The 144,179-nt window shown below is 40.1% G+C and overlaps 1 protein-coding gene and 2 long non-coding RNA genes across 4 annotated transcripts; 2 read left to right on the forward strand and 1 right to left on the reverse strand.

Moving 5' to 3' along the window:
• Positions 1-2,307: 2,307 nt before the first annotated feature.
• On the reverse strand, positions 2,308-110,175 carry HK2 (hexokinase 2). Of its 2 annotated transcripts, none has more exons than XM_072635251.1 (18): positions 109,952-110,175; positions 67,209-67,371; positions 37,780-37,928; positions 31,249-31,368; positions 30,169-30,264; positions 28,995-29,094; positions 27,732-27,915; positions 23,005-23,160; positions 21,397-21,630; positions 19,917-20,221; positions 19,164-19,312; positions 18,489-18,608; positions 13,445-13,540; positions 9,539-9,638; positions 9,252-9,435; positions 8,736-8,891; positions 7,073-7,306; positions 2,308-5,943 (listed from the first exon to the last, which is right to left on the reverse strand). In XM_072635251.1, the coding sequence occupies exons 1-18, from the start codon at positions 110,003-110,005 to the stop codon at positions 5,799-5,801; spliced, it is 2,745 nt and encodes a 914-aa protein (XP_072491352.1). In that variant the 5' UTR covers positions 110,006-110,175; the 3' UTR covers positions 2,308-5,798. The 2 variants fall into 2 exon arrangements, with proteins under 2 accessions (XP_072491352.1, XP_072491351.1); XM_072635250.1 differs by lacking the exon at positions 109,952-110,175 and adding an exon at positions 91,582-92,297.
• On the forward strand, positions 92,357-102,388 carry LOC140520865 (uncharacterized). Its single transcript, XR_011972680.1, has 3 exons — positions 92,357-92,559; positions 92,910-92,974; positions 102,218-102,388. It is a non-coding gene; the product is annotated as an uncharacterized lncRNA (long non-coding RNA).
• Positions 110,176-136,924: 26,749 nt separating the features above from the next.
• Positions 136,925-142,098, forward strand: LOC140520867 (uncharacterized). Its single transcript, XR_011972683.1, has 2 exons — positions 136,925-137,251; positions 141,979-142,098. It is a non-coding gene; the product is annotated as an uncharacterized lncRNA (long non-coding RNA).
• Positions 142,099-144,179: the final 2,081 nt, after the last annotated feature.

The following is a 144,179-nucleotide window of genomic DNA, read 5'->3' on the forward strand; positions in this document are numbered from 1 at the left end:
AAGCTCAGTCTCTGAAAGTTGAATTAAGTTTATCTTCAATTCTGATCAGACCCCTCCCAAATTTACAAGAAATTTAATCCAAGGTGGGGAAGCCCATCGTGCTTTGACGATGGTTTGGGTGGGGACAAATTCTTGGATTAGAATACCCAAGAGTGAGCCATTTAGAAGAAAACGACATAATCAAAATTAATTCCCCTCCCCCATTAGGATAGGTCTCTTGTAATATTCATTCTCTCTTACTTGTTAACCAATCTGAGTCTATTGCCACCCTCAGGAACACCCACCCTTTCAAGGGCATGTAAGTGTTGTCTGGGTTCCACGAAATGCCAGCGTTATTAATAAAATGATTAATTATCCAGAAATTGTCTGGGTAGTTTTTTAAGTGTTACATTATACATATTTTAGTATACTATATACATGTATACTATATGTGTGTGTGTGTACTAGATTACACATATAGTACCTATATTAGATATATGTATGTGTAGCTATACACACACACACAGTACTTAGAGGGGCAGCTAGGTGGCACAGTAGATAGAGCCCTGGGCTTGGAATCAGGAAGACTCGTGTTCCTGAGTTCAAATCCAGACTCAGATATTTACTAGCTCTATGACCCTGGGCAAGTCATTTAACCCTGTCAGCCTCAGTTTCTCATCTGTAAAATGAGCTGGAGAAGGAAAACGTAAACCCCTCCAGTAACTTTGCCAAGAAAAGCCCAAATAGGGTCATGAAGTCAGACATAGTTGAAAACTAAACAAAAATATTGTGCGTATACATATACAAACACACACAAAGAGCTGCTCGAGTCCAGCTTTACAAACTTAAAACTATAGTCTTAGAATTGTGTATTAGAACAGGAATGGACGTCAGGGACTTATTAGCTGAACACCTTTAATTGACTTGCCCAAGATTATACAGGAAGGAAAACATCATCTTTTCTTCAGTCAGCTGCTTCCTATCTCCCTAAAGCAATAATGATCCAAGATTGTGACTATCGTCCCTCCCCTCCCCTCCCCCTTCACTTCTTTTCTCTGAACTTTGCCTCCCTCATTTGTCCAGTAAGGGACATTGGATTAAATGTATTTTTAAGGACCCTTCTCCTAGCTTAAACTCCAGGAAAATCTTTGGTTATATTCAAGACTCAATTCATTGCTTAGCCAAGTGCTGCATTTTCTAGAAAACCTTCCAATGGTTGCAGAAGTAACCAAGACCTGAAACATGAACCCAGTTACCTTCTGACTTCCAGGTGCTAAAGCTATATAACTAGGGGTAGGTGAATGACGGCTAATGGGAGTGAGGGGTGGGGTAATATTGTGACTGGGCTTAGCCAGAGGGCATTAACAGGATACCAAAAATAATTCCTTAAAATAGGAAGCTACCTTTTTTAGTTTATTTCTTCCACTCAGTGTGCTTCCTCATTAGGTATCTCCCACCATGGAATGGAGTCCTAGGGTGACTCCCCACCATAAATGAATATTTTTAAAAACTGATTAAAGAATACCTAGCCAGAACCCACATGTACAAAGATATTTATAGCAGCTCTTTTTGCAATGGCAAAGAATTAGAAATTGAGGAGATGCCCATGAGTTGGGAAATGGTTAAACAAGTTGTGATATATGAATATAATGGAATATTATGATTCTATAAGAAATGGTGAGCGGGTAGATTTCAGAGAAACCTGAAAAAACTTACATGAACTGATGCTGAGGGAACAGAACAGAATCAGAACAAGCAACAGCAATATCGTGCGATAATCAGCCATGACAGACTCAGCCCTTCTCAGCAATATAATGATCTAAGACAATTCTAAGGGACTCGTGACGGAAAATGAGAAAGAACTCTGACGTCTGACTGCAGATCAAAGTACTCTATTTTCTTTCTTTTTAAAAAATTTTCTCTTTCTCATGGCTTTTCCCCTTTGGTTCTGATTCTTCTTTCACAAAATGACTAATGTGGAATTATGTTTAATATGATTGTACAAGTATAGCCTGTATCAGATTGCATGCCATCTTGGGGAGAGGAGAGGAGGAAAACTTGGAACTCAAAAATCTTACAAAGTGAATGTTGAAAGCTAAAAAATAAATTTAAAAAATCAAAATTGTCAGTACAAAAAATGAATACCTATACCTAGCCTACCACTTCACCCAGCCCATTTTTGTACTGCTTGATTCAGGGGAAAAATTCTTAGTTCCATCTTGGTTAATTTTTTTTTTTATAATCTACCAGGAATAAACACTTTTCCCTGTCCCATCTCCCCAATATAGTTTCCTTATTTTAATGTACCCCAAATAAAACAGTAAAACATTTTGAAATTTTTCAAAATTTTATTAAGAATACTTAACATGTACAGGTAGTTATAAATAGTTATTATACAGAAGACAACATCTTCCCTGGGTTAAACTGTGACACAGACAGGGCCTTGGGATCACATCTGTTACACAGGATACTTCATTCAAACAGAATTCATTGCAGCTACATCAGCAAAGCTGTATTAATGCAGGCTGTAGGCTGGAACCAGGAAATAACCTCCTTAAAACTTGACCACCTTTCCAAGGTCTTGTATTTAAGGATACAATTTCACCCTTCAATGGGTTTTTTGTCCACCAAAATAGTTTATAAATGATCCCTAGCTTTCAAGTTTAAAAAAAAAATTATGTCCCATTGGTGTGAATATAGGCTGGTCCTTTCCCCCAAACGCCAAACACAGGTCACACCCCTAAAATGGAATTTTTTTTTAAAAAAGCAACAAATCCATACGTATACACTAAAAAGTAACACCAAGGGGAAAGTGGACCTATATTATTTGTATCAATACACAAGCTCTCTTTTGAGTGGTCTTCTTTACGTGGAACAGGACAGAATAATTTTTTTTTTTTAATATTTATATCAGATGATCCAATTTATGACTATCCAATGCATGATGGAGTGCCCAATAGGCCAGATTAGAAGCAGATAGGATGGGGCTGGGGACATAATAGAAGTCAGCCCTTCTCCCTCCTCCACAGCTTCCAGGCTAGGCTTTCAGGTTTTCAGTTTCTTATGGGCAGGGACACAGTGTTAGAGTACCTTTGCATCTCCATCCTAGCACAGCACTAATCAAACACTTGGCACTTAATAAATGATTTGTTGGTTTACCACCACAGGGAGAAGTCAAGAGTCAGCTCCTTCCTGGGCATCACCTCAATCCTGAAACCCTGGGACAGACCCTAAGAACCCTTGAATAAAGACTTCTGATGTAGCAATGATTTGGGAATCCCTCGAACTGTGCCTTTTCCCTAGGCTGAGAATAGCTATGATAATTCACAAAGCCAAAGGACACTCTTCAGGGGTGGTCAAAAATTATATGTAGTTGCCCTTCTGAGCTTGCCTAGGGCTTTTCCCTGGATGTTTGTCCACCCAGCAAAAGTTATCAAAACCAGCCTGTCCTAGCCAAACAAAGCTATCTGGTCGCTTTGAACACAGCCTTGTTATAACAGCTTTTCTACTGTGAACAAACACAACATATGTAATTTTCTGGTTGTTTACTTGGAAGGCAGTCTACTAGAATGGGAAGATCAGGAGAGAGAAGACCTGTTTTCTAGCCCTGGTTCTGCTATTATATTTGTTTCACAACTCTGGGCAACTCATTTCCCCTCTTTTCATTGGGCTAGTTTTCTCTACAATAAGGGAGGGGCGAGGGGAGGGTTGGTTACACTTAGTGACTTTAAGATGTCTTCCACGTCTAGCATTCTAACTTCTAAATGCTACCATTCCCTTCCAGCTCCAATCATCTATGTTCTATTACCCCACCCCACTATGTTTTAATTTTGTTAATTTAAAATCATCTAAAATTCCACTAAATTAGTTTTTTTTTCTTCTGAAATTATGCTACTAGGATTCTCCTATATACTTAAGCTCATTTTCTCAAAGTCATTCTCTATTACGTATAGTTTCAGCTTATAAAAAAAAAATAAGCATTTCAGAGATTCTCCTCGGAAACAGGCTTCCGAATTTGTGCTCTTACAATACAAAGCACACAGAGCAGCATCTCTTGGCACCCTCGTTGTGCCCAGCAGCTTGAAACAAAGACTTTAAAAAAACATACAAAAGTACCAATGGACACAGGACTGATGGGAACCACACACAGTGGCTCAGACATTGCCAGACATCATCTCATGTGATAATAGTACAAAATAAAGCTCGAATACAATTTGCTGGCAGCCCACAGTCCAACTGGTTGCCCCAACGATTCGAGTGTGGGGTTGTTTTTTTTTTAATGTTTCTGATCGACTAGTAATAGGTCATATTTTAAAACTAAAACATGCCTCTGGACTTAACTCCCCCAAGGGCTGTGTGACATGTCCTTCTGCTGACTGCACAGGAAAACTGATGGGAGTTGAGACCCTGGGAGATGAGTCTAGTTAAAATGGCTTCCCTTCCCTTCCCTTTGGCCCTTTTTATTTTTGGCTGGATGTCAACTGGAGACTGAATATCTTCTTATGTGGTTGTAAGCTGTACCAGTTAAGAGAAGGCCCATGGCAGTGAAATGAGAGCTCCATCTAAGCATTCACAGCTGAAGTACCGAGCTCAGGCTTCCTGGCTGTGGTTTAGCTCCCCCAGGAAAGAAGACAAAGATAGCCATTTAGCCACTTACTGTGGCATTGTGTTTGCTACCAGTATCCCCACCCCACGCCTAGCAACTCCACACCACCCCAAGGAAGGAGACAGGGAGGAGACAAGACATTGATTGTGTCCCTACCTTCAATCAACCTCCTCTCCTCCCAACACATTAAGAAACCATCCTTAAGAAGCCCAGGAACTTTGCCTTTCTGTCTTTGAACTACAAAATGTTATTCCCACAGACAGTCTGACCAGTTTTTGTGACTATGTACATTAAAGAAACTATATAAATACAGCACATACATTTCATGAATTACCTACAATATCAGGATGAAGGTGCAGACTGACTTCACAGACTAAATAAACATAGTTGGAAAATACAGGATTTTCACTTCTAGAGAAAGGGAAAAGGAAGCCAGCAAACAGGCTCATGGCTTGCGGGCGGCTGAGTGTGCAGATCCAGGAGAGGCAGCCTCCTCCCCACTCCCATGTCTGGGCCTCCGGGTCACTCTAATTCAAAGCCAGTTCTCCTTTTCATTTTTCTGGAGATGCCAAAGATTTTGTCAAGGCTCTGCTGCACCTCAGGCCACAGGGATGTCTCCTGCCTTTGGCCTGGAGTCGAGGTAGGGATCCAACACGTCCTAGCTTTTGCTACTTCAAAGCTGTAGGGGCTAGCAGCTTCCACTAAAAAGGTGACACTGTACTGTCAAACATGCAAGCGTAAAAGATCCTACAGACATGCAGTGCATGCAGACTGGAGAGGAATCCTAGAGCCCTCAAGGGGCACTAAGCATTAATCTTACTCCATATCACTAGACCTTGAAGAGGTAAGTAAAGACTAGCAGGTAACTGGCTGCTGAGAGAAAAGATGGAAATTGACTGGACTTATAATTTAGCCACATGACATTTGGCTTATCCTCGGAGGGTACAGGTTTCTAGGCACTCAACAGAACTCTAGAACGGGAACTCAAGACAAAATTCAGGACCTTGATGTCCTATCAAATTAAAAAAAAAAAAAAAAGAAAGAAAAAAAGGCAAGGAAATCTGTCTGTGACACAAGGGGATGGAGATTCAGCATGGTGAAAGTTCACTTATAATTTACCAAAGGATGTTTTCTCTTCTTTAAAAAAAAAAAAAGGAGAAAGGAGGGGGCCAAGAAAGCCCCCAATCCTTCTGCCCTGGGCTCAGTTGTTTCTCTATCGCTGGCCAGCATCTCGGATCCGGCAGGCCACAGCAGTGATGAGAGCAGCTCCCTTCCCACTGCCATCCTCAGACTCCAAGAAAGAAACATCACATTTTGGAGCCAGTTCCTTCACTGTCTCATGCATGATTTTTGCAAAACTGTAAAAGAAAAAAAGACACTGAATAACATCTTAGGCCCTGACTTATGAAAACATGCACTGACCAAAAAGTTCAGATTCTTCTAAATACCTAATAAACAAAAAGCTCTGAAAGCAACAGGTTTATCCAGTAAATCTGCCCCGATAATGCCAGCTACCTATAGCCTCTAAGAGGAGCTGGAGACCCATTTCACAATGCACCGAGGCATCTACCACCAGGCCTGACGTGAATTTTCATCTGAAATGTCTCTTCACACTCAGATGCTTTCCAAGCAATGATGTACAGACATCAGGGGAGGACCATCATGGACTACAATGAAAGTCTAACAGTGGTGATCCAGTCCAATTCTGGCAGCTGTTCCACCTCCCAACTAAGGAAAGCTTCCCTGGCTTTGCCTGGGCTGCAGTAGAAAGGTTTCTGCCCCATGCAGATGAAGAGTGCCACTGTCATTAGTCTGTGGGGACATCCTCAGAGAATGGAGGAAAGCAGGATACTCCATGGTGTTATCATAGGCAAAGTGGGCAAAGAAAGCCAACAGCATAGCCTAATTTCACACCAACAGGGAACGAACCAGGTTCTAACCCTTCAAGGAACAAAGAGGAAGTGAGTAAAGGCAGAAAGGGAGGGGGTTCACAAGCAAGAGGGAACATTTTCTACTTGGTTTGGTGGCTATCAGAATCCTACAGAGACAGGGACTGTGAGCAATTTCTGTACACATTGGCTTTCCCATTGGAATGTAAGCTTTCTGTGGGCAGGGACACTTGTTGCTTTTTTGTTGTTTCTTTATACCCCGAGGCTTAGCACAGAGCCAATAACAGATAATAATAATATATAATAATAACAATATAATGGTAATAATAGATACTAAAACAAATGCTTGCTGACAGAGGATCCACCCTTACTGATTGTTGGGACAGGGCCAGAGTTACTGACACTTCAACCAGGAACCAAGTGGTTCCAAACCTTAGATAAATAAAAACTTTAGTCTTAGAAGGACAGAGGGGTGAGGGTAGGGAGAGTGGAGGGAGGAAGGAGGGGATGAGATGAAATGAAAAAGAGAAAGATGGAGGGTAAGGAAGAAAAGGAAGGAGAGGAGAAGAGAAGAGAGTGGGTAGGGGGAAGAACTTACTGAGGATGTAGCTTGTACAGAGTCCCATCAACTCCCACGGTGATTTTCAGCGAATCCAGCTGGCGGTTCTCCCGTATTTTGTCCACGACAGCTGCCATGCCTGCACCACAAAGCTGGGCAGCCCTTCTCGCCACCACAGTGCAGACCTCTTTGACAATGATACTGTCATCACAGGTGCTCTCCAATCCCAGGTGCCGCAGAATGGCCCGGACTTGAAGCAAGGCCAGGCAGTCACTACAGATAGGACAGAAAAGTAAAAACTGATAGTTTCTACTTAATAATTAAGTTAATATAACTGCAGCTAATAGCTAGCATTTATGTAGCACTTATGGCTTGCAAAGTGCTTTACATGTTTTAAGTCATTTGATCCTCACAGTAATTATGGGAGATTACTTCCATTTTACAGATGAGAAAACTGAGGAAAAGAGGGGTTAGTTAATGGACTTGCCCAAGATCACAGAGCCAGCTAGCTAAGTGTCTAAAGAAGACTTTGAATTCGGACACAAATGTCAATGGAACTCCAAGAGAAAGATTTAATGGTTTGCATTTGCATTAGATGCAAATTTCTAAGACAGATAATTAGCAAACTAAAATTAGAAAATATTCATTTATCAAAACAAGTACACCCTCCCCCCTAAAGATCCACTTTTGTTCAACTTTATAAAAGTAAAGCTAGAGAAACTTTTGAAATCACCTACCGTCCTAACGTTAGCCCTTTCCTAATTTTTCAGAAAAGAAACCAAGATAAAAGGCCAAGAGAAAGCACATGGTCTGCCTACTGGCTTCCCTGGGGTCAAACAATTTGCAAAAGTCAAAACCACAATATGCCAGTATTCCAGGTATGCTAAACTTATCTTGTGTCTCCCAGCTATAAGACCAATACATAGTTAGTGTATCTATGTGGGCAGATAATCTATAAATATTCATTCACATATGAATCCAATCTCAAATCATGCCACAATTAGACTGTAAAGTCCCATTGTCTACCATTCTTCTGCTCAAAAATGTTCAGTGGCTCCCTATCACCTCTAAGCCAAAACATAAAATCTAACCCCCAATCTTCCTATACTCATAACATACACAAACTGGCTCCACCCTAGCCTTTTCCAGATATCTTGCCTATCATCAGTTCCCTTCACATATTATGTTTCAGTCATACCAACTAGGCTATTCCCCCAAATAGAAATTGATCTCCTCTCAATTTGCCTTTGCAAAGGCTGATCCCTCATAACTAGAATATACTCCTTCCTTGTTTTTCTACTCTTAGAATACTTCATTCATCTCCTTTAGCTCACATGTCATTTCCCCTAGGAAATCTTCCTTTGTTCCCCCTAAGTTCTTTGTCCTGCCTCCCTCCTCCAATTACCTGGCATTTGCTTACATATTCTGCACCTCTCCCTCCTGGTACAATGCAGATTCCTTTGTGTGTTCAGAAAGTAGTTAATAAAATTACACTGAATCAAATGGAAATAAATGAGAACTGTGGCTGGGTCAAACAGTTTATCAACTCCAGTGCCTAGAACAGTTCTCTGTACAGGACAAAGCACTTCACAGGTTCCTATTATTTTTGGTCTGGTTTCTTTTGTAAGGAGTTAGCGGAACAGCTGTCCCTCAGGCTAGAAAATGGCTACTCAGCCTTACCCATCCCAGGCCCCACTCTCACCTCTCAATCTGAGACAAGAATTTGGTTTCAAATATCCCCCTTGTCTTCAGTCGTTCTGAGATCCGTCCACGGAAAAGCAGCCCACGTTTGGTGAAGTTGATGAGGATGTTGCGTACAATCTCTCCCAGATACATGCCACTTATCATCTTCTCAAACCTTCAGGAGGAAGATAAGGGGATGGGGGTTAAGAAGTTCAGGATCAATCTTCAAAATACCATGGTAGAGACTTTGGTGGGGAATGGGTGTGGGTATGGAAGGAGCATAGCTATGTGGAGATGGTCAGTCTCACCATGTGGGATAGAAAAGCAGTAAGCCTGCTTTCCCCAGGTCAAAAGAGGATACTTTACCTGGTTCCCACCAACTGGCCCATTTTATGGGCTAGCTTTCTTCCCTAGGACCACAGCTACCAGGAATTCTCTTCAAAATCATTATTACCACATACCCACAACCCAACTGACAGCCATTCTGGACATTCAAGTTCACCTAGGAAGGTGAATGTTTCCCTCAGGAGCTTACCTCTGTTTTCCTGGGTTGAGTGAAAGTTCATCTACAGCCAAGTCAAACTCAGTTTGGACATCATCCAGGCAGCCATTATCCCCAAAAGCACCCCACTCCATGTTGATACACATCCGCCCCTCATCTCCTTCCACTAGCTCCACATTGCGCATCTCCTCCATGTAACAGGCATTACTACCAGTACCTACAAAAGAAGTGAAAACAAAAAGGAGTCTGAGCTCTTTCCTTGGCCTTCCCCACCCAGGCCTGGACATCACTCCACAGAAAAAGACAATGTGATATCTTACCAACTATGAGTCCTACTTCGCAGTGAGGGTCTTCATAGCCACAAGTCATCATGGTCCCCACAGTATCATTCACAACAGCGACAATGTCCAGATCAAATTCCTACAGGAGCAAAGTTTGATGTTCAATCCCAAAGGGCCTGCGAAGAAAGTTTGCCTCCCAGCAAAATGTTCAGGAGATCTTTTTTGTGCAACATCAAATCAAAGTTGTACCGATATTTCTCCTTTTTGGAATACACTGGAATTTCAACCATTAAGAATGCCAGTACTAAGGCCCTGCGGCACTATCTATATATCTTTGTACTACTATTTCCCAACAACACTATAGCCAAGTTATTCTCAAATATCCTTCTGACCTTCTACATGCCACCATAAAACTAAGTTTATATTCACACACAGAATATAAAATTAAAAATCTGAGATATTAGGTTACAAAATAAAGAATGTCAGTACTAAATAGAACCTTATAAAACAGAACGTAAACGCCAGATCAGACCTTAAAACATATGCTATATAATGTGAAAACTGGAATGGCCCTTAGAAGACAGAACATGAAATGTGAAAGTCAAAAGGGATCTTGGAAAATGGAAATGTCAGAGCTGGAAGGGACCCTGGAACACAGAACTGAATGGGAGCTAAGACGTCGGTAAGTATTATCTCAAATGAGACAAATGCAGATAAGTGCTTTACAAACCTCAAACTACTAGGTAAATTCCAGCCATCATAATTAAGAGTAGAAGTAATCATCATCATCCTAGACTTCATTTTGAAATGACTGAATGGTAATTTGGAGAGGGTGCTACGCCGACAGTCACACAAGTGGCAGGATTAGAATTCTACCCAGGTCTCTCTGATCCCCCAACCCCAATCTTGGAACGTCCTCCTGCCCATCTCTATTTGCTGTCTGCTTTCAGTCTAAATCCTAGTCCTCACAAACGGCAGCTCAAGTCCTACTTCTCTTCCCCGACCACTCCCATGATCCCGCCCACTCCTGAATTCTTATAGAATTTAGAGCAATCATATACTTCACTAAACACTTCTATCTCACGAGGGTGAGTCTCACCATTTCAATGAGAGTGAGTCTTACAGAGAGAGACCAGTGTGGTACAATGGCAACAGCAATAATAAAAAAAATCTGTTGCTGCTCAGTAGTTTCAGTTGGGTCCAACTCTCTGTGACCCCACTTTGGGGTTTTCTTGGCAGAGATACTGGAGTGCTTTGTCATTTCCTTTTCCAGCTCATCTTACGGATGAGGAAACTGAGGCAAACAAGGTGAATTTGCCCAGGGTCACAAAGCTAGTTATTGTCTGAGGCCTGATTTGAACTGATGAACATGAGTCTTCCTGATTCCAAGCCCAAAGCTCTATCTTGTGAGTCACCTAGCTGCCCTAATTAAAAAAACAAAAACAAAAACACACATACAAGGTATCCAAAAAGTATTTCCCTTAGTGCAGCTTTAATTCTTAATAGCTTAAAATGCACTGAGCTTTGTGGGATACCCTTTAAATAAGACTTGATGATCCGCATATGCGATTTTATTTGATCCTCACACTTTCCACAGATTACACCAAGTTTCTCCTGACTCCGAACACTTCTCCAGTGTTCTTACCACCACAATACACTGCCTCTTACTGGACAGGTCTGACACCGACTACAGATGTGACCACAGATGTTAGGTCTCCAACTGGATGACTGGATAGTTCTCTTCCAGCTCAATCCTGGGTCTCTCAATTATACTTCTGTATCTTTCCTAACACCTAGCACATGAAGGATGCTCAGGAACAGCTTGACAGATTTCTCCTGAAGGTATGACACACAGACTGAGGTCAACAGTAGGGGGAAAATGTGTGCTGACGGCAAGTACTGTGTAGGAGCAAAGAGCCCTCTTTTCAATGCCTTCAATCCCAGAGGTCATCTTACTTCCTCCTCTACACCCCATTCTTCCTGCACTAGAACTCTTTGGAGGAAACAAACAAAAAAAAAAAAGACAGGTCCAAGAATTTCCAGTGGCTTGATCTGGGTAGTGGCTTTAAAGAGTTAGACTCAGAAACATAGGTGCTGAAGTAGGAATTGCTCCTAGCACACTAGTTTCTCTTGGCAACTTCCCAGCTACCTAAGAGAAAAGCCATTAGAAAACCAAGAAAGGAAAATGTGCTTGAATGAATATTTCTTAAAATTTACTTCTTGTAGAACTGGATCTTCCCAGGACCAAAAAACATGAAAACAAAACAAAAACAAGAAAGAGCAAAATCTATTCAGCAAAAGGAAAGTCACCATGAACAGGGAAAAAAGTGCTAGAAGGGATAGAAACAACCCTTCAGAAAATGGAGATGCCAAAACAAATCAGGCAAGGTCCTTACAAATAGAAATAATCTTAACAGGACTTTTGGTGATAGAAAAAAAAAAAGTGGGTCCCCACTGCCTGAGGATTGGTTAAACCAAATGTCTAAATGTAACAGAAAACTATTATGAAGTAAGAAATAACGAAAATTAGGAATTCAAAGAAATGTGGGAAGATGTATATGAATTGATGTGGGGTAAAGTAAATCAAACCAAAAGAATAATATAACAATGGCTACAGTCATTAAAACCAGCCATTTTCTGATTCATCCGTGACTCAGATACCTCAGAGTCCTGGAGAACAGATCATGACACATTCACCACCACCCTACTCGTCCGACTTTCAAGGCAGGTGAATATGGGGTGTATGTGACTACAGACATATTTCTTAGTCATATCTGGAAATGTGGTGTAATCTGGATTGTGATGCAAGAATAAAAGGTACCAGCCAACACAACTTTTAAAAACCTAGATTTCAAATAGAAACTTCAATGTGCCCAAAGATTTCATCTGAATTATTTATTTTTCATATCTCTTTACTGACATCTGTTGTCTTGTTGCCTAAGTTTCTCACTTCTACCCAGAGGCCATCCCTCATAATGAAGAATTTTTTTTGCAAAAATAGAAGAAAAAATTAAGCAAAACCAATCACTATGTCAGAAAAAAAAAAAAGACATCGCAAGAAATGTCCATACCTATGCTAAGCAACAGGAGTGGTTATTTTAGAAACAACAAGTAAACTGTGGCAACTTTTTATAACTGTGTTACTATGCAGGTTTAAATGATCATTTTTATTTATTTTTTACAAAAACGCAGACAGGAAAAATGAACGTGAAGACCTTACTTCCTCATCATATTTAATAAAGCTGGATGGCAAGCAAGAAATTATTTGATGCCATGAGAATCACAAGTCAAATTACCCAGAGGCAGTCAACATGTGATAATAAGTGGGCCAATTCCTGGTGTTTAAGGGAGATCCCCATCCAGAGGAAAAGAGAAGAAAGGGCCACAGCAATTTCCTAAGGGAACATCAAACATGGGCTGAGCCAGGTCAGGCAGGAGTTAGGGTTTCTCAGAACTCCAAAACCCAGTAGCCTAATACAGAAATAAGCAATCGGTGGATGGAGTGGAAAATGGGTGAAACCAGGGAGTCTTGAAAGGAAATCAACAGGGAAAATGTGACTAAATGACTGTATGATGGAATTTGCCACCCCAAACCTTTAGCAGCATTCTTTCCCAAACTCTACTTTCCTGTTAGCACAGTCCTGTGCTTAAGACCAAACCCTCCTAACTCAGCTGCACCTGGACAGTCAGTCACCCACACAAAAGACTACGGAGCTACTCAAAGGGAGCATGTGTTTGTAATTATCTGATAACAGAAACCTGTAAGGTCATGAACCCACATTCTTTTTTATGTGAGACATCTCTTTCTTCATCAATCTCTATAGAAAATTTCCTGGGAATTCTGGTATAAATATGATCACGTAGTGTAATGGCCAGATCCATGCTTGCATGAGTGTGGGTGAGTGTGTAGGCACAGGGCAGAATCAATCCTGATCCCATTCCTACCTCTCGCCGATGAATGGCCTCCTTCAGTAGGCTGACCACATCCTCTCCCTCACAGCCAGTTGCTTTGAAGCCCTTTGTCCATTTCAGGAGAATGCTCTAAAGAAATATCACAGATGAACATGAATGAGAATAGGAGAAAAGCCTTAATTTAAATAGTAAGACCCCAGGATGATCAAGATGAGGATTTTGTCTCTGATACGCAAACAAAACACCTCTTAGGAGTGGGTCTTCTTGTCCTCAAACTCCCAACTTGAAGACGTCCCAAATTTCCATTTCATTTCTGTTATTTGTTAATGTTATACCCATTATTTGTTAATATTATCTATTCATCAATCTAACTTTACATGAAACCATAGTTTCAACTTTGGCTGACTCAGGAAATAAGACATACTTTCTAAAAGCTGACTACATAAAGAAGAATTTTATTTATCTTAGGAAAGGACACTCGTAAGCAATTTTGAAGCAACTTGATGAACGAACTACATTGTTTTCTCACTAATCCTTTTTTGTTTTCTAACAAAAAAACTCCAGCCAAGAGTACTTTTTCATCTCTCCTCTTAGCCTCTGGAGTAGGAGACAGAGAAGAAGTGGTATTCTCTGGCTGTGGTCAAAGGGAAACCTTCCTACTATCTCGATCTTTATCAGTAGTATTCTGTTCTCTTCAGAAGCAGGTATGGACAGCGCACAAGCTGATGGTCCCACTCAGTGGAAGCAATGAATGAGTCTGTTATAAAGAACTGGCCAGTTCAAGTCCAGAAGACCTAGGTTCTGATCAGTTCTGATATACTATTCATTCCTATTCCTGGCTCTACTGACTCTCCCAGATTTTCTCTACACTGCCCCAGAAATCTCTTTACCCAGAACTACATCAGAAATCCTCTGCAGCCTGTCCCTCTGACTGGCTGGTTCCTTCCAGAACCTCCATTTTTAAGGAGGGTGCCTCAACCAGCCGTGGCTTCACTCCTCTCAGGCTTCAATTCAGACCCTCTGGATTTTCTCTACAAGGTTCCCCCCACTCAAAAGGGTATCTTCGTGTCTCTCTTTTATGTGTTATCTTCTCCAAAGATAACATAAACTCCTAAAGTCCTTGAGGACAGGGACTGTCGAGGTCAGGGTCCGTCTTTCTCAGTGATTAGTACAGTATTTGGCACACTTCATCAATGCTTGTCTGACTAGACACACACTGGTTGCTGCGTGACCTTGTAGTATATGTTGCTTAACCCTCTAAGTGCCACGGGCAATTCTACAAGACTATCCCATGGCATTAGTAGAGGGAGTTTCCTCACTGATTCTGCTGGTAGAGTAAACGCCCAACATTCTGAGCCAAATAAAAAACAAAAAACAGCGCTTGCAGTGGAAAGCCATTGTTTACAGAAAATTGGCCAATATCCTTCCGCAACAGCAATATTAGGACCTATTCAATTCAAGGCAACAAGATGGAGTAGAGTGCTGGACTTGGGAGTCAGGTGAGATCTGAGTTCAAAATCTGTCACATGTACTCATTGTGTCACCCTGAGCAAGTCACTTAACCTCTATCAACCTCAGTTTCCCCATCTGTAAAATGACAACAATAATAGAACCTATCTCACATGTGAGCTACATAAACATTAGCTCTCCTCTTCCTCCTCCTTGAATGAATGCATTGGGACATTCCATGCTACCAATGGCTGCCTTTCCACTTCTTATCTCAAGCAACCTCATGCTAAGTGAATGCTTTGGGATCACTTCTCCACATTAAGGGATAGAGCTGAAGGCCTAGCTAGAGAACAAGATTCTTTTCTAAGCTTTATCTGCTTCCTCCTCAGATGCCTCACCCTGGTGGAGATGCAGTCCTAGGTTGGCACAAGCTTTGCCAGGTGAGCCGGAAAGGCTCAGAATACTGGCTGGGGGAAAACAAACAAAACAAAAAGCTACGTATCTATCTGTCATTCAACTGTCATCCTAGCTAAGAGCATGGGAAAGCTCATAACCAGGTGACTGACTAGTCATAAGCCCTCAGTTACAGCGGCTCATGAAGAAACTTTGAAAGCAACCTGCATCAGTAAAGAAAGTAGCTGACCCATCAAGAAAGGCACAGATCTTTGGAAATATAGAAGTGTCTCAGAAAATATAACTCACCAGAGAGCCAAAACATGCAGGAACAAAGGCAGCTTTAATTACTGATGCCACTCAGACTCAGTGAGAATTTCTTCTCACTCTCTATTTAAACACAAACTTCATTCTGAAGTCCATCTGGAATTCAATTTTCCGTGGAGGACGAGTCATTGGAAAACCTATCTTATGGCTTGTCTAACCCCACCCTTGGGACTTCTTATATAACCAGCATGGGCAGAAGAGACCCTGGCCTGCAGCCTGTAACTCTCTGGATAACTATGACTAGAGAGGCGGCTCCAGCAAGGAATATGTCTCTCTACAACCAAAGGTGAACACCCACCTAGCTGGTTACTTAATTATTGCCTATCTGGAGGTAAGACAATATTTGGATAATTCAATTAAGCCAGTCAATGTAAAAAGAGACTTCATTAAGTGTGTTCCACAGCCTTAGGGGAACTGCTTGTCTGGAACTATTCTGTCAATGCGTATAAACTACACCGTCACAAAGGTGCTCTGAGTATAGATCCTGCTAGTCTGAATGGATCTCAGCTGGCCTTTCATGTCCCAAAGTTGGCCACGTCCACAGACCTGGCTGTAAACAAAAAAGGTTTTGAAACCTCCAGAGATGTTGTGAAAATGTATGTCATCACATCAAAAAGCAAAAATTTCGAGTAGATGGCTGATTTGAAAGCAAAGAGTCCAGAAAGTATGCTTGGCCCAAGAGCGACCTTTTACATGTGATCTAATGAAAAGACCTGGGAGGCTACTTGGTTTGCTTCCATACTTTTAAAGTGAGGACCACAGGGTGCAAATGATTCACTGGTTTGGAGGCAGGGGGAGTTTCACAAACAGCTGAGTCTAAGCCAAGAACAGACTTCTCCAGAGAGGGATGTGAAAAAAGCAAGAGTAAAGGCCAATGGATGGTAATTAAGTCTTTCATCTCCAGATGTCAAAGCCCTTTACAAACCTCAATTAATGTAACCAGCCCAACCCTCACTTACTAGGGAGTTTCCTTGCTTCCTTTAACAAAGAGTTGGAGCAACAGGGAGGGCAGAGAATGAACTGAGTGCTTTGCCCAAGGCCACCCACGAGTCAAGGGCAGAAAGCCAACCAAATCCAGCCTCCTTTACAGAGGAGCTCAGTTTCAGGTGTAGCTGAGAAAAGTGACACTACCAATAAGCAAGAAGACCAGAAGAAGGCCTGAACTAGGGCATCTTCCTGCTTAAGTTAAGAAGTGTGTGCTGAGTAATTACAATTTATCATGGCTCCTTGGACTATCAATTGAAATCTAAGCTCGGATTCTACACAATATGTACTTCCTATCTTCTCTATCTCTTCTTTATTTTTCCAAGCATATTACTACACCTTCTGAGCATAATTCTCTCCTCTCCTCTACTTTTTTCTCCTGATCTCTTGGCTAGTCAGGATTTTTCTGTGGCCTCTCCCCTTTAGAGTGGATACTTTCATAAACACGTAGATTAGACTAATATCTATTAGATATAGATTGATACAGTTCCAATACAGAAGTGGCAGTACTGCTAGGGGGTTAGGGGTAGGTAAAGTTTCCCATTAATATAAATACTTCTCCAAGGTACGTATTAAGTATTGCACAATGCTTAGTATAGTAACTAGCATATAGTAGGCACTTTAAATATGTTTATGTATTGAGTATGTTACCCTCATGTTTTAGATGTGAGCACTGAGGCCCAGAGAAGGGTAGTATGTTGACTCAGCTGCAGACAAGTTAATATGCTGACAATCCCCTGACTCAGGATCCCTGAATATCAGACCTAGAAGAGACTTTAGAGAAATGTAGCCCGCTCCCTCCATAGATGAAAAAAGTAAGTCCTAGAGAGGGGAAATGACTTGGTCAGGGCTCCTGGCCCACTTGCTTTCATCTCTTTTCTTTGATATATATGACTTTTCCTTCACCTGGCTGGGTATTATCCCCACTCCATGTGGCTTTGAAATCTAGCTTCCAATATACCTTAACCTAGGAAAGCTTTCATTTAATTCCTTTTCTGCATCTCATCAGCATCCATGAAATCCTTTATTATAAAATGCTATAGTCTTTATGCAATTTAATTCAACAAATACTTATATACTTAGTCTAGTACCTGGCACTGTTGACTCAACCCTGCACAAGCTTCTGAGAATACAAAGAAAACAAAAGATGACTCTTGTTCTTCCACAAGCTCATTTTCTACTAGAGAAGACTCTGGTCATTCCATCTTTCAAGCTAGTCTTTAGGATATCATCAGAAAAGGAATCACACTTTGCACCTGGATTTCCTTCCATGGTATTGAGTGTAATCTTCAGATATCAGTTAATGCACTCAGTTCATGTTCGTCCATCACTTGATCAGGACAGTCAGTCTATTAGAGTCTGTTAGAACGTTTAACTCAAATCTGACTTAGCATTTAATCAATCGATTCTGGACATGGGCTCAAATTCGAGGTGCAGCTTAAGAGAATCTCCAGTCCTCAAGTGCCCACTTCTATAATATCTGCGCATATTTAAGCACACTCATGTAGACATGTATACATCCCCTTCTGGGATTAGATGAAAAAGTATAAAATGCAAAGGGTGGAGAAACTGCAGGACTGCAGAAGCCAGACCAACCCAGAGAAGAGAAAAAAGAAGAGAAATCTTCAGTGCAAGAGAGAAATGTTGATAGCTGGCAGGTAATAACAACTCCTCACATTTCTTAATAGTTCACACTATGTATGCACTTTTCCTTGTGACTCTGGGAGACAGGAAGCACAAAGTATTGACTCCAGTTTACAGATGAGGAAAGGGAGGGTCAAAGAGGCAAGGAGGGTCTTCTAGGATTGAGATACGAGGAGCTCATTCTGTACTAACTTTCTTTTGGAGAATCACCATTAACTTTCTAAAAAAAGCAAAGTCAAGTGTCCATGGGGCACATGGAAGTCACTTGAGAACACATTACCTCATCCAGGCTATTCTGTTGGCAGGGGAAAGAGAAGGTGAAGCCCAAAGGCAATGATACGCCTTTCATTCCCATGTATTCCAGGAAGTCCGCGATGCATTGGACAATGTGATCGAAGAGCTGCAGGAGGGAAGGAAGGAGCATGGGGGAAAGATGTCCTGGCTAGCAGCACACATCTCCTCCAAAGTTCCTTCCAGAAGAGTTGGAAGGGACCTTGGAGGTCTGCTGGTCCAAACCTTTTACTTTATAGATGAGAAAATCAAAGTATATTGAGTTGTAGTGACTTGTTCATGGTTCAAACCCAGTGTCTTCAGTATAAATCTAGTGTGGTTTTCTCACTATCCTAAGGATCAAAAGTTCAGGGATCTGGTGAACATTCTGCATTGGAGATACAGATGACTTAAAAAAAAGCCTTTCTAGGATTAAGAATGTAAGGGCTGGGGATGATGATGCTGGGAAACCAGTTTCCTAGAGCATCCTTCTACCTTGGGGTGCCAACCTCACTGGACAAAGCAAGAAGAAATAGTCAATCTAGGAGCCCAACTCTAGGGTGACCACTTCCTGGGGACACTACCTCCCAAGTTGCACCAGGGGTTAAGGGAAGAATAATTAACTAGTTACTGGCATAAGATTTATTAACCTGGGCCTCACGTGAGTTGGAGAGGGCTCTCTCACCTCATCTCCAGTGCCATGCATAACCTCTTGAGGAATGGCATAGATCTTGTTATGCATCTCTACACCTCGTCTCATCCCATTCCGCACACGCACCAAGAGCACACGGAAGTTTGTCCCACCAAGGTCAAGGGCCAGGAAATCACCTTTCTCTGAAATGGAAAACAATAAATGGTGATGACAACAATGATGGAGAAGAAAAGATATACCTTTGGCAGTGGGATAACCTTTTCAAAGCACTTTAATCTCTAGCTTCCTGTTTGATCTTCCCACCAACTCTGCAAGGAAGCTAGAGCAGGTCCAGTTACCATCTGATAGTCAAATCAAGTAAGATGGTTCAGAAAAAGCAGACATTCTTCCCATGGGTGTTACCAGCTCAGTCCCAGAATGTGAGCAGGGAGTGCAAGGGCAAATAAACATCTGGAATAATCAAGTAACCAAAGGCAGAAACTTAACAGAACAAGTGAATGCAAGGACACTAAGGAAACAGAATAAATCTGGGAACCTGTTTATAAGGTTTTCTGGAGAAAATGCACTTAGAGCTAGATTTTGGAGCAAAGAGGTGCATCCTATTGGTGGAGAATCATGGTGGGGCACTGGCCCTGACTGGTGGGGGAAGCACCTGGTACGTCCCTGATGTTATTTAAGGCAGTGATTCTCAAATATTTTTCCCTATTTCTACAACCAAATCCAGTCTACCCTTTAGCCTATTGTGCATTCCCGCCTGACAAAAATGAATGACTACTTGTCCCCTACCTGTACCATCAGGTGTTGCACACACATAAGTTGGCAGCATCTTGACAGAAGCGTCAGCATGGGTCTCTTTGCCCAATCCACGCTCCATCTCCTTTTTCATCCTCTTCTTCACTTCTAATAGCTGTTCATGGCTGAGCTTGAGAGCTTCCAGGGTCTTCTGCCGAGCCCGGTGCTGGTCTGCCAGACGGTAGGCTACTGCTGTCACCATGGCAGCCCCTTTGCCACTTCCATCTTCTGAGCGGAGAAAGCGGACATCACAATCTGGCACCAGACGTCGGACGGTCTTGTGAAGACGTTTGGCAAAACTGTGTTGAAAAAGATGGAGCAGTGATTTGGGGTCTCTCTCTCTCTTTTGGCACGCCATTACAAATGTGCCTATTAAAGTCTGAGAAATCCTAACATGGGTACCAAAGATGGTAAAGATACCAAGCCCTCCCTCTCCCCAAGAGGGGCATAAAAAAAAAAATCACCCATACCCAAGAGTCAGTAGCTGGCATACAACCAGCTCATCCATTCATATGCCTAAGAGGATCCACTATAACATGCAAAAGCCAAGGTGGATGTCACCTTCAAAAAATCTAGAATTGGAAAGGAATCTCAGACATAATGTGGTCCAGACTTCTCATTTTACAACTGCAAAAACTTAAGCCCATGAAGGAAAAGGTACTGACATGCTGCTGATGGCCACATAAGTAACGCTTGTAACACCAGCTAGACTGGACAGAGGTCCTTTAACTAAAGACCCAATAGTGTTGACTACTGCATTGCCTTCTAAACACAACCTCTTTTCATTAGAAATCTCTGAGATCTTTTTACCACTTTTGCAATACATTCACCAGATTCTAAAGACACAAAGCAAATTGGAACCAGAGAAATTAAGAGTGTACACATAGTAAGGATTTCACCGTATGACAATCTGCAGCTCATACTTGTCAAAGAATTCTTACCTGGGAGGTGTCTTAAGAGGTCAGCTAAGACATCCTCTTCATTTTACAGAAGAAACTAAAGTTCTAAGAAGGAAGGAACTTGCCTACCCGGCAGATCTGGAACTGGGTTTCTGACTCTGAATCTTATTCTGTTATGGCTATTTTCCTACTATAGCAAACGCTTAGGCTTTTTGTGTCCCCTTCATCTGGGGGCTGTCAAACTCTGGCCCAAGGGCTGAATGCAGCCATTGCCCATTTTTGTACAGCCCTAGCTAAGAATGGATTTTACATTTTTTAATATTGGATTCAAGCCTTTGGGCCATAGTTTCCTGGCCCCTGCCTTAGTCTAACCTCTCATTTTATTTAAAAAAAAAAACAAAACTGAGGCCCGCTGAGGGATATGACTTACCACAGTGATAGTCAGAGGCAGAGTCAGCATTAGAACCCAGGCTTTCCAAATCCCACTCCAGTGTTCTGTTCTCTCTACTACCCAAACTCTGCCTCAACCCAAGAAGACCAACCCTAAGACATTTTTGTTCCCCTGGCAGACTTACTGCGGATGCTTCTTGTAGACAGAGCCATCTACTCCAATGGTGGAACGTAGCCGGTCCTCGCCTTTGTTCTCTTTAAGGCGTCGAAGGACAGCAGCCAGCGTGGCTGCACACAGGTTGGCCGAGCGGGTAGACACGATCTGGCAGATGCGATGTGTGGCCACACAATCCTCCTGGGACGGCTGCAGGCCTAACCTGGTCAGGATCTCAAGGGCTTTCTTGATGCCATCTTTCTCCCTGCAGAGATAAGCAGTCATAGAAGCAAATGTTCTGCTACATTGCAGGGTACATGTTAAAGGGGCTGAAGCAAATGGTAGCCAATGAAAGGCACGATGGAGGGTCACAGGGGCACAGATCAAAAGGTGGAAGGGATCTTAAAGATCATCTAGTCCAACTCTTTCATTGGACAAATGAAGAAACTGGAGGCCCAGAGAGGGCAAGGGAATTGTCAAAGGCCCCACTGGTTATTCCAAGTCCTCTCCATACCAGGCAGTTCCTCCATTATAAAAAATTTTTTAAAAAATTCGAAGGGTAGATGAAAGTGACCTCTGAAAGAAAACTGTCTCCATTTAGCCAAGGAGATAGAAACAGTCTGGGGAGCTCCCACTTCTTACAGCCAGACTCCCTAGCTTGGGAGAAACTGTCAGACCTTGCACCTCAATAAGACAGCCTGAGAGAATGAGGGGTCAGGACCAAACACAAAAATCCAAATGCTATCTAGTCAGACGGCCAGAATTTTCAAGAAAAAGCCTATAACCACCTAAGGAAGAATGAGAGCAACAGACTTGGGTCGGTCCTACCCTTTAGAGTATGGAAGAAAATTAACAACCTTCCAGTTCAACTGGAAATGTTCAGAAAGATATTTCTTAAGTCTGAAGTCCTTTCCAGACTTCTTCAAGAAAGGGGGTTAAACCTAAAGCCTTCCTCTTAAATCAAGGATTAGTTAACTGAATTAAGGGTAATCGCCAAACTCACTCATCTTAAATACTTGCCTTCCCCATCCCCTACTGTACCATTTCCCTAGCCAGCCAAGGGAAATGCTTACTTCTATTACTCAGAAAGGATTGCGGGGAAAGGGAAAGCCTTTGCTTTCAATCTCTGCAGAGATGGGAGTAAGAGAGGAGGAATGGCTCAGGGAAAGAATTAAGTCATGACTGAAATGTTGACCCTAAATTGAGTTTAACACATTCCTGTGTTGTTCTGGGGTATTCTGGAATGTTAACCCTAAACTGTATTTTAACAAATTACAATATTTTCTTTGTTCAAGATTCCTATAAATGTCACTATAGATCATCTTGGCATAGAGAAAGCTGTTTCATTTATGCCAGTTTGGATATTTCTTTCTCTAGGATAGAAATGCTTGGATTTAGAATACTCACTTGGTACCTAAAACCCAGATAATGGTAGTAATATTTTTTTTTCTTCAACAACAGCTACAAGATCTAAATCTATGTACTGGGGGAATGACAGATTAGCCGTAGCAGTAAGACTGTTGTATCAAGTTATTTGGAGAGTACTCAATTTGTTATATGTCCTCACTCTACAGCTATCAGATGAGAAAATACCCTGCAAAGTAGAAGAGAAATGGGACGCAGGAAGCGGGAAACTCACCCTTCAATATCAGAGACGTCTTTGGTCTCAAAGTGGCCTGTGGTAAGGAGCTCAGGACTTAGTTTCCCACCAAAGAGCATCTCCTCCTTGGCCATCTTCACCAGGATGAGTCTGACAAGTTCCCCCATGTACATGCCACTGATCATCTTCTCAAATCTGCAAGAAATTCCAAGATGGGAATTTATTAAGATCCTATTACTTGTAAAATTCAAATAATGAGTCATTACATGACTTGGTGATCAAATTTATATAATACAACTTCTAATATTATGATGTGCAAATACAAAAATATCAGCACTGTAAAGGATCTGAAAGATAAGATCATCTGGTCCTTCTACTTCCCTATAAGGGAAGAGAAGCCCAGAAAGGTTTAAGTCTAGGACCAACACAATATTTGCCCAGGGCTCTTTCCATACCTGGCTACCAAGCATTTATTCAGCATGTAAGACACGTCTTAAGTATTAAATTACATAGTAATGACAAAAGCAACACCCAAGCAACAGACACAGAATGCTGGAAATTATGACAGCCAAGCTTGTCCCCAAAGGAAAGAGATCTCCTCCTGCTTCTCTGAAGAGGTGTGGAACACTATGACTTTTTCAATTAGTTATTTCTGCTGAACATTTCTTCTTCCTGTTTTTAAATCTTAAAGAGCTGGCTTTCTTTTTTTCATTTTTTTATTTTGGATTTTATTTCCTTTATTTTTCTTTATTCTTATTTGAGTTATTTTATTTGTTTCAGTGTTCAACAATCACTTCCATATATTTTAGATTTTTTTCCACTCCCTCCCCACATCCTCCCTGAGATGGCGTACAATCTTATATAGGTTCTGCATGTACATTCCTATTAAATTCATGTTGCACAGAAGAATTAAAATGAATGGGGGAAACTATAAAACAAAACAAAACAAAAAATGCCTATTAATTGATATGTCAGGGGGTAGGACTTAAATTCAGCTCTTTCTAACTCTGAAGCTAGCCTCCTATACACTGTACTATATCATGCCACCTTTCAAATACAAAAAGTGCATGAAAAAGAACCAACCCCTAAGAAACTAGGGAATGTTTCTGAACCTGTGGGAATGGTAAATTCTCTTCTTATAAATAGGTGAATGTATCAATGAGCTCAGTGTGGGAAATCCTCACAATGCCAATTTCCACCCATTCCTAATTTAGTAGATATGTCTTGAAGTTGTAGAAGTCAAAATAACTTGATCAAAACGCTAATAAGCTTCAGAGATCATAGCTAGAATTTATATAGTACCCTATGGTTTGCAAGGTACTGTACGTGTTATCTCATTTACAACGGTATTTGAACCCAGGTCTAGCCGACTTTAGGGCTGGTACTTTACTATAACATTGCTTTCTGGCATTCTTCTGACTCTTGCATTAGATCTGTCCATTTCCGGTCTTTTTCAAATTTTCTTTTCTTTTTTAAAATGACCTTAACAAATATGAATATTTCAATATGCAATAAGAATAAGAAAAAGATTTTGGTAAAACTGTGAACTTCTGTTACGTACTTGTTTTAAGTGCATATTAAATATAACATAGAATGACAAAAAAAAAGAGAGATGGCTTTCTAGGAGGGGCCAGAGAAGGGATACTGTTAAGAAAATTTAAAATTTTATACATAACATTTTTTAAAATTATAGTATTGACAGTAAGTGCCATTAGTTCTGAAAAGGGAAAGATCAATGAGGAAAGGAGGAAATAAGGGAAATTCCATAGAACAGCTGAAGTAATGAAAGACCTGGACTGTGAACTCATTCAAACTGGAAAAGTGAGATAAAATTAACAGTTTAAAGAATTAACAAGACTTGACTGATTTGAGCTATGGAAAGTGACAAAGAATGAAGAGTCAAAAGATAACTCAAGCCTGAGTGACTGGGAAAAGGAGTAAGACACCGGGAATTTGGGAGAGGGTGATAATTTGACAGGAAAAGACAATGAATCACTCTTCCACCCAGTTGGACATGTCTGACAGGACAGATTAAGGCACATAGAGATGCGGAGCCAAAGGAGAGGCAGGTGAGGGGGCTAGACTGGAAATATGGGGGAAAAAATTCATTTCAGGAGACAAAATGGAGTCCTACAAATAGATGGCATCTAAGGAAGAGAGACCATAAACTGAGAGAAGAGTAGAGAACATAGAACTTAGGGTCTAGACCTTTATACAGCTGGAGCACGAGAAGTAGTTAGTAAAGAGTAACAGTGTTGGATGTCTGAGAACCAGTATAGAACAAAGCCATGGAAGTCAAGGGAAGAGACGAGAAGCCAAGGAACAAGTCCAGGTCAAAAAGCGATCAGATTTTTAGCCAATCTGTCCTTCTTGGGATTATAACAGGGCAGGTGAGATTTATGAATAGGGAGGGCCACCGGATTTAGATTTGAAGATTAACTCATCTAGATTAACTAGTTTAACCCTTTCATTTTGCAGGTGATCAAACCTAGGCACAAAGGGTAGGAAGAAGCAGAGCTGAGATTTAAATCCAGGTCCTTTAGCTCCAAATCAAGTGCTTTTTCCACTGATCTACAGTGAGCTTTCACTAATCTACACTGATCTATACAGTGTCAGGCCACTCAAACTGCACCATCATTGATGGACTTTTTAATTCTGCAATAAGAGAGAGTTACTGTCACTGGGGCTTTTAATATCCCTGACACTTGAATAAACTAATCTATAACCTTTCTGGCTGTGACAGAGAGCAGTCATGGAGCAGGGAAACTAGTAGGAGAATCTGATTTCTCAACACTAGGTGCCACTGTTTTCTATGCTTTAGAAAATACTCTATTCTTGGCAAGAATGACTTTGAAAGTGGAGACAATGTAAAAACATCCAGCGCTTTAGGAAGGAGAAGACACCAAAGGAGAATCCCCAGTCTGCTGATGCTTGGGCCAGGGAACTGTTCACCCAGTAGCTCCCATAGGCACTGCTCTGCATCTTCTCCTTCCTGAGCACATGCTTCAGGTTCCACTAGACCAGTTGCCACAAGTCTTCACAAAAATCAAGATGGGCTGTTTTACAAAAATAGGAGGTGACACAGGGAAGAGAGCAATGGAATGGGGGGAGGAGGATCTTGGCTCAAAGTCTGCCTCTGTGCTAACTGCATGATCTTGAAGAGGTCACTTCCCTCCCTTTCCTGGTTTGCTCATCTGTCATGATGAAGATGTTGGACCAGCTGATTCCTAACAACCCTTCTTCCCCATCTCTGACCCTTCTTCCCCATCTCTACATTCAAAGATTCTATGATAGGTGTGCTGTGGCTATCTCAGTAGCTACATCTGACAGTATGTAAGCTTAGTGTTAGAAAAGAATATATAATGAATTTGGCTGCAAAACAGAATCCATTAATATGACAAATAACCATATACCACTGGATCTGTTTGTTCAGTTTCAATATTTGTATAAAAGGTTTCCTTTTTAAAGCAAGGAGACCCCAGTGGTGGTCTCCTCAGAGAGCTTCCCCCAGGCAGACAAAGATATAAGTTTGAAACAACACTGGTCATGAGCATATGAGCAATATTAGGGGTGGGCAAATAGAGGGCAAGATTGAAGTAAATTAAAATTTCTTCCTAACTAAGATAGCAAAACAAAGCAGGGCTATTAAAAAAAAAGTTTTCTTACTCTTCTGGAATTGCCTCCATATGTCCTACAGTAGGACATATCTTAGAATATCCTCTACGCTGGAAAATTTCATTTATTTGAATGGGGATTTGCTTTTTGGAAACAGCCAAAAGTTGCCATTGGATTCAGAGTAAGAAAGAACGTAAGTCAATCTAGTCCAACCTCTTCATTTTACAGATAAGGCAACTGAAGGGAGAAGGCAAATGATCAGCCCAAGGTCACAGAGGTGGGAAGGCAGAAGACTAAGATTTGAACCCTTCTCAATCTCATGCTATTTCTACTACAGCACACTTAAGATTTTTGAGGAATTTAAGGTGAGTGGAAGAGCTTGGCAAAGCTCACAGCCTGAAACAAACGCCACTGCTGCACACTACCACGGGTGAGAAAAGATGATCTTTGCTCAAAAACAAGTGAATAAATACAAAGAGATGCTCCCAGTTTTTTCCTGGATTTTGATAAATAGGTCATTCTAAAAGGAGCAAATTTCACAAATATTTGGAATACGCTTAGCTCCAAGAAAAGTCGGTTTTGTTGTTTTTTTTTTAATGTCCCTTTTCTCTTTTCATTAAAGGGATAGAAGACCAGCACTGGCGCATACAGCTTACATTATTAGAACTGCTTTTTTCTCCTTTCTCTTTTAATCTTTGTTGCAATATTAGATGTATAGGGGCAGGGATTGGGGTGGGGGGGAGGGAAGATATGAAAGAATGAATGTGATGTAAAAACAAAAAGCATCAATTAAAACAAGAAAACTAAAGAAAGAAACATTTCAGAAAATGGCTGCTTTGTTGGAATACACAAAGTGCATTCTTCCCAAGGGCTACTGTGAAGAGGACAACACTCTTCAGGCACATTTATCATCCAAGTGGCTTTACAACTGTACACCCAAACAAAGCAGTCTGGCACCCCCGTGGCTGAGGGAAACTTGGCCAATCCAAGCAGCAATGGGCAACACAAATTTGCATGTAGCATGAAATCTTGGAGTAGAGTCTATGTGCTGCCAAGTCCACCCCATGTCCTCTACACTACATCATCATTAATGACGCAATTGGGAATCCTCCCCATCCCCCCAAAATGAACACACAAAAAATGCTGCTCACAGTTGCTTGCCCGGATTGAGTGAACCCATATCAATCTCCCTGTCAAATTCTGTGCGGATATCATCGAGTACTCCATCATCTCCAAAGGCACCCCATTCCATGTTGATGCACATTCTCCCTTCATCCCCTTCCACTGTGTCAATGTACCTCATCTCCTCCATGTAGCAGGCATTGGTGCCAGTCCCTGGGCAGAGAGAAAATCATAGAAGGTTAGTGCTGGAGAGTCAAACATTCTCCTTTAAAAGAAAGAAACTGAGGTCTAAAAAGAGAAAAGACTTGCCCAAGGTCATCATTAGTAAATGAAAAACCAAAGGATTAAGCTTAGCAGCACACTGGCTTTTCCATCCCCTCCAACTATATTATCTGCCACTTGGGTGAAAGTGGTTCTCTAATATGTCTAATCTCATATACTTTTTTGAGATTTTTGCTTGCTATTTAAAGCTCTTCACAACCACAGATGTTATTAACCAAATGAAAGTATTGCACTTTCATGGCCTGAAACTGCACTGACTTTTGGAACATTCTATTTTAACTTTTCGTTCTTGAAGCCCAAGTACATACGTAGTGTAGTGCCTACCACACAGAAGGAACTTGAAAAATGCTAGTTAACTGACTGGTTACAGAAACTTAAAAAACAGAAATACAATAAATGTTACAGAAGGATCTTTGCTACTCCTAGAATGGTTAGCACATTACCTTCTGAGATCAAGTCCCGTCAACTCTGCATGTATCTTGTATATACCTAGTTATGCTGGCACCCCAACCAGAATGAGAGGTCATCAGAAACAAGGACTGTTTTTTACCTTCTTTGTACAGCACAGTGATTGGCAAACAGTAAGCATTTAATAAATGCTTTCTAACAGAGATAGGAATGTAGAGTAAATTTAGGGTCTAAAGGAAATGTGGTTTTTGGATATAGTAAAAAACTGGGTACCCCCTGACGTGGTCAATCACTTGGTCTCCTTCAAACATCCCCTAACAGGTTGTAAAACACCTATCAATGTGGCATTTAGTGTTCACAAAGTACAAGAAATTTACATAGCTTTAAAAAAAGGAAGAAGCCTTCTCCCCTTGTATTGTTCTGCCCAAAGGTAAGGTTTGATAGACAAACAAAGTGTGGAGAATTGTCCAATGGAGTGGGAGCAGTAGGATTTTCTACTCCCTTACCCAACTGAGTCCATCATCAAAAAGAATAATGAAAAAAAGTCTGGGGACCAGATGAGAAGAAATACTGCTCCTGCCTGGGCTCTGGTGGGAACTCACCTACAATGAGGCCGATCTCACAGTTCTGGTCATCATAGCCACAGGTCATCATGGTACCGACGGTGTCGTTTACCACGGCCACAATATCAATGTCGAAGTCCTGCAACAATAAGAGACAGATGTGCTGCTTTTTCAAGCCACCAGTTACACCAAGAACATGGAGAGATGGAGAGACAGCATCTGGGCAGAAGAACTGAAATGGGAGGGGAAGAATTCTTCTCCCTGGTGCCTATAAAAGTGATCACTTAACTAGAAGTCAGAGGACCTAAATCTGAATCCTGGTTATGCATCAATGACTGCCTGTGTGACCTTCATCTCCTCTAGGCTGTGGTCTCTTCCGTAAATAAGGAGGTTGGATCCTTTGGTCCTTTCCTGGTTTACATTATGAGCCAATCATCTTAAGACCATAAACTGGGAGGAATCTTTCATAGTTTTGCTTCTAATAGCCCTTTCCTGATCTCCAAATCTCTTCACTTTCTCTGCAACACAAACACACACAACTCACTTCCCTTCCTACTTCTATAGGTGAGGAAACTGAGGTATTCCCCTTATCCAAAAAATGCTCTCCTTCCCCTTCAGCCTTCTTCATAACTCCCCTCTTGCCACCAACTCTCAGTTGCTTCCCTGTCTTGTCACTGTACTGAAAGAAAACCCTCCATGTCTGTCTTTCTGTCTCTCCCTTCAGAGCAACAAGAACTAGAAGGAATGAGAGATTATCTTGTACAAGCCCCTCATTTTATAAATCTGAGACTCAGACAGGTTAAGCAATTTGTCTAAGGTTAAAATAGCAGATGCAGGATTAAAATCTTTCCTCTATACTAAGATGCCTTCATAAAATCTTCAACATCTCTAATCAAGTCTTCAGGTTGAAGGGGCCTGGTTTTTCTACACCATATAAATATATTTATAAATAAGTGATTTTTTAAGCTTACCTAGAAATATAAAAGTAATTTACAATGTTTGAGCATATTCAACAAAAATTCTGTGACTACTACAGAGGGCTCTAATATTCATACTGTGTGTTTGTGTATAAAGATGCCAGAAACAAGGAAAAACGTGTTATTTTTCAAGTTCCTTCTCTAATCAATCCTCTTCCCACTGTTTTCTGACCATAAAATTTCTTCAGAGAGCACTCAGCACTAATTCACATTCTCACCGCCAACCTGCAACTCACCCCTCGCCTTTGGATGGCTTTCCGGATCAAGGACACCACATCTCTCCCTTCCACACCACTGGATTTGAACCCTTTAGTCCATGAAACCAGGTAACTCTGGAGAAAGAGAAAAGAACGTGTGGACAAGAGTGGGAATAAATACTCCAAGGTCAATGCCCTCAAAAAGCAGGAAACCTGAGGCAAGAGAGGTTATGTTTAAAGGAAACACTTCTCCGTAACTAGAATAAGAATAATGGCTTTTGCAAAGCAATGATGCTCTTTATAGAACATGTGTGTTGGGATCCAAGAGGTATTGGAATGGAAAAGAAAGTGGAAAAATGAGAGAAGGAGACCATGGAGGGTATCTTTACAACTGTTACAACCTGCAGTCAGTGGGTGACTAATACCTTATATAATTACGTTAATACTTTGATGGGTCCCATTGGTGTAGGCACTGCTCTTCCATTCCTTCAGAGAACATCCCATCCACGCCTTCTGATTCCATGTGATTACTGTCCATGTCCTTCCATGAATCCTCCAACCCTGGAGGCCTTCCTCTGGCTCTTTCAATATTGTGGGGTATAAGTGTAGCACTCAGGGCATCCCATCCCATCCCATCCCATGGTGGCATGATAAGTCTGATGCCTTTTCCAAGTCAGACATGTCTTTCTGCCTTTTATGCCTAAGTGAAGTCTTATTGCTTGTCAATAAGATCACAAAGGAAAGGGGGGGAATCATGGGAGGAGATCATGGACCCAGAAGGAAAGGATCCACACCAAAGAAATCTTGCTATGACTCCTGGTACCCTTACCTAGGGACCTGATCTAAAGCATTCTCTCCCATTAGCCAGAATGTGAATTCCTAGTTTTTCAGGCAAACAGACATTTCATGTATGTTACAGAAATGGGGAGGCTGCCTGCCTTTTCCCACCCTCACCCACTCATTACAATTTCCTACTTCCTTTCTTCTAGGGACTCCTGATGGTCCTTTCCCTTCTTCCTCCCCTCCTTCCCTTCCCCACTCTTGCTTCAACCCTCCACCCTGACATGTGCCCTCATGCCAAAAATATTCCAAGTTGAGATGCTCCAGGGCTTGTCTTACCTCATCCAGCTTGGTCTGATGGCATGGGAATGAGAAGGTAAATCCCAAAGGGAGTTTCTTATTCTTGATCTGCAGCTTGTCCATGAAGTTGGCTAGGCATTCAGCAATATGGTCAAACAGCTGTAGATACATGGGGTTATCAGGGTGGAAAAAGGTTATTTAGATTCATAGCATTTCCAAGTGGAAGATACCATTTAGTTCTGCCTTTTCATTTTAAAGAGGAGGAGACTAGGGCCCAGAGTACTGGAGGCTGTGGCCTTCTGATTTGAAAGCCCTACGGTCCAAACCATCCTTGTGAGTCAGAGAAAAAAAACAGTAGCTTTGCTTCAGTTTTCTCATTTTCTATGAAGAAAAATTCTGGTACAGAGTGTCTAGAGGTACTTAAATTTGGACATGTCAAGTTATTCATAAAGACACCGATAAATGTGGGCAATCCCTTGGTGCTCTTGTCAAAAATAAGTGGTAGCTAGATGAGAGATTGGTCTGATATACTGTGGTGACTCTTTTTCTCTTCTGTTAAACTTCCTGTTACCCCCTCTAATCAATTATCTTAGTGCCACTAACAAACGTTTAAGGCAAAGACTTTCCTTCACCCAGATGAGTCATTCTTTGTGGGCACCGCTTTGGCAACCCATCAGAAGACAGTATAATCATGCATTTCACCCCATTAGTTCCAGGAAAAAATGGCATGCTCACTAAAAAGCAATCTTTATTCTTTAACTTTAAAATGCCACAAATCAACACATATGGAAAAGACTCCTCCTGAGTATGTCCTATGGGTACGGTGCCATACAACATTCATTCATTCAAATAATTATCAAAGGATCATAGATCCAGGAACTGGAAAGGACCTCAGTGACTAAGAACAGATGTCTATTCCGGCTGCCTTGTTTTTACAGATGAGAAAACTGAGGTCCAAGGAGGACTTATCTGGAATAGAAGCAAGATAAAGTATCTATGCTATGCAGAGTACTATGGCATAAAACAACCTCAGAGTTCAGTCTAGTAGAGGGAATAAGATAGAAACAAGTAACAATATACAACATTCCAGGATAAGTACAGGGGACAAAAGGACAGCTGACAAGGTAAGGAAGGGCTCAATCATTGCATAGAGTAGTTCTGAGAGGCCTTGGACACATGCTATGGAATTATACCCAAATCACTTAATCACTTGGCTAACTATAACGCACATACTCTGTGTTAATTACTTCACAGGGGAGCAGAGTGGTTTCTTTCCTAGAAGAGCTGTGAGCAGCAGCACAGAGGGCCAGGAAAGAAGACCTGAGGTTCAAGTCTTTCCTCTCAGTTTCATACTCCATACTTAGCTGCGTGATCAGAGAACATGCTACTCAACCTCTCAGTGCCTCTGACTACTCTTCCAAGACTCCTCCAAGGTCGGGGGTCCTTCTTCATTGTAGTAGATTTATTCAGCCGCAGTTACCTACCACACAAACTCAAAAAGGTGACATTTCTCCCATAACATCACATGCCAATTGCTAATGCATAACCATGGAGTCTAAAGAGAAACTGTGCTAACTCAGTTACCTAAAGTTCTTAAGGTTCCTGCTTCAAGAAAAGACTGGAATGCTCAATGGGGCTTTCCCTTGTTTACATGACATTAAAACTCCCTTTTTCTTGGTTCCAGGTAAAAAGCTTAACTTATTCCAGGAGAAGGAGACAGGAAGCTCTACAAAGGATTCATGCTATAGATATGGGTGACCTCTGAGGTCCCTTTCCACATGTGGTCTTGCAAGTGTCTACATGCATTTGGGATAATGGATTTTGAATTGGAAGGGTCCTCAGGAATCCTCTAGTCCAACCTCCTCATTTTCTAAATAAGTAAACTGAGGCCTAAAGTCAAACAGTGTGGCAGAGCAGTAATTTTAATCAAGGTTCTTTTGATTTCAAATCCCGGCTTCTTTCCACTATGCCATACAAACCCTCAAACCAGATGTTTATTATTCATATTTCTGCTTGGGTCTTATTCCTCAAAAAGGAAGGAATATGGTCTTTTCTAAGTTTTGTATGTCCTCTACTGCCCACCACCTGGCTCTGTACATAGCAGACAGTTAGCGGGGGTTGAAGATCATCTGAAAATCTATAAGCAAGATTAAAGTGAGCAAGGCTAATTTGAAGTCTCCCTTCCCCCCATACCCTGGATTCCTATGGTAGAAAGCATTTAGATAAGGTTAGCAACCAAATGAAAGATGCAGCTGAACTGAAGTTCTCTCTCACAACAGCAGTCCTAGAAAGCCCTTTTCCCATTCCTAGCTCCACCCACCTCACTTGTACAGTCATGGGGTATAAATCCCTTAAGAAAGAGGCTTATGGATTCACCCTACCCAATGACATATGCACTTTAAAAGAAGAAGGGGGAGGTGGTGGAGAACAGTGAAAAAGATTAACTAAGGTGGGAGGGAAGGCCTAAGGCTTGAGAGCTAGTCAGGAAAAGAGCCAAAGATACAGTTTTGTATACCTTCCAGAAATAAACCTATATTCCTATCATCAATTTATCATATTTATGTTTATGCATATTATATATACATGTATAGTTAACAGATATATACATATATCTATATATATGCTTTATACTTTGGCCATCAGTCTTCTTGTACCTGACCCACAAAAACCAGAGTGACCCAGTTGGCATTAACTTTTCTTCTGGGAGCACTGGGCCACAGTGGACAGGCTGCTAGATTTGGAGCCAGGAAGTCTTGGATCCCACTCGATAACTGTGTTCAAGGGCAAGTTGTGTAGTCTAGAGAAGTTAGCTTGTTTCCTCATCTGTAAAGTGCGATTTATGATATCTCTACTAACAAGATTGCTGGAAGCTTCAGATAGGGTAACTGCATAAAGTTATCTTGTAAACCTTAAGTGTTTTGTAAATCAATTGTTATACTTTCTATATAATTTTAATCATACAACAAGGTTTAGCTCCACCACTGTCAAGAAATGGTTAAAGAGGTAAATATAGTCCTATTTTTCCACCCCCACTGCCCTTACGCAAAGGGAGAAAAGGTGAAATGTGGAAATTCTCTCTACCATGAAGATGACAGATGCAGTCTAGCAAGTTTTTAATTTCCAGTCCTAGACAATTCTGTGGATTTATTTACCTATGTCACATAGCTCTGGGTCTGAATTCACATATTCTTGACTCTGAGGCAAGCCCGCTATACAATTTACCAAGCTTCCTCTTAGAACAGCAAGAGGGCAAAGCCCAGCTCTGCCATTAACTGGTTGAGTGACCCCTGGAAAGTCCAAGTTTCCTAAAACTATAAAATGAGGGGACCGAACTAGAATCAGCATTTCTTAAACTGTAGGTCAATCCCACAGGCTTCAGGTCCCTTACAGGTTTAAATCTATGATCCCATCCTCTAACAAAAATAACTGATTTTTTAAAAAAACAGTTCTTAAAAAAAGAGAAGTGAAACAAACTGGGAAAGGCGATACAGCCAGATAACTGATGGTGAGTGGAATTTTAGGAAGGTGAGTGGGGGGGGAGGGGGGAAGGAAATAGAATGATTTTTACTAGGCCAGTCTCTTCAGCGTTGACTGCTCATCTAAAATCCCACCTTTTGCAAGAAGCCTTTATTTAATCACACCCCTCCCCCCTTATGCTAGTACCTTCCCACTGAAATGTCTCCAATTAGTCCTGAATCTTATCTTTTTTATTAGATTGTTTGCTCCTTGACTTCTGCCTTTTAGCACCGTGCCTGGCACATGGTAGCAGTTTAATAAATGCTCGCTTCCTTCAGTCCCCTTTGCTAGAGCATCATTCACATTCTTGGGCTGAGCTCCTCTGAGCACTGAACTGTCTTTTGCCTTTTTTAGTATCCCCAATATTTAGCGCAGTGCCTGATACATAGTAGGAGATTAGTAAATACTTGCTGACCACCTGATACTTTGGGAGAAAGAGAAGGGATGAGGCAAAAGGAAAGAGCAGTAAGCTTCCAGAACAAGGGTTGTATCTCCCCAGAAGTTGAAGGCTTTCACCGATCTAGATTTCTAATAACTGACATAAAGAGGCTGCTAATATTATATGAAATAATTGTCTCTGCTGAGGTTTCAGAAGGAGCCCCTTGTAGGACGATCCAATCCTTTTCCCAACAAAAAGGATAAGAAGTCATTCTGAGGATCAGACAATCCCCCTCTCCCCTATAGACTCTAAGTAACTACTGTGTGGTTCTGAGATTCCCATTCCTAAGGAAGAGAGCTGCACTATAATTCTGTGATAGAGAACAATTTCAGCTACAGAATCAGGACCAAAGACCACTTTTAGGGGAAGGGACAGGACGAGAGAAGCTACAGATAATTGGACAAGTGAGTGGAAATGGTGGATCATAAAATTATACACAATTACAATTACATACACACAAAAAAATACAAGTGGAAGAGACAAGTGATAATTTAATCTAACTCCCTCTCTCTACAAAAGTGGAAACTGAGGCCTAGGGTAAATGTATTTGTGCAAGGTCCCACAGGAAATAAGGAGCAGAGTAGGAATTCAAACCCAGGTATCCTGTTACAAATCTAAGATTCTTTCTACCACGTATTCCACAGTTCTAGTGGAAGAACAAAGGCACCTCATTTTTTTTTAAATTGTAGACTTAGATAACCAAGCCCACTAGAAGCATACTTCAAAGGCTGAACACACTCATACAGGTGACTGTTAGAACACAGTAAGATATGTATTGATAAGATGCATATTTGTTTTGCTAAATGGTAATTAGGCATAAATGGTAGGCAATTCACATAAATGACTGTAATTAGCATTAAGTCTTTTTTTTTTTTTAAGTGCCTGGGAGGCTGGTTCAGAAGTAAAGTCAAAAATCAGTTTTCATTTCATTTCTTTTTGCTTTGAGTTCTCCAGTAGTGATGAATTATCCTTCCTATCAACACCTGATCTTCCTGATCTTCTGGAAGTTGCCTATGGCTGAGGTTATCTACCCTCTCCTGAAGTATTCTAGAACCCACTGCTAATTAGTTGCTGTCTGAAAAGATTATCTGGTCTTTTTTTCTGAAATAAATTATTTTTGAAGCTAAAATCAAATTCTCCTTTATTTACTCTTACGTACATTTAAAAAAAAAAGATTAAGAAACATTCATTTTTGACAAAAAGACAAAGGTTCTTAAATTCAGCTTTTTTTCCCCTTACCACACAGCCCCAGTGGTACTTATTCCTGCTAAACTGTACACTTCATGAAGGTAGGGACCAACTTTATATCTTCAACATCTCTAGCTTAGGACTTGGCACACCCCATTCCCCGGGCAAATCTCTTTCTACCACCAATTTAACTGCCAGAAATCTTAATAAAAGCTAAAGGTTTTCACTCTATAGAGCAAGATACAAGCTTAAGCCTTTTTGCAAATACTTGGGGTTGTCAGTGTTTTTTATCCTTGCACTTGGGTGGGAAGGAGAAATTCTAAAGAACTGAGCGGGCAAGGGTGGTGACAACTCACTTTGGCAACTGTATGGTAGATGGATTAGAGAGGGGAGAAACTGGAAGCAAAGAAATCAACTAAGAACAAGAAGGAACCTGAAGTAGATGGACAGCGATGGTTAGGACAACAGCAAGAGGAGGATAGATAGATCAACAGGACTTGGAGCTGTTTGGATGTCAGGGCTAAGCAACAGGGAAGAACCAAATCTAGAAGAGACATAATCAGACGCCACCCTCTCCCTTTATAGGTGAAGAAACTCAATAGGAGAGAGTGACTTGCCCAGGATCACTAAGGCAGGAAAGAACAGGTCTTTAACAGTCAATTCAGTCTACTGTATATATACTATGCCACACTGTTTCCTGTGCTATGCCAGTCAAGAAGAAATGTGGCTTGAGAATTCAAGAAGCAGGGGTAGAAACAGATCAATGCTTTAAAAAAAAAAAAAAGAAAAGAAACCAATAGAAGCTCATGGTTTCATATACATTTCTTTGTGGGGGACATTTGTGTTTGAAAGATTATGTTCACAATAAAAGTTTTGTTTAAAAACAAACAGCCCCCCCCCCAATATATAGATGGGCAAATTATATGCTATAACTAATGCAGGCAGGCAGCAAACCAATAAGCTCACCTATGGCCCATTCAGGCCAAAGCTTACAAAACCACAGCTTTTGAAATTCCAGTCTTCCAGTCCCTATTTAATGTTCTCCATCCTCTGTTACATGAGAGGAGTTTAAGAAAGAGAATCTCATACTAAGGTTTATACAAAGATCTGTAGTGAAGATTGTAAAAGGTCTTCTCTGTCCTGAGCTCCAAACCCAGACGTGCAACTAAGAGAAGGCCCGCTCTACTGGCTGCCCCACTGGCATCTCTTGGGCATCTCCAGATTGCTGGAGCAGAAAGGAATCAGTGGAGGCAGGTCAGCTCCTGGCTCTACCATTCCAAACAGGCTACTTCAAAAAGCAGGAGCTTCTGGCATATAGTCATGCAGTGTGCCCAGGAAATGGGACAAATGCGGTCCAGCAGCAAGGCCTTCCCCAAAGAGAAGAGCCTTAGAATGTGGAGTTTGGGAAACTCCCCCAAGAGACCTACCTGGGTCCCACTGCCACGCATGATGTCCTCTGGAATGGCATAGATCTGGTTCTCCATTTCTACTTTCTGGAGGCCATTGTCTGTTACTCTCACTCGCAGTACACGGAAGTTAGTTCCTCCAAGGTCCAGAGCAAGGAAGTCTCCGTCTTCTGCAGAGAAAAAAAAAAAATGTATTTCTTGGTACCTTTCTCTGAAGGTCAAAGGGACCTGAGATTGTTTGATTTGATCAACTTCCTCACTTAGAAGTCTTCATCAGTAAGGAGACAATAACTGAGCAGTGCTTCACTCAGAGACAGCAGCAAAACTGGGGACGTTGCCAAGGCGGTGTTCAGCACAGTGTTCTACAGACCTGACACGAGATAAATGCTTTTTGACTTAGTACAAAATCATCCACTGAACAAAGATTTTCATGGGTCTTCCGGTGGCAGAATGCTGTATACAGTGCACCATCTTTGCATGAGCAAAGTACAGAATGGACACAAAAGAATTGGGTTTAAACCTAGATCAACCACTTTACCACCTGTGTAAGCTTTAGGCAAATCCCTTCAAATTTCTGGGTTTTCTGGTTTCCTTATTTAAAAACCAAGAGAGATAGCTGGAAGAGGCGGCAGAGACAGGTAGGCTGTGAAGTGGGGTCAGAGTGGTGGCTGTCCAAGGACCTCTAGGTCAGTGTTTCCCAACCAGGCCATATGACAGACCATCACAAATATGAGGAACCCTTAGGCTGTGTGAATCCTCTGCCTCCTAGAGGGCTCTACCTTCCACAGCCCCAGGCTCTCAGAAGCTCAAAGAGGGCAGAGCCTATGAATGAGGAAGGAGAGAACTGGAACTGGGAGAACAGATAAGGGAGAAGGAATGATCTAAGGCTTTTAAAAGTAAGGGCCCTTAGGTCTTTAAACATTTTAGGGAGCAGTAAAATTCATGCAGGAAACAATAACTGTGAAATACAGCTTTAGCAAATACTGAGAAAATTGAAGGTCCAATTTACGTGGGGTTGGCCAACACAGTCTGTACCCTGGAAAACCACATAACCTAGGAGGAAACACAATGGAATTATAGACCATGTTCAGAGTTTACATAAGCCAGCTGTTTATTTGTTGTTATCCTACTTTACATGAAAGACCTTAGAATATTTGGAGACCGTGATTATGTTCTCCCCATCTTCCAATAAAAATTCTTTAGAGGTGGTAGTATATAGTAGGATGAATAGAATGCTATACTTGGAATCAGCACGGCCTGGGTCCAAAGCCTGCTTTAGATACAGAATCGTAAAAGGTGGTTTTACATAGTGCTTTTAAGGTTTGCAAAGTCCTTTACAAATATTGTCTCATTTTATCTCTACAACCCTGGGAGGCAGGTGTTATTATCATCCCACATTACAGATGAAGAAACTGACTTGCCCAGGCCCTCCTGACTCTGAATCCAGCAGCCAGCTCTGTGGTCAAGTCCCTTAACTTCTCTAGATCTCAACTATGGTCCTATGACCTTGTAATAAAAACGATTCCATGTATACAGCACTTGAGGATATACAAAACAGAGGGTATACAAAACACTTTTATCTGATCTTCACAACAACTCCCAAGCTGCCGTCCTCTGGACACAAATCCAGTTTCATAATAGCTAAATACAGTACTCCTAACTAGTACAGAGTAATAATGGAACATCCTTATCTACTCACTACATTTGTATTAGCACAGCTTTTATATTAAATGGCATTCCTTTTTTTTTTTTTAAGCAGCCCCATCACAATGAACTTATAGTCAACTAAAGGCCTAGGACTTTTTCAAAAGGCCTGCACATTTAAGCAGGTCTTCCACAGTCTAATTGTTCAACTGAGTAGGACAAATGCAGATTTCTTCTTTTAACTTGGCCCTAATGCCAGCCTGTGGAGATCTATATCCTATGATCCCTCCCAACTCTGAATTATATGCTAATCTAAAAGTCTGTTAAATATACTGTCAGGATCACAAAGTTCCAAGTGTTCTCCTTTAACCAATGCTTGTAACCAATCTAAATACTTTTTTAGCTGTAGGAAGTAATTCAACGACTACCCACACCTCCCTAGTAACTCTACTCCTTGTCAATTCAGAATTCCCAACATCTAGGAATTCCTCAGGTCTTCCCTTTCCTACCCTGAACTGTTCCCTACCCCAACGACCTTTTCAGATAAATGCCCTCTGATCGATATTCAACTGGCTTTGGATCACTGCACTACCACTCAGCCCACATGGTGTCAACAGAAGTCATGCCAAATACTTTGTAACACCATGATGCACTATATCCACAGAACTCCTCTGATCCTATCCCAACCAAAAAGGAAACATTTAAGCTGGAAAGCAAATTCCCAAATAAATGTGTTTCACCATGCTTCTCTTTGGCAATACTGAAAGGTAAGTTCTTTGCTCCTCTTTCTACTCCACAGCCACCTTTTCCATGAAGCCTTCCAGGATACCCTCTCACTCACTGCTAACACAGGGTAAAAACAATCCTCTTCAAACTTCTCCTAGCATTTTACACAGACCTTTCCCATTACACTTAACTGTTCTTCTTGTGTATCATAGAACTTAAGTTCTCCCTCAAACTCTAGGTTTCATAAAAGCAGGTTATGTTATTCACATATGTATATGTGTGTGTGTGTGTGTGTGTGTGTGTGTGTGTGTGTGTATACAGAAAGATTTAAATATGTACCTTGTGCCATCAATTATGTGAGAAAATTAGTTCCCACCCCATTCCTCCCCTCAGTATATCTTTTCTTCCCTTGTCTTTTTTTAAGATCAACCTAACCTAACAAACATTATTCCCAGGCCTTCAATCTAATTTAACTCCTTCTATGACCCAATGAACGTTTTCAGGGGGGTGCCTTTATCATCACCACCATCCTCTCAGTTAGAATGGTGAAGGTGGTATCCCGGAAGGTTAGAGAGATTAACAAGTTTAACATAGTCTCCTTCAATTATGAAGGAGTAGAATGACTTGCTTCACTGTGGTAAAGATTAGGTATAGTGGACCCAACTTTCTCCAGCTTTCACTGGCAACCTATAAAAGTTAGGAGCACAGAAGAAAAATGGAAAGAATTCAGGGTTGAAGTTTGGTCAAGAGTGATGTAAAACACTGACAGAAGAAGTCTACCCGAGTCTTCTAATTCCAAATCTAGCATTTCTTTCACTACACATACATCTTGTCCAAGCTGGATCTGAGGAAGATGTACATCTATCACAAGACAAGCACTACTGAAAGACTTGGAAGGATGTGGTACTCATCTCTCCTGAGGCAAGCCAGTCCATTTGGGAACAGCCAGTTGATTAGTTAGGACATTTTTCCTTACATCAAGACTAAAGCCCAGTGCTCTGTGCACTATGGCACTACGTACCTCAAGAGCCACCACTGGAACACAAACAACCAAGTTCTGGTATGAGAAAGGAGTGGAGATGAGTAAAACAGACATTAAGTGAAGTCTTATGCTTTACAGTTTTATGCGCTACATCTGATCAGTATTTCAAGCTGTCCCCAAGTGGGACAGACAGGCTGAAGCCATAGGCATCCCATCAATCCCCTCCTAAAAAGAGATCTGTGAATTAAACTGAATTCACTACATGCTGCAAACTAATCTATTGTAAAGACCACATATATCACTCTCACAAACACCACCCACACCCCTAACCTCCCTGTTTCATTTTCTCTTGGTATCCCCAAGGCATAACATGGTATTTTTCCAATAACAGGTACCTAAATGTTTGTAAACTGAACTGATTACTAAAAAGCATAGTGTTGTTTTTGAAATATCATGAGCAATCACTCATTTTCTTCAAGAAAGAAAAGTGCACAACATTGTTATGTGAAAACCATTGAAATTCCAGGAGGCAGACAGGAACAGTCATTCATATACAAACAATACTAATCAGGCATCACCTGATGACAGATGTGGGAGATACAGAATTCAGATAAGACACAGTCTTTCCCTCTCGTGGAGCTTATAATCTAGTTGGTTGTTGTCGTTCCTTCTTGGAAAAGGACAAAATGACATCATTAGTTAAAGTCAAGTTACAATGCACCAGAGTGTGGCTGATCAGACCAACATGAGCTCAGAAAGCTCTACCACAGGTTGCGTACAGAGTCCTTGTGACCCTTTGGAATGGAATATCTAAATCTGAGCATCTCACACTTCTTTTGAACTATTTCAATTTTGCTTTGCTCATAGAACATGGCACCTTCTCTGATGAGAGCACATTATGTTGAGCAGTCCTATGCCAGTGTCTTCCAGGTCACACATTCAATTCCAAAGTTCTTAAGAGAGACTTTGAGAGTGTCCTTGTATCACTTCTTCTGACCACCATGTGAGCACTTGCCCTGTGTGAGATCTCCATAAAAGGAGTAGAAAACAAATAACTATAATAGAGAATAAACTAAACTAAAGAGGCTAGGGTTCTGGGCTCCATTACCATCCTTGAGAATCCAGAAGAACTTCCCAGATGTAGACAGAAACCCTAATCCTGCCCAAACAGACCTTGTGAAGAGCCGGCAGTTTGGATCAACACAAATCAGGCCCACTACTGGAACAATTCAGAGGATAATTATAGTAACCAAACCCTGAGCACCAGTTCACAAGCAATTCTACCTCTCAAAGAGGAAGGAAATCCACTACTCCATGAAGGTCGGATGTGCTGACTGGCACTGTCTCAGGGTGTGAGCTACAGCTCATGAGTCAGTCATATTGCAAACTACCCTTTTTTCTTGATTTCTGATAAGGAACTTCCAGAAGGGAGGTCCTGTCATAAAAAAGCCCTGGTGACTATTACAGTAATAGAACAGGAAGTAAAAATGGTTACTGCACTTAGTTTCAAAGTACACTAGAGATTCCTAGAGTACCTGTTGGGGGAACCAGCATCCCTGAAAGCACTACTGGGGAGCAATCACAATTTGCCTCTTTGGGAAATCAACCAACAACAAAGACTTATTAACCACCTTCTTTGTGCCATACACGAAGGATGAAACAATCCCTCATAGTGTTTACGTTCTAATAGAGAAGCTGAAAAAGTTTAAAAATACAGAATAAAAATACAAATATGTATAGAATAGTTAACTACAGTGACCATGTCAAAGGGAGCTTCCTAAAGCACATGACCACCCTCTACTCAATAAACTCCAGGGTTCTCCATCACCTCTAGGAGCAAATATAAAAACACCCTGGAATTCAAAGCCTTCCATAAACTGCCCTGCCCTCCCACCTTTCCAGTATTCTTACACCTTACACCTGCCATGAATTCCATGGCACAGTAGGATGCTCCAGGCATTTTCAATGGCTATCCTGCATGCCTGGAATGCTCTCTTTTCATCTCTGATGCCTCGCTCCCTGACTTCCTTCAAATTCCACCTAAAATCCCACCTCCTATAGGAAGCCTTTCCCAAACCCTCTAAATGTTAGCGCTTTTCTTCTTTGATTATCTATTTGTACAATTCTTGTATATAGCTCGTTTGTACGTAAGTGTTTGTGTCTAGACACCCCCATTAGATTGGGGCTCTTTGAGAAGAGACTTGTATTTCATCCTTCTTTGTATCCTGAGCATGTAGCACAGTGTCTGGCATATAGTAGGTGCTTAATAAATGTTGACTGACTGGTAGTTAGAGAGATTGGGAAGGAAAACCTTCATCCAAGTGGTCACTCATTACCTCTTGGGAGGAGAACTGTTTTCACTACACCTCCTCTTGGGTCACCTTTATTCTCTGCTGTGGAACCCCTACCAGTGGCCTCTGTGAGAAGAATAAAAAATTCTCAGCCTGGCATCTCTACAGTCTAGCTCTCACCCACCTGCCTTTCCAGACTTACTGCCTATTGCTTCTCTCCACAAGGAACAGCTAGGTGGAGTAATGGACAGGGCATGGGGCCTTAAGTCAAGAAAGCTCATTTTCCTGAGTTCAAATCCAGCCTCTGACCTTTACTAGCTGTGAGTCCCTGGGTAAGTTACTCAATCCTGTTTGCCTCAGTTTCCTCATCTATAAAATGATCTAGAGAAGGAAATGGCAGTATCTTTGCCAAGAAAACCCCAAATGGGGGTCACAAAGAGTTGGACATTACTGAAAAACAACTGAATCTTCACATCTTCATTCCAGTCTTGTTAGCTGTTCTCTGCCCATGACATTCCATCCCCTGCCTCTGTGACATTTGCGCAAGTGTCCCACATCTGGGATGCCCTTCCTTCTTCACCTCTGCCTTGAGGAATCCCTCAGTTTCCATCAAAGCATAGCTCAGCAACCATCCTCCTACATGAGGCTCTTCTGGATTTCCCCTCCTGCCAGTTATCAACAGTCTCTCCCTCTCACTTTGTTTATCCTTGCTCCAGGTCACTTAACTATCAAGGGGCCAAGACTCAATGAAACTTAGGTCTTCTGTCTCCAAGACTTTCCTCCACTACCTGCCATTCACAATGCCCTTCTACAGGACAAGCTGTGGCTATACTAATAACACAAAATAATCACTTACATTCCTATAGTGGGTTAAGGTTTAGAGAACATTTCTGTCAGTCGATGAGTAAGTATTATCATCATCACTTTAACTTCAGTTATATGGTTCACTCAGTGTCGCAAAGCTAGTAAGTAATGGAGTGTGACTCCAACCCGAGTCTTGAGAGGCTGCTTCCACTATCCCTAGTAAGTAATGGAGTATGACTCCAACCTGAGTCTTGAGAGGCTGCTTCCACTGTCCACACAGGTAGAGAATTTAAGTGCTATGAATTTTATGGGTGAAAGAGATCAGTGTGGGCAGACAGACTGAGGGCTCTCTGAAGGGAGTAACCTGCCAGCAGCACCCAGTTCCCTCCAGCAGCATGAATTGTTCATGGATAGCCTCGGTCCTCCAGGCATATCAAAGAGTTTTCCCAAAGTATCACCTATTGGTACTTCCTAGTCACCTTTAGCTCAGTTCATGATAGAAAACCACAATAAGATTTGGAGGGTCAAGACAAAAGGACTCTGACTCAATCAACCAACAAGGTTATTTAGTATCCAGATCCTGGCCTTGCCTTCCCGTAGCTGTAACACTGAGGCAAAAGCCAACCTGTCTCCCTGACCTCCTCAAGCTAGGCTGGGGAACTTTATAGCTTGGAAGGTTCTTTCTTAAATCCCACTTCTGTTGAGAGCTTTATTGGCTGGTCTGTCTAGTTGATGGAAAAACAGGAGCTAAAACCCAGCTCCCTTGATTTTAAGCACTAGCCTTTGGGAGTTAGAGGAAGTCTTAGAAATCACCCGCCACCTAATCAGAGTTGTGTATCTCCTAATTTGAGCTCTTCTCACTTATATGTTATTGCCTTCTTTAAGGAAAAAGCCAAAAGACACCCTGCACCCATCACGCAGGCCTAGGTTGCCAAGAAACAAAGACAAGGAATAAACAAAGAATATGTAAATCCTTCTCAGAAATGCAACTGCCTTTGTTTGCTCAGTGACTGAGATTTTACTTCCCACCAGGTCCTATCCTCTCCCAGGTGTGGCTTTTACAAGGTCTTGGCAATTCCAGTCTTTTTATGGAAAACTTGGGACTCGCCCTGGTGTGACTTTTTTTTCCTTCTCCTCACCCCCCCTCCACTGGCCTGAGGCACCATTTCTGAGTATATTCCAGTTCTGAGTTTCCCTGGGTAGTTTAGGCCTCAGTAGGATTCTACGAAAGCTGCATGCTGGTTGATTAAATATCTCTCATGGGGGATGACAAATAAAAAGAAAGTCAAACTGCCTCTATCAGCACTCTTAATTTCTGAACACATTCAATGCGCTGAGCTAGCTACTCTGCAGGGATTAAGGCGGCTGGGGCTGCCTTTGTGCCAGGGGGATGCTCTCACGAGGATGGGGTCCAGACCAAACTAAAGCTGGGCTGATTTAGGAGTCCAACTCCCCAGCAGATTCTGGTCAGAAGTCATCTTCATGACAGGGGTCAATCACCTTGACCTTCCTAGGCTTTGGCCTAGGGCAAGTGGCCTTGGCCTTTCTGATGAATTACAAGCAAGAAAAACCAATGAACAATTTACTCTCAATAATTATACCCAATGTAGAATTTGAACTTGTACAAGAAGGCTGGATATGGAATCAGGAGGGCTAGATTTGAGATCTGGCTTGGGCATGAGCTGGAGGCCAACGGGCAAGGTTACCCAAGGTTTCTGAGCTAAGTCTCAGCTTCCAGATATCTTAAAAAAAAAAAAAAAAAAGGAACAATAAAATTTGAAATTCTTACTTCATAGGAGGAAAGGAAATCTTCATGCACCAGAGAGTTTTTAATTATTCTTATTATAAAATGGGCTATCATATCGTCCTTACTACCACCCTCCCTCTACACCCCCATATCCCCAAGCTGGAACATTCCTTTCTGGATCTGGTCTAAAAGAAGGTGGTGAGATGCAATGGAAAGTACTTCAGGAGAAGGTTGCCCCTGAATGACAAGGTTACATGAGTCCATGACATACTCTGAATGTCTTCATTTCCTGTCATCACTAAATAACTGTTGGCAAGAGATGAAGCAATACTTTTCTGCAGGCCTTACAAGTCCACCTAAGAGCTGTCAGATTTACTTTCTGACCTTATCTTTTTCAAAATGTGAGATCCCCATCTCTCTTCCTCCTTAGGGCAGAGTTCAATAGTCCTTCCCCCAGGCTCAAATCTGGATTACTGGGAAGGGCAGTACCACAGTAAATAGAAGCAGTGATGCAATGGTTGATTTTACTGGGAAGTGGCTGGCATCAGGCAAATTCTTTTACCTACATTAGGGTACCATCGCTTACCTCTCCCCAGCCTGCATTCCTTGCATGACAGGAAAAATTCATCCATAAGCATCTAATTTAGGGAATCAGATTTAAGTTTGGTTTAGGATTTCTAACTTAAATAGTAATACAGGGAATCAGTTTTAGATTATAATTAACTCTAGACTCTGAAATAAATTCCTGAAGAAAATTGATGTAGAGGCAGCAATATTAAATTGTGGCTGTAGGGAGTCATTTAAAAGACCTGCATTTTAGAGTCAGTGCTGTGTGGTCCTGAATGTGAGATTAGAAGTGAGTTAAGAGTTCAAATAACCCTGTGGTCCTCAGGTTTCTTCTTACAGGGCTAGAATTTAGGCAGTAAGTTTCCTTTTAAAATACATTTTTAAAACACTTGTTACTAGAAGAAAAAAAAAAAGCCTGACAACAGAAATGGCCTGTATGTCCAGCAACTGGAATATGGCTTCATAAATTACGAATAATGGAATAGTAATTATATTAACTAAATAGCATTGAAAATTATCAAATATTTATTATTAAATATTGTGTTAATTGAATCTTAATGTTGATATAATAAAAATGAGTAGGAGGAAATACATAAAAAGCTATATGAAATGATGCAAAATGAGATGACTGAAATTGAAACAAAGCACTGATCTATTAACTATAAAAAGGGAAACAAAGTTAAAGATAGTGGGGATAGTCATTTTCTGTTTGCTACCCATAAATTATTTGGTCCTATTTTGTTAAATGCTAGGCATTTTATATAAAATTATACATTTATTAGTTTTCATCATTAACACTTCCTATAGCTTTCCAAGGAGCTAACAAAGTTACCCCATGAAATAAATTTTATTTATATGTACTTATGTGTATCTATCTATCTATCTATATGTGTGTGTGTGTATACATATGTGTATATGTATGCATATGTCCTAAGAGATATACCAGACTATGGCATAAATTATTACTCAACCCCCACCCCAAACCTTACATCACAAAACTACATCACACTTTTTAAAGCATGTCCACACGGACAGAGGCAGAAATCACTGATTTCTTGAAGTTTAGGGCCACAAGGGATTATCTAGCCCAACTCTTTTACTTTCACAGAAGTAGTAAATGAGGCCCAAAGAAAGGAAGTCACTTTCTTAAAATTACATATCTATTAGTAGGTCTTACAGTTAGCAAACTTGAGATCCATGCTCCAATTTCATTGCCTCTCAGTCCAATGTCCTTTCCATCATACTTTGATGACTAGATCTCAGGTCTCCTGTTTTTTTCCTTTGTTTTGCAATCATTACTCATCTGACTATAGACACAGAAGAATTAGATCAGTATTCCAACCCTTTCCTATATAGGGAAGACCCAAGGAGTCTATCGACCATGACTTCAACAGCTTTGGAGAAAATGTGGTGTTCTGAAGACAGCACTGGATGAGAGGTTGGGTGCTTTGTGATCTAGTCACAGTTGGGCCATCAATTAGCTATGTGAGTCTGGATAAATCAGTCCTCTCAATGAATTTCAGTTCCCTCCTCCGTAAAACAAAGGGCTTTGAAATAATGTAGTGGGAAAGGAACGTGGGTCTGTTAGAAGCCTAACTTGGTTCCTTTACTATATGCTTCCTCCATTTTCTCATTTGTAAGAATGAAGGAGTTGAACCAGATGATTTTTGACGTCTATTTGCAACAATAAAAATTGGGATAGTCAACTTGATAAACCCAGCAAGGAAGACAAAGAGAATGGGAACATAATAGGTCACCAGAAAGAGGGAGGCATGCCCGAAAAGTTGACTTGGCCCTCTTGTCCTCAATGACATCTCTGGCACTGGGACTTTATTCTATTTATCTAAGCATCTCTTCTCCAGGCTACAGTTTCTAGCACAATGGCTGGCATACAGTAGATAATAAATAATGAATGAATTTTATGTAAACACAAGACAAAGCAAAGAAGCCCCTTTTAAATCAAGCTTGTCAGTACATTACCCTGTTATTAGGGCACAGCAAATCCATGTCTCCTAATATAAGCTAGCCTAAGCAGTTTTTTAAAAATCCATAGAGACATAAGTCATATAACCCCAAACTAGCAGACTGTTTCACACGGTGCAATCTTCACAATGCAATGCAAAGTCACAAGGGAACCCAAAGTCAGAAATGTGGGTTCAAATTCTGGCTCCAAAATTTCTAAGCTATGTGACCAAGGATAAGGCATTTAAACTCTATAAATTCAACTTTCTCAGCAGTAACATGGAGATAACCCATGCAATACTGTTGAAGTCCCAAGTCTGTTGTAATGGACACTCTTTGATTATCTTGAAAGCATTTGAATAATGTAAGTTTATTGTTTTAAATAATGAAAACTTAGAAGCAGAGAAAGTGTCCTGAAGTACAGTTCAGAGGATTAGCTTTGGAGTCAGAAGACCTTAGTTCAAACTTTGACTACTTAAGCAAATTACTTTACCTTCTCTAGACTTCTCATTTCCTCGGTAGTAAAATGAAATTGGATTGGATTGAGCTCAAAGATGTTTTTCTGGAATGAGATGCTATGAATATACTCTAGTGGAAGGAGTCTTAGAAGCAGGGTGTTAGGGTCCTTGAGACTATTACAGAGGCATAGTAAGTTGGCTTGGGGCATAATTCTTTTTGTAGACAGTAAGCATAAGTGGTTTCCTTCTAACAAGAGGTAGGCCCCAGTCTCCAGAATATTAGTCAGAAATAAGCATTCTTCTCCTTTCCAGAAGAATGAGCCATCCACTAGGTGGCTAAAATCTGCTAGGGCTGAAATTGGTAAGAAGTGAGCACACTAGGAATTCTTGTATCATGCATGAGCCAAGCAATCTATGGTACTCAATCCATTAGTCCAAGAAATAAGAGGAAAGATATAGAGAAAACACACAGGACAACAGGGAACCAATCAGTCTCTTCTGGAACTCAGAACTAACAGGTGGCATGGGGGGTGGGGGGGTGGGCAGTAGATGAAGACAGGGAACCAGACTGAGATATAGGTACAAGATTTTCCAGTCTCTTTTCTTGGTGCCTGCCCATCCAAATCATCTCCTCCGAGCTAATCCTGCTTTCATATCTTTTCTGTTGAGCCCACGGTTTCTCTTCCAAGTATGGAATAATTGAATATGAGAGCTAGAGGGGACCTGTTAAATAAAGCTCATTTAAAAGATGATCTCCAAGAACAGAATTCAGACTTTTGGACCATGCCTTAAATAAAATACAAGAACAGTTAACAAAGGCTGGTAAAAGTTTATTTGCCTAGAGTCCTATAAATCTAATCAGAAAAGCTATAAACTGAAAAGAAAGTGGGAAGGAGAAAACTGCATGGGCGCATTATTATTACCAAGTCCAATACCAGAGAGAACGGCAACATTATAGGAAGAAGACCATAGGAAACATCCAGAGGTTCCCAAGAGATAAAGTCAGCAGTAAAACTTTTGCCTTCAGATGTCTATACGCAACTGTCTAAAGTATTATGAATAGCCAGCCAGATGAATCAGAGTCTAATTCAAAAAGGCAAATTTGGCCAAATAGTTACCACTGAGACATATGGGTCACGATGCATGACTTAACTGGAACCTAGTCTACAAATGTTTTCCTAATTCAAAAGGAGTAAGATAGATGAGGAAGAGAAAGACAAAGGAAAAAAATACGGCTGCCTCTCTCAAAGGGAAGAATAACGATAATGGACAACAGAGAAAAGGCAGACACACGTTGATGCACTCTTCCACTGCTTCTGTGTTTCTGGTCAAGAGGAATGACCTTTGAAATGAAAGGGGACAGAATAAAGATGACTAACAGAGAATTGCTGTTCAAGACAAGTAAGGAGATTATTAGAGTGTCTGACTGGAGTATCTACCTTTGATAAGTTTGAGTCACTCAGCCGAGATGAACTATATTCTGAAAGAACTAATAAAATGATCTTTAAAAGGTTCTGGGGAAATGGAGAAGGTGCTTGAGGAACAGAGAAAGGCAAATTGTCCTAGTTTTCACCAAAAAAAAAGAAAAAGAAGATGGAATCTCTATACCATAGGCCAGTGAGCTTGACTTTAACTACTGAAAAAAAAAATCTACAATACCCAATGCTAATGGAATGGTTAATGACTATCTAGAAAAAAATCAGAGTAGTTTCAGCTAACCACAGCTTGTGTCAGATTAACTGTATGCCCCTTTTAGACAGGCTTACAAAACTACAATTGTGGGGAACTTCTCTGAATAGTTTACATTTTATCTAAAAATTTGGCAGTCATGCTATTCTTGTGAAATAAGATGTAGAGATGTGTGCTAGAAGACAAAAAATATTATGGACTTGGAATCAGTTGCACAGGAAACTCAAAAGACTCATTAAGGATTCAAGGTCCAGCTGGAAAATAAAGGCAGACATAGTAGGTGTATCAAATCTACAGATGACACGAAACTGCGAGATACTGCTAATGTAGTGGGCAGTGAAGTTAGGATCCAAAAAAACCTCGATGGTTTCCAATAGTAGTGTCAAACTCAGAAAGAAATGGGGCCACTAAACCCCTAATACTAAAACGAGATCTCTGTGGCTGCACATTAACTTAGAAAAAACACATATTAATATTACCTAAGTTCCACTATATTTTTATTTATTTTGTTAAGTATATCCCAATTAAATTTTAATCTGGTTTGGGTCACACTAAGCAGTGTTTGACACCTGGCCAAGAACACCAAGTCAAATCTACTGGCTTGAAAAAAGCCACTTCATAAAGGACAGCTAGGAGGTGCAGTGAACAGAGCACTGGGCCTGGAGTCAAAAAGACCTGAGTTCAAATGCAGCCTCAAGACTAGTGGTGTGATCCTGAGCAAGTCACACAGCCTGTTTTCCTCAGATTCCTCATCTGTCAAATAGAAATAATAATAAAAATAGCCCCTCCCTCCCAAGGGAGTTGTGAGGATCGACTGAGATAACTGTGGTAGGCATTCATTACGGTGCCTTGCACACAGCAAGATCTATATACATGTTAGCTCTTAGCTATTACTGTGCAAGATAGGGAAGACAGAAAAGGTATTTATTTATTTATATGGTACCTACTATATGCCGGGCACTCTATCGTGTTGTTTGTTTTACAAATCTCATTTGATTCTCACAACAATCCTGCGAGGTGAGTGCTTATCACTGTTTTACAGCTGAGGAAACTGAGGCAGGCAGAAAACTTCAATGTCTGAAGTCATATTTGTTGAATTATTGATTTGCTGACTCCAGTCCTAGGCACTGTCTACTGAACCACCTAACTGCCTCCAAGAAAAGACCTAGACAGCAGTATATCTGGAGGGGGAAGGAGGTAGGGAAAGGAAGCTAGATATTCCCGAGGACTGTGTGATCAAGGGAGCCAATAACGGCATGATATCCTAGCCAAGAAAGTGAATGCAAGCTTTGGTTGCAGTCAGGGAAGCACGGCATCCAAGGTCTAGAGAGAGATTAGTCTAAAGTACCGTGTTCAGTTCTGAGCACCCCATTTACTAAAAAAGCTAGAGAACATTGAGGTAGACCATGAAGGACCTCAAGTTAATGCCATGAGGGTGAGTTAAAAGACCTGGAGGATGGTTAGCCTGCAGAACAGAAAATTTAGGGTGGACCTGAAATCACTCTTCAATATTTGAAGCGTCTGTTATGCAGAAGAGGAAAATGACTTGCTCTGCTTGGCGCTTGAGGAAAGGATGCAGAAACGCTTAAAAGCAGAAACAGTTTACAGGATGATGTAATTCAGGCTGGAAGCAAAATGAAGGATCTGTAGCTTTTTTAAAAGGCACATATAATAAAAAAAGGTGGAACTGAAACCAATATTACAATAGGTGGCCACATTTGAAATTTCAATCATGAAGGCTACCATCTGGAAGGAATGGGCAGGGGGAAAGTGAAAGGAAAACCTTTATAATTCAACGTTTTAGCTTAAAGCTAAAGTGCTGGGCACTTTGAGAGGTACCAGGGAGAATATAATTTAAAAAAAAAAACAAAACAATAAATCTCTCCCTAATCAAGTTGTCCCTGGGCAGGCAGTGACAGGAGCAACTCTATAAGAGAAAAATAATTCTCAAAGGGAGATCAGTTGGGAGGCCCTTAAATTTGCAAAGATTATGCAAGAATTATCTCTACTTTGTTTTGTATCAATATTTACAGTAATATCGTTTTTGCATCACCTTCATTAACCAACTCTCCCTTAGTTAATTCTCTCTACCACCCAGGAAGAAATAAAGAGGTAAGAAAAAATCTTTCAGCTAAATTAACAAACACATTAAGTCAGACAGTATATCTGTCTGTTCCATTTTCATAACACCCCTCCCCACCTTGGCAAAGAAGGGAAGGAGGCACATTCTCATCTCCCTTTTGGGGTTCAAACTCAGCTGCATTCTAGCTGTATTATAAGTGAGGAAACTAATAGCAAAGGTCAGACATAATGAAACTGGGTCTAGACAGAGAAGACAAATCTAAGAGATCAGATTATACTGACGGAACTTGGCACCTCATTCAATTCATTTCAACCAATGTTAAGCATCTAGTGTACAGGGCACTCCATTCTGCCTGTATGAAGACAAAAAGAAAACATCTCTTTCCTCCAAGCACCAGTATTCTCAAAGTGAGGAAGAGATGCCACAAGTGTGCAAATTAAATTATGGTAACTGAGGTGAGAGGGAGAAGAGATTTTGTAGGAGAAGGCATCAGATAGGGGGCTTGAAAGCAGCTAAGGATTCTGAGGTGGAGAGAAAGACGGAACCAATTCCAGTCATGGGAGACAAGTCTACACAAATAATTTAACATGGGTTGGTCAAAAATGTGTCCAAGGTTTTAAATACAGATGCATGTGGAATGGCAGTAGTCATTTCAATTTGAAAGTTAGACAAAAGGACAGGTTTTAAACCTTTGAAACCTGTTGAGTACAAAGTGTTGGTGGGAAATTCAGGTTAGGATGTCCAGAAGGCAGTTGGAAATCAAGGACAGGTAGATACATACAGATGTGGGTGGGTCTTGTCATCATCCAAGTGATAACTAGAACCCCAAGAGTGGGAGCTCACAGAGAGAAGAAAGCTGAGCACAGGGCCTTGAGGCAATGCTTACAAACCTAAGTAGTAGGAGGACAACCAACCAACCAACCAACCAACCAGAGGAATCCAGGAAGTAAAGTGCCAAAAGCACTACATAGCAGTAAAGTATCTGTGAAAATAAAGGCAGAGTCTCAAGGGAGGTGGTGGTCACTGGATCTGACAATTAGGAGGTCACTAAAGACCTTCTAAGAGTAGTTTCATGTAGAATTTTTTTTTGGAGGGGTTGCAGAAATTCAGAATGCAAGAAGTTGAAGAATGAGTAGAAAATGACAGAATTAAATCTGTATGTGTAAACCACCCGTTCTAAAGGTCTGGAAGGATGCTGGTTCTGCTTTGAAGTGAGATGCACTAGCACCACTGTGGATATACTGATAAGCCTCATGGCAAACAGTCACATGATTTGCTGGACATTCACCTACTACTCAAGCTGAAAGTGCTAAAACTGAGATGTCAACCCATCTTGTTGGTTTCCAAACCCCAAGGAATGTTCTATTCTATCATGCTGCCTAGAGAAGACCTCATCACTCCCTGCTCTGCTGCCTTCTGTCTTGAAAAGAGCCAATTTACAGGAGTCAGTGACTCTAGACCCTATAAGAAGGCAAACAAGTGATCAACAAGATGAGGAAACTGAGCAGAAAGGATGAATTGAAGCCAAAAGCACTAAATCTCCCTTTCCCTCACACTTGGATTTGAGAAACTGAACTGTCCAAAGGAAATTCTATCACTGAGAGGAGACTATTTACTACCATGATTTTCCTTTCTTCCCATTTTCAGCATCCATCTTATCAGAAACACAAGGTCAGAGAGATAAAGTGGTTTCAGTTTTCCCTGTCCTCCTGGGAGTTCACATGTCTAGCAAATATTCAAATGCCATTTTGTGCCTCAAAGTATTAACACAATATATGCAAGGTCAGTGGATACATCATCAGTAATTCCAACAATCCACAACCTAAACCAGAGGAAACTATCCCTGATTAACTACTTCTGTGTTTAAATATTCTTATGATGCTAAAAATGCTAAAGGGGAATTCTTTTTTTTAGAAGAATTTTCTTAAAAGGGTTCATTTTGCATCATTAGGCCCTTGCTGTTCAATCATGTCCAACTCTTCATGACTTCATTTGGAGTTTTCTTGGCAGAGATACTGGAGTGCTTTGCCACTTCCTTCTCCAGCTCATTTTACGTATGATGAAACTGAGGAAAACAGGGTTAAATAACTTGCCCCAGAGTTACATAGATGGTAAGTGTCTGAAGGCCAGATTTGAACTCAAGAAGATGAGCCTTCCTGACTCCAGACCCAGCATTCTATCTAATGTACCACCTAGTTGCCCTAGGCCCTTACTATTTACTTTAAAATTGACAATATAAAAGGTGGAATGACAAAGCTAGAAGGGGTCTTAAAATGTTGAGAACCAAAGGTTTCTTTTTTAGAAGAATTTTCTAATAGAGTTCATTCTGCATCATCATCAGGCCCTTGCCAGGTAATTAAAAACAGACCACTGACATGAAACATAGAAGGGACCTCAGAATAATGTTGTAAGCCAAGGAGATCTTAGGAATCTTCCAGTCCCACATCATCCTGTTACAGGAGACTCAGAAACAGAGACAGTGATTTTTGCCCAAGGTTGGATTCAATATCATAGTGATTTAGCAGAATGTCAGCTCCTTGAGGGCAGAGTCTGGTTCATTTTTCTCTTTGTAATCCCACGGCTTAGCACAAAGGAGACATTTAATAAATGCCTGTTTAATTGAATGGAATTTTGCTCTTTCTCAACCCGCTAAGTGAGGACACTCTCAAGATCTCTCTGAAGACCTTTTGTGAGACATGAGAGACACTGGCACAGAACCACCCAGCGTGGAGTGCCCATATCAAAGAAGGCACTGTGCTCTACGAGCAAAGCAGAACTGTAGTAGCTCAAAAAGAAATGTAAGATGCACAAATTTAGAGACATCTCCACTTCAAATTTCATATGAACAATCTGTGCCTAACCTGTAGTAGAGGCTTTGAAGCTCATGTTGGGCCCATCAGTCACAGGTGGACACACTATACCTTGATTCCAACACAGTGATGCCATTTTGGTCCTCTTCCAGATTGAAGGGCAACCACCAACCAAGGATTTCTAGTTTTACAAACTAAATTCTTAAGACTATGGCTCCCCACTGAGGCCTTTAAATTTAGGGAATGTTACACACATTCCCTAAGGTGTTATAAAACAGTTCCTATGCCTTGCCTTTCTCCAAAGAGGTCATTTTGAGGTTTCTAAGAAAGGGAAAGAGGGGTAGGTATGGAAAAGTCCCTCAGGAACTTGGGATTGGACAACGTAGGCCAGTCTACAAAGAGCAAGAGAGGATGCATTAGTTCTGTCTCGGCCAGTGGCCTCACTTCCTTTCATTGGGAAATGAGAATAACTCTTGTTCCATTTTTCTCTCCTAAAGATGTCCTGCAGCTCTGAATTCATCAAGGAACATATTTATGGTATTTGTAGCAGGAATAAATATATTTGTTACCACTCAGTTATTAGCCAAATATTGGACTTTATATAGCCCTTTATAGTCTAAGAGAAATATCCCAGATATAAAAAAAGCTCTCATCCAGGACAACTTCTTCTAAATACGCAACCTTTAAGGTGCCCAGCCTAAGGTGCTCTATCATCACACTAACCAGCTTCATCTTGAGGCACTGCAGGGCACACGGGGTTCCAACTCCTCTGAAAGAGTAATAGATTGAAAGAAGGTACTGTGTTACCACATAGTATAAAGACCTGAGTTTAAATCCCAGCAACTTACTACCTGTGTTTTGGGGAACATCTTTTACCCTCTCCAGCCCTCAATTTCCTAATTTGTAGAATGAGGATTTGTTCTTTAAAGTTTGGATTCCATCAAAGGGCTGCACTTGAGGACCTAGAGGACCACATGTGGCCTCGAGGCCACAGGTTCCCCACTCCTCGATTAGATAATCTCTAAGGTCACTTCTAGCCCTTACGGGATCTTAGATGATCCTACTGAGCGACTTCACAATATTAAATATCCCTTCCATTTAACTTGCTGTATTAAGCAGAAAAACAGGGCCAGCTCCTGTGGCTTCAGAGATGTATGCCAGCTAAAGTACCAACGCCTCACAGTGGTGTGGAAATGACTCCCTTGACCCCAGGTTTTACCAGGCTCAAAACCAAGCTAGGAAAAGCTTCCCATAGGTGCTTACATAGACAAACAGGCTAAATTCAGAGAGGCCCACCACCAAAAGAGAAGACCACCATGGGAAGAACTTTCTGTGTCCACAGATGTTTACAATAAGGTATGGAAAGGTTATGATCTAAAAATGAGAAGATGAGCTTCCATAACAAAATCAATCATATTTTCAAATATGGTACAGTGAGATCTATTTATTCATACTGATTCCTATTCTAATCATTGGTATGATCTTAGCAATAGTAATAAATCTGATGAGCCAGATAAAGACATTTCCCATTTAGAAATTTTATTGTTTCATTTCCCACTATGTCATCTATACTTTACATAAGTCTGCCAATTAAAAGAAAAAGAATAAAAGCTTGTCCCAAAAGTCTATTACATAGGGTTATCTTTGGGATAACCTTGAATAATAAAATATGTAACACTAATGCACATCTAAATATTATCTCTCCCTTGTTGGGTTATCATTATAACCATTGATTATCATTCTGAATGATATAATATAGGATATAGCAGATTTTAGTGGTTCTTTCTTAATACAAGTGGCTATTTGTCAATTCATTCCTGGGTTGACAATTATGTTATACATTAGAGCTAACTAAGGTTATCACCGTAGCAACAGTATTGAGTTTGTTGGCATAATTAAAAGGTAGCAGCCAAGATAAATCCATTCTTCAATCACCTATTTTATTGCTTCCCTAATCCCAACAGACCATATGTACCTAGCATCAATCCAGCTTCCCTTTATCATATATTACTTGCTCTGAACTAACCTGTTTGGCTGAGTTTTATTTGCCTAAGCCTTGTTTTCCCAGGGCCCAGAAAAACTCTTGAAACGCAGGGGCCAAGTCTTATTTTACCTTATTTCCATTGGCTTCCTCTACTCCCACCCAGAAAGCCATGAAGTACCAAGACAACCCTCAATCAGAAGCAGCTTAGCATTGTGGATTCAATATTGGACTTGAAGTCAGAAAGGACTCAGTTCAAATCCCATCTCAGTCACTTAGCTGTATGATATACTAGGGCAAGTCATTCAACCTCTACGTACCAGTTTTCTCATCTGTACAATGGAAACAATGTTCATACCTAACTGACTTGCTGTGAGAACCAAACTGGAATAATACACATAAAAATATTTTATAAACAGGAAAATGCCATATAAATGTCAATTCTCATCAATATTATTCTTAATTCAAAACCATTTGACTAACTATTCCCCACAACCCTAGTTAAGAAAATATTCTCCTTCCCTTCAAAGGAATACAATCCAGTTAGGGAGATACATACTTCAAAATTTCAAGAGCTTGTGATTTTGTTGGCATAAGTGACCCTTCCTATGAATTTAATAATTATAAAAATGGCTGACATTTATTACTACCCCTCTAATAATGGGGAAATTAAACCTCAAAGAAATGAAGTAATTTGCCCATGGTCAAACATCTAAGGAAGTTCCAAAAGTGGGATTTGAACAGAGGTCTTCTTAACATCCTATACAGCATTCACTCTACCGTACAACCCCTTAGGAGGTGATCTCTGAAATTTGCTACAATTTTTAAAAATCTACCATCCTGTAACTGACAGAGTTCACCTCCACACTACAATGAGGGAACTGAGGAGATCTGGTAGGATGGGTGTCAGAAGGGGTGCAAACATAAATACGAAACTATAGAGAACTGTATGATAAATGCCAAATGAGTGGCACAGAGCAAGTCTTTGGTGGCACGCTACATTAAATGAGACAGAATGATATCTATGAAATCTTGGCTGAGGAGGAAGATAAGCTACCATGAAGCTACTTTTGTTCCCAAAACTGAACGAGCTACTGGATCACTGGTAAATTTTCACCTTGGCTATTATAGTGGGGCTTCTCATGTTTGAATGATATAAAACTGATATTAATTCAATGACCTACTTCCATAGAGAGAAACCAGCTTTGCTGCACTAATCCCCTCATTTTGCAATTTTTTATCCATATTAATTCCATCTGAGTACCTTCAGTAAAAAACTATCCTTAATCTTATGAAGATATTTTCTAAAGTGAACCCTAAGCAGGGGGTTTTGAACTTGGCATCCATGTCCATAGATGGGCTTCAGGGGTCTATGAACTTGGATGGAAAAAAAACTGCATACAGGCAACAAAACACAGCAGTACTGGGCTTCCCCAGAGCACCAAAGGGGTCCATGACACAAAAAAAACTAGGAACTTTTGGCCTAGAGAGTTTCATTCTCCACAAGACTTACTTAGATGCTTAATGGAAATGAGGTGGGTTCTCAAAAGGCTACACCCGTGGAACATAAAGCTCTGGCAGCTATAAAGATTTTGAGCACTGGGCCCAACAACAGTCACTACTTATCTATTGTTCAAACACCAAAAAAGCTAAGTCCAGATATGATCATTGTGGGGTGAATTATTTTGGCCACAGCAAATCAGTAAGCCTGACAGAATCATGATATGGAGGAGTAATGATGGAGGTAGTGGTGGTGGTGGTGGTGGTGATGACAATGACAACACCAGGCATTTATAAAGTCTCACACACACACACACACACACACACACACACACACACACACACACACACACATTTTATCTCATGTGATCTTTCACAGCAAACCTGGGAGGTAAGTGCTATGGATATTGTTATCCTTATTTTACATAAGAGGAAGCTATCCAAGGCTAAAGTGCTCTACAGTCATACAGATAGTTAAATGTAAGACAGGACTCAACCCAATTCTTCCTCATTCCAAGTCCACAGCTTCTAGAATTCAGAGCTGGGAAGCCAGTTCTTGCCTAAGGGACTCCAGTGTGTCTGGCGAGTTAAGGAAAATTTACAGATCTCGAGGAAAAATGATCTTACCTGGTAGGTGATATTCAATACGAGCTTCCCAATTCCCCATATCAACGCCATTCCAAGTCTTTGCCAACATCAGCAGTAAGTTTACCTATTTCCAAAGGTGTTGTCTATTCTACACTCACCGTTCTTGAACTTCCGTACTATTGCAAGCTCCAACCAATTGCCTTTTCTTTGCTATTTCATTCATTCTCTTAACATTTAATAAGCACCTACTATGTGCACAACTGTGCTGAGTGCCATACAAACTTTAGATCAGACTGGGTCCTTGCTTATTGTCTCTAAGGGAATGCAAGTATGTACATATGACATCAGAGAGGTCTAAAACAACGGGATTGGGCTAAGGAGATGAAGCAGGGACCAGGAAAAGCTTCAAGGAGAAAGTGGCCTTTGAGTTGGGCTTAAAGGAAAGACCAGGAAGCAATTGAACATGTCAGAAGAAGAGGAACAAGGAAATGAAAAGAACTAGGAACAGTGTGAGCAAAGGCTTGGAGGCCACAGAACGGAGGTGTGACTCTGCCTGGGGGAACTGGTTAAGTACCATAGTTTGCCCAGAGTAATAAAAAGCATACTTTGAGATTTCTGCTATCATCTGGTCCTTCTAGACAACTATCACTATGGAGAGTAAATCCTTTCCACATCAGGTGTGCTTCATTTTTATTACAAGAAAGAAGAGAGGAAGACTTGGAAATGAGAAGGCTCCAAGTAAGCTCACTTCTTATGTTCTGTAAGGACAGATGACTCAGCTGTTCAGAGGCACAAATGGAAGCAGCGCCTATAAAAGTTGGCTACGGAATCAAGCCATTGGACAATTGGACATACGTGCTATATATAGAAGGATCTCTTTTAGGGGGGAAAGAAAGAGAAGAACACTTCTCTGAACTTGTCTTGCTCCTCAGTCCCACCAGTGGATTTCGAGCTATCTCCCATGCTTAGAATTTTCTCCCTCTTCATTGCCATCTCCTGGTTTCCTTCAAGTCTTAGCTACAAACCCCACCTTTGCCAATCCCCTTTAATGCTGGGACCTTCCTTCTGAGTTGACCTCCAGTTTATTCTGTCTACATCTTGTCTGTTCAGATTTGTTTTCATGAGGTCTCCCCTGGTTAGCCTGTGAGCTCCTCAAGAATAGTGACCTTATTATTGTCTTTGTAACCACAGCACAGCACCTGTCACACTTCATAAATGTTTGCTGCCTTTTGGATGCAAAAGGGTCCTTCAGAGCCTTTACTCTCTAGGTTCAACCTGTAAGTCAAAGTAGGCTCCACATCACCACGAAGGATCTTAGGAGATGTACTGTCAGATCCCTTAACTGGTATCATCTTTAGCTAGGTGGGGGAGGCTCTGGGCATCTGAAAAGATAGAAATAAGGGGCATCTGGAATACCTTCAACATCATCACACACTCAAGCCTAGTTGCTAAAAAAAAAAAAACCATAATGTGTGTTTCACTTTTTGGATTAAACTATTTTGAAGCTATGTTAAAAGTCACCTGATTTACTGATCTAAATCTCTTTTGTAGTTTTGAAAAGTACATTTCTACAAAATAAAGGATATTGATTCTATTTTTCTCTTACTGCAAAGAGTAGATGGCTCAGCTCTAATAATTAGGGGTGGTGACCCAACTTAAACTTCATCATCTCCACTAGCCTTCATCCCAAGAATTTGCATGAACAGGAAACTGAGACCCAAAGAGGTTAAGTGATTGGCCCAAGGATAGTGACAGAGCTCAAATTTGAACGCTGAACTTCTGACTCCAAATCCAGTCATTTTTCTACTACATTATAATCTATTCCAAGTCATACTTGAGCAAGAATCCTTCCTACAACAGGCCTCTCGAGCAGTCATCCACACTCAGCTTTCTCCTACAGCAGTCCATTTTCAGTGGGGGACAACTAATTGCTGGAAATATTTTTTTATTCTAATAGAGAATGACTAAAATGTCCTTAACTATTAATAAGAAGTAAATGACAAAAATGAACACAAAAATATCACAGCAAACAACTGGAAACAAATAGATAAAAAAAAAATTCAACCAAGGAAAGAATGACTTGACAAACTGTGGTGCACAAATTATTGTGCCCACTAAAAAATGGGGAAAAGGAAGACTAACGTGAATCAATGAAATGGTAAGAACAACCACCACCACCACAGCAAATAAAGGAAACAATGCTATAAAAGTTAAAATGACCAAAGAAAAGATACAAAAGGAGACCTCCACTGGCTTCTCTCCCGAGGTGGAGACTTTGGGAGTGGCACACTACACATAATGTCAACTTTTTTCAGTACCTTGGTTAGTTCTGCTAAACTTGTTTTCTTTACTATAAGGGTTAACTGAGAAGGGAAGAGATATGTCAGGAAATGTAGGTGGTGTAAAAACAAAAGACAACAATATAAAGTTATTTTTAAAAATTCCATTCTTCCAATTGAAATCCAGCTACCATGGCTTCCAGTTCCTTCACTGTCCTGATCACTCTTCTCCAAACACCCTCCAAAATTCAGCAATTTCCTTTCTAAAACATGAGACCCAGACAATCTGACCAGAATGTCAGGAAGTCTCACGTAAAGGTCTATATAACCACCACGAGAGCCCAGAGAGTTACAAAACTGAAGCTTTTTTTGTAGGGGGAAGTAGTGCACAGGAAGGGAGATTAAGTCTTTATATATCTAAATCTAACCTTAGGGGATGGGATAGTTAGGCTCCAAGAAAAACTTTCAATCAATAATTACAACTCTTCGGAAACATGAAGTAATGAGCTTCCCATCCCCTGGACAGGAGGGAGCCCTATGAACTAAACTGGATTTTCTACAGACTGTGGCCCTGCCACAAATACTACCTCCACCCTCCTCTAGTTTAAGGAAGGACTTTACTAGATTTCCACAGCTGGCACTGACTCTACACATGCAAAGCAGGGTCCCGACAGATAGCTCAGTATTGGTTGATAATTTGTCGTTCTTTGGGGCCAACGCCCCAAGCAATGTAAGGTGGAGGGCTGGCTGGCCCAAGGATCTAATCTTAAAATGCAAATTTCAGGAAGGTTAAGACTACTTCCTACAGGGACTATCTCAAGGGCCTAAGATTCGGTAAAGATGAAGTCACGTTGAACATACTGCACCACTCCCAGCAAAATGACAAAATATGGTTATAATCAATGGTGAAAGGTTGCAGAAAATGCACAGTAATAAGTCACTGGCGGAGCTTTGAATTCACTTTAACCATTCTGGGAAACAATCTGCTTCATGCTTTAAAAAAAAAAAAAAGAGAGAGAGAGAGAACCAAATGTCAAAGTATTTGGATCCTTTGGCCTAGAGATCCTACTGGTAAGTACAGGAGGTCAGAGACCCAAAAGGCCAGTACACACTACAACATCTACAGCAGCAATTTTTGTGGTAACAACAAGCTGGGAACAAAATAAGATGCCCACTGATTTAGGCAACAGCAAAACAAACTGCAGCAAATGAGCAGAATAGCTAAAAGAGATTCCTAGATATTAGCTAGAATGCTCACTTTTAAATAAAATTTTAGATTAACATTAAAAGAAAATATCTTAATATTACTGTGCCTTTGGGAACAATATGAAGGACACAGAGGCACAAGAAGACTTATATACAGAATAAATTAAGCAGAAATAGGAAAACATAGTCAGTGATTCCAACAATGTAGACAGCTGGGGGCAGCTAGGTGGTGCTGTAGATAGACCACCAGGCCTGGAGTCAGGAAGGCCTGAGTTCAAATCCAACGTCTGACATGTACTAGCTATGTGACTCTGGGGCAAAAATCACTGAACCCTGTTTGCCTCAGTTTCCTCATGTGTACAATGAGCTGGAGAAGGAAATGGCGGACGACTCCCACTATCTCTGCCAAGAAAACCCCAAATGGGATCATGAAGGGTTGGATGACTGAAAACAATTAAACAGAAAGAACAAGGTAAAAACGTAAAAACTCAATCAAGAAAATGACTTGCTCTGTTAATTATAATAATGAACAAGAACAGTCCCTAAGAAAAGTTACGAAAAATCACCTCCCTCGCTGTTTTTTGAGGAAGTATGGGCCCTTTTGTGCAGAATATTTCATGTATTGTCAGGCACAGCTGACGTGCTGGTTTTGATGAATGATTTTTTGCTGACAGCTTTTTCTTTCTCTTTTTTGTTGCAAGGGATCACTAGCTGGGAAGAAAGGAAACATTCAGAAACAAAGGTGTATGATACAAAAACAAAATGTATCAATGAAAGACTTTTCAAAAGAAAGTTGGCCACAAGCAAATTTTACTTTTGGGCGCTAAGGAACATGATGGGCAGAATGCTGGGCTTGAATTCAGATCCCATCTCTGATACAAGTCATTTAATCTCTCTCAGCCTTCATTTCCTCATCTCTAAAATGAATTGGACTAAATGACCTCTAAGATCCTTTCCATTTCTAAATTTTATGATTGTCAACATCTGCTTCAGACAGAATTTTCCCTCTGGTCTCATTTTCCTGTGAAACTCAGCAAAATCTCTCCATCTGGATGATTACCACCAGAAGTACCACATTTATGTTATCATCTGCCTCTTCCTCTCACTTCTTTCATACTTCTGCCAAATCCCACATCTCTCTCATCCATCCCTTTCTCTCTAGTCATCACCATTATCACCCACGTTCAGGCCACCATCCTCTACATCGCCTTAGCTGGTCTCCTTGACTCCTTGGCTCTCTAACCAATCCTCCACAGGATTAAAAAAAAAAAGTGTCCATCACCACTCCAGTGCTCAAAAATCTTTGGTGTTTTCTAATGTTTTCTTCATCTAGAATTATAAAGACCTCCAAGAATCTGGCTCCAGCTTAATTTTTCAGCCCTATTTAACACTATTTCTCCTTTTACTCTCTCTGTGTTCTAGGTAAGAAGAACCTGATTTCATCCTGCTCACTTAACCTCTCTTCTAAGTCTCAGTTTCATCATCTGTAAAATGACAAGATTTGGCTAGATGACCTCGACCTCTAAGGTCTATTCCAGCTCTCGAGCTATGATATTATGATAAATACTCTTTCCTCATTTTCCTGTTGAATCTCACCTTTTCCCTCAAGTACCAGGTTAGGGGCCACTTTTTCCATGAAGTCTTCCTGCAATGATCTGCCTGACACTGACCTCTCCCTCCTCAAATAACATTAGAGGGCTCTTGATGTCTTGGTTGAGTGGAGAGAATACAGGATGTAGGAGTCAGGATAAAATGAATTCAAACCCTCTCTCAAATATTTACTAGCCATGTGACCTTGAGCAAATCATTTAACTTCTCTCTGCCTCGGTTTCTTTATTTATAGAACAAAAGTAATAAGGGTATCTATTACAAGATAGTTGGGAGGATCAAATGAGATAACATGTTCACTTTGCAAACCTAAATAATAGCTATTATTATAATTATTCTTGAGTTTATAATTCCACTAGAGTATAACCTTTTGAGAGAAGAACTGTCATTTTTCAACTATCTGAATATCTATAGTTGAGTACAATGTCTTTTTAAAAATGACTATTTTCAGAGACACAAGGCCTAAAAAGAAAGCTGCAAAAACACTCCAAATTCATGCAAATGTTCTTGCTCCAAGGAGAGGCAATTATTTGCCAATATGCAATACAAGAGTCAGTTCTTTTATAGGTGAGGAAACTCAAACATTAGGGAGCTAGAGTCACAGTCAGATCAGAAGTACTTAAGACTCTCCCTGGTGTTCTTTCCTGACGTTGCCCTACAAATGGGTGATGTAAACCCAGCAGACAAGAGTAAATAACACTCCCTTGGAAAAGTCCCACTCCATTTAAAAGGTACAAATCAGAAATGATAAAGGGGAAATGTGGATGCTACCAGTTCATACATTAAATTCTCATTTTTCTGAAGAGGAAGAAGACTGAAAAGTTTTTAAATTTCTGCATGAGGAGGCTGTGGGAGTCAACCTTGGGCTCCCTTCCCTCCAGCAGAGAAGGCCAAAAGTGTTGTGTGTCTAGGGTGGGGAGAGGTGGGGAAAGAGGACAGGCCCAGGCCAAATTACCCTGCAGGAGCACAAGCCCCTGATGCTAAGTCTTAGCTTGTAGGCACAGGGGGCATTAGATGGGGTTAATGCACATGTGCGCACACACTTACACGCACATACATGCATGCACACGTGCATACACACACACACGGGAGCGGGAGGAGAGGGAGAGAGGGGGAAAGAGGGGGAGAGAGAGAGAGAGAGAGAGAGGGAGAGAGAGAGAGAGAGAGAGAGAGAGAGAGAGAGAGAGAGAGAGAGAGCTAGAGATAAAGTATATGAAGTGCTTTGCAAACTTGAAAGTGATATACAAATGTTAGCTCAGACAGAAAGGAAGAGAAAAACAGCAAGACAGAAAGAGACAAGAAAGACAGAGTAAAGAGACTGAGACAGAAATGAGATCAGCAGATAAATGATCAAGGTAGTACAGAATACTGGAAAGAATAATGAAGCTGGAGTAATTATTTAATATTTAATTATCTAAACAGCGCTTTAAAGTTGAAGAACACTTTGCATTCCATTTAACTCTCCCAAGAGCCCAGAGGGGTTAGGTGCTATTATCGTTGCAGTTGGGAAAATTGTACAGAGAGAGGTTAAGTGATCTGCTCAGGTTGTACATCAAGGCAGGAATAAAAATCTAGGTCTTCTGACTCCTCCCTCCCCCCCGCCCCCCCCATAAAAAAGCACATGCTCTACCCATCATGATGCACTGCCTCCCATAGGTTTGAATTATAGCTCAGCTACTTCCTAGCTTGATAACCTTGAATAAGCTCACTAAACTTCCATGAGCTTAAGTTAAGTTTCCTCATCCATAATATTTTGAGGGCTGAGAGAAAACAGGGATGAAGAGGGTTTACAAGGTGGACAAAGAACTAAGGTTCTCTCCAGCTTTAAACTTTATGACCTTATGAGTGTTAAATATTGCAAGTGGGTCAGGTCAAGCCTGTTCCCAAGACTCTCACAGAACCCTTCTAGGGGCTTGTTGTTGTACAAAGTACAGACCCCCATGCTTTCAAAGCACATTATCAGACATTAGAAGCTTAAGTAAACACTGCAGGGTTAAGGAATGCCTGGTAGAAATATACCTTCAAACAAGAAAGGTAGACCAAAGCTTCCTGGACCATTTCTCCCAAGGGTCAGAGCCCAGAAATGTCTTTCCTTAAGTCAACAAGATAGCAGGTTCAGAGCTGAAAGGCAATGTAGAGGTCAGGTCCTAAAGCACTGTTTTATAGATCGCTCAACCTTCTCATTTTGAAGGTGGAAACTGAGAACTGGAGGTTTAAAATGACTCCAGGCCTCTGACTCAAATCCAGGGCTCTTTACAATAAGCTATGCTGTCTGCCTTGTGAAAAAGCAGGTTTCTCTTTAATTACTTCAGGGCTTTGGATGGAATCCAAGGTGAAACTCTTGTACAGAATTCTGTAAGTAATGGTACAGTGAGGTTTCATTAACTTTGTGCTAAATGGAAAATCCTTTATTACAGAAAATGTCCCTATTCAACTGCTCAAGGAAAAAACACCCTAGACTAATGAACTATTACAGAGTGCACTAGAAAGAGCCCCTTCTTTCCATCCTCCAGATCATTCGTTACCTGTTCCATCAGGAGTAGATCTCACAAATGTGGGCAGCATTTTCACAGAAGCTGTGGGGTGGCTGTCAGCCCCAAGCCCTTTCTCCATTTCCTTTCGGAACCGTTTGGAAACCTCCTGGAGAGTTTCATCTGAGAGCCGCATGTGATAGAGATACTGATCAACCTGAAGAAAAAGGAAAATCAGGACAGCTTTAGAAGTGGCCCTATCTATGTCTTTTATTTCCCACCCTTCATGATCTTATACTATGTCATGTTCTGCTTTCCAGGAAATACACACACACACACACACACACACACACACACACACACACACACACTCTCTACGCTCTCTCTCTCCCCGCCTAAAACCAGGGATAAGTCTTCTGTTCCCCAACCCTCAAATCCTACTTCCACCAAGCCCACAGGCACTAATCAAAGCCTGGAAAAGAAAATCTTTAACATTTTTGTCTTTAGTTCTCCAGCACTGGCTTCATATAAAGCTCACTGCTTAGAAAAGAACTGGAAAATGAACAAATGAAAAAACCATTTATTAGGCACCTCCTACGAATCAAGTCCAAGAGAAGACTCCTTATACAAATAAGAATTTTCCCAAAATAGAACCAACAAAGGGCTTGTTCTCCCTCTTTGGAAGTCTTCAAGCAGGGGTCCAATGAGCCCATTGCCAGAACTGTGGTAGAGGGGATTCCTGGTCCCACGTGGAGCAGTATCTAGGACTCCTCAACATCATTAGCTGGAATATGAAGCAGTATGCCTGTTTTGATCTCATCATCAAGGAACCTTGGTGGTTACTGGTTCCAAATTCGAAACTGCTGAAAATCCTACAGAGCAGTAATTTCCCATCTGCGAGTCACAGAGCCACGAGGGGCCTTTGAGCTATTACAGGATGGCAGGAACACAGATCTAGAGCTCCTAGAATCACATTTACTTAGTGCTTTAAAATTTGCAAAGTTCTTTACACATATTATCTTATTTGACCCTTATATAATCGTGTGAGGTAGCCACTATTATTCTCCCCATTTTCCAGATGCAAAAAAATGAGGCTGAGTCCAGTCACCAGAGCTAGCAAATGTCTGAATAGGAATTTGAACTCAGGTTTTCCTGACTCTTAAGCCCACAGCTCTACTCACCTACTATACCATGCTGCCTCTTCTAAAATGTATTTTTAGGAGTCATATAATCCCATTCCCTCTTTTTGGGGCCCAAACATGTGAGCCTATTATTAAATGATTAAGTATCATAAACGAGGTGACACCTACTGAACTAGCATACTAATAATACAAGGGTTATTAGTATTTCTCAATTTCTAAATGCTGATGTGAATAATACAAATTCATTTCAGGTGTATTCCTAAATGCATAGTGTGGCGTGTTGCCACTCATGTATTTTCTCAATCACAGATTTACACCTAATAGAGAGTTTAGTCCAGTCAACCCCCTCCTTTTACAGGAGAAAATGAGTCTGAGAGAAGATGCCCAAAGTCACACACAGTAAAAAGATAGAGAGGCTGGTTCAAAGTCCAGTTCTGACTCCAAATCCAGTGCTGTCCCTTCATGTTATATATGGAGGGCAATGGAGGTCTTTTTTTTTACAGTAAAACGGGAGTCTGTTAATGTTGAAAATGTTGGGTCTCCTGATTTCCAATCCACTGTTCTTCTTTCACTCCCAATTAAGCTATTTCATGGACACTTCTTTCCTTCCTTCTCTCCTATTTCCCCATCTTTCCTGTACTACAATCATTTGACTGAAGACCTAGGGCCAGGAGACATCCACTACATAAAGAACCAGGAGATTTTTGCAGAAAAGAGCAGGGAAATCTCAGCAAGACCTCAACAAGCCAAACTGATAACAGCTTACCTTTCTATGATGTCTCAAAGGTTCATAAAGCACTTTCTTCATTCACAGCAGCTCTAGGAGACACTGCAAATGTTACTGTGCCAACGTTAGAGACAGGGAAACTAATGCTCAGTCCACGTTAGGTTTTTGTCACTGTATCCCAGATAGTAAGCCTCAGAAATAAACCGAATCCAGGTCTCCTAGCCTCAAGATGCTGACCCATTTAAAAGAATTAGAATAATGCTGTGGTTAAAATCACATGAAATCTTGTTTTATTTTATACCTGCCCCTTCCTAAACAGCAACAGATTCCACAAGGACCTAAGAAATAACAGCATGAGGTTAATTCTTATTAAATTTTCCTCTGGTTCAGGAAACCAAAATCCTTTGCAACTGAAATCCATCACACTCTCCCACGATCAAGCCTATCCAATTAAATGTTACTTATTAATTGGGATCAAATTGCACAAATCAGCCCCTTGCTTTAATCTCCTTAAGGAGACTTCACTCCCCAGTATGAGTTATAACAGCAGCTGGCTGAAGGTTAGTAAATGGCTAATCGTGTCATCCCTTATTCAACCCACTGGAAAGGATTCAATCACAAATTATACAAACGGGCAGAAAAATCCCAGAAACACAAGCACAGAGTAGACATCTAGAATTAGAGCACTGATGAAACTGGAAGGGGCCTTTGACCAGAGGATACAGAATCTTCAGACCTGGAAGAGTCCTTAAAACAGAGAATGTAACACCTGGAAGATACCGTGAGAAGGTAAAGAACATTCAGAGAAAAGGACAGGAAGGGAAGGCATTTATTAAGTGCTTTATAAACATTTTATTTGAGTCCCACAACAACCCTGTGAAGTAGGTGCCATCATTAGCCTCATTTTGCAGTTGAAGAAAATGGAGGCAGAGAAAAGTGACTTGAACAGGATCATGCAGGTAAGTGTCTGAGGTCAACTTTGAACTCAGATTTTCATGACTCCAGCCCTAGCTCTTTATCCACTGAGCTAGGCACCTAAGAAAAAAGGTAGTATGTTTAGAGTCTGCCACATTGGGATGTGGAGAAGAGAAAAATCAGAGAAGTGTCCTCAAGTTTCTGAAGGCCTTTCCCTTTGGAATAGGGCCTAAACTTGATCTGCTTGGAATGGTTTCTCACACCATAGCAGAAATTTGGGTGCAGGAGACCTAGATCTTCCTGAATTCAAATTCCTTCTTGCCTGAGGTTGCAAGGTGAAGTTCCTGATGGTTTCCTTTCTGTGGCTCCTACCCATCACTTTGGAGTGATGCCTGCAGACAGAAGTATGAGACAGGCCTTTCTCCCAAAAAGTACACTGTGGGAAGAACATCTCAATGAATCTCAGTCAAGGCTTTGGCAGCCCACTTGAAGGCTCTAGTCTAAGGCCTTCATCACCCACCTGCAGGCTGTTATCTTGGCTTTCCTAGGCCAACTGTAACTGCACAAATGATTTTTATGGGCACATTAAAGCTTGTTAAAGAGTTACTGCAACTGAAGTCACCTCCCCTGTGTGTCTTTAGTTCAGAGGCCTATGATGCCAGTGGTATCCAACAGAATGGGTCCATCAGTTTGTGACTAGAACCCTTTGATCCCTCTTTGGGTTGCTGCTGCTGCTGTGGTGAAGTATCACCCATGCTAACAGAGAGATACAAGGTTATTAATGCTCTAACTCCCAGACAAACTCTCTATTGACAATACCAGGCTTTTTGGTTTATGTGGCCTAATATTTAAAACAAAAACAAAAGCCACCTTGGTGTGACTCTATACTTTACCATGCTACCTCACAATTAAAACAGTTCAATCTCAGTGCTCAGAGGCAGTCCATACAAGGTGCTCAGTCTTTGACTGGGCAAACACTGAGCCAGGCAAGACTTCAAGTTCAAGACTTTCTACCCACACCTTAGAAAGAAAGAAGGAAGTCATCCACCAAAGAGGGAGAAGGAAGAGTTTTTCTTAAGATTTTGGTGGTAGCAGAAGCTATGTTTATATCCTCCCTAGCAAGCTGGAATAGATAAGTACTTCCTGGTTGGGTAATCTCTATCTCTTTCCCCACAGCCATACCCCCTGAACTAGGCTACTTCCTCTGTGGTGGGGGAGGGGAAGATACTGACACAGGCAGAATTATCTATGGGGCATTATCAAAGACTTGGGGCAAATACACTAGGTGAAGAACTAGATGTTCACAAGGGGTAAATTAAAAGTAATTTCCGTATTCTTTTGCATGAGACCTATTTTCATCAAGAATAGGAAAAGTAAATGATTTGTAAATGACTTGTTTGGATCATGTTGTTCAGGCAATGTGGCATCATGAACAGAAAGCTTCAAAGTGCATTGGACCTGGTTTCTGGTCCTATTTGACACTGGCTCGGTGACCCCAGACCCTCACTTGACCTCTGGGTGCTCTACACCTATGATGTCAACCTCAAATAGAATTGGGGCCACTAAACTGTACATAAGGATCCCTGCAGTGCCACATGTTGACTTGGAAAATCACCTATTAAATGCATTATCTACATTCTACTGAATTTTTTATCTATTGTTAGATATTTCCCAATTACATTTTAATCTGGCTTGAGTCATCTAGGAGTAGAATTGTCCCAAGCGTTCGACTGTTCCATTCTAGAAGTGACACAGATACCAATCTTTACTGGTTGAGTCCCTTATGCCAATGAAATCACAAGTCTACCCTATTCCAGATTATATTATGTTCACTATGCTCAACATCTTCAGCATCCTAAAAATTCTACACTTAAAGCATCTTCAGAGGTTAAGGACAGGTGATAATGAAGGACAAAATAACTGGCCTCTACTCTTATCTAGCTTAATCTCATTCATTCAGACAATCAGTTTTGGAAGGCACCTAAGAGGCCATCTGATCCAACCCACTCATATGCAGAAAGTAACAGCATCACCCACAAGTGGTCATCCGCCCTTCATCTCAAGACTTCCAATGGGGAATGCACTACCACACTAAAGATGCCCATTCCACTTCTGGATGGCTCTAAATGGTAAGATGCTTTAAGATGTTATATCAAGTCTATATATACCTCTCTGTATCTTTCTCTACAATGACCCTAGATCTGTTCTACAGAACAAGTTCAAGCCATCTTCATTTAACTAGCACTTACTTCTTATGTGCCTATTATGTACAAGGCAGATAAATAATTGTAAACTGAGGACTTCCCTCTAGGCATTTATAATACAGACAGTGAAATAAGGCAGGCACAACTACAATATAAGGAAGTTTGTAAGTGCCAGGTGAATTTTACAGGTAATAAAAGCTATATAATGATCAAAGTTTAAAGGAAGGAGAGGAAAAAAAATGGTATGAGAATGAGACATGATAGTCTGACCAATGACAACCAATTCAGAAATGAGTTTTCTTGGCTGATGTGGTAAGATCACTGTCTCTAGCTCCATAGGCTGGACTAGCTTTTTCTAGGACCTTCTTCCTTATAGACTATGCTCAACTTTTCCTTAAAAGGTATTGAAACTGTTTTCAGAGGAAGAAATTAAAGCTATCTATAGTCATATGAAAAAAAATGCTCTAAATCACTATTTATCAGAGATGCAAATCAAAACAATTCTGAGGTACCAGATTGGTTACACCTATCAGATTGGTTAACATGACAAAACAGGAAGATGATAAATGCTGGAGAAGATGTGAAAGAGTTGGAACACTAATTCATTGTTGGTGGAGCTGTGAGCTGATCCAACTATTCTGGAGAGCAATTTGGAACTATGCCCAAAGGGCTACAAAAACATACGTAATCTATGACCCAGCAATATTGTTTCTAGGACTGCATCCCCAAGAGATTATAAAAATGGGAAAGGGTCCCACATGTACAAAAATATTTATAGCAGCTCTATTTGTGGTGATCAAAAACTGGAAATCAAGGGGATGCCCATCAACTGGAGAATGGCTGAATAAATTGTGATATATGAATGTAATGGAATACTATTTGTGCTATAAGAAATGATGAACAGGAAGACTTCAGAGAGGCCTGGAAAGACTTATATGAACTGATGCGGAGTGAAAGGAGCAATTGTACACAACAACAACCACAATGTGTGAGGAATTTTTCTGGCAGACTTAGCCCTTCACAGCAATGCAAGGATCTAAAACATTCCCAATGGTCTCTTGAGGCCAAATGCCTTCCACATCCAGAGAAAGAACTATGGAATTTGATCACAGAATGAAGCAGACCATTTTCTTTTGTATTATGTTTTGTTTTATGATTTCTCCCATTCATTTTAATTTTTCTATGCAACATGACTAAGGTAAAAATGCATTTAATAGGAATGTATGTGTAGAACCTATATAAAATTGTATGCCATCTCAGGGAGGGAGTGGGGAGGTAGGGGAGAAGGAGGGGGAGGGGGGGGGAAAAATCTAAGATATATGGAAGTGATTGTAGAACACTGAAAACAAAATAAATGACTTTTTAAAAAAAGGTATTGAAACCACTCGAGTTTTAAATTGGCTCAGGGTACTAAGGTACAAACCATTAACTTAGCTTCCTAAGTGGCCTAAGTACGCAAAGTCAGGAGTCCAACCACCCCACTAACATGGCCAACACAAAAGGCAAGGAAGCCGTACCCAAATGAATTAATGCTTTGTCCTTGCTGAATATCCTTTCCATGCTACGGTTTTTGTGAACTTCACTTTGCTGACTGTTAAATGGTCGAGTGTCTTACAGATTTACATATTTGGAATTAGAAAAAACCTTAAAGGTCACTGTATTGCTGCAACCCTTATTTACAGATAAGAGGACTGAGGCCCAGAGAGAGAACTTGCCCAAGATCACAGAGGCTCAGAGTCACAACTGAAACTCGGATCCTTGAATTCTAAGATCAGCACTCTCTCAAATGGAATATGGAACTATCATCAAACAGCTGGCAAACTTTTTAAACATTATATAAAAAGAGAATGACAGAAGAACTTGTGGTTTATGAAGGGAATGGGATATGTTACATTGTGGAATGAAATGGAACATGTTCTTACATCGTGCTGTAAGAAATGAGGGGGAAAGATGGTCTCAAAGAAACACGGAGAGATTAATGCAAAACGATGCAGAGTAAAGTGAGCAAACAATTTATATATAACATCAATGGTGCAAAATTGAACAATTTTTCAAGACTTAGGAACTCTGTTCAACTAAATGGTTAGCCATGATTCCATAGGACTAATAAAGAAAAACACTGTCCACTTCATGACAAAGAAATAATGGATAATATGGAGAAAAATAAATGCATTTTTTAATATGACCAATATAGTATTGTGTCTTTCCCTTACTGTGCTTATGTGATGTTTTTCTTTCTTATTTTCCTTCTCTTTTCAGTGAGTAGAAAGTAAAAAGAAGGGAAAAAAATGAATATTTGATAATTGGGAAAAAAAAAGTGTTTAACGGCAATTGAGAAATACTGTGGATTAGTGGACAGAAGTGTTTTAAAAAAAAATTTCCAGCTATTATTATCTGCAAAAAGTTTACCTCTTTTAAAAGCTGAGCAGACAGGGAATATTTTTATTTGTGGATAATGTCAGCTTTCCAAAGTAACAGAAGTGACAAGAGGAAGCTGCCATTCAGGACCTGATTCTGATAAATAAGGAACAAGTGGCTAGTAAACTGAAAACAACCAGAACCTTGGAACAGAGTGGCCACAAAATCTGAAGAGTTTGTGATAAAACGAGGGGGAACACGAAGTGTGGTCTGGCATGTGTTCCAGAACTTACAAGAGTATATTTTAGAGTCCAGACATAAGATACGTAGAAGTTATGTGGTCTAAGACTTAAAAAGAAAGTTGGTTGGTAGTTGGAGTTCACAGTCTGATGGGGTAGATAGCTTACAAATTAGATGAGTAGACAGAATAAGGTATATATTATCAAGTTAAGGTGTATAAACTACACACACACACACACACACACACACACACGGCTGTAGATAAAAGTATACAGGACAAGTTAGAGAAAGATGACAATAATAAAGAGGACGATCAAGAGAGACTCCTTACAAAAAGTAGGAAAGTCAGGAGGCAGAGATGAGGAAGGACGTCCCATGATGAGGGAGAGCCAATGAAAATGCCCAGAGTCAGGAGACTGAGTGTCTTGGGGAGGATTAGCTAGGAGGCCAGTATCAAAAGACAAACACAAGAGTAGTATTGTCTTGAAAAAAAAAGTGTCAGGAAATTCAAGATGAGCTGTGGCTCAAGTGAGAAAAGCCAAACTATTCAATTTCTTTTTTTGCTTCTGCTTTTTTCTACAGAGGAGAATAATCTTCAAAGTTGGCAGAATTACCCCAAAAAAAGAATTGCCAAGGAATTGAAAAACATACTTGGCGATGTGGCAGTAAGGGAGCATATTTAGCTGTCCTTAATGAACATAATTTGCCAGGATCAATCAAGGTATATCCCAGGACAGCTGAGGAGAGAATATACTCCTGCTGCCTGAGCTGTTGTTTTTGACAAATAACGTAAACAGGGAGAAATAGCACTGAACTAAAAGTCAGACACAAACTACTCCAATTTTTAAAAATGGGAAGATGGATGTATTCTGACCTAAGCCTCAAGAACTTAATGAGAGAAGACAACTTCCAAAAGAAAGTTGATATAAAAGTAGTGTGGCGATGAGGAAATGTGTGAGGAAAGTTGGTCCTGCTTATGGCTCTTCTGTACAGAGATACTGATTGGCAGATGTTGATGGAGTAGGAATAACAAGACTTGACAGGACGATGCAAGATGATGGGAATTAATTTAGTGGAAGCTTAGTGGAGAAGCCAAAAAATCAACTATTCTGGATGGCAAAACTGGACTCTAAAAAGATCTTTGATAAGCTAGAAAGAGGAACTGATAAAACTTAATAGGAACCTATTAAGATCCTACACTTGGGTTTAAAAAAAATCAACTACCCTAGGATAAGTTAAGAGAAGCATGCCCAGAAAGCAATTTATGCTTTCATTCATTAGTGTGGAAAAGCTCCAAGGGTTTTTGTTGGGCAGCAAGCTCAGTCAGAAGGGTTCTGTGTCAGCCAAAGAGCTAATGGGGTCTTGGAGTAAATTCGTACAAGAACAGTGTCACAACCAAAAAAGGTGATAGTCCTGCTGTACTGTGCCTGGGTCAGAACACAACTAGAGTATCATGTGTTGGGAAGGATATTGATCACATTCAAAGAGCTGGCAGTATAAAATGACAGCTAAAAAAAGTTAACGTGAACTTAGGATGCTGCATCAAGTCATAATAATAACTGACATTTACATGGCCCTTTACATTTTGCAAAGGAGTCAATTCCCATTATCTCACCTGATCCTCGCAACACGGAGATATAGACATTATTATCTCCAAATAATTAAATTATGATTTAATAATTACTACTTTTGAAGAGGAAGAAACTAAAGGTCAGAGTCTGTCTTGTCCAAGTTCACATAGCTAGTAAGGATAAAAGGTAGGATTTAAATGCAGATCTTCCTGACTCCAGTTCCAGTGGTCTGAGATTCTCCTAAATCAGAAAGGTAGCAGTGCTCTCCATATGCTATCTTAGTTGAGGTCCTACCTATACTAGTATGTTCACTTTTTGGTTATGTTTAGTTTATTATATTTGGTTATGTCCACCCTGGTTACAGCATGGGTTCTTAGCCTTTTTTGCATCATGGACTCTCCCTCTGGTGGTCTAGTGAAAACTCTGGACTCCCTTCTCAGAATGTTTCAAATAATGTTTTAAAATATAATAAAATGCATAGAACAAAGGAAACCAAAGAAAATATTTTTTTTCCCATGCAAGTTCATGGAACCCCAACACTCAGAGGTGCTAGAGTGTGTCTAGAGGGGGTGATCTAGATGAAGAAGGGTCTGAAAACAATGTCCCAGAAGGATCCACTGAAAGAACATAACATACAGGGACCTGGAGGTCACTTAGTCCAACCTCCCTCATTTTTACATGAGGAAACTGAGGCCCAGAGAGGTTCAATAGCAACAGACTTGGAATCAGGAAGACATGAGTTTAAATTCTGCCTCAGATAGCGTGTTAGTGGGCAATTAAGTCTGATTCCTTATCTGTGAAATGAGGATAATAACACATCTCCCAGAGGTATGAAGAATGAGATAAAATATATAAAGCACTTTACCCCTTAAAGTACCATATAAATGCTACCCCCTAGCCCAGTGTCAGCCAGGTGATAAGCAGCAGAGTCAGGCTCCGAATGCAGGTGCTCTGTCTCCAATTCCAACACTTTACATTGAGCCATACTGTCTATAAAAAGCTATGGACTTTTAACCGGGAGAAAAGGTTAGGGTGGGCTCATTCTGCCTGGCTCTAGGGATCAGACTTAGAACTTAGAACAGGTATGGGAAGACTAACAAGCTCCCCACTACTGGAGGTCTAAAATCAGAAGACAGATGACCAGTCACTGGCATACCGTGGGAGGGAACGAATGCTTTAGGCATGAGTTAGAAGGGTTGACCTCTGAGGTCTCTTTCCAAACCTGAAATTCCTTCTCTACAGTTTTAATTTTTTAGAAATTCTATCTTTAAGAACTCAAGGAACTAAATGAGGGCAAAGATATCATAGGTTAGTATACAGTAACAGTCATAGAACTCTGACCCATGAAATGCTATAGAGTGTACATCCTTTAAAATATGGGTCAATATGGCAAACTTTATCCAAGCAGAGAGCCTGAAAATGGGATCCCAGAGTCATAGAATCCCCATGTTAGAAGGAATCTTGGCCAATCTATAACCAGATAAGATTTCTCTCAAAATATTCAACATAGTCATCTAAACATTGCTTGAACGCAGGCTGCTATTACTTACTTTGAACACACACCCACTTGGTCCTTTTTTCTCCCTCTTTAAAAAAGAGAAAACTCAAGGACGCTTTGTGAGTACTTAAATAACTTAAGACTGAACACTGAATGTCTGTTCTTAACTGGTTTTCCTAGCTCCTTGCTGTGTAAGCCAGTAATCCTTAGGACTCAAAGCACTGTTCAGGTGGGTTTGTTATATCAGCCACCAAGTCATACAAATCAGAGAATCTCAAAGCTTCTGATCCAACTGTAAAGGACGCCATCTTAATTCCATATCCCTCAGTTTATGGATGAGAAAACGAAGATGCTAGCTAGACAGAGGGGGTGACTTGTCCAAGGTTCCATAGCTAATAAGTGGCAGAGGGTGGAATGAAACTCAAGTCTTATGATTTCCAACCCACTGCATGCTGTAATCACAAAACTGCTCTTTCAAGGTATTCATCTATAAAGTGTAAGGAAACCCAGTTGGACTAGGTGGCTGTTGACATTATTTCCAATGTTGACATTTTAGCAATGGAGGTTCTTCAGGAAATTCTGGTTCTAGACCCAGCTCTGCTAAAACTTGCAGATGCTGCTAACAGAGCACAGGATCTAGAGTTAAAAGATCTACATTCAAATTCTGCCTCTTCAACTTATTACTTGTGTAATGTTAGTCCAGTCTGAAGTCTGTATGCCTTTTGTCACATGGAGTTAACATTATGTGAATCAGAAAGAACGCTTAGCAATTTAAATCTGAATTTACCTAAAAACAGTGATTTCCAGAGCTTTCCCTAAATGTAAAATGAAGGGCCAATTCCAAGGTTTCTATGGTCCCTTTAAGCTCCCTGTCCATGAAGTTTCCTAAGGTTCAATCCGAGCATGTTCTGGTTTATTTCACCAGTGACTCATGCCATTAATTGCTCTTCTATATTGCTAACTCTCTCCTATCCTTAGTACCTAAGAAACAATTCAAGTTTCTGAAAATGAGATAGTGCTTCCTATATGCCAACATATAGAAATATATATTTACAATTAACATAGGTGGATGCTAAAGTGAACTTAAGAGAATTCTGGCACTGAGAAAAATTCTTGAAAGATTTAAGTTCCTGAAATATAAATATATTATCTATATGAATGCATATATTTGATAAATTAACATGCTAAACAGATAATATAATTGTTATATTTAATAATTTAATAATTGTATTTTAGATTTCATTTAGCATAAGCTAGAAGGTACAATGGATGAAGTGCCACGCCTAGTGTCAGGAAGATATCTGAGTTCAAATGTGGCCTCAGAAACTTACTGGTTGTGACGCTAGGTAAATCACTTAACCCTGTTTGCCTCAGTTTCCCCATCTGTAAAATGAGTTGGAGAAGAAAATGACAAACCACTCCAGTATCCTTGCCAAGAAAACCCCAATGGGGTCATGAAGAGTCAGACACAACTGAAAACAACTAAACAAATGCATATATCTATAATATATTGTAGATATCTATTTATAACACGGTATATTAAATTGTGTATATTACATTTTATTAAAAATTAAATTAAAATTCTACAAAATATAACCACTCAAATTTACATATCATGTATGTTATACATGTATTTCATGTTATATACTGTATATAATGTATACAACATATTCATTATAATTGTATGTAACAGATCGTATATTACAGGTTATAGTGTATCATATTTATTACATAACATTGTCATAAACGTAACATTACACAATTTAACAAATATCATTCTACACATTATAGCTGTCAGGGACCTGAGAATCTATGAGGCAGCATAGTACAATGGAAAGCTGCTGACCTTGAAATCTCAAAAGTCAGTGTTGGAGCCCTGATTCTGCCACTTGGTGCCTGTGACCCTGGACAAGTCACATTTAACCTGTTGAGTCAGAACTTCCTTATCTTTAAAATTAAGGGATTAGAATAGGTGTCTTCCAGAGTATGTTCCAGGTGCCACATAAATAAACTCTAAGAGTCCAAATTCCCTTGAATTCTTGGAAAGAATCTAGATAAAATAGAATCTACTTAGCCAGAGCTTCCAAGGGACTGAAGAGTTACTAATGAAATTCTGGTTGATACGCAGGGTTTTGTTTGTTTTTTTTTTTTTACTGATTCTTTGAACTAAGCTTTAACCGGTTGGGTTTTTTATGGGTGGGGAACCTAAGGCAGAGAAAATCTAAGGTAGTTAAGTTCAGTGCTAAGTCCCTGGCCTTGGCAAAATGGAGGACATCCTGACGGCTAACTTCTCTGTTCTAACCACAAGGCTGGGGTTGCCCATTCAGGATAAAGTCTGGCAGTTCTAAGACAAGGTACTCCTTTAATGACACACGGACACACTCTTCAAGAGACAGGGATATGCAAAAAGCAGCAAGTTTACACTGTAAAGTTGCCAAGAAAATACCAGATGCTTCTGGCAACAAAAGGGGGGGAATGACAGGCGTGCACAAACGTGTATCACACATACACAGACACACACACACCATGATGTTTTAAGTCCCTTGACCTAAGACACTAGTATAAAATCCTAACTTTAGTCTCAATCACTTTCTGATGCTAAGACTAGAACTTTATTCTGGGCTAATCCCTCCCTCAAATCTCCATGATTCCAACTCTGACATACCACACCGGTCACAGTCTAAGCTAGGGTGACTGTTTAGGTGTGGAAATGACAGAGCTGTAATGTGGGGCAGTCCTCCAAGATCCTATTACAACCATCCATGAGTCACACAGTTTCCTGTTAATCCAGTTTTCACTGTCTACAGCATCATGTTTCATACAGATTTCATCCAGGGACATAAAAAGGAAGTTAAGGGTCTAGAATGGAATAAGTCTGGTGAGCCCTGGACCATGGGAGCTACTTGGGATCCTTAAACATGCAGCCCCCTTAACAGTCTACTGTGTGTACTTAATGGCCCTGAGCATAAGCAACTTAGGCTGCTGTAGGACAATATGTAAAATACAGAAAAATGTGAATGATGTCATCACACATGTGGCCCTGCTGACAAAGTGAGTGAATTTTATGGGACTGCAACAGAATAGTCCATTAATCCATATATGGGTTGAAGAGCAATGGACAGGCTAGGTATGAAGTTAGGAAATAAAACCATTTGGGCTCCATAATGACTCACCTGAAAAAAAAATTCCAACCACAAATATTTATTGAACTGTTTCCAAAGAAGACAATGTACCAGGCACACAGGTGGGGGGGGGGGGGGGGGAGGAGACAAGAGACTGTAGGTATAGAAACATAAATATCTAAGGCAATGATCCCTTCCCTCAAGAGGCTTACAACCAAACACATTTTAGTTTGGCAGAGAGAAAAGAGAGGGACAGAGCAAAGGTCAAGGCCATGTTCATCACCTGCCTCAACCGACCAAGGAGATGTGTAGGAATCAAAAGTTACGGCAAAGCAATTAGAGTTAACTTTACAAATGAGGAAACTGAAGTAGATAACTCATTTTTTAGCATAAATAGGAGGCAACTTTTTCAAGCCAGTAAACAACACATAGATTGGGACCTAGTTTTGACTGTAGATAAAGGGGACACAATACTTCTTTTGGCTAAGCAGAAGATACCCTCTATAATACTGAATAACTTATGTTCTTAACAGTCCCTTCCTCTCTGGGGCTCAATTTCCTCATTTGTAAAACATGATAGGGAAGCCAGATGATCTCTAAGGTCCCTTCCAGCTTTCGATTCTATTTTTAAGTGATATAAACTAAAATCTATGAAACTCAAAAACAACTGCTTGAAGTTATACCAAGTGTTACACATAACTGGGTCGTGTGCGTGTGTGTGTGTGTGTGTGTGTGTGTGTGTGTATGTGTTTTCTTGGAAGAGGAGGAGAAAAGAAGAAAAAAAAAACAGAGGTTACTGGAATAAGTTGGATGGGGCACATGTGGAACAACCTAGTGGATGAGTTGAGAACCAAGCATAGTTGGAGGGAAGCACAGCCCAAAGGGAAAATACCCAATACAGACAACCCAACATGATAGGGCTTTACTTAAATGGTAGCTTTAAACTGATTTTACCCCTCATTAAGTAAGACTCTTCTCCTAACTTCTCTTCTTTCCTTCACCCAACAGCTGAGTTGGCAACCTCAAAAGAAAGGATATTTTTTTTAAGTATGTTTCAGTTAGAGAATTCCTCTAAATCACCTGGAATAAAGGACCACTCCAGGTGAAGCAGTGGCACCAACGTAGGGGGGTGACCAGCTGGATTAGGCCCAGGACATTAAACAACCTCTGCCCCTCTTTTCCCCAGCACTGTCAATGGCCTGCTGGGTGACCTCTGACACTGCCAATCATCTATCTACTCTACCCTCCCTGCAGGGAGGGTAGACAGCATTGGTACTTGGAAGATAAAAGTGCAAAAAGCTTCAACACCCCTAAATCAGGGCAGCACTTTAAGTGAAATGGGACTCCGCCTGCCAATCCCCTAGAAAAGAGGCCAAGATTCCTGACTCATTCATTGCCCAAACTAAATGCTGTCTGGCCAGGTGTAAGGAAGGAGTGACCTAGAACCCTGGGCTTGAGGATCCACTTGGGCTATTTAACTACCAAATACAGGTTCCAATCAACCATGGCAAAAAAAAGGAATTCTGCCTCCACTCTTAAGAGCCCCTGGTTGAGCAAGGCCAGTGATAAAAGGCTCCAAAAGTCTCCTGCATGCTTTGTACACATCACCCTTTTCTGCTACATTACAAATTCCTTTGAGGGTAGAAATTGTACTGGGAACAGAGTTGGCACTTACATGTTGTTGAATTTGAACTGAAATGACCAGACAGGAAGCCCTGTACATCTGTCTAGCCTTCAGGAGGAAGCAGCCAAACTCAAACTTGGAGCTCACTTAGCCTTAGGGTGGGCCTGGCTCTATTACAGCTCAATGCAGGGAAGTCCTGAGATAATAAAGACCTTAAAATAGCACAACCAGGACCAGGTACCACAACATAATCCATAGACTGATCTGTCAAGCTGCCTCCACAAACACACCCACCTCAAAGGGAGAAACTATAGTTAACAAGAACAACCAAGCAAATTCTTAGAAGATCCAAAAGACTAAGTTGCAGTTTCTTGAGTGCTCCTGGTCCCTCTGCAGTCAGATGGCTTAAGCTCAATTCTAGCTCAAGGCTTCATAACCTTGGGAAAGTCATCTGTTCTCTGGGCATCATCAACTTCCTCAGCAGTAAAGGGGTGTTGTACTGGTCATTTCTAAGGTCCACATCAGCTCTAAATCCTCTCCTTCTAAGGTCGTCTGACCAAAAAGCCAATGCCTTTTTTGCACTCTTCCATGCCACCTCTGATTTTAATAAGACTGCATAAATTTATATCAAGAAAAAGTAGACTCCAACCACCACCATGCCTTCTTTAACCCTATTTTTGTTTTGATTTTAAGTACTAGTTAATTTAGTTCCACTTTTGATTTAGTATATGTAGTACCAAGAAGAAAACCTCATAGATCCAAAGAAATAAATACATTTCTATTGGGATCATATATTTAGTGCTAAAAAGGATCTTAGAGGTGATCAGTCCAAACCCTTCATTTTATGAAGAAAATCAGGACCAGATAAAAGGAGTAGGAACTTACCCAAGGTGCTGGGAACTAGACAGTGGAAAGGGAAGGTTTTGAATCCAAGTCTTCTGAACCATTCCCAGTACCAAGCTGGATTTCTTTCTGGGTTTCTCCTTTGTGACAGTACAGAACTAAAGCAGGTTTGTAGCTCTTTGGTGCTGAAAGGAAACTAAACTCACCTAAGTCTAACCTTATTCTCTGTCTTAGAGCTACGGAAAGTGAGGAGTAAGTGACTTACCCACAGTCACCTAGCTAACTAGTGGCAAAGACAGGGATAGAATTCCAAGTCCGATCAGTATTTTCCTCTATAGCACAGTATCACTAACTATACCATGTTACTGTTTTAACAGGTGAAAACAGTATTAACATCCAAACCAATGTTGCTGATTTCAATGACAATAAAGAACCATGTTATTGAACTGAAGTCAAGAAAAATGTTATCAAAAGCTAACTTTTAAAATCACCCATTAAACTATTTGAAAACAACAACAACAACAAATTAATGATCCTGAGACCAAATACATCAATGTACCTTCTCCTTTGGCAGAAAGTGATGGGACTGTTTAAGGTAGAACATTGCATACTAAGTCAGATTCAACTTTTGTTTCACTATTTTTCTTGAAAATACAAGAATATTCAAACTGGAAAGAGCAAAGGGTTTGGGGGATCTTTCTCCCCCATAAGTCACTGTGCTGTAAAGACAAAAGGCATAAATTTCAAAATAACTACGGGCAAATAAACAAAGCTGGGTATCCTTATTCAGGTCCCTAATTTCATCTGCTGCCATTAAGTTCCTTACCTCTGACGGTGGACTTTTCTTTAGGACTTTCCCTTACTTTGATTAGGAATACTAATTGACGTTTATATAGTTTAAAGCTTACAAAGTACTTTCACCTCAACCTTTTATCCCATCTACACCGTGTGATGTAGTTTATTATATTATTATCTCCATTTATCGATAAGAAAACTAAGGTTCAGGGAAAAGTTTCTTGATTTATCTAAAGTTACATAAATAATTGGTGAAAGAACCAAAACTGGAAACCTCAGTGACCAGGGAGCCTGGATGAACTCAATTTTGAAAAGCTGTATCACAGAAAATGTTAATTTTCAACTACAGGGCCTCCAAAAGTTCACTTCTAGCTCATGTCTAAGAATTGAGGCAGGATCATGCTCCTTTAGCTCCCCCTCAAGATAAGAAGTTGCAAGGGATGAGACTTGAGAAACAAGACAGTCCTGAATTGAAATCAGAGGACTGGGTTCAAATTCAAGCTATGTGGTTCACCTGGGGCAAATCACTTTTAAGACCTCTGGACTTCAGTTTCCTCAACAGTAAAATGAAAGTTGAACCAGATGTTCCTCACAGCTATAAATCTATGATCCTGAGTGAGATAAAAGTCAACAAAGGGTCTACAACAACTACAAATTGTTGTCCTATCTCTACACAGAATGGCAGCACAACGTAGCAGATAAAGAAGTGGTCTTGGGAGTTTAGACATGGGTACAAAGCCTGCCTTAGAGATACACTGGCTGTGTGGTCCTGAGTAAGTCACTTAACATCGTCAATGTACCAAAGCACCACTCTTAAGACTCTGGAGTTACACAGCAATTACAACAGCGTAATGGTAGAGGGACTTTCCTTACCAAGAGGTTCAAAATACCAGTAAAAATCACATCTCTAGTTTAAAAAATAAGAAGCTCTGCATGAGACAGGAACAAGTTATAGTTAGGTAAAAGAAATAAATACCCAAGAGGAACAGCAATAATTATTACCCCTATTCCCCCCAATAAAAAAAAAATCTATTAGGAGCTTACATGACTGAATTCAACAATTAAGAAGGCTTAACAATCAACATTTAACAATGTTAAATGCCTATGTCGAAAAATGAAATTGTCCCTACTCTTAGGCTTGGATATCAGGAATTCACCGCAATGTGCTTTACTCATTTGTTTGGATCCTTTTGACCAGCCTTCAAGGCCCTGCTTAAACACACAGGAATGTTTCCTAGTAGAGTTTTAGAAGAGAGCTGCCATTACAGTACAATTCAATCAATTAACCAATCAATCCAAAAAACTAATCAAGGATTTGTTAACCACCTACTATCTCTCTGGCATTGTGCCAGTTGGGGATACAGACAGAAAATGAAACAGCCCCAGGTCTCAAGGGCTCTGTATTATCTAGAGGAAAAGAGTAGCACACGTTTAAATATATGCAAAAGACAACTGGGGCAAAGGAAACATTAGCTTCTGAGGGGGGAATCAGGAAAGATGAAATTTTCATTGACATGAACGTTTCTCTAATAATATGAAGCCATTTATTATGCTAATAGATTGAATATATAAATATATATTAATATCTAGTGACATGAAGCAATATTATGCTGTCAAATAGATGATACTATGGTACTAGGTACCATGAAAAAAAGCATTTCCGAGTTTAGTGGTTATATTATTTGACTCACTATCAAGAAACTTTTGTCTTGATGAACAAGTCCTATGGCAGGGGTGGGGAACCTGTGGCCCTTTAGGTCCTCAAGTGCAACCCTTTGACTGAATCCACACTTCACAGAACAAATCCCCTTAATAAAAGGATTTGTTCTGTAAAACTTGGACTCAAAAGGCCGCAATCAAGGACCTAGAAAGTCACATGTGCCCTCTAGGCCACAGGTTCCCCATCCTGTATGAGGAAACATGCTAAATGCAGTACACTTCTGTGTTCAGTCAACAGTTCTGAATATGCCTTGGAGTTTTTGAAGAAGGTTGCCTACCAAATGAATTCAGTACTCTTTCCAATGCTAGTACATCAAGAAACAAATGAAAATCTTTGTGGAACTATGGGAAATTTCTACATGATGGAAACAAGACCAGCACCTTGAGTTCAAGTCTTGAGAAGAACAATGCTTCCAGTTCAGTGACCAGAAACCATCCTTCTAGGAAGCAAACCATGTAGATAGAGATGCAAGCTGGCAAACTGCTCCTACTACAGCCCCATCTATTGAAGCCATAGAAAAGAGTCAGTCCTTGCTATCAAATTTCCTGACACCACCAATGGCAGTGAAATGGCGTTTCATCAGAAACAGATATGAATTTATCAGGGAAAATGATATTCAAGAAGACTGAGTTACACCTGCTTTGCCCAAGCTTCCGTCTCCCATGTGCCTTGCAGCTAAAGCCCGCCTGTATGCACTGTCACCTCCATTAGAAAGGGAACTCCGTGAGAGCAGGGATTGTGTCTTTTTCCATTTGTGTCCCCAAGGCTTAGTAAGGTGTTTTGTACATAATATGCCCTTAATAAATGCTTGTTTCATTCATTCCGATCCTTTCAGGAACCTCGGAAAGGTGATAGAGGGGAGAGAACAACGGATTTGGGAGTCAGGAGAACTAGATTTGAGATGGACCCTTGATAAGGGTAGATAAGTCATTCAACCTCTGAACCTCAATTTTCCCATTTATATAAAAAGTGGGATCAATGAAACTTGTACTGTCTAGCTTCTTGTTCATCTGTTGTTAGGAATGTGTTTTATAAACTGTAAAGCCAGCAGACTAAACCAGCGTGTGCCCTCCTGCCACTCCTGTCATTTATTATTTTAAGAGCACTAGAAGTTATCACTGAAGTGAGAAGACAACACACTTAAGCCTCCTCTCAGTGACTACAAGCCAAATGATACACATACATGTGTATGTACATACATACATACATACACACACACACACTCATCTCTTTAATAGCTTCAAACTTTAAAAAAGCTCTTTAAAACAATTTTAGTCTGGAGAGCAAGAGCTATCTGGTGAAATGGGAGGGGGGAGGAACATTTGAACACATGTGAAATGTGGCTCCCTACAACTACTGTTGTCACTGGAATGTAGCCCCAAATAACATAGCTGCTGAAATTACCACTTGTTGGAAAGCAATTTTAAAGGCCTATGTCTCCTTCTCCAGCACATGGAGATTACAAGTGGGGCCCACCACACATCATCCCCTCCCCCACCTTCACAGGACTACTGAGAAGCTGAAAGGGATCAGTTATATGAGTTCTACAAAATAAACAGTCTATTAGTCCTTTGCAACTTAGGTCATTTACTGATTTTTAACTTCACAAAAACTGAGAAAATGATCGATTGGTAGTACTGGTAGAAACAAATGATTTTTTAAATTCAAATTCAGCAATTCAAACTCAATATTAAGAGCCTGTAGCGTAAAGAGCATTGAGATAGGTACTAGAAGTCATTTAAAGAGATGGCTTTCCTATCCTCATTCAATTCAAGAAACATTTAAGTATTTATTCTATGTCTAGGCACTGTACAGCCACTGGGGATACGAAAATGAACAACATACTCTATGTTTGATCTTCATGGCTATTGGGAAGAATATAGATACAGATAAACTAAAATATACATACATATACATAAACACACATACATATACCAAAGGTGCTACCGAAGTGCTACATAAAAACTGAAGGGTGAGAAAGGTGTTATCAACTGAGAAAACCAGGAAAAACTTCATGAAGCAGGCTGCATTTATGAATTAGTTTAACGGACAGCAAGAAAATTGGGGGAGGATGAACATTTCAAGGATGAACAGTGTGGGCAAAAAAATGACAGGTACAAGTTTAGGGATACAGTATAGTCTGGCTGAACCAAGTAAGGAATTAGTGTTAAAATAAGCTGAAAAGCAAGCAAGCATTTAAGGCATTCAGCTACAGGAACTACAGATACAGGAACTAGGGGTAATAGGGTGAAAAAATGAAGCAATCCCTGACCTCAAGCAGTTTATATTCTCCAGGGGAGATATAACACAAAGATAAGTTAATAAGAATGAATTTATCTCATGGAGCATCAGGTGACCAGACTGCAACAGTCCCAGCTGCTAGTTATGCTTCCTGGACAAATCACTTGAACTCCCTGAACCTTGTAGTTTGGGGGAGAGGAGGGTGTTTGGTGGCAGATTTGGAAGGGCTGTGAATGTCAATTTAAACTTTACTGGGTAGGCCCTTGGGAGCCAAGGAAGATTGTTCAATGAAGAGTGACATGACCAGACCCTAGAGACACCCAAAATTGGTCTGGCACACAGTAACAGTCCCATTATTCCATGACTAACATCAACAGACTTAGGTCTTCTCAGCAATGCAAGGATCTAAGACAACTCCAAAAGACTCATGATGGAAAATGCCATCAACATCCAGAGAAAGAACTATGGCGTCTGAATGGAGATCGAAGCATACTATTGGCTCTCCTTTTTTTGTTTTCCTTTGTTTCTCCTTTCGTGTGGTTCCTCCCATTGGCTCTAATTCTTCTTTGCAATGTGACAAAGGTGAAAATATGTTTAATATGAATATATATGTAGAGTCTATAACATGGTATGCCGTCTTGGGGAAAGGAGAGAAGAAAATTTAAAACTCAAAAATCTTAGAAATAAGAGTTTCAAACTAAAAATACATTAATTCAAAAAAACTGGTCTGGCAGCAGATAGCACGGGACCGATCAGGATCCTGTACGTAACCACAGAAGTAATGGCAGTGGATACTAGTAAAGTGGCATTGGGACAGAAGGATACATGAGACAGAGATAACGGAACCATGAGATCAAAAAATTTAGAGCTAGACTTGAAAAAATCATTTAATTCAATGTCCTCATTTTTCAGATAAAGATAAGAGGATCATGGAACTAAGAATACAAAAGACCTTAAGGGCCATCTAGTCCAACTCTCTTACTTTACAGATGGGGAAACTGAGTCCCAGAGGGACGAAGAGCAACCCAAAGAGATTAATAATAACAGCACCTTATAGTTATACAATGCTTTAGTTTTGTCAGGATAAGGAAACAGATTTAGAAAAGTTAAAGGGAAGGTAATTTAGTGACACATCTAAGCCTAAAGCCAGGTCTCTCTAAACTCCCTTTGCAAAGCTTTTCTGCTATCCCCCATTAGGAATACAAAGAGTAGGAATTTAAATAAAGTAAAGGGCACCCTAAATGATGCCAAATGCTTTGGAGTTGGGAATATTCCTCAAGCTGGAGGGACTTTCAAGAGGTTATTTCTTCCCCCTTCTACTTTGTTTTTACTAATTCATTAGTGATTTTTCAAAGCAAAGCTTAAGAAAACAATTGCTCCAAGGCACAACTCTTAATAGCTACTCTCCTTCCTGGGCAGACAGATAGTCCTAGAGATCTTGGCAAAGGCAAGTCTGCTCACAGACTTTGCTTCAATAAAAGGATATTAAAAGAGCTGAGCAGGAGGTGGAATCACTGTTTTCCTAAAGCTACATTCCAACAGTGAGTTGTGGGCAAGTACTACTTATAAATACTGAGTAAAGCTCAGCAAAAACACTCTTTTCTTCTATTGCTTTTCTAAACCGAGGCCCTGTCATGGTGCGGGTTATTGTCAGAGTTCCAGGAACAAGATTTTAACTGATCACATTTTATTTTGCTTTTATACTCTTAGCTGAGTGCTTTTCACCCACCTGCTCTCCTGAATGTCTGATTAGGGATTTCTGTTAACTGCAGACTCTCTAAAACTGGCACCCAAGCACGTGGATCTGTTTCACAGAAGCTAGAGGAATGTCTTAGGTAGACAAACCACTTGATGTGGAAAAGTCTGTCTGCTCCCCAGCCCCCACCTTCCCTAAAAAGTGTGATCTCCAATCACTGGACTGCAATCCTGAACCAAAGCTTGCCTGCTTCTCCATTCAATCCCTGCACACCATCAATCACTCCCCTCATTACCTACCCTACCCCCAACCCCAAGCTCTGGAGAAAGATAAGGCCAAACAAAGTACTCCCTCCTACTACAGCCACCAAACCAAGAGACATTTTAAATTCTTGAACTGGGGGAGAAGCGGGTATGTCAACCCCACAGGCCCGGTGGGGGAGAGGCCCAGAACAGAGGTTAGCAAAAGGGCTTTTTTCACGTAAATCCATCAAGACTCTATAAACAAGAGTCCAGAGACAATTCTAAAGATCTTTAGCCCGGTCCACAGTTGGGGCAAACCCAGACTGTCCACAGAGGGGCCAAAAAGGCCGAAAGTATTTTAACAAGGCCCTAAAAATCCTGCGGTTGAGGTGAAAACCTTCCCTAGAAACTTTTGGAAACTAACCTTAAATCTAGGCAGTTTCTTTTATGTCCTGCCATCCCACTCCCCACCTTTAAAGAGGTGCAATGAGAAAGAGCAAAAAGGATGATGATGAGCTGAGAGTGCGGGTAGATGGGGTAAGGCTTTCCCAACACACAGAAGGGGCAGGAGGAATTCTTTCCTTTGGGTTCCCAATCCCTAACCCAACAGCGCCTACAGGAGACAACACAGTCCAACTGAGAGCGGATCCCTGTTTGCACTGAGCTACAGTTTAAATAAAGTACAGGGCACTCCAATGATGCTCTGGGAATACCAAGTTTGAGAGCCCTCCCAGTGGAGTAGAGGGGAACAGCTAGGACTGGGGAGCAGAAAGATACCCAAGGCGCTTGTAGGAACTTAGAAGAGAGAAGCTTCCTTCCCTCAAATCCACACGCACGGGCAAACCCCAGCCGCCAAAGCAACCTGTCCCGGCTGGGACGGGCACAGATGTTCCCCAGCTATTCCCAACAAGGGCTGGGCTCTCCCGGAGCTTTTCCTCCCCCTACAGAGCCCCTCGCGTAGCTCTAGCGTGGGCTCCCAAACCACGTGCGCAAAGGCATGGCCCCTCCAAAAAAGTGCCTTTCTTGGCTAACGTGGGGCAGGAAAATTCACTCCAGCTGCGTTCGTACGTGTACACGTACACGTCCACCCACACTACACACACACACCCACACTCACACACGCGCGCTCCCTCCCATCCACCCAAGTGCGCGCACACCCCCGGACTTCGTCAAGCGGACGTGGCTTCGGCGGAGGAGTTTCCCAGCAGGATAGAAGTCTTTTCCGGCTCCCCGGGGCAGGGTGGGGGGAAAGAAGAAGCCAAGCTCCCCGGAATTGGACGGCTGCCCCGAGTACAACGGGTCCTGGACTGGGCTCCCGCTCCCAAGCCGCGGGCAGCGGATTAGGAAAACCCCGGCAACCGAGAGTAAAGGGGCTGCCACCTGGCGGGCCCCCGGGCACTGGCGGGCCCGGAGCGGGAGAATGATTAGAGGGAGAGGTGTTCTTCTACCCGGGGGTGGGGGGCGACCCCCTCCCCGGTCCTCGCCTCACCTTCTGTACTTGGTCATGGTTGAGCTCCGTGAAGAAGTAAGCGAGCAGATGCGAGGCTATCATGTTCCAGCTGTTCCCGACTGCGCTAGGCGGATCCTGTTTTAGGACAGAAGTGGGGGGCAGGCGAGGGCGCCGTGGGTCCAACCGGCAAGGGGCCGCGCGTGGAGACCGATCGTGGAGGCGGGCGAGGCCCACGCGTTCAACCGCAACGGGACCGGAGGCAAAAATCCGCCCTCGGGACGCCTCAAATCAGAGGAGGGCTCGGGGCAGCTTAGAGGATGGAGCACACGGAGGAAGGGGACGGGGGGGCGAGGTACAAATTTAGAATCTGGCCGTCTCAACCCTCCCCAAAAACGCTTTTCGTTGAATGGGATAAATTATTCCAGTAATAAGTAAGCCGGCCGCCCGATAATCTCGACCCAAGCCGAGCTCAAGCCGAGCGCAGCACTGGCCCGTAGGAAGCACGAGTTACTCCGGGAGCCGCGGGTCGCACGGTGCAACTCAGGATGGGACAGATTGAGGGACCGACTCTGGGCTCTCCGCGTGTCCGGACCCCCTGCTGCTTCCTGCTGCCGCTCGGTTTCAAGTCCCGCGGCCACGGCGGCTGGGGCGCAGCGCTCGGGAGCTCCTCTCGCTCTAGATGGAGTTTCGCGCAACAATGTGGCTCATTGAGAACCGAGCCCGCCCCTCGGCCGTCCTCTGACGCGCCCGCGCTCTGCCCGCCTCCCATTGGCTGCCGCTGGAGGGTGTGTGTTCCCTGAGGCCGGCCGGCATCCCCGCCGCAGCCAATCCACGTCCGCGGGCTCCTGGAGGCCCCCTCCCCTTAGCCTAAGGCGGGCACTCTCATGTGATACCCCGGCGGGGGCCCCAGCCCTGCTCGGCAGCCAGCATCCCTCCGGGCAGGGAGGCGGAGAAAGGGACAGGACACGTGGTGGGGTGTGAGTGTGTGTGATGGAACGTGATTGTCCATCCCAGGGGGTGAGTGAGTGAGTAAAGCTGATGGTGCGAGTGTGTAAAGGGGGTGGATCTTGGGCGTAGGGCGCGGGAAATGGGAGGGGGGTGCATATTGGGTGGGTGGGTGGAGATCCCGGCTGAAGGTGTAGGGGGAGGAGTGTGAATGACTGGAAAAGTACCCAAAGATGAGCCATCCTTGCACAATTAATTGGAGGAAGAGTTTAGGAGCTTTGTAAACTGAGTCTTACCTGCTAAATTCGGGTGTTGTCTATGGGCACCAGTAATTATATATGTGTGTATGTATGTTACACGTGTGTGCACATACATATATGCCAGAAGTTTTGAGATGGAATTTCTTGTTTGAGGAACAACAGGACAACCAGAGTCCCAGGATGACAGAGGACCTGGGGGGTATAAGATGTCCAAGAAGATTGGAAAGGTAGGGAGCCACATTGTTACACATGGTAAATATGTGCTTATATAATTTAGAATCAAGGAGAGCCTGTGTGATTGTTGTAGACAGTAGATCAAGAGGTGGACTTAAAGCCAAGGAGACACATTCAAATTTAGTCTCTGGCACACACTAGCTGTACATTCCATTTATTTAACCTCTCCATGCTCTAGCAATTTTCTACAACTATAAATCGAAATGAAGATGCTGAGCAGTTAACAAACATTTATTAAGTGCCAACTGTGTGCCAGCTACTAAACTAAGAGATAGAGATACCACTTTCAAGGAGTTCACAGTCTAATGGGGGAGACCATAGGCAAAAGTTTCCTCACCTAGGAATTCTCTTATCCAGGGCTTCTTAAAACTTTTGCACTGGAGACCTCTTCAGCACTACTTAAAGTGTGGGTTTCAACCCCATAGGGAGTCTTGACCCACCGGTGAAATCACAGGTCCATCCCAGCACCATCATCATCACCAGCACATTATCAGCGCATAATACATATGAACTGAACTCCAAACTGGAAGGGACCTCCCAGGTGATCTAAACTAACCATATAGGAACAGGAATCCTTACTCTAACATTTCCAACAGGCAGCCTCTTGTTCATCATCTCCATAGTGCAGAAACTTCTTCCATCCTCCCTCTCCCCTTTTCCCCACTTTTCCATAAATGAACAAGTCACTTATTCTGCTTTTGGATAGTTCTATTTGTTAATGACAACAATAGCACACTTGTGTGGAGGGGGTACAGATACTATCACTTTCACTTTACAAATAAGGAAACTGACATTCTCGGAGACTCTTAAGAGTCTTGTGATAGGCTGGAATGGAAAGAAATCAGCCCTCATGCCAGTCACGTAGTAGATATGAGACTTCCCCCACCCCCGCTCCCAGACATTCTGAATCCAAAGACTTGAAACCTAAGATCACGTACTCATCTCCAGGCCTAAGCATCCCTGGTTCTGTAGCTTTCTGCTGTTTATTGTACAATAGATGATTTTCTTTTTCCATAAAATGACAGAGTTGGACTGGGTGATCTTTGAGGTTGCTTCTACCTTGAAACCCTACAGGGGAGGGGAGCCTGTGACCTCCACGCTGCATGTGACCTTCTAGGTCCTTGGATTCAGCCTTCTGAATCCAAGTATTACAGAATAAATCCTTTTTTAAGGGGATTTATTCTGTGAAGTTTAGATTCTGTCAAAGGGGTGTACTTGAAGACCTAGAGGGCAACATGTGACCTCAAGGTTCCCACACCTGCCCTAAAAGATCCAGGTAGAAAAGAAAAGTTTCAGAAAGTGTAGTGAATATGGATGAGTGAGCTTTGTGTGCAAAGATAAGAAGGTAAAAATGGGGCTTTAGGTGGGTAATACATGTAACAATATATGTGATTTTGGATCTCCATGCCTTAAGGGTAAATGGGATGATACTGCTAAGAAACTAGAAGCAGTAAAATTTCAGGCTATGCAAACCACATAGACTTTAATGCTTGCTTCACAGATTTGCCTAGACTCAGACCAAGATTTAAATATCTGCTAAAATTATTAGCAATAACTTTCTAACATGACTGTGTGTGCCCACTGTTCCCTCTTCCAATCCATCCTCCTGCGTCTGCTCATGCAGTTCAGAGTTTTCTTGGCCCCATATTGCGTGCCACATAGATTTCACACTCCTTAATCTGGCACCCAAGGCCAGCTACAATCTGGCCTAATACTGATGTTCTAACTTTATCTCATACTATTTATTTCTCTCCATATCCACCAGACTAGATCACATGTCATCCCCAATACCTTCCCTGTGCTTTCTTAGCTCTTGGTCTTTGATCACACTATTCCTTCTTTCATCTTGGAGTCTCTTCTCTCCCTGTCCTCCACTTCCCTACTTCACTCACTCACTGAATTTCTGTGCATCCTTATCACAAATATCATCTCCAGGAAGCTTTCCCTAATTCTCTAGTTGATAATAACCATTTTCCCTCAGAGCCCATTTTATAATAGTTTTTTGCATCTCTCTAATTATATACATGTATAATCAATATCTGTGACTTATCTCCTACTAGACTATGATCTGTAAACTATTTCCCTATATGGTTAATATGGTGTTCTGCATGCAGTAGGCACTTAATAAATACTTGCTGAATTTAAATGAATTTGTCAAAGATTGACATGAACATCGAAGGAGAGCTTATGTCCCCTTTTCCCCCACTCCATTTATTTGCATCCTTTTTGTCCAGTAGTTCTGTATAGCTGTTCAGGGTCTCAGTAAATGATGAAAACAAGAAAGGGGCCCTGTAATAAGTAAAAAGAGATGAGGTCTGGTCCCATTCATCCTGAAGGCCACAGGGACTTCTGGATCCCCCTGCAGGAGGTGTATATAGTAGATGTGTGTATGCCATCACCACAGGTCTCCTACCAAAGGGTGTGTTTGTTTGACAACAGATGACACATAGGCCAAAATGGGGTGGTAACAGAGGGAGCCAGCAAAATAAGTCTAGATATTCTTGTGGCTGCTTGGGTATTTCATACCTCCCTTGTTCTAAAATGGTGGCCACTTATATTATCTACCTTGCAGCCTGACAAACTGGCTTCCTGCCTTAGGCTCCTAGCCTGGGTGTCATCCTTGACTCATTCTCTCATCCCCATATCCAATCTATTGCCAAGGCCTGTCAGTTTTACCTTTGTAACATCTCTCCCATTGGTATCCCTTCTCTCCTCCAACACTTCCACTACCCTGAACTATTGTAGTGTCTCATCTCTCAACTCCATTTCTCTCCCCTACTCCAGTCCATCCTCCACTCTGCTATCGAGAAGCTCTCCCTAAATGATCCAATCATGTCATTCCCCTCCTCAGTCGTTCACTACCAGGACCAAATATAAAATTCTCTATTTGGTGTTGGAACCATTCATAACCTGCCTTCCTGCGTTTCCAATCTTCTTACACACCTTATAGCTGTCCAAAAGGTTTTGGCTAACCAAATTCCTTCTCAATTCCTGCCTCCTGAAAGCTGGTACTTGATTCTTTCCTGACCTGTTCATTGTGAGAGTCACTCTCTTACTTGATTAGAGGCAGGTTCTAGGGGTTCACAGTACAGGCACCTAGTTTTTGTTTGGATTTTTTTAATAGGGGAAAAAACATAGCAGTTTAGTTTTTTAGTTTAGATGCACCTAGAAACTCGAACTAAAAAATGTGAAGAAATGGTCATAAAACCCAGTAATCTGTTAAGAGGAAGCACCACTTCCCTTAAACACCTAGAGAAAGAAAGGTCCATAAGAATGAGAAGATGCTGAAGTCTGTCTTCTCTCCTTTCGTTCTCTGCCTTCAAGACCCAGCTGAAGTATTGCCCTTTTTTTGAACAAAAATCAAAAGTTTAGAGTTGGAAGGGACCTTACAGGTCATTTAGTCAAACCCCTCCTTTTATAGTTGAGGAAACAGAGTCACAGAAAGGAAGAAAACGAGTATAAATGCCTACAATGTGCTACGCAGCGTGCATTGCAAATATAACTTATTTGAGTCTCACAACAGCCCCTGAGATGAAGATGCTCTTATTATCTCCATTTTACAGTTGAAGAAACTGAGGCAGACAGAGGGTTCAATGACAGCTAGTAAATGTCTGAGGCTGAATTTGAACTTGAGCATCTCTGACTCTAGGCTCTATCCACGACTGCCTACCTGCCTTTGGCTAAGGAGGGAATATTTAAGAGACTATCTAGTCCAATTCACTCATTTTACAGAGGAGGAAACTACGAGAAATGAAGTGACTGGCCCATGGTTTGTTTCGCAGCAAGTGAGTGGCAGAACTAGAGCTCAGACCCTGGCCTCTTGACTCCTCAAAATTATTGGAAGGAATTTTAGAGATCATCTATTTCAACATCCTATTGACTACAGGAATCTAGCAACAAACCCTTATTCAAGGTCTACTTTGGGCTAGAAATTCATTGTGCTGTATTCTGGGAAATACAAAAACAAAAAAGAAAAATTCCCTCAAGGAGCTTATATTGTCTTGGGGGAGACAACATAGAGCTACGTGAAACACATACAAAGCAAACCCAAGACAACCTTGGATGGGAAATTACAGTTCAGAGACCAGAAAGACATGAAGCCTTTGAAGTAAATTTTAAAGGAAGTCCAAGACTCCAAGTGGTAAAGAACTGGAAGAGAGCTTGGAGGCCATTGAGTTATTTTACAGATTAGGAAACTGAGGCACAAGAAGCTAACCATCTTGCCTTGGCTCACATAAGCTAATAAGTATCTAAGGAGAATATGGTGAAAACCATTGCCTGGAAACATGACCTCAATCTCACAGTTAATGTAAACTACTTTGAACAAAAGTAAACAGCAAAAGAAGCTCCACCTATCTCATGGGAACATTTGCATTCAATCCTCCATTATATTTTGTACAGATGTCTTGGAGTTTGGTGGCTAGATTTATAAAAATTTTCCTATTTAATCTTTTTTTCTTTCAAGGAGCTGGAACAAGGAACTTTTTGTCTTGTGCAGTTTTCATTAATGATTTCTTGAAATATAGCTCTGAAAAAAACAGGCTTTCAGAAAGTCAATTGTGATTCAAACAGAGTTACTTGACTAAGCCTTTAAATCCAAGTCACTCTGGCTTTCCTGGAATGCCCAATAATAGGTCCCAGCCCAAGTCTCTCTTGCTCATTGTTTGGGTTTTTGGTGGCTCAGAGTGAGTAGAAATAGCAATTGTTTTCTGTTCTGGCCATAAAATCTGAGGATCTTCTCCTCCCCAGACTGATTCTTTCATGATAGTAAACTAGGCCATCTTTTGTCTTAATTCTTACCTAGCCCTGAATCACTGAATGGTCCATCAGAGCAACTGAGACCTGGGAAAAATAGTAATTTAAAAAGGCCACTGCATCCTGGGTCATCACTATTAGTCTTAACTTTTGTCTTGCCCCTGGACTCCATTGACTCTGGAGGAGAGCATGAAGCTGATGACTTTGCACTGCTCTACCTCAATTAAATCCAATTTACTAGAAAGTCAAGACCCAAAGGACAAGCATCAACACCAGTGTGACTCTGGGCCATCCCTAGCCCATCCTCTTTGTTCTAAGGATGGCACAGTGATCCGTTTTACTCAGTCCTGCTGCTGCCCAGGACTGGCCTCCTGTAAGTCAACTCCCTCAATTTACCCTAATAAAATTTATTAATAACCAAGCTGACATAGGTCCATCCTTCAGTATCTCAGGATTCTCCTACATTTGGCATAATCAGGGCAAAAGAGATCTTGTGTCTTTACAAGGGGGCATTTGAGCCTAGGTTTTCCAGACTTCCCTGTCTACTGTATAACACTGCTTTTCACAGTGAGAAAAGAGTGCATTCCCTTGTTCCATCTGGGACCTCCCTTCTATGCCATCCGTGAACTTTTGAGCACTTTTGGAATACCTTTAGTTGTAAAGAAGCATTTTCTTAAATTAAGTTGAAATCTGCTTCTTCATAAACTTTACCCAATGGCCTTAGTTCTATCCTCTGGAAATATATTCCATTCCCTTGATCTCCCTTTTCTTCATATTGTCTATTTTGACATGGCACCATCCAGATTGCACTTATTTCCACACTGTTGGGCACTGGGAAAATCTTTTTACTCTCCTGCTATATTGTAGGATAAGTGAGCTCCTGAAAGACTGGGACTTAAAATGTTTTTGTATCTTCTTACACATGTATACACAGTTCCTAGAACCTCATCCATCCTTCATAAAGACTTCTTCTTTAGACTTTGGGCATTTAGGCTTTGGGCTTCCCAGAGTTTCTAGTTAATATAAGATACCGTTGTGCAAGATAACACATTATTACTGGCTTTTTGCTACTTCAGTTGTATCTGACTTTTTGTGACCCCATTTAAGGTTTTCTTGGCAAAGATACTGGAGTGGTTTGCCATTTCCTTCTCCAGCTCATTTTACAGATGAGGAAACTGAGGCAAACAGGGTTAAGTGACTTGCCCAGGGTCACACAGGTAGGAGGTATCTGAGGCTGGATTTGAACTCAGGTGTACTTGACCCCAGGCTTGCTGTTCTTTCTACTGTAATACCTAGCAGTAGATATTATTAGCTACCAACAGCTTATTCTAAATTTATTTCTGAGACTCCCAAGAGATAATTAGCAAATGGAAGGATTGTGAATGAGTAGTACACAGAACAGGTAACTTTTGATAGGGGTTTGATGCTAAGCAGGAAATGGTAGATCCAAGGGAAAAGCCATAATGGGTACCACTGGGCAGTCAGAAGGCAGTAGCATGATAAGGTGGAAAGGAACATTACCTTTGGAATAGGAAGACCTAGGTTTGAATCCCATTCTGCCATTCTGAATTCTAAGGTCTAGGTCTAAATCTATGGTCATCCCACTATTACTGCCCCGCAGAGGGTTTTAGTGGTTTTTAAAATTCTGTCCTCTTCTGTGTGTACGTACAATACTACTCAACTGTAAAATGAGAGAGTTGGGCTAGCTGACCTCTAATGTGCATTCTGGCCCTAAATGCAGGACCCAATGAAGCTATGAGTAGATAATCTCTAAGGACTCTGTGCTTATGGAACAAGGTCCCCTGCAAATTTAAAACCTATATTCCCAGTGAGGACAAGGAGCACTTGGGGGTAAGGGCTGAGGGGAGGTTGGAGGACATCAAAGTAGATTTCAACCCCCCTCTCCCCCCCACCCCCTGATTTTGCCTAGATCAAGGAGTGACCATCTAGGCAGGATGACTTCAAGAATCTAATTGAAGATAAAACCCTACCTAGAAGCAGCTAGATGACGCAGTAGATTGAGATCTGGGCCTGAAGTCACTATGACCAGAATATCAGACACTTAATAGCTGTGTGACCCTAAGACCTCTATCTACCTCAGTTTCCCTACTTGTAAAATAGGGATAATAATAGTACCTACTTCCCAGGGTTGTAGTGAGGTTCAAATGAGACAATATTTGTAAAACACTTAGCAAACCTTAAAGCGCTATATAAATGGGCCTCAATTTCCCCATTTGTATAATAAGTGGGTTGGACTAAATGACCTAAAGGCCCCTTCCAGCTGTAAATCCTACAAGCTCCCACTGTATAAAAGGAAGAACTGCTTGTATTTTGAACTGTCAAAGTGATTTACAGTTGAAAAACAATACCCTTTCCAGTGGATAGGACACATAGAATTCTCCAGGCTCTCTGCCATAGGAACATTGACAGTGGTGACTGGGCTCTGTGCAGACCCCTGACAAGAGCTTGTGAACATAGATGCAGACTTAGTCAGCTGGGAGGGGACCAGATGATTCACTCAGTGTTTCCTGGTACCCGGTGCTACAAAGTGCCCTTTGTAAGAAAAACGCAGTTGTATATTGCGCCCATTAGAGGTGAAAATCCAAGACTCACAAAGTCCCATGAAATTCTCTTTCAGTTTCTATATTGCTGCTTTCTTGGAAAGCTCTGCCTTTCTTAGGTGATGAGTAGAGAACTGCAAATTGATGATTTTCTTTTGATAATCTTATGAATGTAGCAGGACTTTTAAAGACATGACAGAAGTCTTTCCCCAGTCCACCAGCTTTGTGAATTCAGGGCAGTTCACTTTAAAACCCATAGTTCTGTGGTTCCAACTAGAAAATAAGGATACTATCTACCAAGAGAGGCAGCTAGGTGGCACATTGGATGGAGCTCCAGGCCTGGAGTAAGGAAGACTCATCCTTCAGATCCAGCCTCAGACAATTACTAGTTGTATGACCCTGGGCTAGTCACTTAACCCTGTTTGTCTCAATTTCCTCAAATGTAAAATGAACTGGAGAAGGAAATGGCAAACCGCTCCAGTATTTTTGCCAAGAAAACCACAGATAGGGTCATGAGGAGTCAGACACTACTGAAATGACTAAACAGCCACAACAAAAATCTACCAGCTGCATTTTGTTTGTAACTCAGATACAGTCAACTCAATCCAATGTTTATTAAAGTGCTTTCTGTGTGGGAGGTGCTGTCATTATTAAAACTGCACTGTCACTGTTAGGTGAAGAAGTGGATAGAGTCTAGAAGTCAGGAAGACCCAAGTTCAGATCCAGTCTTAAATGTTTACTAGCAGCATGACCTGGGCAAGTCACTTAACCTTTATTTGCCTCAGTCTCCTCAACTGTAAAATGGGGATAATAATAGTATCTCTATCCCAGGGTTATTGTAAGGCTCAGATGAGGTAATGTTTTAAAGTGTTCAGCACAGTACCAGGCACATCATAGGCAATATACAAATGCTTATTCCTTTGCCATCCCACTTTCCTGCCCTCACGGAGCTTGTAGTCTGCTGCCAAAAGTGTGTCAGGGACACACATAACTGTATAAGTCATAATAAAACCTGACTTTTGTATAAACCTGGATAATTTAAATTCTTTGGGACTAGTGATATCATTTGTCTATAAGATGCTCCCTCTAGCAGAGCAGAGTAGCTGAAGCTCTTCCAGATGTAGTCTTTGAGTGTTTCCTAGGATGGTGGTGTTCAGCCGTTTGTCATCTCCAACTTTTCCTGATTCCATTTGGTGTTTTCTTGGCAAAGATACTGGAGTGTTTTGCCATTTCCTTCTCCAGCTCATTTTACAGATGAGGAAACTGAGGTAAACAGGGTTAAATGACTTGCCCATGGTCACACAGCCGGGAAATATGTAAGGCCAGTTTTGGACTCAAGCCTTCCTCCAAACCCAGCGTTCTATCTACTATACCACCTAGCTACCCCAGTTGCTAGGTACTGAGAGGTTAGTTATCATGCCAAGGGTCAAAAGTGGGGCTTGAACACCAGATCCCCCTTAATCTGGACAACTCTCCAGCCACCACAGCACTACTGCCCTTCCTCCACACAGTTTACAAAACCCTTCCCATGTATAACCTCATTGGATTCCTGTAATAAGTCTGTGAACTAAATGGTGCCAGTATTATTGCTCTTATTTTATAGATTTGAAAACATAATTCCTATTTTTATAATGATCATAAGACCTTTATCTATGTTATCTCATGTGAACCTTACAACAGCTATGAAATAAGTGTTATAGCTATTATTATCCCCACTTTACAAATAAGGAAACTGAGGTACTTAATAATACATGTTGATTTAAATAACTTGACTGGGCTCACAGCTAGGAAATGTCTGAGGCTATTTTACAGACAAGTAAATAGTGGTTAATAACTTGTCCACAATCACATAGCTAGTAACTTTCTGAATTGGGGCTCTAAATAATCTTCTGACTTCAGTTCAAGGTCTCTTTCCCCTAGGCTAAGCCACGTTAGCCCATCAATGAGTAAAGCCAAGCAGGATCCCAGATGAAAGGCTGGAGTGGATGGGCTAAAACATCAGTGGAATTCAAGGACTGTGTCTTATAATCTCTTCCTCTCTCATGGAGATTTGTACATTACAGGCACTTAATAAACATAAGTTGAATGAAAGAACTTGGTTTTTAAATTTGAAGATTATAGGCACTTCATTGGAAATAAAACGATCTTTCACGTGGTTAAAAAAAAGAAAATGAGTAAAGATTTGCACCCGCATCCTCCCAACTTCAAGCGTGACACACTATTAGGAAACTGCAATTTCGAGAGATGAAACCATTTACAGAAGGTCAAACAGCTATTAAGTGGCACAGACAAAGCTAAGGCTATTTCTAAACCACAGATGCCTCAGGTTTAGAAAATGATTAAGTACTTAGGAAAGGTTAAACAGAGCGACCTAAGTAATTGAAAGAGAGCACCCACAGCACAAAGGGATCTGAGAAGAAGTCCTGAGAAATTCTCTTATAGCTGTTACAGAAAATGAGATAACATAGGTAGACAGACACACATGTTGTAGATATACATGTTATAGATACATATACACATGTATAGGTATGGCATGTACATATACATACACATGTACTACATGTATCTATATATAATACTAGACCATATGATTGCTATATGTGTATATATGTGTATGAATGTGCATATACATACAGTAATCATACAGTGTGTATTCCTGGGTATATATGCATCTATATATACATATACATATATACACACATACATATATTAAAAACATTTCATAACCACAAAGCTTTCTTTTTCAGAACACACATCCTTATTTTTTTTGTTAAGAGACATGGGTAGGAGCTATGATGTGCTGATAAACTTTTATTTTTCCACTTACATAGTGAATATTGTCAGAATGAACAGCACAGTACTTCCAGAGGTCATAATTAACTCAGTCCATAGGATTTAGGGCTAATGGGAACCTTGAAAGGACAAGATGATATAGTGAGACAAGTCAGAGGGTCAGTCCTACTAAGTTCAAAGCACTGTGCTATGTGCTGTTGGACTAATGTTCTCTTAAGTCCCTCCTAGATAAAAATCATAGAATCTGTTAGTATCCCCTTCCTATTACAGGTGAGGAAACTGAGGTCCAGAGAGCTTCAAGTGATATTTCTCTCAGCCGCTAATACTTCCCCTCTCCCACCAAAATAATTACCTTGTGTATACTTTTCTGTATGCATATTCCTTCTCCCCAGTAGTATGTAAGCTTCTAGAGTAAAGTAACAATACTCAGGATGCAAAGACTCAAACCAAAACAATCCCCACCTCATGGAGTTTGGGATTTTTTTGTTTGTTTCTTCCTTTGGTTGGTTTTTTGGCAAGGGAAGTAACATGTACATAGAAAATTAAAGACAAAATAGGTAGCAAATATCTCTCCCTCCAAGAGGTAAGCATTCACACAATTCCACACAAGTTAAAATTTGCCTTTCTGAAATTTCCTCCCTCTTGCTGCTACTTCTGCCCTTTGGGGCCAGGCAGAACAAATCTAATCCCTCTCTGGTATGACATCCTTTAGAATACTTGAAGACAGTTATCCTTTGCCCCTTAAATCTTCTCTGCTCCAGATTAAACATCCTTAATTCACTTAACCCATACTTATAGGCCACCCTGGCTGTCTTCCTCTAGAAACATTCTATTATGTCATTGTACAGTAGGGAGGTGTCTTACAAATGTTTAACAACCAACTTGGGGTGGGGGGAGAAACTGTACACATGACACATGTTAAAGTTTAATCTGCCATAGTAGCATTTTCTCCATCCTTGCCTTAAGTCTAGATCATCAACAGAACGATAAATGAAACCCTGAATCAGAGCATTTGCTAATTTCCAAGGTATAAAATCTCACACTGAAAATTTAACAATTGGCTCTCAAAAGCCTGACTCCAGTACACTCCTGCCAATAACGTTCCTAAAATGTGACACCCAGAACAGTACAAGATATTCCAAATTTGATCTAATCATTAAAAGTACAGCAAAGTTGACCACATTTCTTGTTCTAGATAGTATGCCTCAATGTAATCTAAGATCACATTAGCTTTTTTGCCCAGGTCATCACATTGTTAACTCATGCTGAGCTTGCAATTCACCAAAAACCTCAATTCTTTTTCACACAATTATCTAATCAAGTCACCCTCATCCTATACTGTATGTTATAGAGTTGATTTTTGGAACTCCAAGTTTACTGGTTTCACTGGATTTTGAGTTGGAAGACCTGGGTTAAAATCTGCCACCTGTTACCTCTGCTACCCTGGACAAGTATCTTACCTTTGCTGTGCTTCAGTTTTCTAGACTCTAAGAAGTTAGATTAGATCACCTCAGAGGTACCTTGAAGCTCAGAATCTTTGATCCTATCATTTGATCCTGAAAGGTAACCTAGCTGTAGTGGAAAGAAGGCTAGCTTTGGAGTTAGGAAAACATGGATGTCAAGAGCTAGGGTCTGTTCTCTGACACATAATGACTGTGTGACTACAGGCAAGTCACTTAACCTCTCAGTGCCCTCAGGCAACTCTGTAAGAAGATAAATTGGGGGAAGGAGGTGGAAGATCCTGATGATTCTAGGATCTGCATCCATGAAGAGTTTCTTTACCAAGAACTTCCCACATAGAGTTGCAATCACAGTTCCAGATGAAACAAAGCAAAATAAAAACAAAAACTCATTGTTTAATTATTTCACATCTTTTAGGACCCCAGGCTAGCTAGTCTTTTAGCTTTTCACTATTTGCAAATTTGACTTACAAAGCACTTTCATCACAACAACCTCATAAAATGGGTAATGTGAAGTATTTTTATTTTACAGGTCAGGGAATTGAGCCTCAAAGAGTTGAAGTGACTTGCCGAAAGTCACTCAACCAATAAGCACTAGGGAGGGGACTTGAACTCAGATCTTCTAGCTTAATGAGATAGAGTACTTTCCGTGGTCTAGCAGACCAGATACAGTACTTGAAATTTAAATTCCCATGATCTGTGCAGCTGTAAAGACAAGTAATTAAGCCCCTCAAAAATTCAGTTTCCTTATCTGTCCAATGAGATATTTGCTCTGTGTAAGTAATGCATTTAATAAATCACAAAGTGATATATAAGAGGCAGAGGAATGGAACATTTTATTTGGATCAGAGGACCTAGAATCCAGTTCTGGCTTTGACATGAGTTACTTGTGTGACTTCCCTGGTCCTCAGTTTCCTTCTTTGTAAAATGAGTGGGTTAGACTAGATGATCTCTCATGTCCCCTCCCTAGCCAGAGATGAATGAGATAACATTTTAAAGCACTTAGAATGGTGCCTGGATCATAGTAGGTGCTTAAGAAAAGCTTTTTCCTCTTCCCCCTCCCTCTTCTCCCTGAATTTATAATTAATTTATGGAACTATGAAAAGGAACAGGGACACTCAGTTCTTTGGGTACTCACTGGCAGCAGGAAGTGAGGCTGCAATCATACTAAAGGCACTGAGCGGGCAAGGTAAATAGGCACAGAAGGTACAAAGACAAGTGGGGAGGGCGGGGTACAGAGGCAGGTGGTATGGGGATAGGGACAGGGGTGAAGGAAGGCAGGCAGTGTTCAGAAGAGAATAAGGAAGGAACCGTGCCCTCCTTGAACCGTGGATTAGAATTGGGAGCACTGGACAGCATGAACCCAGATGAAAATGAAAACATGCTCAGGGGGTCTCATTTTTATAGAGTTTTTATCAGAGAGCACACTAATTTTTCTCTGTGCCTCCTTGGGGTTAGTTCACTAACACATACAAATCATCTCAAAGTTGTCATTTAAAGTTAACATATCTGTCATCTCAAAGCTATCAGTAACGTTTATTGTTCCACTGGTTTTATTGAGGATATCTAGAATTTATCTGAAATTTACATAGCATAGGACCAAGAGGCCCTGAGAACAGAGCCTAGATGGCTTCCTTGATTTTGCACATGTTACCAGGGTGTTATTTTGGGTTAATATATGATACAATTCACAAATTATGCTCCTCTGATCTTTGGGATGGTCTACCCATGATGTCCAGGTTTCCTTTTGCAATCTTACTTCCTGGTAATGTTATTTAGATACAATTTTAACACACTCCCCTATCAAAGTGTCAGCTTCTTGGGGGCTGGAATTATCTATTGCTCAACTCTTCCTCACTTAAATCCTATTCACAAGAAAGTCAAGACATCACCCATGATGTCATTCATTGGTCCTCTTCAGAAACAAAGGACCACCAACAACAATCTATATCCCTCGCTCTTCCCATGATGCCTTGCACATAATAAGCACCCATTAAATGTTTTGCTCTGTTTGGTTTTGAATTTATTCCTTCTAAATCCAGTTGCTTCTTGCATTCCATCACACTTATAATAGGCAGAATTTCTGGGGTATAAATCCAAGTTTATTTCAATAAGGAGACTATCCCTGAGTCTTAGAGATGGTATAGGACCTTGAAGATCAGCTTACCCAACTTTGTTATTTTACAGATGTAGAAACTGAGGCTCAAGTCACCCACCAAAATTAATGACAGATCTGGAAATAAAATATAGATTTCCTGCCTCCAAGTTTGGAGTAGTGACTCAGGAGTCAAGTCTAGAGTTTCCAGCATAGAGGAAAATCAACTGGGGCATAAAGAGACCTGTAAGTGAGCATGCATAATGGATGGATTTCAGGGGAGACAAGAGCACAAATGCTCTTTTGTTGTCTTTTCTTGGTATGCAGAAAAACTTCATCAAATAGCACAAGAGACTGCACAACAGTCGACATCTTTCTGGTTGGATTCTGTCCAAGGAATAAGATTTTCAGTATCTTTTTTTGCTCAAAAATTCACTTACTAGAGTGTTATTTGGAAAGAAAAGATAATAATCCCAGGGCATCAAAGTTTTATACATTTTATGGAGAAAAGACCAGTTCAAATTCCTAACGAAGGAACAAATGTTTCAAAATGTTTTCCATTTTCTCCCTTTCTATATAATACAACCTCTTGTTGGGAAGAAAAGGGCTAACTGGTTGGCATATCCTCCCCCAGGGAAGTCAGAGACAAAGAAAGGTCCAGTATGCACCTACATATTCATAGGCTTCCTGTGAATGTGACAAGGCATGGAGAAGGGAACATGACACTTTAAGGAAAATCCAGAAGACCCATCTGTCCAGTTCTGGCCTAAAGAATTCCTAAAGACAAACAATACTGATAAACCTAGAAAAGTAGGATGGAGCCAGGTTGTGAAGGACTTTAAATGAATCGCAAGCATTCCTATTTGATCCTAGAGGTAATAGGAAACTATCATCATTTACTGAGAATGAGAGTGATGTGTTCAGACCTATGGTGTAGGAAAACTACTTTCTTATCTGGATAGAGACAGAATTCTTATCAATACCATCTTCCAATTTGTAGCTCCTCTACCTGTGTGTCTTAGATAACTCTACCTCCTCAGTTTCCTCATCTGTAAATTACATTTATTGGACTAGATGATCTCTAATGTCAGCTTTAGGTCTAAACTTTATGATCAATGGTCCATGACCCAGTTTCTTCTGCTGAGAATTATGGCCCTCTTCTGTTGGCAGGCTCCTCTACCTGTGTGCCTTAGATAACTCTACAACAATTACAATTACCAATTTGCAGAGCTTTTGTTATATGATTGTGACAATTCAGTTGTGCAATAAGAAATGACATAAATTTGTAGCTTTAGTTTCCTCAGCAATTTGTTCAATTCTACTTTTTCCCCTTTGTTATATTTTTTCAAAACCAAGAAAGAATTGTTGAAGTCTCTTGCCACTATGTGTTACTCTCCTTAGGAGAGGGAGTTTCCTCCCAGGAAATTCCCCATGGCAATTAGTCAGTAAACATTTATTAAGCACCTACTCTGTGTAACTCTGCCAATAGTCATCAGGAGAGACATGAAGGTCAAGGTAATCCTGATCACTCAGAACCAAAGTTAGCACTGAATTTGGATCAGTTCTCCTGGTCTGAATCTAGGAAAGGTAGGAGTTTCAGAATGTATCCTCATGTACTCATTTACTGTAGGCTCTCATAAAAGAGTTGTATACTGCATGAAGTAGGGGAAAGCGGTGTGGAGTATAGATAGATAGATATAGATATATAGTGATTTATAAAGCTCAAAGTGTTATAGAAAGAATAGTCATCCACTTTATCCCTTCATTCTTCTGCTTTGGAAGGTGGGAATAATAATATTCATTTTACCTATCTCACAAGACTTTGGTCTAGACCAAAAGAGATCACATTAGAAACCATTCACGTACTTAGAAGCATTTTGTAAACATTAATTGCTACTACTGACTCCTATTTCTTCAAGAGCCTCAGTTTCTCCCTGTGTAAAATGGGATAATGATATACCATCTAGTTCATAGGGTTGTTGTGAGGAAAGCACTTTGTAAACCTTAAAACAATACAAATGAATATTCATTCCTTATAACTTTGCAAGCCAAAATATTCCTTCCTCACCTCTGCAATTGTAAGTATTCCCAGGGATTGTCTTATGTTTGTACTTGTATCTCCAATACTTAGCACAATACATGAAACAGGGTAAACCCTTAATAAATGCTTTTTTATCCATCCCCACCCATTCATTTATTTAACTAGCATGCATTAAGGGTCCACTCTGCACTGGAGAGCTACAGTTTGAGACATATTTACCTGTCATAATCAATTGATAAATATTTATTGAGTGCCTACTATGTGCCTGGAACTACATTAGATATTATTTAGTAAGCATTAACATAAGGTTCCTATCCACTAAAGATATCTTGTCAGCTTTATTTTCATAGACAGAGTTACGCTTTTAAAATAAGGTGAAACTAAGAACCCCAAGAAAATGATTGAACGTCTTTCTCCTTCTGCAAAGTGAGAGTGTTGGGCAAGAAAACTGCTGATGCATCTCACACCTTACCTTTCAATAGTCAGTGTTCTCCAGTGTTCTCTCTCTCTTCTCATATTAACATTTCTTCTCTTTTCTCACATTAACATTTGGTTTGAAACTATATTATATGAGGAAGGAACTCAAAACGTTTAACCTGGAGACTATCTTTTTTTTTTACTTTTACTGAAAACAATGTAGATGCCCATTGATTGGGGGAATGGCTAACCAAATTACAGTATGTGAATATAAGAGAATATTACTGTGCAGTAAGAAATGACAAACACAATGAATACAGAGAAGCATGAAGGTGAACTGATGCAAAATGAAGTAAGCATAACCAGGAAAACACTATATATACACAATGATCACACAAGATGTTCATTAAGTGATGAGTGCCATAAAATTACAAAGAACAAACTTGGTCCCCAAGAAGAGATAGTAGAATATGCCTTCCCCATTCCATTCCCCTTCCTTTGCAGAAATAGGGTCCATGGGCATGGATATTGCATACAATATCCGATCTTCTTAATTTTTTTTTTTTGGTCAGAAGAGTTAGGAGGAAGAGTTTTTGGAGGAAGGAACTGGAGGATACAGGAAGAAATCTAAGTGATATAAAAATCAAAAGATATCAATAAAAATCTATTTTTTAAAAACCCATTCTATGGTCTGTATCTTAAGGTTCCACCTAGCTCTAAGTTTCTGTTACTGTTTCTCTCTAACTAATCAAGGCCCAAGCAAGCACTGTCTGGAGCAGTACCATCTATCTTCTCTGTTCACAATCCAGTTCCCCACAGCCAAGCAAATCAAGTTAAAGTGCCCTCACCTTTGTATAGACATCAAGGTCATCTTTCCAGCTAACGAATTGCTCCTCAGCCATAGGGAAATCTCTAGGGCTGACGAAGACAAGGCTAGCTTTGTTGTTGGAGTCCTTAGTCAAAGGCAGACAGGGTCTGTCTAATGGATCAAAGCAGCTTGCCTTCTGTGCTTGCTACCCTTCAAGAAGCTGAATCCCTGACCACCAAGCAGAGGTCACTGGCTGCTTATTTGGAAAGATAAATATGGGATTTGGCTTCTTGGGGTTTAATCTGCCAATGTGGATGAGCTCAGAGATTTGTTCTTTTTCAGGAAGCCAAGAGACAAAGTGTCAAATCCAAGGCCAAAACAAATTCTCTGAAAATGTTTAAGACAGATACTTCTTATCTCAAATAGGAAACTTTGAAAGAAATATCCAGGGCCAACTTGGCTGGATACCAAATTGTCAAGTAAGCCAAAATTTGTCTTGGAGAGCACTACCTTTCTTATCAGTACCATCTTCCAATTTGTAGCTCCTCTACCTGTGTGCCTTAGATAACTCTACCTCCTCAGTTTCCTCATCTGAAAATTACAGTTATTGGACTAGATGATCTCCAATGTCAGCTTTAGGTCTAAACTTTATGATCAATGGTCCATGACCCAGTTTCTTCTGCTGAGAATTATGGCCCTCTTCTGTTGGCAGGCTCCTTCTGTCATCCAAAGAAGAAGGACAGTACAAGTCGATTGTGTTGTTCCACAGGCACCAAAAATTAGTGCAATTTTAGGCAATGTGAATAAATACTTAGCGGCTAAGATGAGTGAGATGGTGGTACCAGTGGATAGAGTAAGACTATCTATGCAGCTCAGTTCTGGATTCCACATGTTCAGAGAGAGAAAGAGAGAGAGAGGGGCAAGGGAGAGAGCAGTCAGAGGAATGCAATCAAGATGGCTAGGAGATATGAAACTATGTTATATGAAGAAAGAACCAAAAACATTGAACTTTGGAGACTTTTTTTGGTGGAGCATGTTTTAAAGTTCCTGAATATCAAACAACTAAAAGCAAGATTAGACTTGTTCCCTGTAACTCCAGAAAACAGAACCAGTAGTGGAAAGCCCAGGGAGGAAGACTTACGCTAAATATAAAGAAAAATTTACTAGCAGGCAGAGCCATCCAAAAGTGGAATAGGCTATCCAGGGAAACAGTAGGGTCTCTGCCACCAAAGGATTCAGGCAAAGTATGAATGACTACTTTTCAAGGATTTGTAGAGGGAATTTGTGATTTGGGTAAGACATTGGACTACATGACTTTTGAAATTCCTTCCAGCTCCCAATATTCCTAGATTCCATGATAAACTCATTTGTGTGAATTAGTTAGTGACTTAATTAGGGATGACAGTTCATCTTCCCTAAGTATTTGCCTGCTAATTAATTACAACAATTACAATTACAAATTTGCAGAGCTTTTGTTATATGATTGTGACAATTCAGTTGTGCAATAAGATGACAAGCAGGATGCTTTCAGAAAAGCCTAGAAAGATATACATGAACTGATGCCAAGTGAAATGAGCAGAACATTTTACACAGTAACAGCGATATTATACAATGAGGAACTGTGAATGATTCAGCTATTCTCAGCAATAAAAAGAGCCAAGACAGTTCCAAAGGACTTACAATGAAAAATGCTATCCACCTCTAAGCATCTGAATGCAGATTGAAACATACAATTTTTACTTTTTTTTGTCTGTGTTTTCTTTCACAGCATGATTAATGTGGAACTTTGTTTTGCATGACTGCATATGTATAATCTATATCAAATTGTTTGCTCTCTCAGGGAGGAGAGACTGAGGTAGGGAAAGAGAATTTGAAACTCAAATTTTTTAAAAAACAAAGTTAAAAATTGCTTTCACATGTAATTGGAAAAAAATATTAAAAAAAAAATTTAAATGTAGGGCACTGTTTTAGGCGCTGTGGAATTGACAAAGTTCAGATAATACATGGGCCCTGTCCTTAAGGAATTCCTGGTCTAATGGTGGAGGAGACATCAACACAGATAACAATAATATACATTTTCAACAAGAGCCTGAAGGGACAGTGTTAACTTAAAAACTGTGCTCTGAATGTAGCAGGGACATAATAAATGTTTAGGGATTAAATTTAATTGTAATCCAATGCAATGCAAAGAGATACAATGAAACTCCTGTCACACTAGAGTGGGAGAAGGTCTCAGAACAGGGAGTCCTAACAAAACTACACCATCCACATGACTCTTTATCCAACCTCCTCTTAAAGTCTCCGTAGAAGTGAGGGGAGGTTTTGGGGGGGCGGTGTCAAGAATAAATATTACAAATTGAACCAGTGCTAGTTGGGTAAGACAGGAAGGAATATCAAGTGATGGAGGAGGAAGTTAAAATTATGCAGCATTGAAAAGAAAAATCATTTCCTTATTTTCCAGTTCAGTACACGTTGTACAGTAAGATATAAATGGATACTAAACACGGGAGAATCATTCAATGTAACAAATTTGTGATTACATTTAAAAACTTTACATAAGTTAAAAGCCTGTTCAAAGCAACCTTTGTTTCTTAATTTCCTGGTTTGAAGAAGTTTCTGGTTGTAGACTGAGACAGTGTAATTCAGTAGAAAGAGTAGGTAAAAGTCAGGAGACCTGGGTCCTTAATCTGGCTTTACTACTCACTTGCATAAAGATGCTTTCATAATGGCCCACCCACTTCACTGGGTTGTCATGAGAGAGCTTTGGAAAGTAGAAAGCTCTATACTAATACAAGGACTTATAATTTATATATTTCTCAAAGGAAGAAGATCATGTGTACATTATATGCATTAGCACAAGTTCTGAAGTAGTGAGGTTCCATTGTGTGTGTTTGTTTTTGTTTAGTCATGTCTGACTCTTCATGACCCCATCTGGGGTATTCTTGGTAAAAATAGTGAAGCTTTTCCATTATGTGAATTGTCCAAGGTCACATTGCTAGTTAAGTGTCTGAGGTCAGATTTAAACTTGAGTCTTCCTGACTACAGGCCCAGAGATCTATCCACTGTGCCCCCTAGTTGCCCCCACTGTATTTATAACATTACTTCTAAGAAAATCAAAGGGTTTCACTAGCACAGGATCTATACAATGTTTATGTAAGGACTTGAGACTTTGAGTAGCCCTTTAGTAGCTAGCTGGTTAGACCTTAAGTGGCTGATTTATGGGTTGGAAGGCCCTAAGGAAAATGGACTGAAGATGATCAGAAAACATGTATTTGCCTCTAGAAGTAGATGGTCTTTTGGGATTTAAAAAAGGACCAACTCTGGAGGAATGTTTGGAAAAAAGAGAGCTTGGTCCCTACTGGGACTGAGACTCTGAGGAAGCCCTTCCTAGGGTAAGAGTTTTAATTCTCCCTGAAAGAGTTTAACAGAGCCCTTCTCGAGGACTTCCGGTGAAACAGAGGCTGGAAGCAGTGAAGACCAGACATTCCTGCAAGATCAAATCAACTCCTCAGTACTCCAACCTCTCCCTCTGGGAAGGTGAAGGGTAGACCCTGGAGAGCTCCTGTTAGATATTCTAAGCTAGGAGAGGCTAGGGTGGACATCATTCCCCATCTATCATTATAAAGCCTAATATTTTTCTATTTCTTTTTATGTGTTGGCATTAAATTATGAGCTCCATGAAGGCAGGAACTGTCTTTTTCCTTTCTTTGTATCTTAGCACAGTGCCCGGCACATAATAGTCACTTAACCAATGTTTATTGACTAACTTACTTAAAGGTAAGCTCAAGGATTTGGACTTGTAAACTGTAGTTTTAGGACCTTAAGTGTTTTTTTTTAGGGGACTTGAGCCTGAATTCCCCACAGGGTGCTACATATTGCATGAGAAACCTTTACCACCAAGGGTATGTTTTGGGTAAAATTGGAGTAAGGCATAGGATCAAATGCCTTAAAATGTAAATGATAAATAATATGTCTTTGAGTATTTTTAGGTTTAATGGAAATCATTGTGGAGTGGTGGCCACCTCTACCAGTAAAATATGGTTCTGAATCTGTGAATGAGGCCTTCTTTGTCTCTGCCCTAGACTGTTGTGATATTTTACCTGGTTAGCCTCTTAACCCAGTTCATTCTGTGTGCTATTGCCAAACTGGATATCCAAGAGTATATTTCTGATGACTTTATACCCCTGCTAAAAACCTTCAGTTGTTCTCCAGTCTAAATTGCTTTACCTGGCATTCAGGCTCTTCATAGTTTGAAGTCACTCTTTCTCCGTCACATTTCTTTTAGCCAAAGGAGTTTATTGAAGGTCTCATGCTTCAGCTTTCCCCTCTCCAGACTTTTGCTCATACTATTCTATCCATCTAGAATTTCCTTGGTCACCAATTTCAAGTCTCCAATTCTTATCCTTCCTTCAAAGATCATCTTAAATACCATAATCACCCATCCCAACAAGTTCTTAACAAGAAATTATTAACTGAATGGATTTATTAGGAAATCTTTGCCCTGACTCCACCTTTTTCTGAAATAGAAACCTTTGAAGTTCATATACTACTATGGAGTGACCAGTGATGAGAGCTATATCAAATTAGTCTAGTACTTGGTTGAGAAGCAGCTAGATGGTGCAGTGGATAGAAAGAAACAAAAGGGAGAAGGATAGATTGAGAATGCAAATATATAAAAGTAAAGGACAATCTGGAAAAAGAAAGGCAGAAGGCAATAACATTAAAAGTATGATATTTATACAAGCAAAACACTGATCCTGAAGATAAGGTGCAAAGAGACAACTTAAAGATCATAAGTCTCTCAAAAGAATAAAAGTTAAAAACATAAACATCACAATGCAAAAAAAAAAATTCAAAAAAAATTTGCCTATAACTTCTGAACAAAGAAAATAGGGTGCCAATCAAAAAAAAAAAAAAAAAAAGACTAAAGACTGCCTCTAGGTAAAAACAAAAACAAACAAACAAAAAACATAGATTGCAACCCACAAACGCATAATGGTTAAATTTAACCATTCAAGAGATGAACAACAACATCTTCAAATGACCAGGAGAAAGAAATTCAATCTAAAGGAAATTCAAATAACATGAGACTATTCTGAACCCACCAGAAACCTCAGGAGTGGAATAATGTATTCTTAAGAGCAAAGAAACTGAAGTTGCAAACCACAGTGACCTACCCTGCAAGACTGAGCATAATCATTAATGAAAAAAGAAGAATTTTCAATAAAAAAGAGGTATTTGAAGCATTCCTCCAAAGAAAACCAGACCTAGGCATATTATTTCTAGAGTGCAAACGCTCCAGAAAATAAATACAAGAAAGGCAAACAAATTCAGCAGTACAAAAAGGCATAATAATCAAATAAATTATCATCTCTCCCTTAAAAAAGGCAGGGGAAAGGAAAGAGAAAAATGCTGATGAGGTTAACAAACAAAAACCACAACAAGGGGGCCATTAAGAGATTTTCTTTTAAAGTAAATGGGTGAAAGTAGAAGTCAAATAAAAAGTAATGGTGGAGGAATGGGAACAGGCCCAAAGCCAACATTCTGACTACAGATGAATCAATGCTTTTTTTTATGGGGCTAAGCTGCAGAACATGGGAGAGCATAAAAAAGGAGAGAGGGGAATATATGATATCATCTAATCCAACTAAGTTAAGGTAAAACAACTCCTATGTAGTCTCTCAGGAAGAAGAGGGTCTATAGAGGAGTGAGGGAAGAGACAATGAGAGGAATTGAAAGGAGGAAAAAAGAATGGGAGTCCTACTGATGAAAGCTCCCGTGGAGAAATAGAATTTTATAATAATGGAAGGTGGGGGTCTTACAAGGGGTATCATCTGTAGGGATCTGATGCTTAGAGAGACCATAGAGTGCTGGGCCTGGAATCAAGAAGACCTGAGTTCAAATCTAGTCCTAGAAGCTGACTGACTATGTGACCCTGGTCAGGTTACTTAACCCTATTTGCCTCAGTTTCCTCATCTATAAGATAAGCTGGAAAAGGAAATGACAAACCACTCCAGTATCTTTGCCAAGAAAATCCCAAAAGGGGTCACAAAGAGTTAGACAGGACTGAAAAACAACTACAACAAGACCACTTATCCTGCCTCAGGAGAAGGGGAATCAGAGCTCCTTGCAGGGAGCTGATATAGAGAATTGTCAGAGGGTACTGACCCAGATAGGGGATGTCATGGGGGGTGGGGGGGTTGGAGGAGGTGGGAATGATCATGGGAAGAGCAAAGTGTAGTAAGGAAATGAACAACCAGAGATGGACAAAAATTCCTTCCAGAATTTCTATCCTCTTTGTGGCCCACAGGAATTGGTATTTCTAAGAGTGAGGCATAGAAAAAGAGAGCCAAAGGCATGCTCTACAAGGCAATAAGATAGAAAATGTTTAGAAGCGGGAACTCAAAATAGGTACCTTAGAAGCTTTAATGACACAAGGAATTCAGAGACTAAAGAAGGCGTAAATAAGACAAAGGGTCATGAATCGAAGAAGAAAAGTTTAGAATAGACAGAAAGGGAAGATAAGTTGTGAAAAGAAAGAGTGAAAAAATATTTTTAGAAAAGGTGCAGAAAATGAAATTTAAAAACTAACAAACAAAACAAATTGAAATGCTAGGGAGGAAAAGGAATTTTACTAGACTACTAAACAGAGCTGGAGAAAAGAGAGAGAGTATGTAGAGAACTAGATAAAAATGGAAAAAAGAAAAGAATGAGTAAAGTAATACTCCAAAACTAGGGGAAGGGGTAATGGGAGAGTTGGAGATTTGAGAATAAGGGGAAGAGAGCTGGTGGCAATTATATTGTTTTAAAGTTGTATGTTCTTCTTCATGACCCCATTTGGGGTTTTCTTGGTAAAGATACTGAAGTGATTTGCCATTTTCTTCTTTAGCTCATTACAGATGAGGAAACTGAGGCCATAAGGATTAAGTGACTTGCCTAGGGACAGATAGCTAGTAAGCGTCTGAGGCCAGATTTGAAGTTAGGAAGATGAATCTTCCTGACTTCAAGCCTGACACTATTGACTATACCACCTAGTCACCTAGCCTTAAAGTAAATAAAGATAAAATAACTGAAGAAACAAAGTGCTATTTTTACTGCAGAGGCAGGGGTAGAAGGGGTGGGGAAAGGAATCCTACTTCAGAATATAAATAGGAAATATGTAAACATAACTCTCAATTTTAAATGTAAATGGATTTAACAATCCAATAAAGTAAAAGATTGGCAGATTGAATAAGAACCCCCTCCCCACTCCTAATCTATTGTTTACAACACAAACCTAAAAACTAAATATGTGTACAGAATTATAATGAGAGGTTAGGGGGAAATTTTTACTATTCATCAAGTGAATCCAAAAAAACAGGATTTTCAATCATAGTATCAGACAAAACAACAACACTTTTGTAATAGAAAAGAAAAGAGAAGACTATATAATACCTAAAGAAAACATAGACAACAAACTACTATCAGTATTAAACTTAAGTGCTCCAAATGCCTTAGCATCTAAAACATTAACTGAGGTATAAGAATGCATAGAGAGTAACACATAGTGGCAAGAGACTTCAACAATTCTTTCTTGGTTTTGAAAAAACATAACAGAAAAATAAAGGGGAAAAAGTAGAATTGGACAAATTGCTGAGGAAACTAGAGCTACAAATTTATGGCACTTTCTAAATAGAGCTGATAGAGAATACATGTATTTCTCAGCACTGTACAGAGCTTTTACAAAAACTGACCATTTATTAAGGCACAATGAATATTGCAAAACAAGTAAAAAGGTAGAACTAGTACACATGTGGAATATATATATATATATATGTGTGTATATAAAATTAAAACTATAATCAGTTCAGAGAGGACAAACAAAAGATACAGACCCAAATGGAGATTTAACAATGAAATTATAAAGAGAATGTCAAACAACAAATCATAGAAACAACAATTTTGTGAAAAAATACTAGAATTTCTGGAATGCATCTAAACCAATATTCAAGGAAAAAAACTATATCCCTAAAAACGTTAATTAGCAAAATAGAAAAGATTAACAAACTGAATGTGCATTAAAAAAAATTAGAAAGTCAACAAATAAACAAACCTAAAATAAGAACAAAAGAAGAGATATTAAAGATCAGAGGGGAAATAGATAATAGAAGTAGACAAACTGGAAACCAGAAAAACAAAACCCTATAGAAATGATAAAGCTAAAAGCTAGTTCTTTGCAAAGACTAATAACTCATAAAATTGATAAACCTTTAGCCATAGTGATTATAATGTAAAGGGTAAAAACTCAAACCAATAATATAGCAAATGAACAAGGGGAAATCACAACAAAACCAGAAGAAATAAAAAGAATTATCAGAAATTACTATACACAGTTATATGCTACCAAAACTGAGAGCATAAAAGAAATAAAGGAATACTTTCAAAAATGTAAAATAACTAAAGCAACAAAAGACCAAATAGATATATCAAATAATCTAATCTCAAAAAAAAATAGAACTATTAAAAAGCTACCAAAGCAAAAAAAAAAAAAATCCTAGTCCTGAGGGATTCACTAGAACATTCTTTCAAACTTTATAAAGAACAATTAGTAACCACACCACATGGATTATTCTCAAAAAATGAGAACGCACCCTGCCAGATCCCTTTTATAAGACAAATATACCTAATACCTAAACCAAGGAAGGATATGTACACTTGGATACATAAGAATATAAAATAGCTATGTATCAATATCATTCATGAATATCAATTCAAAATTTTAAATATAATCTTGTCAAACGTATTACAGAGATTTGTCCAAGAAATCGTTTATCATGTTCAATCAAGGTGGGCTTATATGAGGAAATCAAATACGGTTAAGTATTAGGGAAAAAAATCAACATAATTATATTTAAAAAGAAAACATCCAAAACTGCATGATTTTTTTCAACAGATACAGAAAAAGGCTTTGACAAAGTACAGCATTAATTTGTGCTAAAAACTGTATAAAGTATAGGCATAGAGGAACCTTTTTTTTAAATACCATATAAACTATCTAAAACCAAAAGCATATATCATATGCGATGTGGATACACAAGAAGCTTTCCCAGGAAATATCAGAGTAAACAAGGATTCCCACTCCCCTCACTAATTTTTTATATAATTCTGGATTGTTAGCATTAACAGTAATATAAGAGAAGAAATTAAAGCATAAAGATAGGTAAAGAGAAGATAAAACTATTTGCTGATGATGTAATAGTTAATTTAGAAAATCCTAGGGAATCATGAAAGATAACAATTGAGATATTAGCATCAGTAAAGTTGTATTTTACAAAGTAAACTCTCCAAAATTATGTAATAATAGCAAAATTCAAGAGGTTATAAGAGAAAGGGAAATGTCATTCTAAATAACTACAAAATGCATAAAATACCTGGGATTCAATCTACCAAAGCACACAAAATACTTGTATAAATTGCCCATCAATTGCAGATGGCTGAACAAGTTGTGGTATATGAATGTAATGGAATACTATTGTGCTATGAGAAATGATGAACAGGAAGACTTCAGAGAGGCATGGAAGGACTTCTGTGAAGTGATGCTGAGTGAAAGGAGCAGAACCAGAACTTTGTACACAGCAACAACCACAGTGCATGAGTAATTTTTCTGGTAGACTTAGCCCTTCAGAGCAATGCAAGGACCTAAAAAATCCCCAATGTATTCTTGAGACAAAATTCCTTCCACATCAACAGAAAGAACTATAGAATTGGATCACAAAATGAAGCAGATCATTTTCTCTTGTGTCATGTATTGTTTTGTTTTGTTTTATGGTTTCTCCCGTTCGTTTTAATTCTTCTATGCAACATGACTAAGGTAAAAATGTATTTAATAGGAATGTAGGAGTAGAACCTATATAAAATTATATGCCGTCTTGGAGAGAGAAGGGGAAAAAAATCTAAGTTATATGGAAGTGATTGTAGAACACTGAAAACAAATAAAATAATTTTTAAAAATAAATATTTAGAAAAAAAGAAATTATGTATGGGATTACTAGAAAGAAGCATGGAAAGATCTGTGTGAATTGATGCAGAGTGAAGTAAGTAGAGCCAAGAAAACAATATAAACAATGAATACAATAACGTAAATGGAAAAAACAATCACACAATAAAATTAAAAGTGATGGTTACAGAAGTATAAATATCAAGCAAGATTCCAAATAGAAAACATTTAAGAGGACATCCTTAACACCCCAATTCATAAAGTATGAGATATATAGCTGTTACACATTACACAAATAATTAGACTTTTCCAATATATTAATTAGTTGTGCTGATTTTTTTCCTCTTCATTTTTTTTTTTGTTTTAAAGAAATATTATTTGATATAGGAGATGGGTATCTACTTGAAGAAGGAGAAGGATACTGGGGATAAGTATGATGATGTAAAAAGCTTAAGAGAATAAGAAAAGCTAATTTTAAAATTTGCAAAAAGTTATTTATATAAATTCAGCTGCAACATGCTCCTTAATAAAGAATACCTTAAATGGAGAAATATTCAGTGTTCATGGTTAGGCCATGCCAACATAATAAAAGATTGACTGCTATCAAAATTAATTTGTGCTTTTAATGCATACCACCAATCAAATTATCTTTGTAATATTTGATAAAATCATAGCAAAATTTATTTGGAAAAATAAAAGACCTAGATATCAAGGAAAATAATAAAAAGAGGTAGGGACAAAGGGAGAATGACAGTTCTAGAATTCAACTTGTACTACGAAGCCACAGTCATCAAAACCATCTGCTATTGTTAAAAATTGAGAGGTAGATCGATGGAAAAGACTAGACAAAGAAGAATTAGGAACAATCCAATGTTCAATAATTTAGAAAATATCAATTAGGAAAGAAGTCCCATTCAGTAAAACTTCTGGGAAAACTGGAAAGCAGTCTGACAGAAACTGGACTTAGACCTACGTACAAACACAAACACACACACACACACATTATACTATATTCCACAGTAAATTCTAAATGGATATATGACCCTAACAATAAAGATCACACTATAAAAGAAATTAGAAAAAATCAGATCAGACCTTTTGTATAGCTAGGGGTAATGAGACATATTCCTAACCAAACAAGAGAGAGAGGAAACTACACAGGATTATGTGAAACTGAAAAGCTTTTATGCAGACAAAATTAATGTGCCTAGACTAAGAAGAGAAGAGGTCATATGGGGAAAAAAAAATCTTTGTATAAAATTTCTCTGATAAGAGGTTGGTATCCAAGATGCATAAACAATCAACAATTACATATCATATATGTGTGTGTATGTATACATACGTGTGTGTGTGTGTATATATATATATATATAGAGAGAGAGAGAGAGAGAGAGAGAGAGAGAGAGAGAGAGAGAGAGAGAGTATAAAACCAAAAGGTATTTCTCAATAGATAAGTGGGATCAAAGAATATGAACAAATGGTTCTCCAAAGAATTGCAAACTATTAACAATCACGAGAATGTTCCAAGTCACTAATAAGAGAAAAGCAAATCTTAGTCCCATGTATCATCTCATACTCTGCAAATTGACAAAACTAACAAAGGGTGGGAATAACCAATATTAGAGGGGCTATAGGAATATAGGTAGATTAGGGTATTGTTGTCGGAGCCATGAATCAGTATAACCATTTTGAAAAACAAGTTGCAATTGTGCAAATAAAATTACTTAAGCGTCTATATCCTTTGGCTCAGAGATTCTGATAGCAAAAGTTCCCCTGACACTAAAATATTTATAGAAGCACGTTTTATGATAACAAAGAAATAGAAATGTAGTAGATGTCCATCAACTGGAGAATGCCTAAACAAATTGCGGTGCATGAGTGTAATGAGATAAAACTGTGATGTAGAAAATGACTATCATAAGTACAAAGAAGCATGGAAAGAGCTACATGAAGTGATGCAAACTGAAGCAAGCAGGGCCCAAAAAAACCAATACTGTATACCCATTGACTGCACTAATGTGAACTAAAAGGTCAACTACAAAAAAAAAATAAAAAGAAAATGTTGCAAAATAGCAAAAAACAATCATGATTCAAAAGAAGAGCTATGAAAAGACTTGTCCCCTACCATATTCTTTGCAGAAGTGAGAAGTATACAAGTATCATACATTGCATATATTTTCATCTTTTTCAATGTATTGACTAGTTTTGCTGATTTTCTTTCTTCTCCTTTTTTGTCTTTAAAAATATTTATTATATGGAATGACTCTGGGAGGGGGAAGCAAATAAGAAGAAACTATAGTGATATTAAAAAACAATAATACAAACTTTTTTTTTAATTTTAAAGGAAGTCTGTTTTTTAGTTTGTTACTGAAATCTATTCTTAACAGCATTTAATGATTTACTGGAACTATCTGGGAGTCCTTGGATCATAGTAAATAATGTTCAAGAAGGGAGAATTCCAGAAAAAAAAAAAGAATAGAAAAAAATGGCTAGGAAGCCAAGGTAGTCTGCCATTTTATTTTAATCAGAACAGTCACCACCACCACCTTTATGTACATACCAAAGGCCATCATGTTTTGTGATTTCTGATACAGAGAACAGTCTGTACCTTAGAGCTCAGGGATCCTCTTCTTCTTCTTCCTTTACCATGGAAGAGACAATTCTCCAAGAGAAACAAGGGACAGCGTAGCCTGCCCCTGAAATGTGACCCCTTTGTTAGGAATAAAACTGAAGTGATATTATTGACATTATGATATCATTCCAGACCAGGGCTTTGGTCTTTAGAACTGGCCTAATGTTTTTGTGTGTTTATTTCATTCTCTCTGAAGCTGGAAAGAATGTTGGCTTTGAACCTAGAGGCTAGTATTCAAATCCCATCTAAACTATTCTATTGCCTAGCTCCTTGGGTGAGTTAACTCTTGTAGGCCTTGGTTTCCTCACCTTTAAAATGAGAATGTTTGTGTCTATTATGGATGTGTTTTGCATGACTACACATGTATAACCTGTATCAAATTGCTTGCCTTTTCAGTGGAGGTAGGGGTGTGATGGGGAGGGAGAGAATTTGGAACTGAAATCTTTAAAACAAATGTTAAAATTTGTTTTTACATGTAACTGGGGAAAAATACAATTCTAAATAAAAGGTAAAAAAATGAGAATGTTGGACTAGACAGTGGTAAAAACTGACATTCCTATAATGTTTTACAATTCTCAACATAGTTTATGTCCTTTTGCTCATTGATTTATATAGAGGCAGCTAGGTATGTGGTGGAGAGGGCGCTGGGTCTGGAGTCAGGAATGAATTCAAATATGGCCTCAAATACTACTGTGAGACCCTGGGCAAGTCACTTAACCTTTGTCTGCCTCAGTTTCTCCAAATGTAAAATGGGGATACAATAGTACCTGCCTTCCAGGATTGTTGTGAAGATCAAATGAGAAAATATTTGTAAAGTGCTTCACATACTGTAGATGCTAAATAAATGCTAGCTATTATTACTATATCCTCATAACCAGCCTGTGGGGTAGGTAATACAGGTGTTCTTATCCTCAATTTGCAGATTAGGGAACTAAAGCTCATAGAGTTTAAGTGCCTTGCTCATGGCCACATAGATAGCTTAGAAACTCAGCTCAGGTGCCACCAATTCTGTGAATCCTAACGTTCTCCCAAGTTGTTAGTTAGAGTCTGTCTTTAAATGGGCAGGCCTCCTTTAGGTGTTGTAGGCTATCTTGATGATTGGCGAAGTCTTGAGTACTTCAGATATAGTCTTGGAAATACTCTATGCAGAGGAACTCTGATACTAATCTGGCCTAAGGTCCAGGAAGATTTAGATAAAGTGGGGAGGCTAAATCTAAGCCACAGGGGTGGAATCTATTGAGATATCTAAGAAGGCAGACAGAGAATGCAATGTCAAGGGGAAGTTAAAGACCTTTCCCTAATCTTTTGATGTCAAAACTCTGGAAGTCAATTACCACTCTCTCCAGTTGTGTCTGATTACTTTTGATAGATATGTTACTAATTTGAAGTATGTGTGTATGTATGTAAGATATATATATATATATATATAAAGAGAGAAAGAGGCAGAGGCAGATATATATAAAATATATTAATAATGGGTAGTCTCGAAGAAGTAAAATATCTTTCTCTACCCTTTGAAAGTCTTCTTTTAGGTAAATATCATTGTCTTCCTGCTGATTTTCTCTTGGGGGCTCTTATTAGGTCTTGACTTCTTAACTGAAAGGGCCCTGGAAGTCTGACATAGCATCCCATGGCAAATCTCCTGCAGCTGGAATTACAAATCTGATCTTGGTTCAGAGGAACTTGTCCAACATTGCTGGGCATAACAGAGCAGAGCAAAGATTATCATCTAAAATGAAACAAAGGAATTTGACTGTTGAATAGTTGTCCAGGAGGGAGGGTAGGAGGAGGCCCTGTTCTGGGAGACTGGGCAAAAAACAGTAAGGAAAATCTGCCCCTGAGATAATGCTCCCATTCTGAAGGCCCGGACAGGACTGATTGTAATGTCCATGTTTCAAGAGGTACATGATGTGCCCCCATGTACCAGGTACATCATGTATCCCCATGGCTGGGGATAAGAGGAAGGTGAGGACTTGCAGTTTCCAGTAGCTAGACTTGACAAACTTCAAGGATCCTGCCTATCCATAGCCAGTTTTTTGCCTTGTCTTTGAAAAACAAAATTCTCTCGTTTGTTGGATTTAGGGTTAGAATCGGAGTACATTTAGGATTAGGGTTAGGGTTTCCCTATGTTAATGCTTCTATTTCCAAAAATGAGATACATTTGAGACATCCAGGACCCTAAGTAACTAAATACTAAGATGTCGCCCAGGGACTTTGGTCATAAGAAGTACTCTGAGAAAGGGCAGGGTTTCGAGGTGACATCACTGGGATGTAGTGTCTAGGTGACATGACTGGGCTTTCAGTTTCTGTGAAAAGGAGATAGTGATAATTGACAGGTCTATCCCAAGCCCCATTCTCTTTTTTTTTTTTTTAGGGCAATCAGGATTAAATGACTTGTCTAGGGCCAACACAGCTAGTAGGTGTCAACTTTCTAAGTCCAAATTTGAACTCAGGTCCTCCTGATTCCAGGGCTGGTGCTCTATCTACTGTGCCAGCTCCAAGCCTTATTCTTGCCATATACAATCACATAAATAAGCTTTAGAATTGGAAGGGATCTTAGAGATTATTTCCTCTAACTCCATATTTTACTGATGAAAGAGGTCTCAGAGAGGCTATGTCTTTTTAGGGTCTCAACAGGCTTTCTCCTCTCCAATAATTCTTTCACATTGATCTAACTGATATTCCTGAATCAGAGGTCTCATGTCACTACCCTACTCAAAAACTTTCACTGACTCCCTATTATCTCTAGGATAAAAACGCAAGCTAACCAGCTTGGCATTGAAAGTACTTCATTGTCTGGCTCTTATCTACCTTTCCAGATGTATTCAATGCTACTCCCCTTAAGCACTCTGTATTACAAGCACACTCACCTTTTGTCTCTATATACTCTCTCCCAAAATCCTTCTCTTAAAATCCTTAGCTTCCTACCAGGCTCAGGGTAGAAGCTCCAATCCCTATGACTACATCCTTCCTCTTATTTACTTAAATGTTTATTCCGGTAAGCTTCTGGAGAAATGTTTGGTCCTGTTTGGGGTTTTGGTTTTGGTTTTGACTTTTGTGTCAGTAGCATCTAGGATAGTGCTGTGCAGGCATTTAATAAATGGTTATCGTGTTGAATTGCATGGAGTCACTGGCATTTGATTTTTATTTTAAAGGATGGTTAAACACAAATGAAAGCTGAGTCTCCCTAATTGGATTATGGCACTCTGGATTAGAGCCATTTTAAATAAGTGAAGTTTAATCTCTTTATAGCACATGGAATTTTGGACAATGCTAAGCAATTTTTGCCTAAAAGTGGTTCTTGATGCATAGTTTGATAACCAGAAATATTTTGGTATACATGCTATATGCATAATATGTGTATATATATGTATAACTATAGATAATACATAAAATGTATTTTGTGTATACACACACCAGTAAAGGATTTATTTACAGATTGCTTTCTTAGATAGTTTATTCCTCCCTCAAACTCATTCTTTCATTTCCTCATCGTGGACCACTGCCATAATTTTTTAAATTAATCTTTTAATTGACAAAAATTGATTTTATCTTCTTTTTACCCACCCATGAATTAGAGAAAGAAAGGAAGGAAGGAAGGAAGGAAGGAAGGAAGGAAGGAAGGAAGGAAGGAAGGAAGGAAGGACTTTTTTTTTTTTAACAAATATGTATAGTCAAGGACAACAAATTCCTACCTTGGCCACATCATTCTGAGCCCTAAGCCCATCCCCTCTGTATTAGGAAGTGTGTCTTCTACTTCATCAGTGGTCTTCTGGAATCATGGGTGGTCGTTGTGTTGAAGAGTATTCCTTAGACTTTCCAAGTTGTTTGTTCTTACAGTGTGGTTGTTGTAATTTGAGTATAAATTGTTCTCCTGACTCTGCTCATATCACATTGCATCAGCTCATAAAAACCTTTTCAGATTTTACTGAAACTGTCCCTTTCGTGATTTCTTGTGGCACAATATTATTCCTTGATGTTCATGTACCATAATTCAGTCACTGCCTAATTAATGGGTTTCTCCTTAGTTTCCAATTCTTTGATATCACCAAAAAAAAAAGAGTTGCTATCAATATTTTCTTATGTATGGATCCTTTTCCTCTTTAATTTCTTCGAGTTTTAGGCCTTGTAGTTTTAGGCCTTGGTATTGCTGGAAAGAAGAGTGTGAAGAATTTAATAACTTTTTGAGTATAGTTTCAAATTACTTTCCATTATGGCTAGACCAATTCACAGCTTAACCAACAGTGCATTAATGAACCACAACCATTTTCAGTCTTCCTCAACTCTGAACTGTCCCTCACTCTCCATAACCAATCTGTTGCCAAGTCTTGTCCAGGTTACCTTCAAGATCTCCTGCATCTTGCTCCTGATGCATCCTGCATCTTCTATACTACAGCTCCCTTAGTTCAGGCCTTTATTTCTTCACCTGGTCTCTTTGTCCCAATCTTTGCCCTCTCCAGTCATTCTCTACACAGCTGCCAAACAGATATTCCTGAAGTGATCATTCATCCTCTCCATAGATGCCAAGGTTACATTTCTTGACTTAAGAAAATTCAGTGGTTTCCTATTTCCACTAAGATAAAACATAAACTCCTAGCTTCATATTTAAAGCTCTTTGCAATCTAACTTCAATCTCTTTTCATGGTAATTACTCATTACTCCTGCACATATATGCTCTGTTCCAACCAAACTGGTATGTTTGATGTTCCTATGGACAATATTCCACTTTGTGAAATATTCTCTTTCTGCCCCTGTAAATCTCTGGCTCCCATGTGCTTTCCCTTCAAGAGGTCTTTCTGATTTCTTCAATAGTTGGTGACCTCTCCCAATGACTTATTTTAAATATATCTAGTATTTACTTATCTATGAATTTTCTGGATCCCCCTTAGTAGAATGGAATCTCTTTGAAATTGGGTCTGTCTCACTTTTGTATTTGTATTTTCAGCACTATTCACAGTGCTTTGCATATAGCAGGCCCTTAGAAGTGATTGTGGATTGCTTAGCAAAATCTTTTGTAATAATCATCTCACATTTCTATAAAACCTTAATCTTTCCAGATTATTTCTAACAACTCCGTGAGACTTGTAGTACTGAATTGTTTCATGATTGCTATTTTCCAGCTGAGGAAACTAAGGCTCAAAAAGGTTAAATGATTTATTTAGGATCACACAGTCAGTAAGGATCAAAGTCAAGACTTGAACTCAGGTATTCCAGCTCCAAGGGCACCAACTCTGATAAACACAGAATATTCAGACTTCTACTAGCCTCTGTCTGAATTAACAAATTACGAATTAGAGTGGTATACATTCACACATAGTTCTGCCATACTATTCTATCTCCCCTGAATGGATGCAATTTTGCTTATCTGATTGCCAAGTTATAGGTCAAATAAAAGTTTCTTGGTGGTATATATTGCCTTTGCAATTGCTTTTTGCTACTCATTAAAGAAATCCTTAATAATTTTTTTTTTGTATTTATTATTTCACTTTTAAATTTTTTTTAACAGTCATTTTAAAAATCTTGAGTTACAAAGGCTCTTTGTCCCTTCAGTCCCTCTCCCACCTATTGAGAAGGTAATATGATACCCATTATGCATATGAAGTCATGCAAGACATATTTCCATATTAAGTATGTTGCAAAAAAAAAGCAAGAAAAATAAAGTGAAAACATATTTCAATCTGTACTCAGAGGTTTATCATTTCTCTCTCTGAATGTGGATAGTATTTTTCATCATGAGTTCTTTGGAACTGTCATGTCTCATTGCATTGATCAGAATAGCTAAGTCTTTCACAATCGATTACTGTTACTATGTTACTGTTACTGTATACAATGTTTTCCTGGTTGTGTACATTTCACTTTGCATCAATTCATATAAGTCTTCTCAGGTTTTTCTGAAACCATGCTGTTCATCATTTCTTATAGCACAATAGTATTTTATCATAATCATTTATCAGAACTTGTTCAGCCATTCCCCAATTGATGGGCATCTCCTCAGTTTCTAATTCTTTGCCACCACAAAAAGAACTGCTATAAATATTTTTGTATACATAGGTCCTTCTCCTTTTTCCTTGATCTTTTTGAGATACAGACCTAGTGGTAGCATTGTTTGAGCAAATGGGTATGCGCAGTTTTATAGTCCTTTGGGCATAGTTTCAAATTGCTCTCCAGAATGGTTGGACCAGTTCACAATTCCACCAGCAGTGCATGTGGCCCTATTTTTCCACACCACCCTCCAGCATTTGTGTCCTTTGTTTTTTTTGTCACATTAGCCAGATCATTAATAATTTTAAGGCAGGAATCTTAGGGAGCAGGACAACTATATCTCCATAATATCTTAGCTACTTAAGTTCACTTCTGTTATGTTCACCATATCCTTCTCCTAAATGGAGGCTTTGTGAGTTTTTGCCAAGAAAATATTCAAAATCACTTGGTACCTCTTGTCCACCTCCTCTGACAGAGTCCAGGGAGAGGCTCCATTTTTGTTTCTTATGATTTTTCAACTAATTTCTTCAAATAGTTTTAGAGATATGAAGAGTGCTTTAGGCCTTAACAGAAACTACTTTTGATGGGGATATCTGAAATGACCAACATCTTAAAAATTCTCCACTAAAGTCTCCTTCTTATGCCTCATCATGAAATGAAAGTGACCTCAGGACCTCAAATTAGTCCCTGTGAATAGGGCCCAAGGGTTGGCAGATACTTCTCATTGGTTTGCAAACCTTCTTAATCCTTCCTCTTATTTCTCTGCCTTTCATCAAAGTCTAACATCAAAGGTCAACTCAGGCAACCCTTCCTCCTCCAGGAGGCCTTTCTTAATCTTCTCTTCTGTTCCTCATCTCAATTTGTTACTACTCTTTTTCTCTCTCTTGAAATTTCTTCTTATTACTTGGTGTCACTTTATATGTGTATCTGTCATCTTCCCATTGGTAGAAGGAAAGTTCCTTGAAAGCAGGTACTGGCTCCATGGACAATGTCTTCTGCAGAGTAGACCATTAACGTTTGTTGAATTGAACTGAATGCTGCCAAACCGAAAAGGCTCTGGCTACCTACAGGATGATGTCCATTGTCAAAGGATAAGTCTAGTAAGTCTTGGAACATCTTCTTATAAGGAGATGAGCCACAAGACAGTGCATTTTAAAAATTTTGTTAGGTCATAACAATTCACAAAAACCTTTGACTAAGGTCTGGAGGGGATAATGGCTTGATCAACAAAAGGAGCACCCAACTGAAAATATTGCAGGTATTTTGAAGTACTGATCAAGTTATAAAAATAGCTATTCCAAGAATTCCCACTGTAACTTCCCCATCAGGTGCTAGCTTCTTATCACCTACAAATTTGATAAGCCTGTCATTTAGGTCATCATTCAAGTTAGGGTTTCTTAACCTGGAGCCTGGGAACCTAAAATTTTTTTAAATTACTATTTAAATATGATTTTTTCCCCTTGTAGTCCTTTGCTTTATGCATTTAAAAATATTACTCTGAGAAGGGGTCTGTGGGCTTTATTAGCTTGCTGAAGGGGTATATGACACACTCACACACGATTAGACCTCCTGAACTAACTCAGTGATAAAAAGGTTGAACAGCACAGGGCCAATGATAGATCCCTATATTACTTGGTTAGTGACCCATTTTCAGGTTGATTTCAATCCCTTTATTTCATCGGTATGACTTGGGCCATGACAGTCAATAAGTTGTAATGAGGAGCTAGCTGGTCTGTAGCTCTCTTTAAATGGCAGCTTTGAGAGTAGTAGTTCTACCCTCTAGCCCTCCAATCAGAGGGATCATATTGAGGGTACTGATGAGGTCAGAGGACTGTAGCTTGAATGTCGACTCTGTGACCTTGAGGGCATCCCTTCCCACTCTGGGTTTTAGTTTCTCCATATGCAAAATGAGGGGCTTGGATTAGGTGATCACTATGGTCCATTTTACTTCTAAACTCTAGTCTTGTGAGACAGAAGATACCATTCTTTTCCTGGGTCCAGAGGAAATCAGACTCTTATATATTCAGACCCTGGAAAGCACTGCAAGGGCAAATGAAGCATAGAAAACTTAAGTACCAAGATGTCACTAAACATGGAATTGGGAAAGTTTGTATTTTAGGTACTTCTAGTGACCTTACCTTAGTATGTGTGTGTGTGTGTGTGTGTGTGTGTGTGTGTGTGTGTGTGTGTGTGTACATATATCAGGAGTGTAGGAAAGAGTTTTGGACTTGGTACCACATGATGTGGCTTCAAATTCCAACCTGACCACCTGCTAGCTCTGTGACCTTGAACAAGTGACTTTACTTCTGAATTCCAATTTCAGCAAAATGGTCATAATAATACCTATACTTAGAAAATCAAAAGCTTTTGACATTTGCCCTATTGTCATTATTCTGACTTCAAGTTCTTAACACTTAGAAGGTATTTGCTTGTTAAGGTATTCTGTGGGCACAGACTCATATGATATATTTATAACTATTTTCACAGACAGAAATATTCTGTACCTTAGAAGTACTTATATCTCAGAAAGTACTTTGTTCTGGAACTCTCCAATACACATATTAGGTAATGTTATATATTATGGACATTTCCTTTGGGTCTTATCCCTTTATAGATTCTAATTTACTAGAGGACTGGACTGAATCTCATCTAAATTCTTTCTCTTCTCTAGGGTAGCACTGAGCTGTACCAAAAATAGGTGTTTAATAAATGTTTGTTCTATTTGTATTTCTAGTCAAAAGATATGATTCAAAGCTGAAATTCATATGCAGGAACAAAAAAAATCAAGATTCCTCTGGATAATATATCAAAAAGTAGCCAGGAAGATGATCTATCACTACCAGATCTCAGATGAAAAATGGTTTGGTACATTATTTTATTTTATTTTTTAAGGAGAGGTTAATCAGTAGAATATATAAGGTACCCAATATGCAGAAATAGTCTTTGATACACCCAAAGATGTGAGTTCTGGGGTGGGGTGGGGAACCTGCAGCCTCCAGGCCACGTGTGGCCTTTTTGTCATTGGGTTTGTCCTTCATTCTTAAGAAGGACCATGACCTCAAGTCGATGACATAACTTGCACTTGACTGATTTGAGTGAGGGAGAGCTGTGCAAGGTCACCAGCCTCACTTTCTTCTCCTGAGTCATCTGGGTCCAGTGGCCTGATATTCATCAGGATGACTGGAGATGACCCAGAATGCAATGTATGACCCTGGTCATTTTAGGCTAAGGTCTTATCAGATTCTGACTTTGAATGAGATATACCCATTCAATGAATAGGTCTCTTTAAGTAGTTACTCTTGGGATGGCCCCTTTTGATAAAGAAAAAAAATAACAAAATAATCAAACTGGGAGAGGAAGATCCTGAGGGCTCCTGGGTAAAAGAGAAACAGTTAAGTAGGGCCCTTTGACTGAATCTAACTCAGCACTTGAGGACTTAGAGGGTCACTGGTTGCCTGGAGGTTGCAGATTCCCTACCCTTGTACTGAGGGAAAAGATTCACTATTTGATAAAAATTGGTAGGAGGACTAGTGGTAGTCTTAGAAATCAGGCTCACATGTGCCAGCTCTTCATTTCTCACCCAGCTGCAGGCTATATTCCTTGGACTTCTTTAACATGACCCTAAGAACCTCTTTAATCTGTAACATCGAACTAGCCTTGGTATTTAGACCTTTCTCTGTTCCCTCAGAATCCTTTGCTCTCTGATTGGAGAGCAGAGAGAAGGAGCTCTTCCCAAAGCTGTGATTTAAGGAGGGGGCCCAGGCTAGCCCTTTCCTCATTTCCCACTCTGGGCAAGCTGCACTCTGTTAAACTTCCCCATCATGCCCCTTCGATAAGTACCTCCCTTTCCATCTTTTCAGCTCTCTTTTATGTGTCATTCCTCTTTAGAGTATAACCCCTTGAGAATAAGACTGTCTTTCTTTCTCATACTTGTATCCCCAGTACTTAGTACAGTACCTGGCACCTCATAGCTGCTTAATAAAGATTTATTAACTAGCCAACCTCACACCATATACCATGTTAAGCTCCAAAGGACACATGATATAGATATAAAAGGTCACATCAAAAACAAATCAGAGAAACAAGGAAGAAATTATCTTTTACATCTACCAACAGGAGAAGAGTCTCTGACTAGGCAAGTGATAGGATCACATGGATAAAATGGATAGTATTGATTATATAAAATTAAAAAGTTTTTGCACAAACAAATCTAACATAGTAAAAATTAGAAAGGGAAAGAGGCAATTGGGAAATAATCTTTGCAACAAGTTTCTTTGATAAAGGACTCATTTCCAAGATATATAAGGCACTGATTCAAATTTATAAGTTCTAGAGTCATTCTCCAATAAGCAGACAAATAGTCAAAGGATATGAACAGGGCATTTAAAAAAAAGAATCCAAGCTATTGACAATGATACTCTAAATCATCAATTATTGTTGTTTTGTCGTTTTTCAGTTGTGTCTGACTCTCTGCAACCCCTTTTGGGATTTTCTTGGCAAGTATCTTAGAGTGGTTACCATTTCCTTCTCCAGCTCATTTTACAGATGAAGAAACTGAGGCAAACAAGGTTAAGTGACTTGCCCAGAGTCACAAGTCTCTAAGACTGAATTTGAACTCAGTTGCTGCCCACTAATAATTAGAAATGCAAATTAAAACATCTTTGAGGTTTTTCTTTATACCTGTCAGACTGGCAAAGATGATAGAAGAAAATGATAGATGTTGGCAGGACTGTGGGAAAACAGGTATAATAGCATATTTTTTGGTGGAGTTGGAATAGGTATAGTTCTGGAAAACAATTTGAAACTCTGTACAGAAAGTTATCAAATAGTACATGCCCTTTGATCCACCTACATCCCTTACTAGGCTTATATCCCAAAGAAATCAAAGTCTCTCAAATGTGGCCCTTTGACTGAATCTAAACTTCACAGAATAAATCCCCTTAATAAAAGGATTTATTCTGTAAAACTTAAATTCAGTTAAAAGACCGCAGGGCTGCAAGTTCCCCATATGTAGCATAGACTAACAGGCAGATATTCAATCAACCTGAGGAAGTTTAACCATCAAAGAGCACTTTCCAGGAGACTAAGGACCCCAGACATGGAGAATCCCACAGTTGTTTGGTGACAAGGTAAATGGAAGTTATATGAACAGGATGCCCTAGTGTCCATTGCTTTTTCTTCCCTTCAAGTCTTTAAAATATACTTCCCTGTCAAGGAGAAACTGTAGATAGATGTCTGTTAGTCTATCTTTCTGTCTGTGTCTGTTTGTCTGTCTCTTTTCCATGCTTTGGTTATGTAGGTCTAAGGGGAATCATAGGACTCCTAGGGTATGGCAAGTTGGAAAAAGCTGTAGCTGAGTGGATTAGGTGCCTTTGACTCAGGTCTTTGACTCAGAAGGGATGAGTTCAAACCCAGTTCTGACATTTGCCAACCATGTGACTTAGACAACTCTCTTCACCTTTCTGATACCCAGTTTCCTCATCTGTCAAAAGGGGATAATAAAATCCATTTCATAAGGCAATATGAGCAGCAGGCTTTAAAAAAATGCTTATGAAAATGTGATTTATCACTGTAGTATCATTTATCTGATGATCTCAGAGCAATTTAAAGACTTTAATTGGGTGTTCCACACAGCTTCCCTTTTTTCTTCACTGCTCCCACATGTACCCTGTCCTCAGGCATGCTGGTAGCATCATTATTCCTCATTTTACACTTGGAAGATCTAAGTCCTTGGGAAGGAAAGAAACATTTGAGGTCAAGTGGGAGGAGAGAACACCAAGAACCCAGGACAGTCTGTTTCTCCACCCACCACTTAAGTCCCCACCCTGTCCATAGGTCCCTGGAAACCCGATGGTAAGATTGGCCAAGGGAAAACATAACAAAGCTTCAATCCTTATCTCCATCTCAATCTGCCTGGCTCCATATTGAGACCTAGATCAAAGCCCCTCAGTGAACATAGGTCACACAATTAGCTGTTATCTTTCATCGAGGATTCTAGCTGAGAGTGTGAGGATGTAGAATTGGTGGCTAATTTCATTTTGAAACTATGGAATGGGGAAAAAGTGTACTTTTCCAATTTGGTCAGGAGTAGGCTAGATTCATCTGGGTGCTCCCCTTTGTTTTTCGTCTCTCTCCAGGGCCACCAGGTCTTGTCCAGAAGCCCGACTGGAGAGCCTCTTTTTGGGGCTGACATGCTTCCTGGGAAATGATTTTCAGGGTTGTTAATACCTCACCCAAATCAAAACTAAAATGGTCAAGGGAAATCTGTTCTCATTTGACTTGCTGTCAATTCACTTCATTTCAGCTAACATTATGCAGTATTTGTTATGTTCAGAGATCTGGGCTAATTACTAGAAAGAATGGGGGGGAGGGGACAGTTGGGAAAGGAGGAGATTAGAAAGTTTACATAAAACATAGGCCTTGACTTCACAGATTATCAGGATAATGCAGACACACAAATAAATTAGAATGATCAATTTTAGCCCCAAAGAACAGAAGAGGAAATGAATCTCCTTCCTTTAACTGGAGAGATAGGATGCTATGGGTGTGAATTGTTGAATACATAGATAAAACCCTGGTCATTTGCTTAACTGATGTGGGAAGGCTCAACAAAGGGAAAAGAACATATTTGGAAGTGACTATGATGTGAAAAGGCAGCAATACAATGATTCAAGACAACTTCAAGACTCATGATGGAAAATGCTATCCACATCCAGAGAAGGAATTGTGGAGTCTGAAAGCAGATTGAAGCATACTATTTACTGTCTCTCTCTCTCTTTTCAATATGATTGTACAAGTAAAGCCTGTATCAGATTACATGCCATCTTCCGGAGAGGGGAAGGAGAAAGGGGGAAAATTTTGGAACTCAATATCTTATGAAAGTGAATGTTGAAAACTAAAAATAAATAATTAAAAAATTAAAAAATGAAAACACTGGAGACAAAAAAAATTTTTTTAAAGAACGCACACAAATATAGAATGAGTCAATACATGAATAAGGGATGGGAAAGCAAAGCTATATGAGGTTGGGGAGGGGAGCTCATCACAAAACAATTCAAATCCTTCTCTCTCTTCCCATAAAAACCCTAAATCCCTCCTCCCCCTCCAGAAAACTCTTCTGGATTATTATTTTACTCTTACTATCTTCATCAGAACTCCTACTAGCCTTCAAAGCTGTCCTGCATAAATTTTCATTATCCAGTCTTATTATTGTCATCTCCATTTACAGAGAGGAAAGGCCCAGAGAGAAGATAGAACTAGCCCAAGGTTACCCAGCTATTGTTAGGACCTCAATCATCTTGTGACCTGGGAGAAAGATCATGGAAAAATCTTTGGACTCAGTATCAGGAGACTTGGGTTCCACTTCCAGTTTAGCCACTGGCTATCTCTGTGACTTTGAACAAATTATTCTAATCCTCTGAATTTCACTTTCTGTAAAATGGAAATAATAATAACCAAATCACTTCATTCTCAGAGTTGTTAAGAAAGCATAGTGTTTTTGAAATGTGATTAGTCTGACTTCAAGCTCCTAACATTTCCTAGGAATTTCCTTGTTATGTTCTGTAGGTACAAGTGTGTATGTGTGTGTGCATATGTATGTATGTATGTATGTATATGTATGTGTGTAAGATTATATATATGTGTGTGTGTATGTATTTATAACTATTCTCAGAGACAGAAATATCCCACTTCAGACTTCAGAGAGTACTTTGGTTTGTTTTTTTTAACTCTAGTTTGCTTATCAGATAAGGAGATAATGTTGCACATTATGGGTATTTGTGTTTTGTAAAAGGCTGAGATATTTAAATTCTGGATCTCCCATAAGGTCAAGCTCTGAATTCTATAAGCAGGTGCTTGATAAATGTTTGTTCTGCTTGGATTTGTTCATTTCCCACCAGTAATGTTTCCTATCTGTGCGACTTTAGAAAGTCACTTAATCTCTGGCTTTAGTGGGTTTTTTTTTTTTGTCTTTTTGTTTGTTATTGTTCAGTTGGGGTTTTCTTGGCAGATACTGGAGTGGTTTGCCATTTCCTTCTCCAGCTCATTTTATGGATGAGGAAACTGAGGCAAATAGGGTTAAGTGACTTACTTCCTCACACGGCTAGTAAGTGTCTAACGCTGGTTTTGAGCTCACGAAGATGAGGATAGCCAATCGCGCTATCCACTGGGTCACCTACCTAGCTGACCCTCTGGCTTTAGTTTCCTCATGCTGAAAAAAAAAGGGGGGGGGGGGAGGAGTTGTACTAGTTGACCCCTGGGACGCCTTTCTACCTCTGCATTTGTCATCCTAGGATCCTACACTCTGTGTGATTTTTGGCAGGTCATTTTCCTTTCTGATCCTCCTTTTACTGAAATGTACAACGAATAGGCTGGTCTAGATACGACGCTCTAAGGTATCTGGGGCTTTTCATCAGGACCACTTGCTCCTATCAGCCCTGTCATTCTTCCTGAACGCTCCAGATTTCGAAGCCCTCTTCAGAAGTAGGAGCCGTAACTCGCAGAGACAGCAGTGAGCCCGAGAGTCCAGCAGGAGAGGCAAGAGAAAGCTGGCTGGCGAGTCGCCATGGTAACCCTTGTGTTTCCAGCCTCCCTGGCAGCTACGTGATCTTTAGCATGCACACTGCTGCTCCTGGGAGGTTGGGATTTAGAGCCTGAGCCAGTGGTTTAGCCCGATGTTCAACTAATAAGACTATCCATCAGACAGACAGCAAGGGGTGGGAATCCAGCTGGAGCTGAAGGCAACTGCACAGGTGACTTAGATCCGAGCCTCTCACCTCCCCTCTCAAAAGCGACAATGGCTCCTTGTTGCTCATAGAATAAATTCAGTTCAATTCCTACCTACTCTGGGAAGCTTATTCTTATCCCTCTAGTGTTGGCATTCCCTCCCTTTTCAAATAATCCTGAATGTACAGGGCATTCCAAAAGTTTGGAAGCAGTTTTTAAACTATTTTGAGACTTTTGGGACACACAGCACTTATTCATAGAATTCTACTCCGCCCTCCCCACCACCCCACCTCCCTGAATAATTTAAATTCCTGGAAGAACCCTTTCCTTTACTCTAGTCTCTGTTTCTCTAGTACCTGCTCCTACACAATAGGTACTTAATAAACCATCGCTGGGTTAAGTTGAGTTGGAATTCAATCCAGCTGTCAAAGTTGGTAAACATTTATTCAGGCAGGTATTTGTGCTAAGCATTGGTATACAAAAGGGAGAGAGCTAAGGAGAAATCAAGATTGTAGCTGACCTCCAGGAGATATCTCTTGGGGACAGATAATACACAAAAGGAAACTGAAAAGGTGGGGAAGGGGAGGCAAAGGTATGGGCTAGGACATGGTTCAAAGGAGCACAGCCAGGTAAGAATGAAAGAGGTGATAGGCCCGGACACTCTCTTTAAAGGAAGTTTTTTGGTAGACCTTTTTTGTCAAGCCCTTCACTCAGAGGTGTTCCAGAGGCAAAGAAAAAAACATTTTTCAAATGTCTATAAGGTTTACAATGTTCTCTGAGGGGAAAAAAGGCAAAGATAAGAACAAAACGAAACAGTTTCTGCCCTCTAAAACCATTCTCCTGGGGTAGGGAGAGAGATGTACATAAATTGGATAAATAAAAAGTAATTTGAGGAGAGTATACACTAATAACTAGGGGAGGGAAGGCGTATATTTTGCAAGTGATGGCACCTGAAGGTAGACAGATTTCTAAAAGATATATCTGAAGAGGGGGTACACACCAGCTATGGGGGACTTGTATAATGGATGGAATTGGGGGGTGGGATTCCAGTTCCGGGAATGGTAGTGTAAGTTGGCTTAGAACACAGTGTTCCAGCCAATGGGAATGGAAGTAAATAAGACTAGAAGGAACCAGCTTGTGAAAGACATTAAGGAGGGGGAGGGTAAGGACCTTAAGGCTGAGGAGTTGACATTTTATACTAAAGACAATAGAGCGCCATTGAAGGTTTTTGTGCTGAGGGATGATATAGTCAGATTTGTATCACAGGAGGAGGACTTTGGCTGCTTTGTAGAGAACTGGTGGATTTGAAAGGGAAGAGATTAGGTGCAAGGGGACAATTAGAGAGCTATTAGAATAGCTCAGGACAGAAGTAATGAATAATGAAAGAGTAGATAAGTAAGTAGAAAGAAGGGGAAGAGTAGGGAGATGTGGAGAGAGAGTTGGCAAAACTTGGCAATTGGATATGAGGGTGAGAGAGCACAGGAGAGAGAAGAAGCAAAGATTACTAGGAGGAGAGACTTAACTGGATCACAGGTAGAATGGTAGTCTCCTTGGGAAATTTAGAGGAGCAGGTGTAGAAGAAAAGATTAGTTCTGTTTAGATATATTGAGTTTGAGATGCTTATAAAATATGCAAGAGATGTCAGCAAACATCTAACATAGTGTGTTAGGAGATCAGGAGATAAAAGAGGAAGGAATGAATATTTAGATTTGGAAGTCATCTGTATAGAAAGTGCTACTTGAATCCATGGAAGTGTTGAGATTGTCAAGGGACAGATTTTCAATAGAACAAAAGGTGAAGGACAGAGCTCTGAGGGGCATCCACAATGAAGGGATAAGAGATATAAAATGATTGAGTAAAGGAGACTGAGGAAGAAAGATCAGATCTGTAGGACAAAAGCCAGAAGAAAGCAGGATCATGAAAACCAAGAGAGAAGAGAATATGTAATGAAGAAGGGCTAGTCAACAGTCAAAAACAGCAGAAATATCTATAGGGGAGGGGGACTGAGATAATGCCAACAGACAGCAAATTGAGCATAATTTGTAATCTTGAAGGGAGAATAGGATTGGACAGTCAGTCACTAGGTGAAGGAGGATAGAGAATCATTCAAGGAATAATAGCAGTGCCCTCTGGCAGCCAGGACTCTGCTGAAATTAGAATACATTAATCTGTGGAGTATCTACTTGGTACAGTAGCATGACTTTCCCTAGGAGTTTTCTGCAGGTTGGCAAAATGATTGGAGAAGATATGTAGTGGGGAGAGGGGAGAAGATTCGAGGATAAAGATCAGAGGGACATGAAGGATGAAAGGTCAAGTAGGCAAGAGAGTCAAGGACTGAGCAAAATTTATAGCTGAATTGATTAATTGTAGAGTCAAGACAATGAAGTCCAAGGCAAGGGTTGATGGACCATTTGGTCAGGGAGGGATGTTGTAACTAGAGGTTGTAATAAAGATAAAGGGTATTTAGGAGTTAGATGAAAGAACAGAAGGTTATGATGAGAAAGAAGAATTGCAGAGTTCAGAATCATGGCAGTTATCACAGTTCTGGGTGATGGTGAGAACTAAATAACGCTCATTCTTGTGAGTGACTGAGGTAAAGATGAAGGTCATGTGGATGGAAGAGGTTGATGAACTGGACGACTAGGGAGCTAAAAAGATAGCAATGTAGATATTAAAGTCCTTAAATGGGGGCAGCTAGGTGGTGCAGTGAGTAAAACCCGGTCCTGGGATCAGGAGGACCCAACTTTAAATCTGGCCTCAGACAATGGACACACTTACTGTGTGACCTTGGGCAAGTCACTTAACCCCAATTGCCCTCCCCCTCCAAAAAAACCAAAACAAAACAAAAGTCCTTAAATAAGACAAAGTTTAAGGGGGGGAAGAGAAGTCAATGAGTTAATTATTGAACTTAAGAAATGAGGGAGAGAGATTTAGAGTGGCTTGAAGATATATATTCTATGTTCTCAATAAAGTATCACTAGTTGTTCCCCTTAAACTCACTTTGTCTTCTCTAACCACCATGTATGTGAGAAGGCTGCTTCCTTATGCCTATAACATACCTTGTTCACACCACAACCTACTGAAATTCTAACATTCCTTCAAGGCCCACATCCAATAATACCTCCTCCATAAAGGCTTCTCAGACCACCATCACTTCAGGTGAAAGTGATCTCTCCTGCTTCATATTTTCCATAATCTTTTGTCTGGATCACCTCTTTCTAGAGTCTTTTGGACCCTGCCCATTGGAATTCTCTGGGTCTTATAGTTAGATTCTCTACATGGCTCATCAGCCTTTATCTACACAGACTTTACTTTTCCATTCCATTTAATTCAACAAACATCTATTAATGGTCCCTTTTACCTAATTAAAAAAAAATCAGTCCAGGAGGGGAAGATCTTCAGGGTTTCTGGCCAAAAGAAAAACAACTATTTACATTCCCTCTGAGCCACCAGGGCCTACAAGTAACCATTAAGTGGTGCTTGGGCAGGGACCTATTGTTGGTCAATCAATGAGAACTCAAATGAACTGGATTTAAGGCATATTCTATTAGAAATCTAGTCAGTAACCCCAAGATATCAAGGTAGGTTTCAGCCATCAAAATTTACCTTCCTGGGCAGAGCACCCTCAGATAAGGGCATGATACCCCCATGTGGAGAGAGGAGAGGAGAGAAAAGGAAGAGGAGGAGTTGCCCAACTGGAACTGGCCAGTTGGGTCCCCAGTGGGGCAGCTCTGTCTCTTCACAGGTTGTTGCTTGTCCTTATTCTTGAAGACCATGATGTCATGGAGGTGGTCGTGACTTGCAAGTGAATTGTATTTAAGAGAGGAAGGGCTGTGCAAAATCACCAGCCTCACTGTCTCCTCTGCCTCCTCTGTCTCCTCTCCATTGCCATCTGAGTCTAGTGGCAAGATACATACAGATTATTACAACTGGGGATGGCCCCTAAACAGTAGGTGATAAGGCTAGAAAGGAAGGTTCTAGTCAGATTGTAGAGCCATGAGTGCCAGGGTGAGGACTCATTTCTGTAAGTGAAATGATGTAATAAAAGTGACCTTCATAGTTTTGTGAGAGAAGGCTTGGAGAGGAAAAGGACTGGAAACTGAAGTCCAGTTAGGAGGTTACAATTAAATTAGTCCATGTGAGAGGTAATGAGGCCCTTAACTAGGGTGGTGACAATGAAAGTGGAAAAGAAGGTGGAAACTGGAGAGACATTACCAAGATAGCTTTAATAGGATTTGGCACCTGACTGAATGAGGTTAGTGAAGGAGTTAGAGGGGTCAAAAATAAATAGAAAAAAAAGGCAGTCAGCTTTCACATTGCTACATGGTAAGCTACCTGCATGGGTACAATTTGAACAGAAAATGGGAAGATACTCCCAAATATCTCTCCCAAAGGATGTGAGCATTCTGTTTTTGTTATCTTTCATTTTAAAACTATAATCTTCATTTCCCCTTGAGTGGTACAGTGGACAGAGCTCTGGGCCTGGAATCAGGCAGACCAGAGTTTAAATACAGCCTCGGACACTAGCTCTGTGACTTTTAACTGACTGTGACTTAACAGTTGAGTAACTTAACAGCTGCCTGCCTCAGTTTCCTCAATTGTAAAATGGGGTTCATAAAGGAACTTTTGTCCCAGGATTCTTATGAGGCTAAATGAGTTAATATTTGTAAAGTGCTTAGCATGTTTCCTGACACATAGTAGACATGTAATAAATGCTTGTTCCCTTGTCCCATATCCCTCTTCTCTCTTCCAGAGAACAGTTCCTTGTAACAAAGAATAAACAAGAGAGGAGGAAAAAGCAGTTCATCAAAACTAGCAGCACATCATCTGAATGACAATATATTTAGCATTCAATAAAGAAGGGCAGGTGGCATGTTTTCTTCTCTCCCCTTTGGAGCCAAGCTTGATGATTACAATTGCATGGTGTGCTTGGCTTCATTTTTTGCTTTGACAATCCCCTTTTAGTTACATTGGATAATGGGCAGCTGTTGGAATGTAAACAATTATCCTGGAATGTAAGGAATCTCTCCTCTTTCCTCTTAACCCTCCAACACACTTTGAGTCTGAGTTTACCAGAGTTTGTGGGACAGAACCATGGAAAGTTGTATGCTAATTCTGAGAATGTCTGTTGGTAGTGAGATGCAATACAGTATCGGTAAAGTGCTTAGAAAACCCTAACGCCTTATGCACAAGTTAGCTGTCATTGTTATTATTATAACAGGTATTTCCAGATATAGCCAGAGAGCCAGGGTAAAGAGTAACAAGGGGGCTATTTTAAAGTGACAAAACAAAATGATACCCTTCCCCACTTTCAGATGAAAGGAATTTGTGTAGAGAAGCAGTGAGACAAAGTGGGAAAAATCATGAATGTAAAGTTAGGAAAATGGCAGTCTGATGCTTGCTAGTGATGTTACCTTGTTGAAACCATTTCACATTTGAGGCTCAGTTTCCTTACCTGTCAAGTGATGATTATACTGGGGTATAATCTCAAAAATGTTTGAATGATATCCTATCAAATCCAAAGCAAATTATTCTACATCATAGCACTGCAATTCTGTGCTCCAAGTACTGGTGCTGAAGAGGTCAAATTGATCAGTTCTATGAAGACTTACAACATCTTCTAGAAATAACAGCAAAAAGAGATATCACATTCATCATGCTAAAGTAGGAAATCAAAAGATCATGGGAATAGTAGGCAAATTTGGCCTTGGAGTACAAAATGAATCAGGGCAAATACTAATAGAATTATGTCATGATAGCTTTTTTTCAAGAACCCAAAAGGTACATATGGCCATCACCAGATGATCAATAAAGAAATCAGATTCATTATATACTTTGCAGCCAAAGGTGGAGAAATTTAACTGAAATGTTAGTTAAAACAGGACCTGGAGCTAACTGTGGCTCAGATCATGAGCTTCTTACTGTAAAATTCAGACTTGAAGAAAGTAGAGGAAACCATCAGACCATATCAGTAGGACCTAAATAACCACCCTTACGAAGAGGAAGTGGGAGTGATGAATAGATTTAAGGGATTAGATCTGGCAGATAGAGTGTCCGAAGAACTATGGACAGAGGTTTTTGATATTGTATAGAGGCAGCAACAAAAAAACATTCCAAAGAAAATGAAGAGCAAGAAAGTACAATGTTGGTCTGATGAAACTTTACGAATAGCCAAGGAAAGAAGGAAAGGGAAAGGGAAAGGAGGAAGGGAAAGATATACCCAACTGAATGCAGAATTCCAGAGAAAAGCAAGGAGAGATAAGGTTTTCTTACATGAGCACTGCAAAGAAATAGGAGAAAACAATAGGATGGAAAAGACAAGAGATCTCTTTAAGAAAATTAGAGATATCAAGGGAAAGTTTCATGCAGAAACAGTCATGATAAAAGAGAAAAATGGTAGAGATTTCACAGAAGCAGGAAAGATTAAGAAGAAATGGCAAGAATACACAAAAGAACTATATAACAAAGATTTTAACATTACCTATAACCATGATAAATAACTACAATAGTGTGGTTACTGATCTAAGCCAGATATCCTGGAGGACAAAGCTGTGGGCCTTAGGGGGCATTGTTAGCAATAAGTTAGTGGAGGTGATGGAATTCCAGCTGAGCTATTTAAAATCCTAAAAGATGTTGCTGTTAGAGTACTGCACTCAATATGCCAACCAATTTGAAAAACTCAATAGTGGCCATTGGATTGGAAAAGATCAGTTCATACCTCAATCCTAAAAAAAGGCAATGCCAAGGAATGTTCAAATTACTAAACAATTGTGCTCATTTCATACGCTAGTAAGGTTATGCTCAAGATTCTAAAATCTAGGATTCAGCAATATGTGAACTGAGAATCACCAGAAGAGCAGGCTGGTTTTTGAAGAGGCAGAGGAACTAGAGGCAAAACTGTCAACATTTGGTGGATTATAGAGAAAGCAAGAGTTCCAGAAAAGCATCAACTTC

The sequence above is a fragment of the Notamacropus eugenii genome, chromosome 1 (assembly GCF_028372415.1).
Source record: "Notamacropus eugenii isolate mMacEug1 chromosome 1, mMacEug1.pri_v2, whole genome shotgun sequence".
Classification (NCBI taxonomy): Eukaryota; Metazoa; Chordata; class Mammalia; order Diprotodontia; family Macropodidae; genus Notamacropus; species Notamacropus eugenii.

What these genes read in the sequence shown, in the direction of transcription:
- HK2 (XM_072635250.1), bottom strand. Translation starts at nt 91,644, where the DNA reads ATGATAGCCTCGCATCTGCTCGCTTACTTCTTCACGGAGCTCAACCAT. An exon ending in CGAAGTAGGACTCATAGTTG is followed by an intron (nt 9,436 to 9,538) that starts GTAAGATATCAC and finishes CTTCTTTTGTAG; the next exon opens with GTACTGGTAGTAATGCCTGT. An exon ending in CTGTACAAGCTACATCCTCA is followed by an intron (nt 5,944 to 7,072) that starts GTAAGTTCTTCC and finishes TTTCTTTTACAG; the next exon opens with TTTTGCAAAAATCATGCATG.